The 144,179-nt window shown below is 37.6% G+C and overlaps 3 protein-coding genes and 1 pseudogene across 5 annotated transcripts; 2 read left to right on the forward strand and 2 right to left on the reverse strand.

Moving 5' to 3' along the window:
* The first annotated feature begins 3,699 nt into the window (after positions 1 to 3,699).
* Positions 3,700 to 5,731, forward strand: LOC149006001 (transcription factor JUNGBRUNNEN 1-like). 2 transcript variants are annotated; one of them, XM_089169065.1, is made up of 3 exons: positions 3,700 to 3,930; positions 4,827 to 5,128; positions 5,217 to 5,731. In XM_089169065.1, exons 1-3 carry the CDS (start codon positions 3,735 to 3,737, stop codon positions 5,607 to 5,609), a joined length of 891 nt encoding a protein of 296 aa, XP_089025191.1. In that variant the 5' UTR covers positions 3,700 to 3,734; the 3' UTR covers positions 5,610 to 5,731. The 2 variants fall into 2 exon arrangements, with proteins under 2 accessions (XP_089025191.1, XP_089025192.1); XM_089169066.1 differs by having other exon boundaries at positions 4,830 to 5,128.
* A 13,389-nt stretch (positions 5,732 to 19,120) lies between these two features.
* On the forward strand, positions 19,121 to 21,494 carry LOC149006002 (pentatricopeptide repeat-containing protein At5g66520 pseudogene; annotated as a pseudogene).
* Positions 21,495 to 21,545: 51 nt separating this feature from the next.
* Positions 21,546 to 111,991, reverse strand: ABA3 (molybdenum cofactor sulfurase (LOS5) (ABA3)). Its single transcript, XM_089136021.1, has 25 exons — positions 111,593 to 111,991; positions 111,407 to 111,505; positions 109,493 to 109,551; positions 109,246 to 109,406; positions 108,492 to 108,661; positions 102,808 to 102,934; positions 101,349 to 101,454; positions 101,205 to 101,250; positions 96,768 to 96,894; positions 95,311 to 95,413; positions 95,167 to 95,212; positions 93,926 to 93,964; positions 93,670 to 93,826; positions 90,694 to 90,796; positions 78,850 to 78,966; positions 76,463 to 76,540; positions 76,235 to 76,336; positions 74,804 to 74,903; positions 73,880 to 73,984; positions 63,851 to 63,915; positions 44,789 to 44,937; positions 24,456 to 24,688; positions 23,361 to 23,497; positions 22,525 to 22,635; positions 21,546 to 22,332 (listed from the first exon to the last, which is right to left on the reverse strand). Exons 1-25 carry the CDS (start codon positions 111,702 to 111,704, stop codon positions 22,222 to 22,224), a joined length of 2,763 nt encoding a protein of 920 aa, XP_088992147.1. The 5' UTR covers positions 111,705 to 111,991; the 3' UTR covers positions 21,546 to 22,221.
* A 24,118-nt stretch (positions 111,992 to 136,109) lies between these two features.
* Positions 136,110 to 143,676, reverse strand: LOC149006004 (uncharacterized). 2 transcript variants are annotated; one of them, XM_089169269.1, is made up of 6 exons: positions 143,306 to 143,676; positions 140,779 to 140,867; positions 139,495 to 139,605; positions 138,863 to 139,013; positions 138,359 to 138,633; positions 136,110 to 137,152 (listed from the first exon to the last, which is right to left on the reverse strand). In XM_089169269.1, the coding sequence occupies exons 1-6, from the start codon at positions 143,627 to 143,629 to the stop codon at positions 136,927 to 136,929; spliced, it is 1,176 nt and encodes a 391-aa protein (XP_089025395.1). In that variant the 5' UTR covers positions 143,630 to 143,676; the 3' UTR covers positions 136,110 to 136,926. The 2 variants fall into 2 exon arrangements, with proteins under 2 accessions (XP_089025395.1, XP_089025394.1); XM_089169268.1 differs by having other exon boundaries at positions 136,120 to 137,152; positions 140,779 to 140,897.
* Between the last annotated feature and the right edge of the window lie 503 nt (positions 143,677 to 144,179).

A 144,179-nucleotide genomic window follows, 5' to 3' on the forward strand; every position in this document is an offset into this window, starting at 1 on the left:
TGTTCTCCACTAACGGGTGACTAATCTAAAGTCTATTAAGGCAGCAAACGATCTAAATACAAAGATCATCTTGCTCTGTTATGAACTAGTTTGGTTAAAGTCCAAAAAAATTAGGAAAAGAAGTGTGTCAACCCGATTTGGCTTGACCTAGATTGGACATGGTCGAGGCCACCAGCCCAAGGTCAAGGTGCTGACACATACGCTTCATGTCTTGCCACAAGTAACCCATGGGAGTCTAGATCACCTCCCCATTTAGGCGAGAACAATGTGTTTTCCGACAATTTTCAACCACATAAAAGGTGGTGGATCCCATGTAGAACCCATTGAAGTTCCCACTTCTGATGATTTTTTATATTTAAAAGTGAACCCCCCCCCCCCCCCCCCCACCCCCCAACTATGATGTGGTTAAAAACCTTCTAGACTCAACCCCCAACTATGATGTGGTTAAAAACCTTCTAGACTCAACCTATGGATGTTGGAGCCCTATTTGGTGTGTCGTGTTACATACTCTTGCAGCCACTCCAGCAACATCTCCTAGTTATGTGGCGGGTTCGAGGACCTACACCATCACACACCCATGTTTGGCCATAGCGGATAAGTTGTCTCAAGTGACATTTCAACAAACACCTTCCAAGCTCCAAGTGGCTTCCCATTTGGAATTTATTTTTTGGATTAATAAAAAATTATTTAAAGAGCTGAACCAAAGAGAAATACAAAGAGAGGGGGGGGGGAGCAACCAGTCAAGAGGACGATTAGAAAGAGGAGCTAAGACTCCAGAAATTAACAATCAACCTATTCCTTAGAGAATTAGATACTAGGGGGATAAAGTAATGAACTTAAAAGAAACATAAAAAATAGATGACATTTCAAATCAAGACTCAAGATAGGGATTTGGAGGTCCACATTTTCATGTTGCGCTCCCACCATAAATGGCAGCAAAGACGAGCTTACCCACTTGGTCGCAAATCGTGGAGCTAGAGAAAATTCTCAAGATCCAATTCCAATCTCAAGCAAAACCAAACGAGTGTCTCCAAATGGCTCAGGAGAAGGGACATGAGAAGAAAACATGATCAAGATCCTCAATACCATTCCAGCAAGGATACAATTGGAATTAGTGGAGATGTGGCGACTGATGAGGAATAATTGTGTAGGGAGGGCTAAGTTAAGGGTTCTCCATAAGATGAGAGAGTGGCGGAGGACGTGGCCTTTAAACCAAACTAGAGAGGCCCATGTGCAAACTTAGATAGGCTTAAATTTTCTTAGCATTGAAGCTTCCATACAATCCCCTAGAAGAGCAACCATACTTAGCATTTATTACCCTTGTTTTCCATGTTTTGGTTTAGGCCAATGTGGCCTTTAAACCTAGATTTTATACTTTTATCTCTCTGATATGGTTGTCTTGAGATTGCATAAAATTGATAAATGCAAAAAATTATCCAAAAATATGTTAGTTAAAATCTCTATAAAATAGCTGAACCATCTTCCATTTGATATGGTGTTAGAAAGTTTCTTTATGTATGCGTGTTGGTTTGCTGTCTCACACCTACACATGAATGTTAATATTTCTCTCTAACGATATTCCGGTCAATTTTTTAGGTGTAAGTTAAAAAACAATTTTCAGCATCAAAGTTTTGCATATTTAATCATTCTAGGATATCTAAACTCATCTTTAAAAAATAAAAAATCATATATATCCTAGCATTCTCATCACCATTTTACTCAACTATTTTAATCAATTTCAACCAAATTTTATTCAAGGCTTTGGGAAAACTTTTTATCACTGACTTTGCAAGTTCAAATGTCGCTAGTTGTATTTAGTCGTATCTTCATATATATATTCTATGACATTTAAATGTCAATTCATATGCTAATACATATTTTAAATTTTATACGTATTTGATAAACTTTAATATTTTTGGCTCTCAAATTTTACCTCCATTTAAATAATATACTGTTCCATCTTTGTGTCATCCTCAATTTTATATAAGACTTCAATAATTTTTTAGAGAAGACAGACCGACCATCAACCTAATGGTTTTCATATGCAAGAACTAAAATTTATAATCCTTTTTTCTATCAAAAAGATAGACGTCAACATAAATGGTAATCTAAAAATTTCAACATTCCTATTCATGAAGATAATGTGTATTGTGCATATCGTCAACATTTTCTCCTTGCAGCCCATATCATACAAAAGTTTTCTTTCAGCTTTATTGTTTAGGGTTGAATTCCCACTCTGTTGATGAAGAAAAAGTACTATTACTTTTCTCTAGCCGAGATCTCCATTGATGTTGAGAAATGAATTCATACTGGCCATGAAGCAGCCAGCTTGGGATTTCTGGGCAGAATGAGACTTTCCTCCAACCACTCCTTTTTTATGATCTCTTAAGTACCAATCTGTAAAATAAAAAATTATTGGTAAGACAATAGGAGATCTTTTTATGAACCTAATTGTCAGCCTCACTTCTATATCATCAGAATGGAAGTCTCCATCAATGAAGTTTACTAACATGTTTTCTTGTATTTGATCACTGCCACAATCAAAAAATAATCTTCACCATCAATTCTATTGGGTTTTGGTTCAGGTATGTCTTGTATTTTTAGAGTATGTGTAATATTTAGAGTTTGACTTTAATTATAATTAGAACGAGTTTTGGGTTAATCATTAGTATAGCGGTGGAATTGTAATCGTATAAGAATTAGGAATTTGGATTTCCTTATAGATATTCTCTCTATGAGATTATAACTTAGAAAACTAAGCAAGCAATTAAAGGGGCAGTTTAGATCTTCTATCAGTCTTATGCTTTCCTCATGCTTCTTCATTATACAATAACAGTAAATCTACTTATGAGTATTGATAAAATGAATCGAGGTAGATTCTAGTAGGTTTTATGTGGATCACACTCTTATGGTGTTTTGAAAAAATCCGAGAAGAGCACATACTTCTTTCTTGAAGGGAAGGTGATTCGGACATCAAAGTATAACACTTTGTAAGGTATAACAATCGCTGACGTTTTCAAGAAATAATAGAATCGTTTTTTTCCTCTCTGGTGAATGTAAGCAATTTTGTCAGATGTGTCTTACTTGTGTTTTTCTTTGTAGTTGTGGATTCCATTGCCAACAATTCCATGGACACCTCTTATATAAAATTAATGAGGATAATAAGATCTTCTAGATATCCACCCAATCCTTCTTGGATTCTCACTCATAAAAGATTGCAAAATAAAAAATAAAGGTCAAGATGAAGCCCCACAAAATGTGCTAATTCAGTGTTTTGACGCTTTCGATGATGTTATATCTTTATTTATTTCAAGGACAAATCGATGGTTTCTACTCTCTATTTTGAAAATATCAACTTCTGTAAGTCCTCAGATCCGCCATTAATAGTCAAATAACTTGAGCTTTCTCTTAAGACTTTCCTTGCGATCCTTCATCATATGAAAAATACATTTCCCTCACAAGAAAGACTACGTCATAAATGGTTTTTTACATGGCAATAGTTTCTTACCTTAGCCCAGTTTACTTGTGAATCGCAAGTCTTCTTTAGACAAACCCCAAGAAGGATCCATCCATTGAAGACCTATATGCCCCTAAAGCTTACGAAATCAAACCTCAAGACTTGGACCAAGCACCTCCCCCCTCTTCATATTTATAAGCCACAAGCCTATAAGGTTGAGAAACCAACACAAATAACAGAAACAGCTGAAGATAGAGAGCTAGAGAGGAGGAGGGATATGGAGGTAGAGAAGCTAAGTGATTTAGATACCAATAAGGATGATGATGATGTTCTGCTTCCAGGGTTTCGGTTTCATCCCACTGATGAAGAACTTGTTGGGTTTTATCTTCGAAGGAAGGTGGAGAAGAAACCCATCAGTATTGAACTCATCAAACAGATTGACATCTATAAATATGATCCATGGGATCTCCCAAGTAAGTAATATCTCCACTTTCTTCATTCCTATCCGTGCTAATTTTCGGAGGTTAGAGTCATTCTGGAGCTGTTTTCGTGCTATGTTTTGTACTCCATACTGGGTCTTTAATCTTTATAACAATCAGTACTGAAACGGAAAGTTTCTACCTGCAACTCTGGTCATGAATTGAAGGAAAGTTTTTCATGAATAGGTTTTTTTTCATGACTTCTGCTTACCCCGATAGGTGTTGCAGTGTAAGACAACACACTTGCTGAACTGTATACGGCCACAGGAGTGGATGGGATTGAGTTGGCTACATCTGGCTTGAGCCCTGTATATGCTTTTTGACATCTTCTCTAGTAAAATAATAAGAAGAAAACCCATGAGAAAAGGGTTGAGGCTGGCTGACCTTTCCTTCTCTTCTAGCGTTTTCCAATGGATAGCCTACCAACTGAACTATAAGGTATAGAATTTTCCATTAATAAGACAAAAAGAAAAAAGAAAAAACCATATGTGGACAAGTCTCCTTCCATTTTAGGGTTTGAGACGGGCAAAAAATACATGCAATCTTACCCTTTCTTGATAAGAGAAACTGTCTCTCCATACAGGTGTCGAGTGTTTGTATATCGCGGCCTAACGGAACCGCAAAGGGATGCTGCACGTCTACCACAGATTATATTTTGTCTGTGTATTTCTTTGAGTAGTTGATTGTTTTCTGTTGATGTGATTGAGAAGATTGTTCCTCATGTTTGTCTAGTCTTTTGTATACTTTTTTTGGGTGGGCTTCTCTAATAATAATGAACGAAGAGAGAAAATATAGAAGTAACTAAAACTTAAAATTGTTTAGTTTCCTGCTTACTATCAATTATGAAGTTTACCAACTAATGTGATCTGATTTATTTGATGGATATGAAGAAGTTAGCACAGTGGGAGACAAGGAGTGGTACTTCTTTTGCATAAGAGGAAGAAAATACAGGAACAGTATAAGACCTAATCGGGTGACTGGGTCTGGCTTTTGGAAAGCAACTGGAATCGATAGACCAATATATTCTTCTGGAGAAAACAATGACTGCATTGGCCTGAAGAAATCTCTAGTATACTACCGAGGAAGTGCAGGAAAAGGCACCAAAACTGATTGGATGATGCATGAATTTCGCCTTCCAGCGAATGGAAATCCTGATAAAAAGCCAAACCCCAAGAACATTGCTCATGAAGCTGTAAGACTTTCTTTTCTTTTATTTGATCTCTTCTTTCTTTCAACAAAGGATTAAACATTAGTTGATGAATTTTTCTGTTGTGTTACAGGAAATCTGGACACTGTGTCGAATTTTCAAGAGAAACGTTACTTTTAAGAAGTACACAGCAGATTGGAGAGGAAACTCCGTCATCAAACAAAGCTCAACTGATTCAAGTTCTCAAACATGTAGTTCTGAGTCTGACAATAGAGAAAAATGCAACTATGAAGCTGCTGTGACACAACAGATTGAGAAGAAGCCAACAACTAATCACTTTGATGAAAGGAACCAATTGTTCTCAACCCAGTTGAATTCTATATCTCAAGCTCCATTTCCAACATTGCACTCAAACTTTTTCAATGGCAACAACAATGATTTCTTGAGAGAAGGAAATTGGGATGAACTTGCTTCTATAGTTGAATTTGCCATTGACCCAACCTTTGTGTATGGAAGTAGTAGATAGGGATAGTTTATATATAGTTCAGTTGTTGGCCATAGAGCTTCTGTAAGTATTAAACTCTGATGCATATAATAATACAAGTGATCTCCAAGGAGGTTTGCTAGAAATTTCACTGGAATATTACATAATCTTGGAGTAGGAGTTGAATATTACTTATTGTTTTCATTTTAGAACTCATTTTATCAACAAGAAGACTTGTTCTATTCAACTTCTTGATAATATATATTCTCTATTATTGATGCTATAGTTTAAGCTGATAAGCCCTTCTAGAGATTATTGGCTGCTTGGAACTTGGAAGTTGGAAGATAGAGAAAATATATAAAATTGAGATGATATGTATACTTGGTCAAAATCTTAAAGAACACAGGTGGATGGATCAAGGGATTGAAATCTGTGAGAGTCTGCATGTATAAGAAGAGATGGCTACGTGGCCCCATTAATTTGAAGGGTTCCTTAGAGAAGGTGTCAGAAGTCAATTAATTTGAATTTATTCTAAAGACCCCATTTCATGTAGTTTTCCTTTTTGTATTTTCTCCTTGTGGGGTCATCTCTTGTTACCTACTTGTCTCCAAGGTAAAAGATCCATTGATAAGAAGCAATTGACGTTTGTCATCTTCTTGCACAAGAAGCACAAAAGTCTACCCTCGTGTTTAGCACCTGCAAGTATGTGTCTATTTGGTTTCAGGGAATTTTTGAAGGAACGGAATTATTTATTATTTGGGGTGGATTTTTAGCCCTTTATTTATTATTATTTTTTTCTTGGGGGTGGTGGGGTTGGATTGGTGTTTAAAAAAAATCCAACAGAAAAATAAAAACAGAAGAAGAGATTTTATAATGATTTTTGCAGCATCATAATATTACATTTGATCTCTTATATTAATTTATTTTTTATCCTTTTGGGTTTAGAACATATAAAAGTGAAAGCATTGATGTATTAAGACCCAAGTCCATTGGAATGTTGGTCCGCCTTTAGCTTTAAACACCATAATCCTCTCTCTTTCTTTCCTTTTTTTTTTCTTCTATCTTCCCCCTGTTTTAGAAATTCTATAGTTTTATAGTTTTTTGTTGAGTTAGATCCAGTGCTTTTGTCTTTCCATAAGAGAATCTTCCCCTCATTTGAAGATTTATTGAAATAAAAAAGTTAATTTCTTTATTTTTTGGGGTACAAGAACGCTCTTTATATATAGGGAAATTGAGAATGGGGACGACCTATAAATGGATAGTCAAAAGCCACCTCCAAATTTGCATTCGTATTCGTTTAAGGTGTCCGTATCCAGAATTTTTCTTAATGGAAAATATATGTATCCATCCGCTAGCAACTGGATTCGGATTCGAATAATTGCTTATTGGATTGGATAATATCCGGATAAAAATTTATCCCAATAAAGTAAAGTATTCAACATTTTTTTTCTTTAAAAATGGATGATAATCGGATTCGAAAACCGGTAATCAGATAATGGGAAATTATCCAGTTAGAGTAAAGTATTAAGTACTTTTCTCTAGAAAAGGGGTTAATAATCGGACTTGGAAACCAGTGATCGATATTCGGAAATTGAAAATTAAAAAAGAAAAATGAGAATCACCAATCAATAATCAATAATCGGATAGTTTATCGGATTGAATTATTATTGGATATCCGATAAAGTACTGGATTCGAATTCAGATGCCTTCTCTAAATTTCTGGCGGATTCGGATAGATGTTTGGCTAATCCGATTCGGATATTTAGATAAATGCATCTCTCACTCTTAACCTAGCTCTCTCTACATTACATATGATTGTCCTCGGGGTGTTCACTTACAGTTTCCTCAATCATGGATAGTCAATACTCTCTCAAAAACTTGGCAGGTTATGAGATGGTATCATATGAAAAAGACCCATTTAAAATAAGGATTGGGAATGTCAAATGCACCCGACGGTTTAACTTCCTTGCTATCCCACACTATGTAAACAACATCCGGGATAGGGGGCTTGTGATACGGAAGTTTCCTACCCGATTGGGTCAGACCCGATCGAGGTTCCACATGCCATGTAGTCAGGACGGATACCGACCAACTTGATCAAGACGTAACGTTACGATAGACTTGTATGGCAATCGCTCTCAATTGGGAAGGTCAATTTAGTAACCGATCGAGCGGGACCAACGACAAGGAGGCATAATCCCAGGAGAAACAACAGTCATCGCCGGGTAAACTTACCAAATACAGAAAAGGTAACACTTACAATATAAAAATAAAGACATACCCCTGCGGTAAGCATCCAATACATTATGAGCATAGTCTTGTGTAATTCTTGTACGAGATCTTAATCTGTTCACTGTCTGACTAAGCCATCGGAGGCGGTTGCCCGATATTCTAGCCGGCCCGCGTCTAACCCTTCTTGCAGGACTCATTGTTTTCGAACGAGAGGAGGTTTAGTTGGGAGCAGTAGCAATATTACTGTGATGCATCAACTGCCAAATCTGATTAGTTTACAGGTCTAGATGTGGATATTACATATGCCGCTAGCAAGGATTGAACCCACGACCACTCCGCTGAGAAGTCAAGTTCTTAGCCATTCTTTTCTATTTATTTATTTTTTTAGAAAGTTCTTAAGTATTCTACTAACCCTCCATTGACCAAAAAGAAAAAGAAAGAAAAAAAAGAAAGAAAAAAAGCAAACTAATTCCTAAACATGAAGAGTAGGATTTGGGATTAACGACAAACTGATAATTTGTTTAGAACATCACATCATCCTTAGCAGGTGATAGCAAACTTAATCATGTTTATGATTTAACAAATTTTTTTGGCTAAATCGAGCTAAGTTTGTTATGTCTCTTAGATACCGATGCCTTTTTGTTTATTAATTATTTTTTACGAGCTAGTTTTGGATATCAAACTATAGTATTTAAGAATGAACTAGGATCACGAAGAGAATGGAATATGGTTTTTCTTTGGGTGGTTTCTAGGGTGTTATGGAATACAATTCTTTATTTTACTAAATGATCGATATTCTCCATGTAACGTAGATGGTAATACTGAGCTTTCAAAATCTGATGTCTATGATGAGGTAAAACTGACAATTATTAAAACTGCTATCATCGCTTTCGAGTTTTTACTACTATTGTGTTCTTATATGTAAAGAAGACTTCTCCATATTGTATGGAATTGGTATATATAAAAAAAAGAGTTATTTAAGACATGATATACACAAGTTTGTCCTCATCTAATGTCGATTACAAAAAAATATGCTTGAGATAGAACATATTACAAGTAGGTGGCATATGTAATGCACCAATGAGGAGTGATAAAAATATAATTATACAAAGAATGGCAAAGATGCCAATATTTCATGTGAGAGGGAAAAAAGACAAACAGGAAAATGCTAGTTTATTCTTCATATCTTCCCTATTTTCTAATGGGCTACTGGTCCAGAAATAGAAAGAGACATAAAGAGTCATGACAAGAGCAAATTGCTTGACACCCAAAACAAAAGGCCTTTAAACACTAATATTTCACTGTCTTTGAAAAACAAAGATATCCAAAGTTGGTCTTTCATTGGACACGTTGGTCATATTTGTTATTGAATGCCGAAAGTATCGTTATTTTTGAAATTTTAAAACTACCCTTTAGATTATATGAGATTACGTAAATTAAATAATGAAAAACATAGGAAAATAATGAGGTTGGGATGAGACAGAAAATTGTGAAGAGTTATTGGAGAATAAATCTACAGGAGAAGGTAGATGAGGTCTTTTTTCACCAATTATACATAAGAGCATAATGATCTTTACAACTGTACCACAGACTATTGTAACGATACTAAACCTATGTTCTTTTCAAAGATAATAATCAAAACGAAATGTCAATATTTAAGGTCTATTTTGGGTTTTGAAACAATTTCATCTATTAAAGTGTATATATGACCAAATGTTTTGGCCAAATTAACAAATCAAACCCTGTTTCAATCCATGCTATTTAATAAAACACTCAAACAAAGTTTAAAGTATTCCACGATAATATACGTATCTAAATTTGACACAACCGATACGATACATCTCGATACGTCTCTCTATTAAATTGCACTAAAATACATTTGTCACAACGATACAATACTCGATACAGGACTATACGTCTCTTAAAATCACATGACTGATGCGATACTCAATCCTGATACTTTAAACCTTGCACTCAAAGCAACCCAAGTGTTTATTAAATAATAATTTCCGGGAGCATGATAGTCATGCGAATCCCAAGATTCAGGTTACTTGTTGATCATGAATTATAAGCATAAACAAAAGAATATGATCTTCAGATAAGTAATTTTATTAAGGTTGCTTCATGTGTAAGCTTCAAATTAGCATCAAGTGAAAGGCATATCAAGCTTCTATTGGTTTATTTGCTTTCCAAACATGTCAGCTTTCTTCTTAACTTATTTGTTAAACCATAATTCAAATCGCACGTTAATCTCGTGTGGTTTGTTGGCAACTCTAAGCTTTCATGAAAGGTCAACATGCTATTAAGCACCATTAATTCTAGCATCATAACTTTCTAGAACTAGAGAAAGGACAATTTTCATTTCAGTTATTTTCATTTTGAAGTTCATTCTAACACTGTTGAGACCGGCCTTGAAAAGCTTATTAGAGTGTGGCTCATCTCTCTGTTTCTCTCCTTTTTTTTTCTTCTTCTTTTTTCCTTTTAACAAATATTCATAAGGAACTACATACATCTTCTAAAATTTGAAAACCTAGAATGTTTTTGGGATAGTTTTGGGGTCTAAGCATATCTAAATCGCAAGAAATAACACAAACATCATTGCCAATGACATAAGCGATCTCACGCAAATCATGTTCAAATTATCGAGATTTTTGAAGTGGTATGTTATGGATCTCTTACTATTGAGAGGTGGTCAACAGCATTTTTTGTCAAGGGTATTTCAATAAGTTTTTGGGTTTAAGGTTTGCTCTTCATTTTGTATCAAATATGTCACTTATCTATTTGAGAGTGGTATGGAAAGTTTACCCATACATAACTTGGACATGAAAATAGCCTTCATATAAACCACATAGATCTTTACAATATTCATATGTATATATCTTCTCTATGTTTTTATTTTTGAACATTGCTTTACCATCCATGCATCCTCATTTATGAACTTATATGGTTACGCTAATACCCTTATGGTCCCTCTCACACTCCTAATCTCAAGTATTTATTTTGCTATTCGAAAAACTGTATTTGTGTTTAGTTTTGCATATGCATGCGATACATAAAATATTTGTTCATTTTATAAGCTTATTAAAGGATTATGCATAAACTGACTAACATAACTCACTGCATATGCAATGTCAGGTCTGGATAATGGTTAAATAAATCAATTTTCATACCAACATTTGAAAATAATTATTATATGAATGAATAATCATTATTAGTAACCTTACAAGTATAATTCATAGGTGTGTTGACTGGTTTCACACTCAATTTGCCAGTTTCCTTCAACAAATCAAGAACATCTTTGAGAGATGAATAATCCTTTACTAGACCTTGCAACTTCAATTCCTAAGAAGTATCGAAGTTATCCTAAGTCCTTGATGTCAAACCTTCTTCAAATATTCTTTGAGGGTATTGATTCCTTGATGATCATCTCTTGTAATCACAATGTCATCCATGCATACAAAAATTAATGTTGTGCTAGTAGAGGCTCTCTTCACAAACATGGAGGAATCTGATCCACTTCTAGTGATTCCAAATCTAATAAGAGCTATAGTTAACTTTTCATACCATGCTCGAGGTGATTGCTTTAGGCGGTATATTGCTTTCCTCAATTTACAAGCAATTACGCCTTGTTTTTCTAATGGGTGGTATGGAGGGATTTCCAGATACACTTCTTCTTGTACGTCTCCCTGTAAAAAGGTACTTTTTACATCCATTTGCAAAAGTGGCCATCCACAATTAACAGCAACTGACATCAACACTCTTACAGTATTCATTTTAACTACAGGAGCAAATTTTTCTCTATAATCAACTCCATATGTTTGAATATATCCTTTGGCAACAAGCCTTGCCTTATACCTCTCTAGAGTCCTATCACTCTTGAATTTGGTCTTGTAGACCCAATGACATCCAACTGGATGTTTACCACTTGGGAGTTGCACTATATCCCATGTTTTATTTTTATAAAGAGTTTCTTGTTACTCATTCATAGCCTTCACCCATTTAAGTGAATTCTTAGCTTCAATAAAATTGGTCGGCTCCTTGTGGTCTTCAATGGCAAAAAATTATGCAAAATATTGAGGGGAGATATGATTATAACTAATATGAGATTGGATTGGGAATTTAGCTATATGATAAGTGGTAAACTCGCACAATCTCATTGAAGGCTGAGAGACCCAAGTAAATCTGAAAATTGGTAATTGCGCTACAGTTTCAACTATATCATTTTCTGTAATAAGTACATTTGTAATTGTTTCACCAGTAGTTGATCTTCGATCAGTAGGATTGCTAGCCCAATCTGCATCGGCATATCCTTCAATGTTTGTGTGTCCATTCTTCTTCATGCAAATGCCCCTTCCTGGAGAAGACATACTATGAGGTTGTTAGCAACTCAAGGCACCAAATCCCCAACTGTAATATGCAACTACTGTGAGGGAACATATTATATCAATGAATGTCGGATGGGTAATCCTTTTGAGCAAAATCAATTAGAGCAAGCAAATTATGTGGGGAATCTTAATCGACAGAATAATCCATATTCCAATACATATAATCCAGGGTGGAGAAACCATCTAAATTTTGTATGGAAAAACAATCAAGACATTGAAAGACAACCTAAAAATCAACAAGCTCAATTACTTCAGAAGAAAGCTCCAAGGGAATATGCTTTTGAGAAAATGGCTACAATTTCTTCACAATTTATGCAAAAGTAAGAAACCACCAATCAAAATATTTTTGCATCTATTAAAAATTTGGAAGTACAAATGGGGCAAACTCGCCCATGGGATGAATCAAAGGCAAAAGGATCATTGCCTAGTAATACTAAGACAAATCCTAGCATGCGAATTCTATTGAGCTTCAAAGTAAAAAATATTAAAGGAACTTTTCAAGAAAACTGTAGTAACTGAACCCCTTATAAAGCAGTTCATGATGAACAAAAAATTGCAAAGGAATATATTAAGGAGGAGGAGAAGCCAAAGTCCAAATTGTTTTCAGATAATCCACCACCTTATAATCCACTTATTCCCTATCTTCAGTGGTTTAAGAAGCATAAACTAGATAAGCAATTTTCTAAATTTCTTGATCTATTTAAAAAATTGCATATTAATATTCCTTTTGTAGATGCTTTGGAACAAATGCCTAGTTTTGTCAAGTTTATGAAAGATATTCTTTCTAACAAGAGGAAACTTGAAGATTATGAGACCGTTGCATTGATAGAGGAATGCAGTGCTATTCTGCAGATGAATCTTCCACCTAAGCTAAAGGATCCAGGGAGTTTTACAATTCCATGCACTATAGGAAATTCTCATTTTGATAAGGCCTTATGTGATATTGGTGCTAGTATTAATTTAATGCCTTTATCTATTTTCAGTAAACTAGGCTTTGGAGAAGCTAAACTTGCCACAATATCACTTCAAATGGCAGATAAGTCGATTAAATATCTGAGGGAAATCATTGAAGACATCTTGGTTAAAATGAATAAGTTTATATTTCCAGCAGATTTCTTAGTATTGGTATAGAAGAAGACCAAGACATACCCATTATTCTTAGTAGGCCCCATTCTTGGCAACTGGAAGGACCCTAATCGATCTTCAAACATGTGAACTTATTATAAGAGTGTAAGATGAGAAGATCACATTCAATGTATTTAAGGCCATCAAGTTTCCAAATGATGCAGATAACTGCTTCAGAATTGACTCTATTAAGATGTGTACAAAGGAGGTATTTCGAATAAGCTGTCCAATTGATCCAGTTGAGGCTTGTCTGGTGGGTGTGACAAATGCATAAAATAAAGAAAATTCCAAATGTGAGATGTAGTTAAAAGCTTCCTCGCTTATATTCATTGACAAATCTCTTATTGAAGACTATGGCTAATAACTTAATCACTACTATGGAAATGGCTTTGACCCCCAGAAGTCACTCCTATCTATGACCTAAAGTTGGAGGTAGTTCGGTTGCAAACTACAATGCAAGCACTGTTTGGGAGGCAATCCAAAGTTTTTCTTTTAATTACTTCTTTGATTTCTCATTTGTTAATATTTGTAGGTTCGATATTTTTTGTTTCTTTTTCCATAATTTGTTTTTAGTTGAATGAAGAGAAGAGAACGAATTTGGATTACATCATTAAGGCTATGAATCAAGGGAGTCCTTCACCTTATTTCACATCTTATTATTTTTCTTTTCCCTTATATGCATTTGACATTTTGATTTTTTTCGTTGCATTGAGGATAATGCTCATTTTAAAGTTGGGGGTGGATAGCTAAGATTTCTGTTTATAGTATAAGACTCATTATGCTTAAATTTTTTATTTTTATTAAAAAAATAAATAAAAATAAAAAATAGAAGAAAAAGTTCAAATTAAAGCTATAAATAACTGATATTGATATTAATCTAATAGTTCTGCAACACGGCGCCAAAAACTTGTTGTGAAAAATAACAACTCAAGTGTACACTGCTATAATAAGTAATAATTACCAAATTAATTGTATCAATTTTATTTGAACAAATAATAAGGAAGAAAATTATTCTAAACTATAATGCAAATTGAAATTTAAATTGAGATATGTTAACAACCAAAACCTAGGGGTTAGATTTCACCATAACTAATCATTCTCGAGGTTAACAACAAACTGATAATTTGTTTAGAACATCACATCATCCTTAGCAGGTGATAGCAAACTTCATCATATTTATGATTTAACAAATTTTTTGGCTAAATTGAGCTAAGTTTGTTATGTGTCTTAGATACTGATGGCTTTTTGTTTATTAATTATTTTTTACGAACTAGTTTTGGATATCAAAGTATGGTATTTAAGAATGAGCTAAGAGAATGGAATATGGTTTTGGGTGGTTTCTAGGGTATTATGGAATACAATTCTTTTTTTTTTCACTAAATGATCGATATTCTCCATGTAACCTAGATGGTAATACTGAGCTTTCAAAATCTAATGTCTATGTTAATGTTAAACTGATAACTATTAAAACTGATATCATCGCTTTCGTGTTTTCACTACTATTGTGTTCTTATATGCGAAAGAAGCCTTCTCCATATTGTATGGAATGAATTTAAAAAAAAAAAAAAATTGAGTTAGTAACTTAGTATACACAAGTTTGTCCTCATCTGATGTCGATCCCAAAAAAATATGCTTGAGATAGAACATATTACAAACAGGTGGCATATGTAATGCACCAATGAGGAGTGATAAAAATATAATTATACAAAGAACGGCAAAAAGACAAAACAAGAAGATGCCAGTTCATTCTTCACATCTTCCCTATTTTCTAAGAAATAGAAAGAGACATATAGAGTCATGACAAGAGAAAATTTCTTGACACCCAAAACAAAAGGCCTTCAAACACTAATATTCCATTTTGTCTTTGAAAAATAAAGATATCCAAAGTTGGACTTTCATTGGACACATTGGTCATATACGCTATTGAATGCTGAAAATATCGTTATTTTTGTAAATTTCAAAACAACCCTTTGGATTATATGACATTACATAAATAACTTTATGAAAAGCATAGGAAAAGAATGAGGTTGGGGTGAGACGGAAATTGTGGAGAGTTATTGGAGAATAAATCTCTGGAGAAGGTAAATGAGGTCTTTTTCACCAATTATACATAGAGCATAATAATCTTTACAATTGTACCACTGACTATTCTAACGATACTAAAACTATGTGCTTTCCAAAGATAATAATTAAAATGAAATGTCAATATTTAAAGTCTATTTTAGGTTTTGAAAAAATTTCTTCTATTAAAGTTTAGATATGACCAAATGTTTTGGCCAAATTAACTAATCAAAACCTATTTCAATCCATGCTATTTAATAAAACACTCAAAGCAGCCCAAGTGTTTATTAAATAATAATTTACGGGAGCGTGATAGTCATGCGATTCCCAGGATTCAGGTTACTTGTTTATCATGAATTATAAGCATAAACAAAAGAATATGATCTTCAGATAAGTAATTTTATTAAAGTTGCTTCATGTGTAAGCTTCAAATTACCATCAAGTGGAAGAGATAGCAAGCTTCTATTGGTTTATTTGCTTTCCAAACATCTCAGCTTTCTTCTTGATTGACCTTTTTTTTTTTTTTGGTAAGAAGACACTTGATTAAAAGGAAAAACCACGATTACAACCTACAGAAAAAAAATCAAATAACATAATTCAAATAGCGCGTTAATCTCGTGTGGTTTGTTGGCAACTCTAAGCTTTCGTGAAAGGTCAATATGCTTATGAAGCACCATTAATTCTAGCATCATAACTTTCTAGAACTAGAGAAAGGACAATTTTCGTTTTAGTTATTTTCGAAGTTCATTTTAACACTGCTGAGACCTGCCTTGAAAGCTTATTAGAGTGTGGCTCATCTCTCTCTCTCTCTCTCTCTCTCTCTTTCTCCTACTTTTTTTTTCCTTTTAACAAATATACATATGTAGGGATTGGATTAGCTACTTATCGAATCTTAGATCTACATACATCTTATAAATTTTGAAAATCTAGAATGTTTTTGGGATAGTTTTGGGGTCTAAGCATGTCTGAATCGCAAGAAATAACACAAACATCATGATGATGTTTGAAGTGGTATGTTATGGGTCTCTTCCTATTAAGAGGTGGTCAACAACATCTTTTGTCAAGGGCATTTCAATAATTTTTTGGGTTTAAGGTTTGCTCTTCATTTTGTATCAACTATATCACTTTATCTATTTGAGAGTGGTATGGAAAGTTTACTGTTACATAACTTGGACATGAAAATAGACTTCAGATAAACCACATAGATCTTTACTATATACGTATGTATCTTCTCTATGTTTTTATTTTACTATATTGCTTTACCATCCATGCATCCTCATTTATAAACTTGTATGGTTGCACTAACACCCTTATGGACCCTCTCACAATTCCTAATCTCAAACATTTATTCTGCTACTTGAAAAACTGTATTTGTGCTTAGTTTTGTATATATGCACGCGACACATAAAATATTATAGTCCTCTTATAAGCTTATTAAGGTGATCCATTCTATCAAGTTTTGTCCTATTGTCGAAAGTCTTTAAAGTTAATGTTAAAAAAGATGCTGTGAAAATAATTTGAAAATATTCTTATCATCCTCAAGAGTATACTTTGTTTTTAACAAAATTAATTACAATTGTACATTTGAAATACAAGATTTCATTCTCATGGAATAAAACTACATTTCAAAAAAAAGAAAAGAACTATCAATATCAAGAGGTTCTCTTTTGAAAATAACAAAAAGAAGTAAGATCAATTCCCATTGGTGATTCATTATATTTCATTGAACTGCACTAGGTTTTAAGAGAAGCGATTCTAGTTGGATCAGATCAAACCAACCGCCGTGTGAAACTTTCTAGAATTCATCCATGGTAGTTACATCTCAAAAACTCACAGCTCCACACTTGATAGTAGAAGATCAAAAGTGTGAACACAATCCAAAATCCATTAAGGGGGGGGGGGGGGGGGGGGGGGGGGGGGGGGGGGGGGGGGGGGGGGGGGGGGGGGGGGGGGGGGGGGGGGGGGGGGGGGGGGGGGGGGGGGGGGGGGGGGGGGGGGGGGGGGGGGGGGGGGGGGGGGGGGGGGGGGGGGGGGGGGGGGGGGGGGGGGGGGGGGGGGGGGGGGGGGGGGGGGGGGGGGGGGGGGGGGGGGGGGGGGGGGGGGGGGGGGGGGGTTTTTTTTTTTTTTTGGGGTTTTTTTTTTGAACCTTTTTTGTCCCCCCCCCAACCCCCCCCCCACCACCTTTCTCCTACAGGGGGTTGGGGTGTTCATTTTGACACTAAGAAAAATTGCAAGGTGAGACCATTTTCCATAACCAGAATCTCATAATAACCTCAGCTTTTAAAGTAGGATTTAAGAAGGCCAGTTTTGACTAATACTTTGCATCACCCATGCTTTCAAAATGAAAGCACCTAGGCAGGTAATCTGTCGGTTGAAACCTTTTTTCCCCTCAAAGTCAACCACAGGAAAACCTACAAAACAAGAGCTGAATTCAATTGTTAGTGAGGAAATCATATAAGTGAACTGAGTTAATATATAAATGGAGTAAAAGCAAGTTGAAATAAAATATACAATTAACATCCATTAATTTGGTTTTGTTCACCAATGCATTAATTTATAAATGGTGATGTGGTTTTCACCCAAAATACAAAAATGGTGATGTGATACTGAGCTGGGATTTATTAATATATTAATTAACAAGAAAAGGCGAGAAAGAGACATTGTTGTTCTCCCCCAAAGCTATTGTACTAGCATTTTATTAACTATAGAGAGGGAAAAAGAAAGAATCAGAGTTTTCATAGTATTTTGAAGTGAAATGGAAATAAATTATCCGGTTGGGATTGAGTCTTCATCGAAAAATAGTTGTTGGTGTTTCTTGATTTGAGAAATGAATGAAAAATTTCATTTGCCAATAATAAAAAATGAAAAATAATGATTTAGCATTGCTTGTGGTTTTATATGATCACTCTAAGTGAACAGCTTTTTTAGTCAAACTCGAAAATTCTCGTAAGAAAATCTATTAGATTTTGCATGCAAAGCATGTGTCATTATTTTATCAGGGAATTGGATTTGGATCATCTGCTCACAATGATGGATTTTGCTAGGTTGGTGAGACTAACGTGGTGGTGCTTGTGGTGATTAGCATTGGACGGATGTCACATAGATTCCATTAAATCTCAGCCACATAAAAGAGCATGTGCACATTTCATAGAATCCACAGGACATCCATCCAATGTTGGGCATGATCGGAACCACCAAGTCAGGCCACCAGCTTAGCAAGATCGATCATTGTGAGTAGAGGATTGATATTTTTGTATGACTGAGAATTGACTGAATTCATGTGGCATCCATCTAATACTAGGCACCATAGGCATCACCACATCAAATGTACCTACCTAGCAATATCCCACAAGGATTGAGGGTTGTGCATATCTTATATTCTTTCTCACACATTTAGGAGGAGATCACTTATGAACATTGACAAAGTACACTAGAAGTAGCTCCTTCTTCTAAATGTATCTAGAACCTGTATGAGGTAGAGGGATCCCAAATTGAGAATGAGAGAAGAAATTGGGCCATCCAAGCTCGAGACATTGAGAAAAGAATCTGCATCACCTCCTTATCAGGGAAAAACAATGTACTCCTCTGACAGTCTTCAAACATGCATAATAAGGGTGGGACCCACATAAGACTCACTGAATTCCTCTTTTCATTTCTTTTTAATTTTAATAGTATTATGGGGTTAATGGTCGTGAGGGAAAACAAGAAACTCATATACCCCCACAAGCCTTAATTGATTTTCTCATCCTCAGTCATTTTCGTATTATCAGATGAGAAAATCGATTCTTTCCCTTCTAGAAGCTTCCTTCAATCGCAGCATCGATGTTAGAGTCCTCCACGGCCACACCATAACGTCAGGTCTCATCCAAAACGCGTTCGTAGCAAGTCGATTAGTTGAATTCTGCTTCAAATCGGGCGGAGGTGATCCTCAATACGCCCGAGTTATCTTCCACTCGTTGGATCACCCAGATGTTTACACATGGAACGCCATGATTATTGGCCTTGCCGAGCGCGATTCGCCCAATTCCGGTGTTTCCTACTATTTCCAGATGTTAACTCGGCGAGTTCCACCTGATAATTACACGTTTGCACTTGTCGTGAAGGCTTGCATGATGGGTAGTTGCATGGACAATGAATTGGGGAGGAAGATCCATGGCCAAATACTGAAACAGGGGATGGAGGATTTGGTTATTGTGAGGAACTCACTCATGAACATGTATTGCAAAATGGGTCATTTAGAGGATGCTCGTTTGTTGTTCAACGAGAGCTTAGTTTTGGATTTAGTTTCATGGAACGCAATGATCTCTGCATACGGTAAAAATGGCGACATTGGAACTGCAAGAGAGCTGTTCGATAAAATGCCACATAGAACTTTGGTTTCTTGGAGTGCCATGATTGATGGGTATGTTAGAAGTGGTAGTTTCGTAGAGGCTTTAAAGCTCTTTAGTGAAATGCAAGCTCTGGGTGTTAAACCTGATGTGATCACACTGGTTTCTGTGTTGAAAGCCTGTGCTAACATGGGTGCGCTTGATCAGGGGAGATGGGTTCACCTTTATATTAATAGGAACAAGCTAGGTTGGGAAAGGAATGTTGTTCTTGGGACTGCCTTAATTGACATGTATGCTAAATGTGGGTGCATAGATATTGCATTGGAACTGTTTGATGGGATCCATATAAAAGATGCTATAATGTGGAATGCAATGATTGGTGGGCTTGCAATGCATGGACATGGATGGCAAGCATTGGAGATCTTCTCAAGGATGTGGAGGCATGGAATAAGGCTGAATGAGACGACATTCTTGACTGTACTTTCTGCTTGTGCTCATTCAGGAATGGTGAATGAGGGAGTTGAGATATTTGAATCCATGAAGAAGGATTATGGCATCGAGCCAAAGATTGAGCACTATGGGTGTTTGGCTGACCTCTTGGGTCGAGCTGGTCTAGTGCATGAAGCTGAGCAGGTATTGTGCAATATGCCTATGGAACCTCTTATTTCTCAATGGGGTGCACTCATGGCTTCTTGTAGGACACACAACAATGTCGAGGTGGGAGAGCGTGTGGGAAAGCGTCTGATAACGATGGAACCGCTTGATGGCGGGCGGTATGTTCAGTTGTCAAACATCTATGCAGCTGCAGGCCAATGGGAGGATGCTAGGGAGACGAGGAGAGCAATGGAAGAGATGGGAGCAAAAAAAGAAACAGGATGTAGTTTCATAGAAATGGATGGGACGATCCATGAATTCATTGTTGGAGACACTGCTCATCCTCAAAGTGGAGAGATCTATGCAATGTTGGGTGAATTGAGAAGGGAACTGAAAACTGTTGGGACTGAATAGTTTGCATCTTAGGCATTTTGTGGGAATGAAACAGTCAATATGATCTTCAAAAGATCCATCAGAGCTACTAATTTACTCAAAGGAATCAACCTTAAACTCTTCTCCCCCTCGGCCTCCCTATCTCCTCTGATTGCGAGCTGCCAATCCCTTGCAATCTGAACCCTCCCTCATCTCCCGAAGTTGACACATATGATGATGAGACCATGCCCGGAACTGCTACCCCGATTACACCTCTGGTTCATGATGGCCGTAGGAGATGCTGCGGCTTCCTCAAGGGCGCTTGATTAATCCTCTGATTCGCAATGGTTGTAGGAGAAGCAGCCGCGTCCCCAAGGGGAACTATCAAGTCGACGCTGATTTTGTTGTCGATTTTAAGTCCTCAAAGGAAGAAGAGGAAAAAGAAGAGAGTGAAAAACTAAAGATCCAATGCCTAGTGTCTTTGAGCTTGCTGTTTTCATTTTGCTTTTAGCCTAGGTGGCTCTTGTTGAGCCTTTATCTTGTTTAGCTTTGGGTGGATTGCCCTGCACCTTGTACTCTTTTCCCCCCAACCTTCACCTCTTTTTGGTTAATGAATTTATTTATTCATTTGAAAAAGCATCTAACTCCTGCCTGGTGTAGCTAATTTATGAGAGTAAAACCCTTTACCTTTACAGTATGAAAACATAATTACACAACAAAGAATAATTAGACTAGAAGTTATTCCATTCCTTTCATATCTTGCAAAACAGTTAAGAGCCTCACCACCTGAAAAAATAAGCAATTTCTAGAGTTGTTTGCACTTGCTAAAATACCTCATGCCATCCTTGTCAAGTGCAGTTGCTTTATTTCATAACTATCGTGGAAATCATGCACGAGAACCATGTATTCCTATCTCACAACCACATATGGTCAAGCCTTACTTTCAACAGGAGAAATGGTTTCCAACGAAAATTTAATGCTAAGAAGCAAGAACCTATATGACAATGAGGCAATTTAGGGAAGTCAAATGAACTACTAAAAGTGAATCAAAAGTTTCTTTAATATAATAACATGTTTACATTATACTGTACTAAGTTAAGATCTTCATCTGGGTTGATCCCTTTGACAAAGCTCACAATTTCTGTGTCTAGTACAAAGCATATACAAACCTTCCCCCTTGTGAACCACTCCATTTTCAATCAGAGTATATAAAAATGCTACAACAGTCACCAGAACAAGTAGGCTCAAAATTCCACTGAAGAGCAGCAATCAAAAAGATACAAATCATTTGGGTCAACATGTATGGCTTTTGAAGTGTTGAGAGGCAAAAATGGAATTGTACCCCAACCACCATTACCCGCAAAAAAGCTTATTTGAATTGAAGAGAGCTGAGGTCAGCTGAGCTGCACTGAGATTCCATATACAATGATGGCAGATTCAGCTCCCTGAACACGCAATGTACTAGGAAGATGTATGTGAACTTGCAACCTTTGATCTATAACGGAGGTTTTAAAGGATACTTCAACCGTAAGAAAGTGGTTCCTATTCATAGCCAATTCATGATGGAAGTGGAAGTACACTTTCACCCACTTGGATCCATGACTTCGCTGCTTCTGTCGATCTCACTGGATTCTCAAGTCTTAACAGGACTCCAAAAAATATTCTTCCCTGCTTCCACACAATAGCATTGACTATATATTACTATATAATATAGGCAATTGAGCTTTGCTTGAATAGAACCATGCTATGAGATTTCCAATGACTGAGTTCTAGAAATATTAATATTAATGTAAAAAAAATCACAGAATTGTTAATCCCCACTGGTCTTTATTGAAGAAATAACAATACTGGAGGACAGACCTTCACTCTTCTGAATGATGCCAAAGTTGCCAATGGTTCTTTGGTGTTGTGCACCTTTCCTGTTTTAGGATCTAAGTTGATCATCTGACAACGATTGCATCCACCTAATGACTGCAAACAAATAAACCAGACTTTCACTATAAGAAATTGGAAAGTCCGAAAAAAGCTGGAGAGAGCATACATATTACAAAGAGTTCTAAAAGGAATGTCCCCAAGCACAAGGCTTCTGAAACTGCAGTGCTTGTGAGGGGCAAATGAACGTGACATTATACATTTATACTCACTTCATAGAGATAATGGTTCCATGTTTTGAACCTGCAACCTAGTGGCTGCAATAGCACAACTTAACATTTAACAAGGCTTGCTCGCTAGACATCCAAAATATGGATCAACCATTCTTCAAACACTTCCTCTCATGGTTCATTTTCATTTTCGGCTTGAATATATTTTTTTTTTTGTCTTCGAAAATGCTATGTTGATTATTCAGGTGTTTGGATGATGATGCAGGGATGCAGCACGCAAACATAAACCAGCAAACCGTACTTAATAAATATTTGAAGGCTCTAGCAAGAAACTAAATCGTGTAACAAGGCAAGTAAAATAATGCTTGAAAAAATTCATAACCAAATAGCAAGATCAGTATGAAACAATCACTAACTTCAATAAGACATCATCAATCTATCAAGCTGACTAAGTGAAGATAATATTCCAATAAAAAGTCTATTGTGAAAAATATTATGAAGGATATTAAATGTCAGACAAGACAAGAAGTTCAACTAAGTCATATCATTTTATGCTACAACAAACACATTGAATATAAAGTTCAAAGAGCTTACAATGAAGTTTTTATTCCCAATGCTGAGAGTACGCCAGCCATCTTCTGCATATGGTTCTGAACCAGAAATGACCAGATTTGGACGAAACCTCGTTGGATCAATATGAATTTTCTGTTGGTGATTAAAATTTCGTATCTCTGCCAAAAGAAAAAAAGAAAATTAGCTCGCATGAACTTTCAAATTGATGCATTTTTTCATAAGCTTAACAAAAAAAGGGTCACATCAAAAGTATTTTGCTTTTGGAAAAATTCTATCATGCAACACATGATCTTTCCAGTTCTTTTCAACTGCTTCCCCACTCAGAAAATAAGCCTATAAATCTGTTTGATTACTTAGTGTGATTGAAATGATGAAAACTTTAGTCACCAACTAAATGTTCTCTTGCTGTGTAATTTCCTGATGTTTTCCTATGAAAATGAACCACCATGGTTTTGTGCACTTTCAAGTTGACAATATTTGTGAGTGACAACTAACAGGTAGGGGATAGTTCCTGATGAGAAGGATGTTACCTTTTATAAGGTTAAGGTATAATAGACGACAAAATTGGGAAAGAAAGGGGTATAAATTAATTAAATGTCCAAATTAGATGCCACATCATCAGTTAGACATCTTGTTGCTGACTGACTTATGTTTTTTATTAAAAAAATGAGGGGGCAGACAACTTGATTTCTTCAAACCTCGTCCTTATTAATCTCTTAGGAGAAGTCCAGGGTGTGTTTGCATAATTTAGTTTACAAGGATATAGTAAATACAGGAAAGAAAACCTCCAACTACACCAAAATCTACTAATATAGAAAACATCCGCTCAAATTTTACAGTAAATCAATGAAGAAAATGGGGCTTTATGGAGCCACATATAATTGCAATCTATTGAAAAAGCAGAAACCTTGTTAAAAGGATGTAGAAATTTTGTAGTATAGTTGTCAAAAGCATAACCTAAAGTGAAATGATTGTCCGAGTGAAAATCTTATGTTTTTTGAAGCAAGTGGTGTAGATTATTTTAGACGAACAAAGAGCTAGAAAATTCAATGATTGCACAGAAGCATGAACAATATCTCTCGCAAGACAGGGAAGAAGTAAATTCCAGACACATACTTGAGCATAACCTGGTGTTGAGGTCAGAGACACTGTCCTCAGATATGAGCAGGAATTGAGCTTCATTGACGAAATTCAATTTGCTTCCAACATCTCTACACTTGGCGGCATTGCCTCCATTGCTCATGCATGAGGGCGATTCAGAAGTGTAACTTCTTAATAGAGTGCAAGGACGGGAAATTGCATTCGTAAACCACAAATCAACTTCATTACTATAGCCCTGCACAATGTATCTGGTTCAAAACAAAGATATCATTAGACTATGACACCACAGTATGATTTAATCATTAAAATTTCATTTTGTTTCCTTCTGAAAATGAAAGGTACTTTATATGGAAGCAGTTATCTTTTTAAAGTTGTAATATATTCAAAATGCGAACAGAGACAATCCTTGTAAGATTTTAACACTTTATTCATAATGGAAGTTGCATGTGAAACATGAAACATCACATTGTTATTGATGAATTTAATCTGAAACTAGATGTGCATTGGTTACAAAAACAATTTGTTCTCCCTCCCCAGTCTGGGGTAAGGAAAAAATTATGCTAAATCTGAAAGCAAACGCATAAGAGACAACACCAGTCGAACCTCAAGAAAAGATACACAACAGTACAACTGAATCCATTGCTGACAACTTTCTTGCCTACTTGAAATCCAGTATGGAGTTCCAAAGTGTTAGAAAAGGGCAATTTAGGAAGGGATTGATCCATCGAGAGTTAGTACTTTGCGCTAACTCTCGATAGGAAAGGGTTGTAGGAATTAAGAGTTTTATACCAATTGAAATAGGTTTATGCTTTCCTATATAGAATAGACTTGTAAATTAGCCTATATATAGAAAAGTTACTTTGAGGAGTTCTCACGATATTGATGAGCCTCCACAACAAAATCGTGGCTTCCATCCTCTCCTCTCCCCCATTCCTCACCTTATTCTTTCTCAAAATAACATGGTATCAGAGCAGTAGGTCCTCTTATTCCTTTCGATTCTATAGGAAGGAAAGAAATTGTACCTGGAGAAGAAGCAATCGATAGCTGGTTCCTTTCGGTTCTGCTTCTTAGGAGAAGAAGCAATCGTTGCTGGTGTGGCTGCTGTCGGTTCTGCTTCTTAAGAGAAAAAGCATCGATTGTGTTGAGATTTCGAGACTTCGACTTCGAGAAAGAAAGCTGCGATCGATTGTTAAAGAGTGAGAGAGATCGATCATGTGTTGAGACTTCGAGACTTCAAGAAAGAAAGCTGCGATCTGTTTTCCTGTTTGGTCTTGAGTTTTGGTGGTTTTAAGGAGACTTCAAGAGTGATCGATCGTGTTGAAAGACCTGCGATCTGGTTTCTTGTTTGGACTTGAGTTTCGGTGGTTTAAGGAGACTTCGATCGAGTTGAAAGACTGAGATAAATTTTCTGGTTTGGTTTGATTTTAAATTGGTTTATTTATGTTTATGAGATTAATCTGAATCTGGGATTAATCTGGGAATAATTCTGATTCTGGTTCTTTGATTCTGGTTTCGATTCTGGTTTCTGATTTCTGATTCTGATTTCTGGGATTTGATTTTAAAATTGTTTGATATGGGAGAAACTTCAAATAAAAATACTATGACTGAAATTATTTCTTCATCCTCTCATCGGTTAACTGAGAAGAAATTGGAGGGTGGATCAAATTTCCATCAATGGAGGGCTATAGTTAAAATTGTTCTTACTGGACGGGGACAGATAGATCATTTGACTAAGACTGTACCCATAGATGATGATACTTGGGCAATTGTTGATGCACGAATACTTGGGCAGATGTTTAATTCCTAGGCAGATAACATTATAGATTTGGTGACTCACTTACAAACTGTGAAGGAATTATGGGAGTATTTGAATGTGTTGTATTCTGGTCAGAATAATCTGGCTAGAATCTACGAATTGTCCCAAGAATTTTATCGAGTAGATAGAAAAGGTAGAGATATTACCCAATATTTTGCAGATTTTAAAAGAATGTATGAAGAACTAACCTCTATTCTACCTATCTCCTCTGATGTCAAAACTATGCAAAATCAAAGAGAGCAATTAGTTGTTATGGGTTTCTTGGGAGGTCTTGGAAAGGAGTTTGAGGCAGTTAGAGCACAGATTCTTGGTAGTGATCATGTACCCACGTTAGCCGACACATTTTCAAGAGTTCTTCGTGTTGCAAGGGAGAGTACCAATAACTCTATAGAAAATTCAGCTTTGGCAACAGTTTCTCGAGGCACCTCTGGAGGACAGGTCCTTGGTGGACAAAATATAGGACGAACTCGAGGAAATAATACTGGAAAATATCCAGGTTCACACAACTCTACTGACAGTCCAGGACAAGTTAAGACTTGTCATCATTGTGGTCGTCCAGGACATATTCAACGATACTGTTGGAAGCTTCATGGGAAGCCCCCACACATGGCGAATGCAATTATCACTTCTGAATCAGCGCCTACAACTACTAAAGTTCATCCTGAGGGTAAGACTGTAAAGATGACTGAGGAAGATTATATTCGTTTCACTTAGTTTCAGGCCATTCAACCACAATCAGCCGCTGCCACCCTTGTTCAGACAGGTAATGCTACTAGTTGCCTTTCAACCACATCTCACCCATGGATCATTGATTCAGGAGCTTCTGATCATATGACCGGGGCTATAGGTATATTTTCCTCTTTTGTTCCATCATCCTCTTTGGTTACACTTGCTAATGGTTCTCATATCAATGTTAAAGGAGTGGGTACAATTCAACTCACTCCATCCATTACCCTACCCTCAGTTCTTTACGTACCTAATTTGCCATTTAACCTATTATCTGTTCAAAAATTTACTTCCACTAATAATTGTTTGGTGAAATTCTTTCCTGGATATTGGTTATTTCAGGATCTTACGACGAAGAAGATACTTGGTAGAGGCCGTATGTCTGGGGGGTTGTATCTATTCGAGGAGATATCCTCTACTGCTTGTTCTAGTATTTCCATCCCCCATCAAATACATTGTCGGTTGGGGCATCCCTCTCTGGAAACCCTAAAATTGGTAGATAAAAGTTTTCATTTTCTTTCAAAGTTGGATTGTGAGTCTTGTCAATTTGGAAAACTTCATTGTATGAGTTTTCCTCCTTGTATAAACACCAGATCAGACCACCCTTTCTCTCTAGTTCATTCTGATGTGTGGGGACCCTGTCCTGTTAGTTCTACTTCAGGTTACAGATACTTTGTTACATTTGTGGATGATTTTTCAAGAGTCGCTTGGCTTTATTTAATGAAAAATCGTTCAGAATTATTTGACATATTTTGCAATTTTGTTATTGAAATTCGTACTCAATTTGGTGTTCCTATTCGTACTTTTCGTAGTGATAATGCCAAAGAATATTTCTCTGATCCGTTTTGTAAATTTATGGCTTCTAATGGGATTTTTCACCAATCTTCCTGTGTTGATACTCAACAAAATGGGGTTGCAGAAAGGAAAAATAGACACTTATTGAAGGTCACCCGTTCTCTCTTATTTGAGATGAAGGTTCCTAAATCCTTTTGGGCTGATGCGCTTTCAATCGCTTGTTATCTTATTAACAGGATGCCTTCATCTGTCTTAAAAGGTGGCATTCCTCATTCTCTCTTATTTCCTTCATCTCCCTTATTTACTTTACCTCCTCGCGTATTTGGTTGTGTGTGTTACATTCGTAATCATCGCCCAGGGATCTCTAAACTTGATCCACATGCACTTAAGTGTATTTTTGTGGGGTACTCTCGCACTCAAAAGGGATATCGTTGTTATTCATCTGACTTACGAAGATATTTTGTTACTGCAGATGTGTCATTTTTTGAGTCAACTTCTTTTTCCACTGAATCTCATAGTTTAACTGACCTAAATGATGATCTATGTATTTTTCAAAGTGTGTGTCCACAGGGTACAGTTCCTTCCCTCCACCTCTGGCCGACATCACCAAAGTGTACATGCGCCGGCCAAAACCACCAGCTCCCCCCTCTGCACCTACGGTCTCTACCTCTGTGCCGACTTCGTCTGTTGATCCTGTGGACGTTCCTGCCAAATCTGACCTTGATATTCCCATTGCTCTTCGGAAGGGTACTCGTTCTTGTGTTCAGTATCCCATCTCTAACTTTATTTCATATTCTAATTTATCACCTGGGTTCTCTACTGCTTTATCTACTATCGAGAATTATCCTATTCCTAAGAATGTTCTTGAAGCCTTGTCTAATCCTAAGTGGGTCAGTGCAATGAACGAAGAATTACAAGCCTTAGAAAACAATCAAACTTGGGATCTTGTGCCTTTACCCTCAGGAAAGACAACTATTGGTTGTAGGTGGATATTCATTGTGAAAGTTAATCCTGATGGTTCGTTAGCTCGCCTGAAAGCTCGTCTCGTTGCCAAGGGCTATGCTTAAGTTTATGGCATAGATTATGTTGATACTTTTTCGCCTGTTGCCAAGCTTACTTCCATCCGTATTTTAATCTCTCTTACCGCTACATACAAGTAGCCCTTGTTTCAGTTGGATGTGAAGAATGCCTTCCTTCATGGAGATCTACATGAAGAAGTGTATATGGAGCAACCACCTGGGTTTGTTGCTCAGGGGGAGAAGAATAAGGTTTGTCGCCTCCACAAATCATTATATGGTCTCAAGCAGTCACCTCGAGCATGGTTTGGACGCTTTACTACTGTTGTAATAGAATTTGGGATGACTTGTTGTGAAAGTGATCACTCTGTATTCTTTAAAAACTCTGATGCAGGCAAGATCTTTCTTGTAGTTTATGTTGATGATATTGTCATTACAGGAGATGACACTTCAGGAATTGATAGGTTAAAGACCTACTTACAAGAGAAATTTCAGACCAAAGACTTGGGCAAGTTAAAGTATTTTCTAGGAGTTGAAGTTGCCCAATCAACAAAGGGCATCTTCTTATCTCAACGGAAGTATGTACTGGATTTGCTTTCTGAAACAGGAATATTGGGATCAAAACCTATAGACACTCCCATGGAATGTAACTTAAAGTTAATGCCAGAAGATGGAACCCTTCTTGATGATCCAGAGAAGTACAGAAGGCTTGTTGGGAAGTTGAATTATCTGACTATGACTAGACCTGACATTGCCTTTCCTGTCAGTGTTGTGAGTCAATTTTTGTCTGCCCCACGAACATCACACTGGGATGCAGTTATACGAATTCTGAGGTATCTTAAGAAAGCACCAGGACATGGGCTTCTTTACACTAATCATGGACATAGAAATGTAGAAGGATTCTCTGATGCTGATTGGGTTGGATCACCTATTGATAGAAGATCAACTACAGGCTCCTGCACATTCATTGGAGGAAATCTTGTATTATGGAAGAGTAAGAAACAAACTGTGGTAGCAAGATCAAGCGCAGAATCTGAGTATCGTGCTATGGCACAGGTAACATGCGAGATGGTATGGATAAAACAATTACTCCAGGAATTAGGAATTATTGATGACACACCAATGAAGTTATGGTGTGATAATTAAGCTGCGGTTCATATAGCATCAAATCCAGTCTTTCATGAACGTACCAAGCATATTGAAGTAGATTGCCACTTTGTTCGTGAGAAGTTACTGCAAGGCATAATATCCCCCAAGCATGTGAGGACTGGAGAACGACTTGCAGATTTGTTCACCAAAGCTCTAGGGAATACAAGGGTTACCTATATTTGTAACAAGCTGGGCATGAGTAATATATATGCTCCAGCTTGAGGGGGAGTGTTAGAAAAGGGCAATTTAGGAAGGGATTGATCCATCGAGAGTTAGTACTTTGCGCTAACTCTGGATAGGAAAGGGTTGTAGGAATTAAGAGTTTTATACCAATTGAAATAGGTTTATGCTTTCCTATATAGAATAGACTTGTAAATTAGCCTATATATAGAAAAGTTAATTTGAGGAGTTCTCACGATATTGATGAGCCTCCACAACAAAATCGTGGCTTCCATCCTCTCCTCTCCCCCATTCCTCACCTTATTCTTTCTCAAAATAACACAAAGAAAGGAGCTGGAGCTGATGACTGAATAAGAAGAAATATCTTCACAGAAGTTTGAAAAGGAAAAGGGAGTGACTGATCAAATAAGACATAATTCCCCAACCCATACAACTAGAAGGTTGGAAGACTAATAATACAAATTTGTATCTTAGGTCACAGCTCAATCTTTGCTAAACTTAAAAGAAGATTCTGTGATGCTAGGTAATCAGATTATCATTTTTTTTTAAAAGCAGATTAGATACAAGTACACTCTTATAAATAAATGTAAAATTATTCATCATTTCCTCCCATTCCTAGAATGATGAACAGCTTTTGAGATGTAGAATATGAAAGAGAGTGCATTTTATGAGGATATTTGCTCTAGTTAGACTTTTACTAGAATAATATTTTTATTTATGCGTTCCAGCTACAAACAGGAGGGACGTCAGGGCCTGTGAGGCTCTGAAAGACCAGAACCCTTGCTTTATCCCATAATGATATGGAGAATATCTCCCATATCATACGGTGGAATAGGGATTTTGAATTTCCTTTACACAGGGAGCCCCATCCTTCACCGGTGAGGATGACCACACAGGTAACCAACGCAAGCCGACATTCGTAGGAGTATCAAACAAACGAATATTAGATATATGCCATATCACTAATTCAGTAAATGAATACCCATTTTGGGTATTTTCCACATATAGTAAGGGTTCCACTGGTCATAGGGCCTAAAATAAGTTGTCCTACTCGTGTGTGAACCATAGTTCACCCTTGGGCCGAAAGTCCCAAAACCTTGGGGGGCCCTAAGGCCACTCCAAAGTGGCGCACCTAGGGCTGGTTGAACCCTCCAAGAGGGGTAGTTTGCTCCATTCCAGCACTAATTACTTGCTGATTTTAATTTTCAGAGTTCTCTTGTTAGTTTCAAAAGAGTCTAGGTTCATTAGAAGTCTTCTTTGAGTTGAAGACGAGTTTAGACTCCTTAGGAGTCTTCTTTAAAGAAAGACTCTTACAAGTCTTTATTTACAAGAAGAGTTCCTTATTATCATTGGAGTCGTAGGATCTTAGGAGGAATCTATTTTCAAGGAGATTCAAATAGATCTTTAGGTCATTATTTGAATGGTTGAGATTAATTATAAGGGGATCCTAATCTATAAAGGAAACCAACTTAAGATGGAGTCTTTAGTGTGCTATAAATAAGCCTGTTCTTTCTTCACATTTTTCTTAAGTCTGATTATTGAAAGAAAATTAATGAGTTAAGGATCATGGTTCCTTGTTGAGGGGGCCATTGTTGAGTAAAGATTGAGTTCTTCATCAAAGATCAGCACCATCTTCTGTCTAGCACACTTCTTCCAGAAAGTGCAGCAGCTCTACAAGTAAACAACCCCAGCCCCCTTCTCCTTCACTCTACCACCATCGCAGCAACTTCACTCCCCTTGCCCTTCAATCGCGGCAACCCCAAAACCCTCCCCCCACCTCCCCAACCCCTTGCAAAACCTCGTCTACCCGTCCACTGTTTATGCAACCTTAACATCCCCTCCCCCCTGCTGCTGCAACATTGGTAGCACCCCTCCAGCCCCCCTACAACGCCCTAAAACCCTCTACCACCTCTCACCCACCCTGCTGCTCCCTTCTTTCCCTCTCTTCATTGCAACCCTCCCCTCCCTTTTTTCTGACTTGTGGCAAGTCTGAAAACGGAAAAAGGAAAAGAAAAGGAAGAAAAGAAAAGAAAAGAAAGAAGAGAAAGAAGAGAAAGATTGCCTAAGATTCATCCTCCAACCCACCAATTTTTATCCAAGCCTTTTCACATATTCCTAAATCTTCCTAAGCCTTACCAAAAGCAAATCAAATTATCCCTTCACTGCTCCTTCCAATCCTAGGATCAACTTTATCTCTCAAGATCATTCAATAAAACCCAAACCTTTTCCTATCATCCCATTTAGTTTTGTTAAACCAAATCTTGCCCCAAACCCTACCCACTTAGACCCCAATTTTATCTCCTTGTTCATCCCACCATATTTAATAATATTATCCATCCCAGCCAGATATGATAGTTATTTGTTGGTTCAAAAGAAGATTATCTTGGGCAGATCCATAATTTTAGAGAAACCATTCTCGGAACCCTAACGCTAAAATTGGGTTTCCATCATGGAAGAAAATTCGATCGAAATGGTCGAAATTTCAATCGAAATGCCTGCAAAAATCCAAATCGAAACGAAATGTAGTAGTAGGCACGAAATGTATCCATATCGTTTTGTACCGACCGAAATTTCGGTCAATACGAGTCGATATTTCGACCCGATACCATATCGGGCCGAAACGACACTTCCACAGGTTATAAAATACCCAAAATCGAGTCATTTTCGACATTTCGACGCTGTTTCGACATTTCGAGCTATATCGCTCTCTGCATTTCGACCTCATTTTGAAAATTTTGCTGATTTCTCTTGCTTTCATCCCATTCTACACCTAATTTCTAGTATTCCATTTCCTTCAAACACTTGATTTGCTCCTCCATTTGTGCATTTTCTCAAATCTTGCAAGGTGAGTAACCAACTTCCTCATTTTTTTATTCTTGTTTCATTTGTGCCTTAAATCATGTTAGATTGCTTCCAAATTTATATATGTTTACTTTAGAGTGTTGATCTATGAATTTGTAGTGTCAAAATTATTTTTTTATTCTTCCTATTATTTTTTTATTTTTCTGTTATTAAAAATTATTTACTAAATTATGTATATTGTTAAAAATGTTTATGTATAGTACATGCATAAGCTTCAAATGAATGTATGTGAGAGATGAGACACCATATTGCTGTGATGGTGTTGAATTAATTTTTTTTTCTGTTAATTATGTAATTTTACTGTATTTAATACATATTTAAATAATTAAAAAATATATTTAAATATTAAAAAATAATTAATTTGTGTTTTAAATTTAAAAATAGGAGAGTATTAGTGGAAGCATGTATGCAATTTTTTGAGCATGTTGTGGATATTTTTAAGATAGTTAGTGTGTATTTTATATATTTTAAAATTATTTATATATTTAAAAAATACTTATTTAGTTATACATATATATTTTTTTTATATTTAAAAATAGGAGGTTATTATTAGAAGCATGTATGTCATTTTTGGAGCATATTGTGGAGCTTTTCAAGATACTTAGTGTGTGTTTCTTGTATCAGGCACTCTATTTTAAAGATGTCAGACATAGCTTGGGAACATGGGAGACCACTGACAGCTGATAGGAGGAAAAGCGAGTGTAATTATTGTAAGAAACAAATAGGAGGAGGTGGGGCCACTAGATTGAAGGTGCATCTAGCTGGTGGCAACAGGGATGTAACAGGGTGCCCAAAGGTGCCCGTAGAGGTCAAGAGGGCAATGGCCTCATATATACTGGTACAAAGTAAAAGAGGAAAGAGAAGAGAACACAGAGGGATGAGTTCGAGGATGCCTGCTTAGATGACCTTCCAGATCCTGAGGGTTATGGTAGGGATGAGCCAGGAGACAGTGACCCTGATCCAGAGGCCGATCAGCTGAGGAGGGCGATGATGATGAGTAGGGAGAACCAGAGGATTGATGACATGAGGAGGCAACAGAGGGGTCTGGGTTGTGGGTCCTCTAGAGAGCCAATAGGTATGGGAGGCACAGGTGGCTCCCAAGTCCCTATGAGGAGGTTTCAGAGTGTGAGGCAGGAGGCTCCTATTCCACGGGCCCCTACAAGGGGTCGAGCTTCCTCAGTAAATCCTACAGATCTGGATCTTGAGATTCTTCGCAATGATCTGGCCCTATTTGCGAGGCCTGAGCATAAACAGAGAAAGTTGAAGCACTTATGGGGGAGTGTGAAGGAGAAAGTGGGGATGGCTTTCTCCAAATGGGCGCATTACCATAGTGTTCCAGCACATACAGCCCAGGGGCCCTACTACAGAGATATGATTGAGCAGATAGGCAAGGCTGGGAGTGGTGTACAGGGCCCCACTCCATATGAGATATATAATGTGTATTTGCCTAAGCATAAAGAGGACATAAATGAGTACATTAAGGGATTAAAGCCCATGTGGAATCATTATGGAGTGACTCTGATGGCTGATGGTTGGATTGGTCCCATTAGACAGTCCATCATCAATTTCATGTTGAATTGTGATGGGAGGACAGTGTTCCTCAAGTCAGTAGATGCATCCGGTGAGAAAAAGAATGCAAAATACATTTACAAAATACTGAAGCAAGTGGGGAAGGAGGTTGGAGTGGAAAATGTAGTTCAAATTGTGACTGATAATGGCTCCAACTACAAGAAAGTTGGGTTGAAGATGCAGGAGAACTCCAAGTATCTAAAGTCTAAACATAAAGTATTAATTTTTCATTTGTAAATACATATATTTATATTACACATATGCATGTACACTTTATAACTTTGTATTGATGGCTCGATGCCTTGATGGATGGACAGATATAGGCTCTTTTGGACTCCTTGTGCTGCTCACTGCATTGACTTAATGTTGAAGGAGATTGGAAAGGTCAAGCTTGTGAAGAATACCGTGGACCAAGCTCGATATGTTAGCACCTTCATATATAACCACACCTATGCATTAAGGATGATGAGGGACAAGTGTCAGGGTGAGTTAGTGAGGCCAGGCATAACCAGAGTTGCTACTAATTGGATAGCACTGCAGAGCTTTGAGAGTAGGAAGACTGGCCTTAGGAGTATGTTTGCATCCGAGGAGTGGTTTAACTGGGAGGGTTCTTCATCAGAGGGAGGAAGGAGAGCTCAGTTGACTATCCTTGATGAGACTTTCTGGCACAATGTGAGGATAGTGGTGAAGATGCTTGAGCTTATGGTGAATGTGTTGAGGATGGTAGATCAGTAAATAAAACCTACTCTAGCACACATATTTGCTGCAGTCATGGTGGGAGATCTCGCTCTCGAGCGAGATCTCGCCACTCCAAAATAGAGAGATCTCGACTGAGATGGCGAGATCTCGGTCGAGATCTACCAAAATTTTGGCGTAATCTCGGTGACCCATCTCGGTGGGTTTTAGGGCCCTGGTTGGGCTGAAATTTGGTATTTAGTCTATTTAAGGCCTTTTGAACACATTGGTGGCTTTAGAATTGTGAGAAAATAACCCTAACTACATCTTCTAAGTCAACCCTATGTGTAAAACCGAAATGTAGAGATATCAAGTAATTCATGTTATCAACTATAAAGTATTAAATACATCACACATCAAACTATCAAAGAACTTAATGGCTTCAAAATTTTACAACCATAAGAAGTTTTAGACTTTTAGTAAGTCATAAATCATAATCTATAAGTTCACAATCACAATCACAAGAGTATGTGAGTAATAAGATTACAAGACAAGCAAGAGTATCACTCAGCATTCTGCATCAACTGATTCTGAATTGTGGCCACATATGACTCCCAAGTCAACTCATCACTATAGTATGTCACATATAGGTTTAACTGTCACATTAAATTGGTTTCCATGAAAGTTAGATCAAAGCTTGTGGATCAACATATATTTACACTAAACTCACACACCCATTGTAGAATATTCTATTTGAAAAAAATTCAAATTTGGGGGAAAATCTTACCTTTGTTGTAGATCTAGTTGAAATAGGCTTGAATGATGATAATTTGATGTTGTAGATGTCTTAAAGATGTTTAGAAGTAGAATCCCCAACAAATTCCGCAAAAATAATGAAGTTTCTGGCAAATTTTGATGGTTGCAGCGAGATCTTAGCGAGATCTTGGCGAGATGTGGCGAGATTTCGGCGAGATCTCCCATCTCGCAGATCTCGCCTCTCATCTCGTCTCGCTATGTGAAAATAGCGAGATATCTCGCGAGATCTCGCGAGATCTCCCACCATGGCTGCAGTAGATACGATGAAGCAGCAAGTTGCTCAGGTCCACCCACGCGGCAACAAGAAAGTCCTTCAAATCATCAATAGTAGATGGGAGTCTATGTTGCAACATCCATTGCATAAGGCTGGTGAGTTGTTAAGTCTAGTATTTAATTTAATTTTCATTATGTTATCACACTATTAAGCATTAACTATACCCTTTTATTACATACTTTTTCTTACGCAGCATACTATTTAAATCCCAAGTACCATTACAAGGACAATCTTGGGATGAGGCAAGATTTGATGGATGCTGTCCAAACTGTAGTCGAGAAGTTCAAACCGGATACAGCTAAACAAGCAGTCATCCTTATGAAGGTGAGATAGTGATTAGAATCATTTGATATTCACAATTCATAGTTTTATACTAAGTCATTAACCTAGTAACTAGTTATTGTTTTTTCTTTTTATATATTAGATAAAGGCTTTTAGGGATGCCACTGGGAGCTTCGGTCGTGCTGTGGCCGTATCGGGACGGGAAACCGCCCCTGCGGGTAAGTTCATTCATTTATTTCATTATACATTTAATTATTATATTCTATCTTTAATTTAGTTATTTAAGTATTAAAATGACTTGGAGTCTATGTTTGTTCCAGCTGAGTGGTGGTTGCAATTTGGACGTGATTCACACAACTTGAGTAGGATTGCAAGCAAAGTGCTCTCCTAAACATGTTTTGCCATTGGTTGTGAGCGAAATTGGAGCACCTTCAGCCTCATTCACTCGAAGTGGCACAACCGATTGGGTGTGAAGCATCTAGAGGACCTTGTCTACCTACACTATAATATGAGACTGAGAGAGGATCATATTAGACAGGGGATGGATATAGAGAGCACCAATATCGAGTTGGCCGACATATTTGAGATGGATGATGATGATAACCCAGTAGTTGACTGGATCAGGGACAATGGAGAAGGATTACTGGATGAGGATGGAGGTCTTCCCAATAGTCAGATTGCAGAGGAGATGGGGGCTGATGTGGGGGACTTCATGGCCCAGGAGGGGAGGCCACATGCAGATCCCGCCTGTCCCTTCGTGCCACACCCTAGTGCATCCACCCAGAGTGAGGATTTGATTTTCTGGTCCGACAATGAGGATGAGGTGACTCAAGCCTCCGGCGATGACGACGATGGTGGTGATGATGACGATGATGATGGAGGGGATGAGGAGGGTGTGGGATCTTGTGATCAGGATTCAGTTGATCCTAGGGACAAACCACCACCAGCAGTACGTGAGAGTCAAGGGGGGGGAGGACGACCACCGAGATTCACAGGAGAGAGTCAGTTCACCCACGCGACAAAGGATTCAGACCATACTGGAGCTGCATCTCGAGGCAAAAATGTTTCCTCTACATATTTGAGGAAGGGGAAGGGGAGACAGCACGGCTGGAGCACAGAGGACACGCCATCATATGGGACCTACCATCCATCCAATGCCGAGAGCTTGGTGGGATCTATGAGATCGATGAGCATTGATGATGCTAGAGACTCCTCCACCTCCAGAGGATCCGGATGGCATAGGCCTGCAGAGTCCTCAAATGATACTGCTGTGGAGAGTATTGGCTCTACCGAGTCGACTTATGGTTATGGACCATATGGTGTCCCTCCTGGCTATCAGATTCAGGGTCAGGCTAGTCAGCCACGACTGGAGCCTTATGGTTATGGAGCGGCCTATGAAGCTTATGGTGTCCCTCCCACTGTCGATTATCGAAGTCAGCCACTGCGACCTTATCAGTATCCTTATCCTTCTCCTGAGAGCCAGGGGCAAGGTGCTCTTTCATTTGTTGAGCAGATCTTCCACACTATTCCACAGCCACAAGGCCCACCACCACCAGTTCCTTTGGAGATTCACAACTTCCCACAGTTAGGGAATCTTATGCATGTGGATGAGGCCACATACAGAGGTGCAGTTCTTGACTATGTCCAAAACTATATGGGGCGGGGGCAAACATCATGGGAGTTATATTGTCATTTGTATGGGGTGCAGACGGAAGAGGGAGACCTTGAGGCTTGAATAGAATAGACTTGTAAGTAATAACATTCCAGCTTCTTCTCTGATTCATTTACTAATGTACTATATACTTGGAATGTTGGATGTTACATTTTCAGGTTTTTTAGTAAACTAGTAGTTTTATGGTGTTTTTTTTTTGGATGAATAAATAATCTATTAAAGAGACAAAACAATAAACAAAATCACAAGCTCGAGTCAGCTAGCGGTGGGGATTTGGGAGTTGATCCCCCAGGAGACAACAATAAGCCTGTTCCTTGGGGAATCAACAACCGGGGGGAGGGGAGAGGAAGGAGTCCTAACTGAAACATCAAAATAAATAGCATTCCAAATGGAATCGATAGAGTGGGATTTGGAGTTCCAGCGCATGAGATTACGCTCCCACCATAGATGGTGGACTGTGGCACCAAAGACGAGCTTGCCAATACGGATCACAAATAGAGTTACCTGCGAATTTGCTCAGAATCCAAGACCAGTCACGGGTAAACCCAAATGAGCGACGGGAACAGGGCCAAATATAACTCAGGGCTTTCCTCCACAGGGCACTAGATAAAGGGCAAGTAAAGAACAAATGCTCAGTGTCCTCAATACCATTCCAACAAAGGATACACTTTGGGTTCACAGGGATGTGGCGGGAAATAAGGAAAGACTAGGTTGGTAGGGCTAGATTTAAGGCTCTCCAAAGAGTGAGAGAATGTCTAGGGATGTGGCTTTTAAACCATACCAGGGGTGGCCATGGAGGGGCAGGGGAGGGGGAGCGAAGGAGGTTCCAAGCCAAAGCCGAGGTAAAGGATTTGGTAGTGGGGGACCAAATGATAGTATCATGAAGGAGGGGGTAAATAGGGGGGAGGGAACTCCAAACTTGCATGAGACTATGATGCGGGGAAGTAACCCAAGAACCATTGGAGATAAACTCCGAAAGCAAGGTGGATTTGGGAATTCGGGTTTCATAGACTGTGCGGAGGGGAAAGAGCGAGAGGAGAATACCCATCGGATGCCACGGATCTTGCCAGAAAGAGGTGGAGGAGCCAAAGGAGATGTGGGTGGTGATGGCGGAAAGAGCCCGGGGACGGAGAAGGAGGAGCTTCCTCCAAGTCCAAGAGGGATAAGAGGGGCAATAGACAGTCCAAAAAGAGTTGGATTTGAGAAGGTATGAGTGAACCCAATTGACCCAAATAGAATTATCCTTGGTGATGATTTTCCAAATGAGTTTAAGCAAAGCAGCGGCATTGACATCTTGAATCCTACGAATTCCTAGGCCCCCTTCAGATTTGGGCTGACAAACCTTGGACCAGCTTATGGGGGCGAAGGAAGCGGGATGAATCCTGGCCCTTCCAGAGGAAAGCACAGAAGAGAGATTCCATAGCAGATGAGATGGCTTTAGGGATCGGGAAAATGCCACACCAATAAAGGTAAGAAGATTGGAGCACAGATCGGATGAGCTCAACCCTACCAGCAAAGGAAAGAAACCGGCTTTTCCAAAGTTGGAGACTTTTGCGGATGTTATCCAACATAGGGGAGCAGTGATGACGAGTAAGCCTACCCGGGATGAGAGGGAGACCAAGGTAGATCACAGGGAAGGAACCTGGCTTGAACCTAGAAATATTCAGGAGGGTCGAATGAAGGGGCTCTGAGACTCCAGACAGAAAGAGAGAAGATTTATCAATGTTGACTTTCAGGGCCGATAAAGACTCGAAGGAGAGAGTAGAGGTGATAGTGGAGATGGATCTGGGGTCAGCTTTAGAGAAGATCATGAGATCATCGGCGAAAGCAAGATGAGTCAAATTGATGGCTTTACACTTAGGAATGGGAGTAATCAGGAGTTGATCAGTCTTGGCTTGAAGAAGATGGGAAAGAACCTCCAAAGCCAGGGAGAAGAGAAAGGGAGAGAGGGGACAGCCTTGCCGGATACGAACACTCGAGGGAAAAAATCCCGTCGGTGAGCCATTAGTAATGATAGAAAAGAAAGGGGTGGAGATGCAAATCTCGATCCAGTGGATAAAAGAAGGGGGGAATCTCATGGCTAACAGAATGTCACTAATAAAATCCCAGCGAATAGAGTCAAAAGCTTTGTGGAGATCAACTTTGAGGAGAGCTGCAGGGGAGTGGGATGCTCTGTCAAACCCCCTGACAATCTCAGCACAAAGAAGGATATTGTCCACGATGCTACGACCGGAAATGAAAGCGGACTGGTTCGAGCTAACCAGGTTAGGCATAATCTTTTTGAGCCGATTCGCTAGGATTTTAGAGATGAACTTGTATAAGAGATTACAGAGGGAGATGGGGCGAAAATCAGAAAGGGAGGAGGCGCCTGCCTTTTTGGGGATGAGACAAAGAAAAGTTTGGTTGACAGAAGAGAGCTGAGAGGGATTGAGGAAGAAACTACGGATAGCCATAATAAGATCATCCTCAATGAGGTTCTAAGCACTGGAGTAAAACCCCACTAAAACCATCAGGGCCAAGGGCACGATTTGGTTTGTCAGAACGAATGGCCTGAAGAATTTCATCATGGGATGGAATGGAGAAGAGAGAGGGGAGAGCTTGATGGCTAACAAATTTGTTAAGTAAACCAGGGGGAAGAGAGGGGCGCGGAGGGAGAGAAGAGCGAGGAGGAGAAAGGAGATTGGAGAAGAAGGAGACAACCTCAGCTTTGATCTCCGGAGGGTCAAGAATCCAAGATCCATTGCTAGAGAGGAGAGCTGGGATAGAATTATAGTTATTTCTCGCTTTAAGGGAACGGTGGAAGAAAGCCGAATTGGAGTCTCCGAGATGGAGCCATTTAATCCTAGCCTTTTGGCGGAGAAAGTTCTCTTCAATAGAGCCAAAGAGGAAAGTTCAGAAGAGAGAAGTCTCTCACTATCCGCAAGCGAAGGATTGAGAGGGTTAGTTTGGAGATTGGCCTAGATTTGCAAAAGATGAGAGCGGCAATTAGAAACCCTAGAGGGGATGTTTCCAAACGTGGAGAGGTTCCAACGATGGAGAGCATCCTTGGTATTCCTAAGCCGACGGGCAAAGCTAATGAGGGGAAGGGAGTGGCAATGAACGGGCTTCTCCCAAGCTTCCTTGACCGTGTCGAGGAAAGACGGGTTGGAGGTCCACATATCAAAGAATTTGAATGGTTTGGGGCCAAAGGAAGAGAGGGAGAAGATATGGACTAGGCAGAGAGAATGATTTGAGAGGCCCGCAGGGGAGAAGGAAGCGTGGGAATCAGGGAAGGAGAAGAGCCATTGATGGTTGACAAGGAAGCGGTCGAGCTTCGAAGCAATCCTATCTATACCAATCCTATGATTATGCCAAGAAAGAGAGTGGCCCGACCATCGGAGATCAGTGATACAAGAATCATCAAGACAAGAATTGAAATCCTCAACCGCTAAAGGGTTAGGCCGGCGACCACCCACTCGATCATGAGAGTTACGAACAATGTTAAAATCCCCCCCGCCACACCCCAAGAGTGATTTATGAGAGCGGAGGAAAGAGAATGAATGGAATCCCATAGAGGGGCACGCTCAGCAGCCCGATTGAACCCGCAGACAATGGTGAGGAAGAGGTTGGAATTGGAATTAGGATGGGACAAGGAGAGATGCATGAATTGGGGAGAAGAGTCGATGAGGGTTATATTGAGAGAGGAGGGGTTCCAGAGAATCCAAATTCTACCATTGGAACAATGGGAATAATTGGAAAAGAAGGACCAGGAAGGGGCTAAGAAACTGGCAATCTGATGGGAGTTCTCAACTTGGACATGAGTCTCAAGAAGGGCACAAAAATTTGCTTTAGAATCCAAGAGAAATTTCTTGACTTCACTCTGCTTAGCAATATTATTTAAACCTCTAACATTCCACACAACACAATCAGACATAATAACATAAAAGGGGTCAAGAAGCAAATTGATGGGGCAAACAGGACATAGTCTCACATAAGAGGGGGTTCCCATGGGTAGTAATTTCAGATGTATTAGGGCCAATGGAGGGTGCAGGGGAGGGGGAAGAAGGTTCATTTGGCAAGATTGAGGGTTGGTTGGCTGTAGGCAAGTTTAAAGTTTCGGGGCTAGTGTTTTTAGAGTTGGAATCGACTGAGGACAAAGGCTGAAAAAGCCCATTAGAAGAATTGGGCTTGACTTTGGGAGGCAAAGACCGTTTGGACCTAGGTCTACGGTTCGGAGGCCCAAAAGAAGGGGTTAAAGTGTAAATGGGCTTCAGCCCATCGAGAGGGAGGTTTGATAATGTGGGAAATATGGGGATGGGCCGAAAGACGGTGGGGAGTAGTTGATAGGATTGGAGCAGCTCCCATCTGTATAATGGAGGAGATATTTGATGTGGGCCCCAGTGGAGAGAAGGAGAGGGTAAAAGCGATTTAGAAGGAGAGATAGGGATTAGGTCATTCAACGCCTTTGGGATGCAAGTAGCTCTGGGCGAAACTTCTTTCATGGTCAGGGTGTTACAGTTATCATCAATTGGGAAAACCAATGACTGAACATCAACGGAGCAAGAAACAGGTACCTCAGTATATCGATCTGGGGCTCTATCAATGGCTGCAGCTTCATCAGGAGGAGCAGGAATCTCAGGCGCTTCAAAGTCCTCATCCGCAGAGTAACTATCAGGTATAGCATTCGATTTTGATTGGTCTTCGTCTGAGGGGATGGCAGCTTTCGAGGCAGTGGCCAGCGCAGCAGTAAGGCTTCAGCTTTATTTCTTCTTCTTCTTCTTCGGTAAGTACTGGTTGCCGGAGTTGTGTCCGACAGCCGACGGCAGAGTTACAGCGGCGGTGGAAGTGGTGACTGAAGCAGGAACCGAAACCAACTCAAGAGCGTCTATAGAATTCATTTTTAGAAGGGCTTTAGTGGAGAGTCTTGAATCATCAGATGGCAGAGAGTGAACAGGAACGGTGGTCTTCGCATGTGGATGAGTTGCAAAGGAACATTCATTAGAGGCGTGACCGAAAGTGGAATAAAGATCGCAACGAGAAGGGATCCAGTCGAAACGATGAGTTGGCAATATTTGAGGCCAAGGTCATCAACAATGGTGACATTCAACGGCAGATCTTTTGCAGCAGAAAATTCAACGCAGATTCTCGCGTATGAGAGATGAGTGCAGTTCAGCGTTTTCACATTAGTGTGCAGTGGCTTTCCAAGTGCAGAACCTATTCTACTCAGACAATCAGAGTTCCACAGGGGAAGAGAGCTGAAGTCGACCCTGCAGAGTGCGAGCGAAGGAATCCAGGGTTTAAGGAATAAGGGTGATTTTCCTACAAACCATGGGGAGCCTTCGAGAGCACGAGAGCGGCAGTCAGGGGAATCGATTGTGAATAAGAAAATGCTAGAATCAATTCGTCGGATGTCCAGCATTCCTTGGGGTTTCCATTGTTTGGTGAGTGAAGCTTTCAGAATGGCGAATGGGGGAGGGGGGCCAAGAAACTGGCCAATGAAAGCAGAGGACCATCTTTGGATACTTGCAGCGGTGGAGGCGGAGGGGCAATGAGCAACCAGACAAGGGTCATTTGAGGTGGAGGGAATGAAAGAAAGGTCAAGGTCATGGAGGAAGGATTGTGTAGGTTGGAGAATAGAGAGTTCCAAGGCTTGGGAGGGGCAGAGGGGGAAAGGTGGGCAGGGGAGGAGGGGAGGGGGGAAGGGGGAGCCATAATGGGGTCACCGGAGGAAATAGAGGCGGCCATGAACACAGAGGGGGACACCGGAGTTACATCAGTGTCGAAGGGGGTCTGTCTCTCATTGTATTTATAGTGTTTATTATGCTTGAAATAGCTACTATGCAAAAATCCAAATCAATTTGAGTGCATTTGAGGCTCGAAATTGAGTTTTCAAGAATCAGGAAAAAAGTATCCAGTTTCGGTCGAAATTTCGATTGAAATTTTTACCTTGGTTTCCATCACCTACAAGCTATGTGTATCTAATTAGGTCATATGGCCCTTGAGACCAAGGGCCAAAAACACAAAAAGAAAATGCATGAACTCGGACAAGATCTCAGTATCTCGTAAAGACAGTCTGGTTTTTTGGTTGGGCTAAAATCAAGCTAGTGATGAGACCTCAAACTATGCATTGGAGGATAAGATCATCCTCATTATGTCCAAATAGTCGTATGAAACTTATAGGCAAATTGATTTGGACCTATTCTCCTGGGTTACCAAAAGATAGGGAATACAAAAACAACACATAATAAGTCTTCTAGTACCTTACCAAGACTTTTTTCACATAATTCTTGTCAAAGGTATTAATATTTCAGAATAAAAAATTGAAACTCAATGACTTGAAATGTAAGCAATCTACTCGCAAAGGTGTACTGCTCCACATTATAATGTTATGCAAGCACAATATGGAAGGAAGTAATGTGCAAGGTTAACAAGATTCGACACACAGGTAAAGTGATTCACAGGAACATATAGTTGAGTTTAGTTGTCAATGAGTAGCATACAACTATAATCTGTCACACTAGTTCATAAAAGTTGCACCTTTGGGTTTGTAGATCTACTTCTTTCACATCCTGTGAGGGATCTGACTCCGTTTTTATCTGTAGTTTCATATCGCAATGTGGTGACTCTACAACCAATATGCCCTGGGTGAGATCGATAAAGGTACTAATAAGACACATTTCAGGAGCCTGCAGAACCAGATTCAAATAAATAAGACATTTTTAATGATGAAGAGTTAGGCATTGTCCATTAAAAGAAAAATGTTATAATGCATGCTAATATGAATGCAAGCAAAAAAACCCAGAAACTAAAATAGTGGTCCAATGTAAAATGATATCAGATCCATACTAGCCTCAACTAATGGTCAAGAAAATTTATCATAGGAAACGGTTCACTGCAAAACTACCCTCTGTTCTTTATATAACAAGAGAAGTGCAGGAGATGGGAGTGCCACCCTAGTCTACTTTAAGACAAGTGCCACTTTATCACACATGCAGTAAACTTGATAATTTCTTGTCTTCCAATAGAGGGAGATTGTCTATAATGATTGTTGTTAAGCTGGATGATAAAGGGAGTTGAGAAAATCATTTTCTATTTATTTGGGAGTTGACTCAATAGTGATGGTAATTCATATTGATGCTATATTGCAACATCTGAAACGTTTCACACATCCTAATGGTAAAATATATGCTAACATACAAACTATATTTTGTCATACAAAGTGATGGTATGTTGATGAACGTGTGTGGGACTGCAGACTAACCAGGGACCAGTTTAATTTTGGCTCAGGCAAGTCAGTTTTATGGTTCAGCATGAACAAGTGATGTCAGAACAAGTTTATTGAATTTTAAATCTTGGACAGCATCTTTATATGGACTGAGCAGCTTCGATAAGCCAACTATGTTGGCAGTTAAGATGGATAATCAATTAGCTCAGCAGAATGTCTTACATCATATTCAAGTTTCTCCCTGGTTTCTTAAACCTAAATAGATGTGGGGTAAATTTGGTGAACTGAAAATTTGGATTTCTTTCTTGTATTTCAATTCCATAAATTACTAGTCAAAAATGGTTTTGTTTTTCTAGAATTACCCACTGATTCTAAAAGTGTATATAAAGCTGCTGGTGCAAAAGAGAAGTGTGATCGTGGAAGGAGAAAGAAGACAACAAAAAAGTGGGGTGTAATCCAGAAAGTTTTAAGTTCGCTGGATCGAACTATGCAACCCTATATGCAAATATGACCTATACTCTCAGAGTATTTCAACCAGTGTATCTGAAATAAAAAGACGCAGAACACAAGGCCTACAGGGCTCCTGCATACTTACATCATACCAACCGAGACTTATGGCCAAGCCCGCTCTAGAAGTTGCACTGCGAAACAAGGATGCTTTCTGCATTTCCTTTTGGGCCAAGGAATGCATTTCTGTTTACTCTCAACCGGATTTCAACTCTTTTTGAGTTCTAAATGCTTGGATGCAAACTAGAATGGTATGCAAGGTCAAGTGAAAATTTCAAATTTTCGAGGAGTAACCCAACCAAATTAATGGTCTTTGTCTCTTTAGGCCAAGAGAGGCTTACATCAACAGACTCATCTGGCACCTCTGCAACCTCGCCGGCACAACGGGACTTACACTCACTGCCCTTCACGGCTCTCCTGAGGCCTTTACCCAGTCCTTGACTGTCATAGCCTGTTCCTCTGGCTTTATCAGATAGGGTCCTTTAACTCTACTCATTCTTTGAAATTCAAACAGACTTCCAGACCGTCAGGCACCTCACCGACTATTTCACGGGGTTGTAAACAGCCATCTGAACTTCTGAGTGATTCTCAGGATTATTTAACATCAGCTTTCGTAACAGTTTTTCACCAATTCTAGACAAATACTGGAGTTGGGTCTCTTTCAACCTGTACTCATCGAGCATACATCTAGTTTCGGTTATCCACTGAAACTACTCATCTGGGATTATTGATGCAGGTGATCTTACATGAATGCAGTGGTGGTCGTCACCAAGAACAGAGGCACTACTGTAGGCATGTTCCACGGTTATCCACCTCGAATATGCATGCAAATGACATGAAATACATAATTACTCCACTACTACAAGCCCATATCTTAAAAGAAATAAAGAAAAGAACTTACAGAAGAACACGCAGTCTTCCTACGCTTGGATCTTCTTAAGACGAGTGCAATGTTGGAATAATGTACTTCATAAACATTCACTATCTATTACAAGCTTACAACAGTACTATTAAACATACTTCTCTCAAACTTCTCCTTCTACTTTACTCCAACATTGAAGTTCTTTATATAGACATCGGACTTCAAAGTTTATAAAACATAACTTAATAAAAGATAGAACGGAATTCAAAAACTATTAAACATAGTTTGACAAAAGATAAAAAGAATCTTCTTTTACTGTTTACATAGTGCTTGATGACGTCAGCATTGCGTCAGTAGCATCTTTGCATAGTAACAGCATCTTTTGTGGCGTCAGCATGACGTCAGCAGCTGTGTAGGCAGTATTTTCAAACAATTATTGTTCCTACTTCGAAATCTTCATTTGTGAGGCTAATGACTTCAGCAATAGTCTCATTGTATCTCAGGGGTTCTTCGTCCATCATCTCCATGATTTTGGACCTGCATCTTCTTTTAGCCTTTGTAGTAACTTTCCCATCATGCTTCTTTTCATATCTTTTCAGAAAACAAGCAGCTTTCTTTTTCTTAAATCTCCGTCCAAGTATCAGTCCATATCTGTTTACCCATCTTAGAATCGGACGATCTCCAAATTCGGCAATGATTATTCTTCTGTATCTTCTGTTGTGTTCACTTCTTCTGGAAGGCCTTCTAAGAGCCATCTGATCTTGTGGAGCTGGATGAACTGGGTCCACCATCTTCCGCTGATAGTAGCCTTTTAACCTGCACCAACATTTCATCAATGGATCTGACATATTGCTGGATGGGAGGCTCTAGAGCTTCTACAATCTGTTTATCTGTAGTGAGATTATCTTTGGGAACTTCATTTGTCTTTTTCTTGTGTTTATTGACAAATGAGGTCATAATCTCTGACTCATTCATGCCTAAGAGGTCTTTGGCACGAAGTAAATGAGCTATTAACTCTGTCTTTTCACTATCAAGCTTGCGGTTTGCAAGCCTTAAGCTGTTAACTTCTTCAACAAGACGGAGCGAGCCTGTCCTGTATATCTCACACTGTTCTGTTAAATCTTTCATTTCCATCTTTGTGATGGAACACCTTCATCACATGCCATGAGTGCGCCTTTTAAAATCTTTTTGGTCAACTTTCTCAATCTTGGGATCTTTGTAGAAGTTGATACCAAGGGTTTTCCTGGCATCCTTCAGAGCTTCAGAAAGATCAACATAACCTTTGTATAGAGGCTTGTCAAAGTTTCTGATACAAACAGAGACATCTGACCATTGTGTGTAAATTCCGGGAAGCTTTCCCTTAAACACAACGTAATATCTGTAGCTGGATTTTGACTTGGAGTAAGCCATATTCATCTGATAATTTAAGCAATTCATGATCGAATCGAAGTAGTCACGTTTGCTCTTATCTCATTGGTTCTTGGACACTCGATGGTGAGAAATCTAAAGATTATCTAAAATTGTTCTATCTTCTTCTTCAACTTCAAGTAAAACCTTGAATTGAAATCTTTCAGCTATGGTGTAGAGATATCTTTGCCCATACATAATCTTCTTTGGTACATGCTTCTTTTTCAAGATAGCACTTCCCATCTGAGGAACTTTATCTTTGCTGCTCCGGGTATTAACCACAGAAGCTATAATCTCTTCGATAGAAGTATCTTTTGACCGGGAACCATCGTATCTTCGAAATCTTTGGGGGAGTCAGCCATATCTATTTCCTGCAAATTATTTTCCAAATAAGGATCTGAATAATCTATATGCAAGGAAATTATCTTTTCCATTAATATGTTCAAAGGTTATATTAAAACCCTTGTTTATAATGGTATCTCTAAAAATCAACCATCTTCTTTGGGAAATCTTTTTCTCATTTAAATTTTTATAGAATCTGACTATGGCTTGACAGTCAGTTCTAACAAGTATCTTTTTGTTTTGAAGGAAAAGTTCAAAGGCTTCTAAACCTTTGATAACATACTCTACTTCAAAATCTATTGCTGCTAGATTTTTATTCTGGTGTAAGCCAGAAGCATATCTGCAGACTTCTTCGCTGGATTTAGGCGAATACTCATTTGGTCTTATTTTGAGTATTGCTCCCCATCCTTCTTGTGAACCATCTGTTTCAACAATATGGTAATAACTATCTTTGGGATATCTTACAGGTTCAACCTTAGAGACCAATTGTTTTATTCTTTGAACTAGCTTAATGTCTTGTTGGTTAAATCTTTTGTCAGCCTTAGGGGAAGTCTTGGCATAAAGAGGGCCTAAGATTTTCCCTAAATCTTTTATGAAATTCCTGGCTTGGTTGACCAAACCAACAAAGGATTTAATCTGTGTAGGTCCTTCAAGGATATCTGGGAATTCCAAAATTTTTCTTGAAATGTGATCTTGTAATGAGATCAAATCTTTTCCTAAGACAAGTCCTAAGAAATTAATCTGTTCTTTGGCTATCTCTAATTTCTTTTTGGAAATGACTAAACCATGCTTAGCAAATAGCTTAAAAGCAATGAGTAAATGCTCAACATGCTCTTTTTCATTTCTACTGAAAATTAGGATATCATCTATATAAACTGCAATAAAATCTCTATATTCTAGGAATATCTGGTCCATCCCGCGTTGGAACACAAAGGGGCATTCTTTAATCCAAAGGGCATTACATTCCATTCGTAATGTCCTCTGCTTGTTGTGAAAGCAGTCCATGGAATAGAATCTTTATGGACCTTTATCTGGTGAAATCCAGACTTGAGGTCAAACTTACTAAATATCTTTGCTTTGTCAATTAGTGTGATAAGGAAATCTCTACTGGGGATGTTATATGCGTCATCCTCAGTATTATCATTTAATCTTTTGTAGTTTATCACCATTCTACTTTTTCCTCTCTTCTTTTCTGATTCTTTGACTACTATAAAAGCAGCTGATCTGTGGGGACTATTTGAATCCCGTATTAATCTAAGTTCTTTGAGCTCTTTAAGATGCATATCAAACTCTTCGTCATCTTTGGGATTATACTTCGGGTTTCCTGTAATAATCCTCATATCTTGGTTTTTTATCTTCAGCTCAATTATTGGCTTATCTATATGCCAAAATTCTAGGGGATTCTTATCTTGTATGATCTTTGACTTTTCTAACTTTTCCAAGACTTTCCGTATAGTGAGGTCATGGAAGTTATGTTCAAATCTTCTAAAATCTAAATAATCCTGTTCTATCTCATAACAAGAACTAAACTCATATTCTTCTTCTAATAATTCTTGTTCTATTCTGAACTCAAAGTTGTCATCTTCTTCAATATCTAAAGCAATTTTGCAAGATCCTGGAATTTTGCATTTGCAATATGGGGTGTAAGGGTAAGGGTAAGGGTGGTTATTATTCCTATCCTTATCCACCACGGTTCGCTTGCTACTCTGATGATCTGAATAAGGAAGAGTTGGGATCATAATACTCTGCCTATTAATCTGAACATAGTGCTTATTGATTTGTAAAGCACCATTAAAACTTAAGATAAAGTTAAGTCCAATGAGTAAATTATCCCATGGGGTGGGTCTTGGACATACTTTACCCATCTGAAACCACTGACTTTGTCCACAATTAGTTTTAAAACTAATTAGAGGATTTTTCAGCATCTTATCTATGGTGTGGGGTATTCCATCTATTCCTCTACTAATAGTAGGGGGTATGTCTATTAAAAACTTTGGGTCATTGAACCATTTGGGGTTCATTGTACTAATTGTATAACCCGTATCTATAATTCCAATTAAAGAAACGATCTTATCGCCAACTTTGACTTGACATTCCACTTCTATGGATTTCAAATCATCTTTTGTTTGGCAAAGGGGAATCTGGATCTCATTTGGGATCTGGGTTGAGGTGCTTGGTTGGTTTGTGGAACCAAAACCTCCTTTTCTTATGATCTCAGGGCCAATACCATAATTTGGGATAATTATGATCTGGGCAATCTTTTCTCCTTCAGAGATAACTATCTCTTTTTCATTATGATTCATCATACAAATCTTTATGGGATCTGTATAATCAGCATCTAATACTCCTCCAAGGATTTGTACGCCTTGTGAAGCATAACAAGATCTATCTTTGATTATCATTCCGAACTTATTACTAATGGTATAAGTAACAAGTGTATCTATGATAGTTAACTTCTGAGGTTATAGGATATAATCATATGGGATAAATATGTCATATCCTAAGCTATATTTTGTGGATTTTCGAGGATGCAAAGCTACCTCTGAAAACCATTTAATATCTGGGTCTGGATCACTATCTATCTTAGCATTGAGAAGTGCCAGTTCATCTTGTAATAATTCTATCTTAGTAGAATCTCTTTTTTCTTGCAATTCTGGGATAGTAATTTTACTTTCCCTTTCTTCAACAAGAATTACTGATTTATCTAGACAAAATGCACATCTTTTGATCAAGGCAATTTCTGCACTGGTATCTTAAATCTAATCCAGGGTATTTTCTACAACCTGAACAAGCTATATGGTATCTTCCACCTTTGTGTTTCCAAAGATGCTTATCTTTCTCGCACTGGGTTTTAACCATTCTAATAAACAAATTTGTAGGGTTAACCAACTGGTTAATCAAATATGGGTATCGTTCAGTATCTTCTTCTTGGGTATCTGGTATTTCTACTAATATAACACTATAAACTGATTCTTGGTCTGACATCTCTTGGTCAACTGCAATCAAGCATTCATTGGTGTTTTGGACCACCATTGCCCTTTTGCTATCTGTATTGATCAACCTTGGACATTCTTTTACCAGATGACTGGTATCTCCACAATTGTAACATGCCAATCTAGTCTTATAATTCCTATTAGGATTATATCTTCTAGCATGTTTCTGAGGATCTAGGAAAGGCTTTCTCCTAGTGGATCTCCTTAAATACCAATTTTTCTTTTCTTGGTAATACCTTTGTCTAGGTTTTTCATAGTAACCTATCTGGGATCTTCTAGGGATCTGTGTATATCTGGGTTTTCTTTTTGGTCTTTTATCTTGGCTTCTTTCACCAAATGCTTGTGTGGTGAAAATATCTTTACAAAATCCAAAATCTGTACTTTGGAATTGTCTCTGAATCTGTATAAAGGTACATTCTTCAACTAGCTTTGTAATAATGTGTGTAATCCTTATACACACGTTATCTCTTGCTGGATTTCCTTCTACAAGGGTCCAACTATCCTTTATCTTTGTTCCAAGAGGTCCTGGTAACTTCTTGAATAACTTATCCATTATTTCCTTAGTAAAAATATTACCACTTATACTCGTATAGTAGTAATACAACTTAAGGAATGGCTTTATATATCTATAACTTTGGAGGCTTAACTGTTCTAGGTTAGTTAGAGCCATAGCTTGAACTTTAGTTTGTGCACTATTGGGATCTTGTCCAGTACACAACATATGGATACAACTTGTAAAATTATAAGGGTTTACCCCTAAATTTACAAGTTCCGTATATTCTTGTGGATATTCTGTTTTGAATCTTTCCCAATTAGCTTTCATGGATTCACCTAAAAAGGTTTCCAAATATCTATACATCTCTTCCGCTGTCCAAGTACGAGTTTCTTTAAAGAATTCGTTAACAACATTCTGCTTCCAAACATCTAAGACATTGTCCCACTTTTGAGGGTCATGGTATCCTAGGTTTAATAATCTGTCTCTTCCTGTGATGGAATCTAATCCTAATCTTACTGGTGATTCTACAGGCATCTCTCTTCCTCGAGGCCTAATTATATCTCCTGGTCCAATCTTTTCAAGGTCATAATCTAGTTTTTCTATCTTTAATCTGGGTCTTGTCTCCAAATCTCATATCTGAATTGGTTGGTCCGTATGGCTGGTTAGGATCATACGGGGCTCCTTGCATATTCATACCTATATGGTTATCTAATTCTTCACCAATATCTTCTAAATCAGAAGGAATCTGATTAGTATCTTCATCTTGTTTATCCATTCTAACTCTTATACTAGCATTGGATGATTCAGGAATTGATTCTGTCTCATCCCTTTCAGTTATCTCATCTTCAAAGGAGTATCTTCTAGTATCGTTTTCAAAGACAATGCCACGTCTTTTGAGAACTTCTTCTGCCATCAATCTCATTCTTTCATCTCCTCTTTTTAAAGCTCTTTCTCTGATTTCAAAGAGTTTCCTGTTTTCTTTGTCCATCAAAATCTACTCAAATTCTGATCTTATGCTAGTACTATCTTCATCCCTTCTATCTGTAGACATTCTCTGTTGGGTTTCTAGATAGTTATGGAATCTAAGCAAGGTGTTACCTTGGGAATCTTGGTATAAGGTATTCTCTGTAGGAGTAATTACCTTGTTATCTTTTTGGTGGATGAGTTGTGTAACATCCCATTCTAATCCTGCCAATTTGATTGGGTCAATCATGGCTGGTTTCTGCAAAGCTATATGTTTTGATGCTATTCCTTGGATAACATCATCTATCTGGACGTTAAACTTAATTGTAGAATTATTGGAGGTTTTTCCCATAAATCCTACACAAACTAAAAGGTTATGTCCAACATAGCTTTCATAACCCTTTGTCATGATCTTTAACCTTATCTGTCGGGCATCTTTAATATCTTTCATAAAATCTGGGGCAATATAGAATAATCCTATATTGTTGTTCATATCTACTTCAATAACTGCTATAATGGATTCTGCAGGGTTTTGCCATCCATCATCTGTCAGGGCTACTGGTACTTTGGTACCTAAATTCTTTCTTGTCAATCCTTTAATGCCAATTACTATGACACCAAGATGTAACAAGTTCATCTTCTTGTTCAATCTTAACTTTCCCAATGTTTCATCTTGATAGAACTTGGATTACTCCAGTTTGTCTTCCAGTGACATTCATGGGTTGTTCTTGGTAAGCTCTTACTAAGCCAGTATCTTTAAGAAAACCATTCCGAGCATACAACTCTTCTGGTTTTAATAAACTTAATCTATTGTTTCTAAAACTTTCTATATTCTAGTCAATATCTATGATTTCTTCTAGTGCAAGACTTTGACTGCTAGAAGGTCTAAATCTTCTGAATATTCTTCCTATGGTAGTCTCGGAACTGTTTTAGCCACTTGATTCATATCCTGATCTTTTTACGTAATTGGATCTTCCAATAAATGGTCTAATACTCATTTTGAGAAATATGGACCAAATCTAAAGGTCTTATCTTGAGAATACTTAATAAAATCTCCTTTAGGTTTCACACTATTCTCAGTAATCTTTAATCTGTCTAAGGATGAATAGAGATTTTCAATTTCATTCTTTGAAACTATACTAATTTTGGATTCTATCTTATCAAGCTTTTCCATGATATCCTTTAGCATTTCTAGTTCAATATTATTTTGAACTATAATGACCGTATCTGGTACACCTGGTGCTATGTATTTGGTTATACCTACGTTTTCTTCTGGTAGATCTCCCCAATACAATTCTTTCAATCTTTCTTTGATTTTCATATAATCTATACTACAAGAGAGACTCATAATCCAAACAACCTTTTGGTTAGGTTCTCAAGATTATCTATCTTAATATCTATTAAGGATGTCTTTTTCCTAAATTCTTCAGCATCTTGCTGCCTTTGAAGGCTCATCTTTTGGGTTTCAGCTTATAATTTTTCTAGACTTGCTAAAGTCTGTTTTTCTATATCTTTGGGTTCTCTTAATCTTAATTGGTAGATTAATTCTCGGATTTCATCTTTAGAGGGAATCTTTGATAAATCTAAGGCAAGGATTATTTTTCTATAATCTTCAACCTTTTGATTTATGTAATCTAGATTTTGGAGAATCTGGGTATTATCTTTTTTCATCTCAAGAGACTGATTTATCTGTCTCAATATCTTATTTTTATCTCCTATAATATCAGCTATTTTATCTATTGATTTTTGGATCTTACTCCAATTATCTTCAAGACTTAAACTCATACGAATAATTAAATCTACGAGAGAGTTAATCATCTCATGGGTGTTATCTGGATCTTCCGTATGCAGACTATGTTTGCATTTTAAAGACTCAAAATAACATCTAACCTCATATCTATTCATAGTAGTAACCATTTGTCCTACTATATCAGGGATCTCAAGATCTAGATAACCTAATTTTTTCAAATCAGTCATCATTGTACCAATTTTCTGTATCTGAAATTTCATTATCATCTCCATATTCTAGAGGATAATAATCAGAATCTTCTTCAGAGAAACTGAAATCTTCATGATCTATTGTATGCTGGAAGCATATCTCATTAACAATTTCTTCAAATACTTTTAAGAAAAGAAATTGCTTAATCATAACAATAATTATGAAAGAAATATAATCAATCATTTCTTCCAAATAATTGTCCTAAACATCTTTCAGGAGTTGGTAAATTATACGTTCTCCCTGCAGCTATATATCTTTGAATAAAAGGTGCTAGATCAAAATCAACATTTTGATAATTATCTAAACATTTTTGAAAAATGATATCTTTTACTTCATCAGGAAGCTGATGCAAATCTGATTCTTTACTGTAAATTATAAATCTTACAAAAGTCTTATAATAATCTTTCATAAAACTTGTCTTGTAAGCCAAATTTTCCATATTGGGCTAATCTATCTATTAATACGAAAAACATCTGATAGATGAAATACATCAAATAAACTGTGGGCTTGGTTCATGTCGTAATTATGTAATGCAAAACTACTACTTACACAGTCACAGAGAAAGTAACTGCTCTGATACCATTATAGTGGGGTGTAATCCAGAAAGTTTTAAGTTCGCTGGATCGAACTATGCAACCCTATATGCAAATATGACCTATACTCTCAGAGTATTTTAACCAGTGTATCTGAAATAAACAGACGCAAAACACAAGGCCTACAGGGCTCCTGCATACTTACATCATACCAACCGAGACTTATGGCCAAGCCCGCTCTGGAAGTTGCACTGCAAAGCAGGGATGCTTTCTGCATTTCCTTTTGGGCCAAGGAATGCATTTCTGTTTACTCTCAACCGGATTTCAACTCTTTTTGAGTTCTAAATGCTTGGATGCAAACTAGAATGGTATGCAAGGTCAAGTGAAAATTTCAAATTTTCGAGGAGTAACCCAACCAAATTAATGGTCTTTGTCTCTTTAGGCCAAGAGAGGCTTACATCAACAGACTCATCTGGCACCTCTGCAACCTCGCCGGCACAACGGGACTTACACTCACTGCCCTTCACGGCTCTGCTGAGGCCTTTACCCAGTCCTTGACTGTCATAACTATCAGCGGAAGATGGTGGACCCAGTTCATCCAGCTCCACAAGATCAGATGGCTCTTAGAAGGCCTTCCAAGAAGAAGTGAACACAACAGAAGATACAAAAGAAGAATCATTGCCGAATTTGGAGATCGTCCGATTCTAAGATGGGTAAACAGATATGGACAGATACTTGGACGGAGATTTAAGAAAAAGAAAGCTGCTTGTTTTTTGAAAAGATATGAAAAGAAGCATGATGAGAAAGTTACTACAAAGGCTAAAAGAAGATGCAGGTCCAAAATCATGGAGATGATGGACGAAGAACCCCTGAGATACAATGAGACTATTGCTGAAGTCATTAGCCTCACAAATGAAGATTTTGAAGTAGGAACAGTAATTGTCTGAAAATACTGCCTACACAACTGCTGACGCCACAAAAGATGCTGTTACTATGCAAAGATGCTACTGACGCAATGCTGACGTCATCAAGCACTATGTAAACAATAAATTGGTACAATGATGACTGATTTGAATATGCATGCAAATGACATGGAGATGATAATGAACTTAAAACATACAGCCATGGTATGCAAAAGCTCTGATACCATAGAGTTAAAGGACCCTATCTGATAAAGCCAAAGGAACAGGCTATGACAGTCAAGGACTGGGTAAAGGCCTCAGCAGAGCCGTGAAGGGCAGTGAGTGTAAGTCCCGTTGTGCCAACGAGGTTGCAGAGGTGCCAGATGAGTCTGTTGATGTAAGCCTCTCTTGGCCTTAAGAGACAAAGACCATTAATTTGGTTAGGTTACTCCTCGAAAATTTGAAATTTTCACTTGACCTTGCATACCATTCTAGTTTGCATCCAAGCATTTATAACTCAAAAAGAGTTGAAATCCGGTTGAGAGTAAACAGAAATGCATTCCTTGGCCCAAAAGGAAATGCAGAAAGCATCCCTGCTTCGCATTGCAACTTCAAGAGTGGGCTTGGCCATAAGTCTCGGTTGGTATGATGTAAGTATGCAGGAGCCCTGTAGGCCTTGTGTTTTGCGTCTGTTTATTTCAGATACACTGGTTAAAATACTTTGAGAGTATAGGTCATATTTGCATATAGGGTTGCATAGTTCGAATCCAACGAACTTAAAACTTAGATTAATACAGGATTCAAATAGTCCCCACAGATCAGCTGCTTTTATAGTAGTCAAAGAATCAGAAAAGAAGAGAGGAAAAAGTAGAATGGTGATAAACTACAAAAGATTAAATGATAATACTTAGGATGATGCATATAACATCCCCAGTAGAGATTTCCTTGTCACACTAATTGACAAAGCAAAGATATTTAGTAAGTTTGACCTCAAGTATGGATTTCACCAGATAAAGGTCCATAAAGATTCTATTCCATGGATCGCTTTCACAACAAAACAGAGGACATTACAAATGGAATGTAATGCCCTTTGGATTAAAGAATGCCCCTTCCGTGTTCCAACGCAGATGGACCAGATATTCCTAGAATATAGAGATTTTATTGCAGTTTATATAGATGATATCCTAATTTTCAGTAGAAATGAAAAAGAGCATGTTGAGCATTTACTCATTGCTTTTAAGCTATTTGCTAAGCATGGTTTAGTCATTTCCAAAAAGAAATTAGAGATAGCCAAAGAACAGATTAATTTCTTAGGACTTATCTTAGGAAAAGATTTGATCTCATTACAAGATCACATTTCAAGAAAAATTTTGGAATTCCCAGATATCCTCGAAGGACCTACACGATTAAATCCTTTGTTGGTTTGGTCAACCAAGCCAGGAATTTCATAAAAGATTTAGGGAAAATCTTAGGCCCTCTTTATGCCAAGACTTCCCCTAAGGCTGACAAAAGATTTAACCAACAAGACATTAAGCTAGTTCAAAGAATAAAAAAATTGGTCTCTAAGGTTGAACCTGTAAGATATCCCAAAGATAGTTATTACCATATTGTTGAAACAGATGGTTCACAAGAAGGATGGGGAGCAATACTCAAAATAAGACCAAATGAGTATTCGCCTAAATCAAATAAGAAGTCTCTAGATATGCTTATGGCTTACACCAGAATAAAAATCTAGCAGCAATAGATTTTGAAGTAGAGTCTCTTATCAAAGGTTTAGAAGCCTTTGAACTTTTCCTTCAAAACAAAAAGATACTTGTTAGAACCGATCATTAAGCCATAGTCAGATTCTATAAAAATTTAAATGAGAAAAAGATTTCCCAAAGAAGATGGTTGATTTTTAGAGATACCATTATAAACAAGGGTTTTAATATAACCTTTGAACATATTAATGGAAAAGATAATTTCCTTGCATATGGATTATCCAGATCCTTATTTGGAAAATAATTTGCAGGAAATAGATATGGCTGACTCTCACCCCAAAGATTCTCAAGATACGACTGGTTCCCAATCAAAAGATACTTCTATCGAAGAGATTATAGCTTCGTGGTTAATACCCGAGCAGCAAAAAGATAAAGTTCCTCGGATGGGAAGTGCTATCTTGAAAAAGAAGCATGTACCAAAGAAGATTATGTATGGGCAGAGATATCTCTACACCATAGATGAAAGATTTCAATTAAAGGTTTTACTTGAAGTTGAAGAAGAAGATAAAACAATTTTAGATAATCTTTAGATTTCTCACCATCAGAGTGTCCAAGAACCAGAAGATAAGAGCAAACGTGACTACTTCACTTGATTCGATCATGAATTGCTTAAATTATCGATGAATATGGCTTACTCCAAGTCAAAATCCAGCTACAGATATTACGTTGTGTTTAAGGGAAAGCTTCTCGGAATTTACACACAATGGTCAGATGTCTCTGTTTGTATCAGAAATTTTGACAAGCCTCTATACAAAGGTTATGTTGATCTTTCTGAAGCTCTGAAGGATGCCAGGAAAACCCTTGGTATCAACTTCTACAAAGATCCTAAGATTGAGAAAGTTGACCAAAAAGATTTTAAAGGCGCACTCATGGCATGTGATGGAAGGTGTTCCATCACAAAGATGGAAATGAAAGATTTAACGGAACAAAGTGTGAGATATACAGATGTGCTCGCTCCGTCTTGTTAAAGAAGTTAACAGCTTAAGGCTTGCAAACCGCAAGCTTGATAGTGAAAAGACAGAGTTAATAGGTCATTTACTTCGTGCCAAAGACCTCTTAGGCATGAATGAGTCAGAGATTATGACCTCATTTGTCAATAAACACAAGAAAAAGACAAATGAAGTTCCCAAAGATAATCTCACTACGGATAAACAGATTGTAGAAGCTTCTAGAGCCTCCCATCCAAGCAATATGTCGATCCATTGATGAAATGTTGGTGCAAGTTAAAAGGCTACTATCAGCGGAAGATGATGGACCCAGTTCATCCAAACTCCACAAGATCGATGGCTCTTTGAAGGCCTTCCGAAGAAGTGAACACAACAGAAGATACGAAGAATAATCATTGCCGAATTTGGAGATCGTCCGATTCTAAGATGGGTAAACGAGATATGGACGATACTTGGACGGAGATTTAAGAAAAAGAAAGCTGCTTGTTTTCTGAAAAGATATGAAAAGAAGCATGATGAGAAAGTTACTACAAAGGCTAAAAGAAGATGCAGGTCCAAAATCATGGAGATGATGGACGAAGAACCCTTGAGATACAATGAGACTATTACTGAAGTCATTAGCCTCACAAATGAAGATTTCGAAGTAGGAACAATAATTGTTTGAAAATATCGCCTACACAAATGCGCTTGACGTCATGCCGACGCCACAAAAGATGTTTCATTACTATGCAAAGATGCTACTGACGCAATGCTGACGTCATTAAGCACTATGTAAACAGTAAAAGAATATTCCTTTTATCTTTTGTCAAACTATGTTTAATAGTTTTTGAATTCCGTTCTATCTTTTATTAAGTTATGTTTTATAAACTTTGAAGTCCGATGTCTATATAAAGAACTTCAATGTTGGAGTAAAATAGAAGGAGAAGTTTGAGAGAAGTATGTTTAATAGTACTGTTGTAAGCTTGTAATAGATAGTGAATGTTTATGAAGTACATTATTCCAACATTGCACTCGTCTTAAGAAGATCCAAGCGTAGGAAGACTGCGTGTTCTTCTGTAAGTTCTTTTCTTTATTTCTTTTAAGATATGGGCTTGTAGTTGTAGAGTAATTATGTATTTCATGTCATTTGCATGCATATTCGAGGTGGATAACCGTGGAACATGCCTACAATAGTGCCTCTGTTCTTGGTGACGACCACCACTGCATTCATGTAAGATCACCTGCATCAATAATCCTAGATGAGTAGTTTCAGTGGATAACCGAAACTAGATGTATGCTCGATGAGTACAAGTTGAAAGAGACCCAACTCCAGCGCTGTCTAGAATTGGTGAAAAACTGTTACGAAAGCTGATGTTAAATAATCCTGAGAATCACTCAGAAGTTCAGATGGCTGTTTACAACCCCGTGAAATAGTCGGTGAGGTGCTGACGACAGTCTGAAAGTCTGTTTGAATTTCAAAGAATGAGTAGAGTTAAAGGACCCTATCTGATAAAGCCAGAGGAACAGGCTATGACAGTCAAGGACTGGAAAAAGGCCTCAGCAGAGCTGTGAAGGGCAATGAGTGTAAGTCCCGTTGTGCCGGCGAGGTTGCAGAGGTGCCAGATGAGTCTGTTGATGTAAGCCTCTCTTAGCCTAAAGAGACAAAGACCATTAATTTTGTTGGGTTACTCCTCGAAAATTTGAAATTTTCACTTGACCTTGCATACCATTTTAGTTTGCATCCAAGCATTTAGAACTCAAAAAGAGTTGAAATCCGGTTGAGAGTAAACAGAAATGCATTCTTTGGCCCAAAAGGAAATGCAAAAAGCATCCCTGTTTCGCAGTGCAACTTCTAGAGCGGGCTTGGCCGTAAGTCTCGGTTGGTATGATGTAAGTATGCAGGAGCCCTGTAGGCCTTGTGTTCTGCGTTTATTTATTTCAGATACACTGGTTAAAATACTCTGAGAGTATAGGTCATATTTGCATATAGGGTTGCATAGTTCGATCCAGCGAACTTAAAACTTTCTGGATTACACCCCACTATAATGGTATCAGAGCACAACATATGGATACAACTTGTAAAATTATAAGGGTTTACCACTAAATTTACAAGTTCCGTATATTCTTGTGGATATTCTGTTTTGAATCTTTCCCAATTAGCTTTCATGGATTCACCTAAAAAGGTTTCCAAATATCTATACATCTCTTCCGCTGTCCAAGTACGAGTTTCTTTAAAGAATTTGTTAACAACATTCTGCTTCCAAACATCTAAGACACTGTCCCACTTTTGAGGGTCATGGTATTCTTAGTTTAATAATCTGTCTCTTCCTGTGATGGAATCTAATCCTAATCTTACTGGTGATTCTACAGGCATCTCTCTTCCTCGAGGCCTGATTATATCTCCTGGTCCAATCTTTTCAAGGTCATAATTTAGTTTTTCTATCTTTAATCTGGGCATGCAGAAAGCATCTCTGCTTCGCAGTGCAACTTCAAGAGCGGGCTTGGCCATAAGTCTCGGTTGGTATGATGTAAGTATGCAGGAGAGAGAGAGAGAGAGAGAGAGAGAGAGAGAGAGAGAGAGAGAGAGAGAGAGAGAGAGAGAGAGAGAGGGGCTCTTTGGAATGGAGCTTTCAAATGTGAAAGCCTCTATTTTCTCCCCAATACGGGATAGCTCAAAGCTGATGGTTGGTTAAACAGGAACAGAAAAAGGAAACACGGCAGACCATTCTCAACATTCACCAGAAAGGTCCCAATAGAAGTAAAAGGAAACTAGAACAAAAATCCTAGTATGAAAATAATTGTAACTAGCCATCCTTCTTCAACGCCCAAGTAATGTCACATCAAATTTCCTACATTCAAGCATCTAATAGACATGTACAAGGAGGAAGTGGATGCGCTCTTTTGTGATGGCTTTCAACAGACATAGAGCTCAAAAAGGACAGAAAAAAGTGGGAGAGAAAAGGATTGGAGAGTTAATGTTCAAAAGGGAGACAGAAGAAAGAGAAAGCGAGAAAGCGAGAGGAAAATGAGAATAGAAAAGAAAAAGGGTAATTCGGAATCAGGACTTAAGAGGATCAGAAGAAAAAAGAGCTCCCTATTATTGAAGAACAGCTTGTGCGATGCTAGAATGATCCTTGAACATGCAGAATTTTCAGCAATCTTGAAGATTCCTGGATGGAGATTGAATGGGACGACTTAGGGAATCCGGGGGGGGGGGGGGAAGGTAGTAGGAATCATAGAGAGAGAAAGAGAGGGTAGTAGTCACACTAACTCACATAGCAATGATGCTCAAAAAACTTCTATCAAGTAAATTGTCAGCTCAACTCAGCAATTACATCAATATAAATAGCCATACTGGCTGACATAAGACAGAGATAGAAGTACAGCTAAAATATAAACTAGAGTTACTATTTGTGGTTGCTGTTTACATGAACAGTAACTTAATGCTTTCCTATTGAAATTTTACAACTTGAAATAAAACAGTCTGTAGCTAATTAAAATTCAAAGTAACCTAAACCTAAACCCACGATTTTAGTTGCAGGTGTAGGGGGGTCACCTAAACATGACATACACCTGGTGCTAGAGCAGGAAGTAACCCCTACACCTGAGGCTGCTTTTAGGCAGCCAAACTGTATCACCTTCCTTGCACACTAGCCAATATGGGCACCACCATATGATTTGTACGATGGTGGATTAGTGGGTACTGGTGCTACCACATCACAGTTCAGTGACCCATATCCTAGGATGGGTTGCCTTCAATATGTTGATGATGTGACATGCATGCATGTGGTGTCAGATTATGTTCAGTTCTTCATGAACTCTATGAAGTATGATTGGACACGTCACAATCAGAGTGCAATGCACATCAAATTCGACAAACTTACAGTGGAATTGAGCAAGGCCAGCATAGGAGCTTCTATTACTCTATACTCTTCAGAACTTACAGTGGATTGAGAATTTCCTATGAATCAAAGTTGTCATGTAACTCTTATTCTTGCACAGTTACACATGAGTTGTATTTGACATTTGATTACTAATGCCATCCTTGCATATGTTTTAGTTATGTTTTATGCATATTTTAAGGTAGGATTAATGTTTACCCCATTATCAATGAATTTGTTTATTATTTATGTCAAATAATACTTCTCGCATGTTTAGATATGTCAAATACATTCAGTTTCGATGAATTCAACCAAGCATGAAGCAAATCCAAAAGAACATTGTAGGTTGTTTTCTAGTCAAACTAACCATGGATATGTGTTTATAGGCCTTGAAATAGGCCGTTAAAGAACCTGGAACAAACTACAGAAACCTAGCAGAATTTGTTCCAGGTTTTAGTGAGATATCAGCCAAAATTGAGAGGAAATGAGATTTAACATTGGCCATAGTGCAGTTTCGCACCAGGAGGGGGAAGGTTACAGACTGTCACAAAAGAGTGGGCTTTTTAATGAGTTTCTAGTCCATGGTTGGGTTGTGAAAGGCGCCTGCAGGAATCTACATTCTTGTACCATGCAGTTCCTTTTCCCTATTCTAACTTGTAATTTGGTTTTCCTCAAACAGATGGGTATGGTCACCTCAAGTCCTCAAGTAAGCACAGAGTGCATAAGTAAGAGAAAATTTCAAATGAGTGAGTTCTTGCATAGACAATAAAAGTGAATTAAATTTAATATAAACCAATGCCAACCTTCTTCTGAGTAAGAATTTCACCATCTGGGCTTTTGAGAAGCCACTCTCTATCATGTTGCAAGCCTGCCAATGATCCAACAAAAGAATAAATTACTCAAACTAATAAAGAAAAATTGAACTTTCAATACCTTGGAAAAAAGCCAAATAACAAATCCACAAGAAGTCAAAGAGAATTCACTTAATTCTAAGCACCTTTAAAAATCTACAACATCAAATTAGCATCATTCAAGTCTATTTCAACTAGATCTTCAAACAAAGGTAAGATTTTTCCCCAAATTTTAATTTTCTCAAATAGCACGTTCTACAATCGAAGTGAGTGTAGTGTAAATATATGTTGATCTACTAGCTTTGATCTACACTTTCATGGAAACAAATTTAATTTTCTATTATATACTATTGTGAACTTATGACTTATGGATTATGATTTTTTTTTTTTGGATGAATAAAAAATATATTAACCAACAAGGAGAAACAAAAGGGGGAGAGAGAGAAGGGGGGGGGATCCAACCTTCAAGGGAGAGGCTGAAAAGAAAAGTTAAGACCCCAGGTAATAACAATAAGCTTGTTCCTTGGGGTGTCCATAATCAAAGGATGGGGGATAGACTGTAGCCTAGAAGAAACATCAAAATAGATGGCTTTCCAAATCAAGTCAATAGAGCGAGATTTGGAAGTCCATCTCCTGAGGTTGCGCTCCCACCACAGATGGTGAATGGATGCACTAAAGACCATCTTGCCAACCCGATCACAAATGGACGACCCGAAATAGAGTCTGAAAATCCAATGCCAATCCTTGAGTGAAACCGAAGGAGCATCTAGAATAGGGCGAAATGGAAGCTAAGGCTTTTCCCCAAAGGAGGCAAGAAAAGGGGCAGGTGAAGAAAAGGTGCTCAAGGTCCTCTGAACCACTCGAACAAAGAATACAATTGGAGTTAACCGGTATACGACGGCTAGAAGGAAAGCTTTGGGTAGGAAGGCCAAGGTTGAGGGCTCTCCAGAAGGTAAGGAAATGGTGAGGGATGTGACCTTTAAACCAAACCAAAGAGGTCCAAGGGGCAGGGGGCGGAGGGGGTTCCAGGATGAGGAAATGGAGAATGTTTTAGATGGAGAAAGGGTCCAGATAGTAAGGTCATGGGGGTTGTTAGAGAACGGGGGCAGGGAAGTCGAAACTTGAGCGAGACAAGGGTGGGGGACAAGGGACCAAGAACCACCAGCGATGAACATGGAAACGGGGGTTGATCTAGGGATACATGACTTATAAACTGTACAACGACATAGGAGATTGAAAGAATACCCATTGGATGCCAAGGGTCATGCTAGAAGGAAGTGGAGGTACTAGAAGAAATTTGGATGGAGATAGAGGCATAGTTGTCACGGCGACGAGGCGATGCAAAGCGGTTTAGGCTAATTGAGGCGATGAGTCGACGAGGCGCCCTCCGAGGCGCTTTTGAGGCGGTTGAGGCGTTTTAAGTGAAATTTTTAGTGTACATCTCATTCACTCTAAATCTATCATATCTTATATAATAAAAAAACTAATATCAGACTACCTCAAGTCATCCAACATACTACAAACCACACATAATAGGTCCTAAATAAAAAGTCGCAAGAAGAAAGGAAGAGAAGAAGTTGCTTGTCACTGGCCACTGCTTGCCGGAGTGTCGCTGCGGGAATGGAAGAGAAGAAGAGAGAAAGAGATTAGGGATTAGAGTGAGATTGAGAGTGTGAGACTTGAGTTAAGAACTTATTCTCTTTCAATTTTGTTTGTTTTTATTTTAACATTTGATCACATGTAACGTCATTATACATATGCATATAGGTTCAAACAATAGATCCTTTACAATCGGAATCTAATAAGCATTTCAATATATGCCTTCGATTAGGCATCTCTCGTGATTTAAAAAAGAAAGAAAAAAAGCGGACGCCTTATTGCCTAAAAATAAGGCGACGCCAATTTGAGGCGCTCCGAAGGAGCCCAGACGCCGAGGCGACGATTAAGCGACGCCTAGGCGACGCCTTGACAACTATGGATAGAGGAGAGAGCAAGAGGTCTGAGGGTGAGGAGCTTTCTCCAAACCCAGGAAGGGTTGGGGGGGAGTCAGGACAATCCAGATGGTGTTAGATTTAAGGAGATAGGAATAGACCCAATTAATCCAAATAGAATCGTGTTTTGAGGCTATCATCCATATTACCTTTAGGAGAAAGGCCAAATTGACATCCTAGATTCGACGGATACCAGGACCGCCCTCAGATTTGGGCTAGCAGATAACCGACCAACTAATGGGGTGGAGGAAGAGGGAGGATTCATGGTCTTTCCAGAGAAAGGCACAGAAGAGGGACTCCATAGCACAAATGGTGGCTTTGGGAATGGAACCAGTAGAGGTAGGAAGATTGGAGGACTGATCGGATGAGCAACACTCTTCCAGCAAAGGAGAGAATTTTTCCTTTCCAAAGTTGAAGCTTTTTCCGGATATGGTCGAGCATGGAAGTGCAATGGTGGTTAGTAAGCCTACCAAGGGATAAGGGGAGGCCTAAGTAAACCACTGGAAAAGAACCAAGGTTAAAGCCAGTGAGGGATTGAAGAGAGGAACGAATTGACTTAGAGACCCCAGTAAGGAAAAGGGAGGATTTGTCAAGATTAACACGAAGAGCCAAGACGGATTCGAAGAGAGAGAGAGAGAGAGGAGAGGAGAGGATTGAAGATATGGGAGGTGAAATTAGCTTTGGAAAAGATCATAAGGTCATCTGCAAAGGTTAGATGGGTGAGCTTAAGGGATTTGCACTTAGGGATAGGGGAGATGAGAAGTTGATCAGCTTTGAATTGGAGAATATAAGAGAGGACCTCAAGCCCAAGAGAGAATAAGAAGGGAGAGAGGACCTCTAGACCCGAGAGAGATTCGAAGAGAGAGAGAGAGAAAGGAGAGGATTGAAGAGATGGAGGTGAAATTAGCTTTGGAGAAGATCATAAGGTCATCTGCAAAGGCTAGATGGGTGAGCTTAAGGGAATTGCACTTGGGGATAGGGAAGATGAGAAGCTAGATCGGTTTTGGATTGCACTTGCTAGTTACTAAAACTTCTAATGGTTGCAAAATTTTGAAGACATTTAACTTCTTTGATATAGTTGATACTTGATACACTAGGTTTTCATTTATATGCATTAAATGTTATATATTACATGTTGTTTAATTTTGCGTTCCCCAATCCTATAGTATTTCGGTTTCACATAGGGCCGACTTAGAAGACATACTTAGGATTATTTACTCAAAAATCCAAGGCCTCTAATGTGTTCAAAAGGCCTTAAATAGGTTACATACCAAGTTTTAGCCCAACCGAGACCCTAAAACCCACCAAGATGGACCACAAAGTTGATGCCAAAAAATCATACATCTTGACTGAGATCTTGCTCGAGAGCGAGATCTTCTACCATGAACATTAGGAAGAGTCATCATTATGATAGATTATGTGTGTATAAATGTGAATGCATCTTCTAATGAGAAACCTACCCAAATACCATCATCCTATACATTGTGGGGGGGGGGGGGGGGAGAAGAACATCTCTCATTGTTGTTCAGGGATCAGAAATCTATGTAACATGCAATTCTATATACTAATAATTATCTTCCTTCTCATATCCTTTATCATTTTCAGGAAATTTGATCTAGTTAATTGACTGCAGGGAATAAGGCATACCAATGATTATCTCAAATTCACGTCAGGCCCTTTCTATAAGATCTCACCAGGTCAAAAAAAAAAAGATCTGCACATAGTACAGAAATCATGGCTTCTAAAGCCAGGAATTACCCTCAATAACTTCATTAGATGAATCAATGGCCAAAACACCTCTTCTTACTCCATTAATGTTAAGTAAAGCCAATTTGATGGAGGAAAAATACCTAAAGTCTACAAGATAACTTGAAAAACTATGCAGATGGTGATAATGATATGCTATGAACAACCATATCTCAAGGGGCTACTTGTAGCTTTATTTTACATACCACAACATGACAAAATTTAATGATTTTTAATCTTAAATACCTTTCGACTGAGTTACGACATGATTCAAGTAAGATACGGTTGATCTATGTTCTTGGTTATAGGGTCATAGTTCTGTCTTTTCTGTACTTAGATACAAATTATTATGAGCTACTAAGGAATATTTGGATCTTTCAAAGTTTTCTTTATTTTATTGTGCGGAAATGATTGGAAGTTATCAAGGGCAGAGTTCATTAGTAGGGTTGGTCTTTCTCCGGATACACCTCTCTCTTGCTTCAAACTATATCCTACTCTTATATGCAAGCCTTACATTTTTGTACTGCTTATATTATCTAAGCATGGATCATACTGCATGGATCTGTCAAAATTTCGTCTCTTCTCTTCTCTTCTCTCATCTCCTTACCCAAAAGCACTTGCTTGAAGGCTAAGCTTTATTCATCAACCACACTTCATGTCTTGTCACTCAGTGTTCACGTCTGATAATGAGCCATGAGTTTTTGAACTCTCACCAACACATAAATAGAAAAAAAAAAGATGCCCTACCTAGTGGACAAGGCTTCTACATTTAGTAGGGCATGGGGAGGGTCAAAACTCGAAATTATGGAACCTTACCCTTGTTTCCAAAGAGGGAGTTTCCATGACTTGAACCCATGACCAAGCATCCACCAAGAAAATGCTTGACTAATGCGCCAAGCACAGCCTTCTCAAACAATTAGAAATTCTCCACGAGGATTTACAAGCTAGTGCCAAACACAAGGAATCAAATTTCATGATGAATGAGGAGTAAAAACACTAGAAAACATATGTGACATAAGAATACCACTGATAATGAATAGCAAAACAGCCAAAACAACAAGACCTACACATTCATTCCCAGACTTTGTATGCCAGCTTAATGACACAGTAGGGAATGCCCAGAAAGGGTTAATTGGGCTTTGAAATATTTTTGGCCCATTGGTGGGTTCCATAGACATTTAAGTTTCTTATTTTTGGGTTTACTGATATAATGGGCCTAATTTATAAGCTCACAAAGTAAGGGTAATGATGGTACACGGGATTAAGTTTTTAAATTCAATATTTGGTTTAGTGTTTGAATTAGATTAGGATACTTTGTACTACAGAATTCTATTTGATTTTATCTGGCTCTTCTTGTCAAATTAGGAATTGTAGAACTGAATTTGGTTTTCTTTTCTCTCACAATAATATGAATTGATGAAATGAATTTCTTTTTATTTTCTCTTTTCTTCTGTATTTCCTCACTCAACCTGATGTTCAAGAATATCTTCAAAAAAAGTAAGTTGAATCACCCCAACCCCAATTCTTCCTTATTCTAATCTTCTAACCTTCTAAATTCCACAACCCTAAATTCCTTTCTTCTCTTTCTGTTTCCATACTCCTAAACAAACCAAATTTTAAACTCAGATCTACGCCAAGCTGACCATCAAAGCCATCCCAAACTGTAGGGATCACCCCTATATATCACTAAAGTAACTTCTTTCCATGTTTGCATCATTCCAATAAGTTTTTATCCCATTTCCCAAGAACCTGCCCCATCTATACACCCTATGACGCTATCATCCTACATCACTCCAAAAACTATCCAACCACAATAATCCATGTTCTTATGTATCCCAATCAACTGCTGATGTGAACATGAAATTGCCCCTTGGCCAAAACCCTAAGTGAGGGCCACAAGAAGCTCCTAAGAATCCTCCCTAGGCTGGTCGAACCCTCTAGGAGGGGTATTTTGGGCATTTTCAGCCTTTAATTGTTGAAATTTAATTCCTGTATAATTCTAGAGTCTAGTTTGGTTAAGAAGTCGGGATTTGAGTTAGTAGTTCAATAGTAGTTAAGTCCTAAGTTCTTTTAAACTCTAGCACATGTCAACTAGAGCTTTAATTAAATAGAATTTAGCATGTGCATATTAGAGTTTTAAGTTATTTAAACATTTATTTCAGCATGTGTCCATTAGGGACCCTTAGATTTTTTTTAATTTTCAGTTCAATGGATGTGATCATTGTGATGGGATCCTAATCTATAAAGGAATCCACTCAGTGTTGAGTTCTTTTTAGTAGGCTATAAATTAAGGCCTACTCTTTTCTTTGTAAGTTAGGTCTCATTATGTAGAAAAAAAATATTGAGTGTGAAGACTGTGGTTCCCGTTTGAGTAGGCCACGGCAGGTTTCCAGCTAAGTTCTTCAAGATCAGCTACCCATTCTACTACCTTTCTTCAACATCTCCAGCAAGTTCTTCCAATTAGGGGTGTAAATGGATAACCGTAACCCGCTCCTGAATTCGCATCCGCATTCGTTTAGCGATATCCGAATCCGTCCGATTACTAATAGGATGCGGATATGGTATACCCCTTTCTTATTGATTATTATTCGTCCGATAAAATTATCCAATTAAGTTACTTATTTGAATTTATTTTTCTTGATTTTATAATTCCTTACTTGAGATATGTGCCTATTTTTATAGACTTTTTACTTAAATAACTACCAAAGTTGTTAAATTCTTAAATTTCAAAATAGCCTTACAAATAAAATGGTAAAGATGTCAACAGGTAGTCGAAAACCTATATTCAATCTGTATACATGGCAATTTAGAAGAATTTACTTAAGAAAATAATTATCCGATTATCATCCGAATCCGATTGAATCCGTCCGAAAACTGATAGGATATTATCCGAATCTGTCTGAATATAATAGGATGCCACTATCCGATCCGAATCCGATCCATTTACACCCCTACTTCCAATTCCAGCAGCCATTGTGTAATGCCCCGCATCATTTTCTATTAATATTTTATTATTGTGGGTGAACGTGTCATTGTGGTCAAGGTCAGACATCGCTTGGGGGTCTCACAACAGTGGAATTAGACTGAACTGAAGATGAGAAAATGATCAGCGTAAATTTCCGAACCCAGAGGTATGAATATTCACACTCCAAAGTGGGCCCTGTGTAAGTAAAAGAGGTGGGCCCATAAGCCCATAAAGAAGCCAATTAGGTAATTATATAAAGATATATATATTATATATGATATATATATATATATATATATATATATATATATATATATATATATATATATATATATATATATATATATATATATATATATATATATATATATATATATATTATCTATATACGAGGGACATGAGGATGTGGCATTGGGAGTTGGGGAGAGTGGTATCATTTAATAAGAGAGAGAAAGAAGGGGATGTGGCATTTTTATAAAGCAGTAACGTGGTGATCCTTATGCATATCATGTTTGGATTGTACATAATGTAATAAACAAACAAGACAAACATAAAGTTGGTGGAAGTAGAAGGAAGTAGAAAGGGAAGATAGAGAGCTGCAAGGCAGAAAGAAAGAAAAAAACGAGAAGAGGAGAGGAGAGGCGGAGAGAAGAGTGAAGGGGAGAATAAGAAAAGCTGCAGAAAAATTGAGGAAGGAGAGAGAGTTGAGAAAAATGATATTTGCGTGGGAACAAAGAGAGGTAAGTTGAGAGAATAGCAAGAGGAGAGAAAAGTGAAGAGAATTAAGGAGGAGAAGAGAAACGTGCAGAGGAATGAGAAGAGAAAGAGGAGAGAAAAGGGAAGATTTCATATTTTTGCAGAAGCGGTTAGAAGATAGTAAGGAGAAGAGGAAAGAGGAAAGAGGAGGAGTAAGAGGAGAGGTAGAGAGGAGAGGTGAGAGACGAAATAGAGAAGTTGCAATGGTAGAAGAAGAATAGGAGAAAGGAGAGAGAAGGAGTGGAGAGGAGAGGAGAGGAGAGAGAATGAGTGGAGGGAAAGTGGAGTGAAAAGAGAAAGACAAGAGAGGAGGAGACCATAGGGAGGAGAGAGAAAAGAAAGAAGAGAAAGAAAGGAGAGAGAAAATGAAGAGGAAACAATATAAAAAGGGGGAATTTCCCTGTTGGCTCCTGCGTTTTCGTAATAGCCATTGATTGATCGAGATGCAGGGAGAGCGGATTTTAGGGTCAAGACACACACACACATGGAACAAGTAAGTGATATTGACCAACATGTGAATGTTAAGTGGGTGATTATGTTTAGTAGACATGTAATATGCACATGGTAACATAAAGTCTATTTTATCTATTCGTTGATGCAATTTATGGTAAGTGCATGATATATGCCTTTGTGTATTGGATGCCTATTTCCATGTACATTTTTCATTTCAAGCATCAGTCAGTCTCATCTGAACACAATTCATGACATTCCATCATTTACATATGAGAGCATGAGACTGAATGATGCTTGAAATGAAAAATGTACATGGAAATAGGCAGAGCATGGCAAGGCAATTTTGAAAGTGAATATAAGAAAGAGTAAAAGAATAAAATGTTAAAGGCTTCTGTAAGACCTGGTACTTATGTACCCAAATGGGAGGGCATGAAGCGGCTTCTGTAAGTCCTGGTACTTATGTACCCAAATGAGAGGGCATGAAGCAAGACTGAAAAGTGAAAAGAAAAGAAAGGAAAAAAGAAAGGAATAAAGAAAGGAATAAAATGTAATGGCTTCTATAAGTCCTGGTACTTATGTACCCAAATGGGAGGGCATGAAGCGAGACTGAAAAATGGAAAGATATACTAGACTGATGATGGCCTCCTGTAGAAAACACCTGGCCTTAAGCCAAAAGACTGATGCCACTTGTGTGGTTGAGACTGATGCCACTTGTGTGGTTGAGACTGATGCCACTTGTGTGGTTGAGACTGATGCCACTTGTGTGGTTGAGACTGATGCCACTTGTGTGGTTGAGATTGATGCCACTTGTGTGGTTGAGATTGATGCCACTTGTGTGGTTTAGACTGATGGTGTTCTCTCTACAGGTAGCGCTTAGGTCTAGTTTAATGAAAAAGGAAAAGGAAAAGAAAAGGAAAAAGGAACAGGAAAAGGATAAAGGAAAAGGAAAAAGAAAGGAAAGTTTGGAATGTATGATGTTATATGATTTTGATGTGATAATTGATGCATAATGAACTGCCTGACTTACTTACATGGTTGTCCTTTATTGCTTACTAGGCTGCAAAGCTCATTATTGTAAATGTTGACAGGTACTCAGATTCATAATAAAGGCAAGGTGTTGCCACCTGTCAATGCCTTTAAAGTTGAAGATGTAATCTCATATTCCTTTCGTTATGTTTGATGTTTGTATAACTGGACTGTGCAGATATATATTCTTTTGCAAATGTATGTTCTTGACTAGACATTGTTGAAAGGTCAAATGTAGACATAATACCTCCAAGCTTTATGTATATGCTAATGGGTCAGACAGTCAAGTAGGTTGTTTGTTTTGCCGTGAAAATGTTTTGTCTAGCATTTTGTTTTTATGATTATAAAGAGATGGTAATGAAGAGGAGCTGTCACGTGCCCTAGTGGAATGTACATGATGTGCACATTGACAGTCAACAACAGCCATAAACAAGGAAGTACAACACCTAGGAGCCCCTCCCCTACCTGTGATGATGTGACCCCCTCCTCTTTATCCATTGCTTTTTCATCATCCCTAAACCTTCCCATACCATCCCATTCAGTTTTTCTAAATCAAATCTTACCCAAAACCCTACCTATATAGATTTTGTTAAAAACCCTAACAACCCTTAGGATCCTATTTTTGTTTCCTTAACTTTCCCTCAAATTCCCATCTAAATTAGACCAAGCCATATCATTTTTAAGAGCTTCCCACAACTTTATTAGACACCAATACCCATCCCATAATATTTTTTATTTATTTGTTGGAAGATTCTGGGCAAACCCTTAATTTTACGTAAAATTATTCTAGAAACCCTGACCCTAGTATTGGGTTACATCAACCGCCAAGAATATTATAACCCTAAACCCTTACTTTTTGAGTTGAGAACTTGAGATCCTGGAAAGTTGGCACCTAGTTGAAACTCTTCACTCGTAGGATACATCAATTCACTTCAGTTCTGAGATTCATTCCCAACGCTTAATGGTACAGCATTGTAGAAAACATAACGCCTCATACATACAAAGTAGAGGCAATGCACTATGTGAAAAGGATATAGAAGGTACCAGAACTGCTTAAAGGCCATGCATTCACACTGAATCCTCCACAAGACTTTATCGGATAGATGGTGATGGACTTTAGATGAATACTCGAAGTTGAGAGGCATCTGTCTGCATTTTAAACATATCAATGCGTAACAAAGTAAGTCAAAGTAGTTGGAAAAAGAAAATATAATACTTGTAAAGTTGCTACTGGCATTAAGATCTCTAAGCTGTTGATGAAGCTAATAAATAATGGGGGAGGCATCTAGGTGTAATTAGGTAAGTTGATAGAGTTACCATGTGAAGCAGTCTGATTAGACCAGCATGTACAACTGTAAATGATAGCCTAGTTGCCTAGGGGTAGGTGATAAATGACAGCATAGTTTTCAAGGGACCAGATGATCCTAAGCATTCAAGGTCCTTCCCAAACACTTGGGCAGCACCTAAGCAGTCCATTGGTGGTCTAAAGTGCATTCCAGTATTGCTTTTTTATCAGGCATATAACATGTGGCATAAAAAATCAACATTCAGCCATGGATAATCATAAAAACAGTGAGATGGATCCGTCTTTGCGGAATCCTCTAAGGAAGATATAGCCTAGCTTGGATCCCCCACTCCCCTCCTTACCCTCCTGTATTTCTCCCTTTAGTGCTAGTTATAATATAGTTTAAATTCACCCAAAAACAGAGTCACAAAAACTCACCATCAAGTAATCATCATAAGAAATTAACAAAGGAATAGAAGACAGCAGAATTGAAGAAACAAGTTGAAGCACCTCCTGGCAGTTTGAAACAATCAAAATAGACAGCAGCTTATTTGTTCTTCAACTTGGTAATTTTCAGGTATAAGCCTTGAACTTCATCTTTCTACTACCATGTTTCTTTACATAAGCTGACAGGAATTTTACAATGCATTCTCAATCAAGTTGGGGCTTTGGTCAGATATTACCTTTGGTTGACAAGTCAACTGAATTTCCTCGCAAAGCATATCCAACCCCAGCTTGCTTCGGCAATGATATGAAGGAATTTTCAGTGAAACTGATAAATCTCTACATGACAGCAAAGTAGAAACAAAACTTAGTTTAACAACAACTAGTTCGTTGGACATTAAGTGCACAAACTAAAAATCAAACGGAAAATATCTACAAGAAAGTTGCAGACAAACTAAACATCAAACAGGAAATATCTATAAGAAAGTTCAGATTTTAAAAAACTATCTTTGAGCTTTTATAGTCAAAAATGAACTATATGCATAATTTTCAAGAGAAAATAAAAAATAAAAAACTCGACTTTGATAACCATCTTTTACATTCCCAAAATATACAGAGATTGTGCAAGAGTTAAAAATAATAATAATAAATAAAAAAGTATAAGTCGAGCTTCCAAAATCAAAGTCAAATCTCCATCAGTTTCATGTAGAAACATAATACAGTATCACTGCTGGCTATAGTATTGATACCCATTTTATTCAGAGTAATCCCTTGCATAGTATTGAAAATTTGCGGACACAGTGTATTATTTTCCCCACGAGTTGTGGTTGGCAATTTCAGGGGAGTCAGACTTTGACGAAATAGAGCAAAACATCAGTGAGAGAGTGCTTAGGTCATTCTGCTTCATATTTTGTCTCGGACATGTCAAAACTAGCGAAATATTTGAAATCTTCGCTAGTTTCCAAACTAAGCATTAGGGGGCCCTGACAGAAAATCTAGCGGAAATGGATTCTCTATTTGCGTCAGAATTCCAGTAGGAAGAGCTGTTAAGGGCAACCTGAAAAGAATAAAACCACCCTGTGGATTTATTTGATTGTTGAATAACAAAAGGGTTGAATATAAACAAGGAATAAGGATGGTTATAAGTATTGCACCATATCATATGGTACCGGCATGATATATATATCAGTATCACAAGGTACCAGTACGATATACTGCAATAAGTATCTTTCTTTTCTCTATTTCCAAAAATATTATACATCCATAAGCATAGCATCCTTATGCATATGCAGGCAATGTACATGTAGCTCTGTTTATAACTATAGTTAGATGAGTAATGTAAAGAGGTGTCAGTGTGAGGCACTCAGCTCCTAATGTTAGCACCCATGAGAGAGAAACAGAGACAGCAAGCGCCAGATGGCACTGGAAATTATAAATAATAAAGAAAAAAAGACAAGGAGAAAAACAATGGGAATCAATTAGACTGTGTAACCTTGGAAGTATTCCACATTGTTTTGGAGCTCCCACTTCATTCACTATACATAGCAGCAAAAAAAAAAAAAAACACAACCACTTAAACTACCACTGAGGCACTGACTAACCATAACAGTAAATGGTATATACTACATAGTACAATAGATACTATTCTAACAGCATCACTGCAACAGTACCTTCACATCTTCATATGTTGACATATAACCAAAGGATATCCTAACAGCTCCAGTTGGTTTTCCATGCAAGATATCATTATCATCCCAGCAAACATGCCCAGCCTAGTCAGAAATGGTTACAACAAATGAAAATGATGATATAAGCATACAGTAACATTAATGCAACAAATCTCCATCTCCAGCAGCACACAGAAAGACAATAACTGAAGTTGGAAAAAGAGTAAGTACCTCAATGTTGGACAGAATATCCGTATGAGATAATCCAACATATTTTGCGCACGCACCAGGGTTGCAAAAGCATCCTGTCTACAGAAAAATTACAGCCATTGTCAGTTATCCATTAAGGTTATAATGGAAGCCTTTAATTAGTTTCTTCTCTCTAGTTCTCTCAGATTAGCAATTGCCCTTGATGCATCATATATTACAAAAGTTGAAAACCTCTACAAACAAGAAAAAAGTTAGGATAGGTTGCACATTATAGCAAATGGGAACCAGCAATAATGCCACTTGATGCAAAATAAAAACAAGCATCAAAGTCCTCCAATGAGCTTTTCAACAAATACATGCTACCTGCCTACCTTAATGGAAAAAGAAAGACACAAAACACTATTCATATTATATTTTGACCAGAACTATAGGACCTAAATCAATGGAGTGAACACCTTTAATCCATCAGTCACTCATAGTCATATTCTATTACAAAATTATGAAACAAGGGGAAAAAGCGGTGGAAAAGCAGCAAAGTTATCTAAAAAAAATATGTTTCCCACTTTCCTTTTTTCAACAGTTTCCACAATTATTTCCTCCTTTCTTTTCTTTCATACCTTCCACTATCTAAGATTTGCACAATACCAAGAGTGGTGAATGGTGGGGTTGTAGCAGCAACTCCCACACTGGCTAATGGAAAAACACAGCAAGTGTAATGCCTCACGGTTTTAAATCAATAATTTCATCTTAGGGACATTTTTGTGATTTTCACATTAGGGGCAGATATGTGCATTCAAAATAAGTGTTGTTGAGACTTGAGTTATTTTGATAAGTAGACATTTCATGAATTTAGACTGTACTAGTGTAGTTCAGTCCTTTATTTAAGTATTATTTATAAGCTTAATAAACATGTGAGAATCTAGCCTAGTGGTTGGGATTTCAACTAACGTATTAAGAGGACCAAGGTTCAAGTCTAATGAGAATCAAAGGAATATTAACATTTTTATATGATTTTAATAAATCAAGGAAATGGGGAAGATTATTAATTGGAAATGAAGTAGAGAAGTTGTGATAAAGTGACCTATCCAATAGGGGGGGGGGAAGTCGTGAGGAAGTAAGATTTAAAAAGGAAAAAAAAAAAAGGAGAATCAGGAAGAAATGCGTAAAAGCAAATGACTAGGAGAAGCGGGAGCGGCAATGGAATTCTGGTTTTGGGTACGAGTTATTCTTATTCATCAAATTCTGGTTTAGGGTAAAAGTTATTCTTATTCATCAGATTCTGGTTTAGGGTAAGAGTTATTCTCATTCATCGAATTCTAAATGTAGGCAAAAGTTATTCTCATTCATCAAACTCTAGACGGAGGCAAGAATTATTGTCATTCATCAAATTTTGTACTAGTTTTCTCTCTTAATCCAAATCATAAACATGTTTTCCCTGACATGATATTTCTTAGATTCTTCTTTGTGGAGCTAGTTTTCTGGTTGGAACAAACTGTGTAATTCAGTTCAAACTTATTCCTAGGGTTATTGGATTTATGAGCTTCTTGATTCCATGATTCTATTAACTATTAACCTGCTTTCCTAGTTCAAGTCTAAGTTAGGTAACCTCGGTTTTCAAGTTCTGTTTTGAATATTTCGACTCAGATTTTCTAGCTCAGGTGTAAGGTATCAGTAATGGTCTAAGGAGACTAAATCTTAGTGTTAGACTCCAATTTTAAAAGACACAGCTGTTGAGGAAGACTAGAGCACTAAACTGTTGGTGAGTAGGCAATTTAATAAAAAAATACTGTGCAGGTTGAAAATAAAACTAGTGCTTGAAAGTCAAGAAGTGGATGGATAATCTTTTACCTTTTTTTTTTTGGTAAAGATGGATAATCTTTTACCAAATCAAGGTAAATGGGATATAATAGGTGCACACTACTGTGGTATGTTTTTGTATAATTACTACCGCTGATTTGTATCAGAATTACAGCTCTCTTGCAAGTTTATTAATGCTGTTTAACATTATTATTACTATTGTTTAATTTAGTTGTCACTGCTGTTTGTACAATAATCAAAATGTTGCATGATTATTTTTGAGTAAATTAGCTGATAGTGCGAATATATTAATAAGGCAATAGAAACAAATAAGAAGTGTGCTACATGATGACATAGAGATAGGTCATAAGCAGTTGGAAGTTGGAACCGATCAGACCCAACACAAACACCTAGACTTAATGTCAGATGTCAACATTTTTTTCTCAGTAAGTGCAGTTTGCTACCTATCTTATCTCTGCAAATGACTAAAGCAGACCAAAAAATATGTGAGTGGACTATCAAATCTACTAGGCACTTCAAAACATAGAATTTGGATAATAGATTAGAATAGCAAAACATGGTGAGGAAGGTCAGGGGTTCCCAAAATTTACCCGTAGATGAATTCCATGTAAGGAAGCTAATTTTTCCACCTCACGGTATCCAACCCAAGAGCCATCTGAGCATTTCAAATTGAATGTCACAGTTGGACCCGATTCGCATGAAGATATCTAACAGAAGGAAGAGATCAAACAAACATTAGAAGCTTCTCCAAGGAAATCAAAAGAAATATTCTACAGACAAGGATTATAAGAGATATGCATTAATTGTTATAAGTACAGTATTAAATGTCGTCTCCTAAGGCCATTTTGTCTGGAGACCATTTTGTCCAGACAGATATATTACCAATACATTACCAAAACATTGTATTTTTTTTTAGAAGCAAAACTGAACATACTAAGGAGCGAAATTCCAAAATGACCAAAATCTCAACAAAACAGTACATTGTTTGGACCTAATTTTTTGAAATATTGCATCTTTTTTCATTTTGACATAGCCATTTGTTTTGTCCTGGCTGAAATATCCAAAATTTTGGTGTGATTATACTTGAGAGATGAGAGAAAGCTGGGTTGGTCTTCATTTGTTTGGAAACCCAAGTTGCAACCTCTTCAGCTCATTTTTGGCTGAAAAGTATTTCATGGCAGCATTGCTACAGATGATAAGGTCAGGTGCAAAGGGGCTGTGTTTCCTTCAAGATGTGAGCAATGCACTAAAGAAGAAGAATCATTTGATCATTTATTTGTGTAGTGTGAATTTATAGCTAGTATTTGGAAGGACTTGCAGAGAGTTCTGAAGTTTGTTGGCCATCTCACAAGTCACAACAATTTTTCTGGTCTATTCTACTGGTGAAAAAGAAAGGTGAAGAATCTAGCCTTAGGGTCCAAATGGTTGGAACTCGCATTCTTATTTCTTTTCTTTTCTTTTCTTTTTTCCTCTTTTTTCTGCGTTCGAAGATAGACACTTTGAAGTCTGTGTTTCCTGCAGTGGAGCCAGAATTGAGTCTCTATTCTCATCAAATAGTTGGTCACTCTTTATTTCAACGGTAGTTACTAATTGATAGCAGGATTGGGGTCTCGTTCTAAACAATAAGACCAAGGGATTACCTCGAAATCTTTTAGGTGTCACTGCAAGTAAATTGGATTAAACGTAATACAGATAGTAGCTCTTTAGGATCTCCAGGACAAGTAGGAGTCCGAAGAGTATTTCAAGATGAAAATGCTATACTTATTCACGACTCAAATCTTCTTCCTTCCTTTCCCTCCCCCCCCCGGCGCAGGGAGGAGGGTGGAGTTCAAAACGAACATTTAAGGAGACTTTGAAGCAGTAATAGAAGGGCTGAAAAGACCAAGGGAATTGTGCACTCCAAACTTGTGAGTGGAATGTAACTCCAACCTGGTGGTTTTGCTTGTTAACGAATTGCATCCCGTGGTTTGCAAAGCAGCCACGCTGGTTAGGTATTCTCTGATTCTCAGACTTTATGGAATGGAAGATGTCTCATTGTTTCCAGAAAGAAAATCCAATTGCTAGCTTTATCGCAAATTCTGCTTCCAAAATGAGGTCTTTCCTATTGATGGCATTGCCAAAGGTGGGAATGACTGCTTTACTTGGTTTCTCTTATTGTTAATGTAGCTGGGCTTAACAGCTTTTGTTCATACTGTTTTCTTTTTCTTTCTTTTTATAAAAATGATCTTTTAACGCCCCCCCCCCCACACAACAAACCCCACAAAAAAAAAAAAAAAGAAGAAGAAGAAGAAGAAGAAGAGAGGGCTTGGTGTATAAGATGGATCATGCTAGAAGGCATGAAGCTTTAAGTTACAAGATCCACAAAGGCATTCTGTTTAGTTACACTAAATAAAAAGGTTGGATGTGTCTTCTACAAAATGCTGCATCTAGATAATTTCCAGAAGTTCAAGTTGATTAAATTACAGCATGGACTCCAACATCATAAGATCCCGAATATGGTACTACATCCTCTTTTAATGTGATTAAAGCCCACGTGGAATCATTATGGAGTGACTATGATGGCTGATGGTTGAACTGGTCCCACTAGACAGTCCATCATCAATTTCATGTTGAATTGTGATGGGAGGACAGTGTTCCTCAAGTCAGTAGATGCATCCGGTGAGAAGAAGGATGCAAAATACATTTACAAATTATTGAAACAAGTGGTGAAGGAGGTTGGAGTGGAAAATGTGGTTCAAATTGTGACTGATAATGGCTCCAACTACAAGAAAGTTGGGTTGAAGATGCAGGAGAACTCCAAGTATCTAAACATATAGTATTAATTTTCATTTGTAAATACACATATTTACATTTACATTACACATATACATGTACACTTTATAACTTTGTATTGATGGCTTGATGCCTTGATCGATGGACAGGTATAGGCTATTTTGGACTCCTCATGCTGCTCACTGCATTGACTTAATGTTGAAGGAAATTGGAAAGGTCAAGCTTGTGAAGAATACCGTGTACCAAGCTCGACATGTTAGCACCTTCATATATAACCACACCTATGCATTAAGGATGATGAGGGACAAGTGTCAGGGTGAGTTAGTAAGGCCAGGCATAACCAGATTTGCTACTAATTGGATAGCACTGCAGAGCTTTGAGAGTAGGAAGACTGGCCTTAGGAGTATGTTTGCATCAGAGAAGTGGTTTAACTGTGAGGGTTCTTCATCAGTGGGAGGAAGGAGAGCACAGTTGACCATCCTCGATGAGACTTTCTGGCACAATGTGAGGATAGTGGTGAAGATGCTTGAGCCTATGGTGAATGTGTTGAGGATGGTAGATCAGCAGAGAAAACCTACTCTACCAAACATATTTGCTGCAGTAGATAGGATGAAGCAGCAAGTTGCTCAGGTCCACCCACGCGGCAACAAGAAAGTCCTTCAAATCATCAACAGTAGATGGGAGTCTATGTTGCAGCATCCACTGCATAAGGCTAGTGAGTTGTTAAGTCTAGTATTTAATTTAATCTTCATTATGTTATCACACTATTAAGCATTAACTATTCCCTTTTATGACATATTTTTTTCTTACACAGCATACTATTTAAATCCCAAGTACCATTACAAGGACAATCTTGGGATGAGGCAAGATTTGATGGATGCTGTCCAAACTGTAGTGGAGAAGTTCGAACCGGAAACAGCTAAACAAGCAATCATCCTTATGGAGGTGAGATAGTGATTTGAATCATTTGATATTCACAATTCGTAGTTTTATACTAAGTCATTAACCTAGTAACTAGTTATTGTTTTTTCTCTTTATATATTAGATAAAGGCTTTTAAGGATGCCACTAGGAGCTTCGGTCATGCTGTGGCCGTATTAGGACAGGAAACCGCCCCTCCGGGTAAGTTCATTCATTTATTTCATTATACATTTAATTATTATATTCTATTTTTAATTTAGTTATTTAAGTATTAAAATGACTTGAAGTCTATGTTTGTTGCAGCTGAGTGGTGGATGCAATTTGGACATGACTCACACCACTTGAGTGTGATTGCAAGCAAAGTGCTCTCCCAGACATGTTCTGCCATTGGTTGTGAGTGAAATTGGAGCACCTTCGACCTCATTCACTCGAAGAGGCGCAACCGATTGGGTGTGAAGCGTCTAGAGGACCTTGTCTACCTACACTATAATATGAGACTGAGAGAGGATCATATTAGACAGGGGATGGATAAAGAGAGCACCAATATCGAGTTGGCCGACATATTTGAGATGGATGATGATGATAACCCAGTAGTTGACTTGATCAGGGATAGTGGAGATGGATTGCTGGATGAGGAGGGAGGTCTTCCCAATAGTCAGATTGCAGAGGAGATGGGGGCTGATGTGGGGGACTTCATGGCCCAGGAGGGGAGGCCACATGCAGAGCCCGCCCGTCCCTTCGTGCCACACCCTAGTGCATCCACCCAGAGTGAGGATTTGATTTTCTGGTCCGACACTAAGGATAAGGTGACTCAGGCCTCCAGCGATGACGACGATGGTGGTGATGATGACGATGGCAATGACGATGATGATGGAGGGGATAAGGAGGGTGTGGGACCTCGTGATCAAGATTCAGCTGATCCTAGGGACAGACCACCACCACCACCACCACCAGTACGTGAGAGTCAAAGGGGGGGAGGACGACCACCGAGATTCACAGGAGAGAGTCAGTTCACCCACGCGACACAGGATTTAGACCATACTGGAGCTACATCTCGAGGCAAAAATGTTTCCTCTACATATTCGAGGAAGGGGAAGGGGAGACAGCACGGCTGAAGCACAGAGGACACACCATCATATGGGTCCTACCGTCCATCCGATGCCGAGAGCTTGGTGGGATCTATGAGATCGATGAGCATTGATGATGCTAGAGACTCCTCCACCTCCAAAGGATCCGGATGGCATAGGCCTGCAGAGTCCTCATATGATACTGCTGTGGAGAGTATTGGCTCTACCGAGTCGACTTATGGTTATGGACCATATAGTGTCCCTCCTGGCTATCGTATTCGAGTCGAGCGCCGTCAGCCACGACTGGAGCCTTATGGTTATGGAGCGGCCTATGGAGCTTATGGTGTCCCTCCCACTGTCGATTATCGGAGTCAGCCACTGGGACCTTATCAGTATCCTTATCTTTCTCCTAGTCTTGAGAGCCAGGGTGGTCTTTCATTTGTTAAGCAGATCTTCCACACTATTCCATAGCCACAAGGCCCACCACCACCAGTTCCTTTGGAGATTCACAACTTCCCACCGTTAGGGAATCTTATGCATGTGGATGAGGCCACATACAGAGATGCAGTTCTTGACTATATCCAAAACTATATGGGGCGGGGGCAAACATCATGGGAGTTATATTGTCATTTGTATGAAGTGCAGATGGAAGAGGGAGACCTTAAGGCTTGAATAGAATAGACTTGTAAGTAATAACATTCCTGCTTCTTCTCTGATTCATGTACTATATACTTGGAATGTTGGATGTTACATTTTCAGTAGTTTTTTAGTAAACTAATAGTTTTATAGTGTTTATTATGCTTGAAATAGCTAGTATGCAAAAATCCAAATCAATTTGAGTGCATTTGAGGTTCGAAATTGAAGTTTTCAAGAATCAGGAAAAAAGTATCCAGTGTCGGTCAAAATTTCGAGGTTACCTTTTCCAAGGTCGAAATGTTCATATCGATCGAAATTTTTTCCTTGCCACCAAGTAACAGCTCCAATTAGAAGCTTTATCGTCAAGGACAATGGCTGAGCAAAAGGCAGTGATGCAGCCACCAACAGTCAGGGGAGGAAAATGATGCAGATGTATTACATTCGTAGAGGGGATGGGGGTAAGGAGAATGAGAGAAATCTAAGGGGTGGGGGATCACTGAGGAGGAAGAGCAGGAGTGGTGGCTAAAGGAGAGGTGGCTGACAGAGGGTAGGGTGCTGGAGGCAAGGGAGGGCAAGGAGGAGGGGGGTGACCGGGGTCATGCATCCAAACATTTCAGCATTCAATTAAACTAGTTAATTCACCTCTTTTTGTACTTAGCCTAGACATTGAGCTTTTGGGCCTGTAAAACACGCCCATGACTCCTAAGACCTTCATATCCCCATATCTCACTAGCAGCCCCTGAAATTGCGCACCATCCATCTCAGAATCCAATCTATCATTCAAACTCCATTCCCTGTTTTCCATTCATAACACCATCCAATGCTGTCCTAAGACCTAACCAGCAGATCAGAGTACAAAGATGAGTACAGCATTCATTCATTAGTAATATATTAGAATTAGAGGACCTGGTCTAGGGAATCAGACGTGTTTTCCATCCTTGTTTCGCGGCTTTCGCCCGAACAAGAAACTTTACACTGTTCTGACTGAAACCCCCCCCTTTTTTAAAAATTTTTTTTTTATTAAAATAAAATAAAAAAAAAAAAAAAGAAAAAAAAGGATTGAGATAAAAGAAGAAACACCACCCTCTTTCTCTCTCTTTAAAATTTTTTTTTTTTTTAAAAAAAAAAAAAAAAATTTTCCCTCTCTCCTCTCGGCGCGGGACTTTTTTTTTTTATTTTTTTCTGGGGGGGAAAGAAAGGAAAAAAAGAGGGGCAAGGGGGTATAATAAATATTATTAAAAAAATACAACCCCCACCCCACACCCCCCTTTTTTATAAATTTTTAGAAAGGCCCCCCCATATTTTTTTCCAACCCAACAACCCTTTTAAAAAAACAAAAGCCTAATATTTTAAACAAAAAAAATTATTATTTTTGGGTTCTATTAGGAGTCTAATAAGAGTTTGTATAGGAGTTAAGTTAGAGTTTGTATTCATATAGAATTCTATTCCTTGTAATATTCTACTTTCCACTTAATTATAAATAAAGGGCTTGAGATCATGGATCAATAAGCCATTCTACTACAATCGTTTCTTTCAACATGGCATCAGAGCCTAAGTTCGATTAGTATGTTCTTCTATTTTTTTCTGTGTCTTCAAACCTATAAACCCACAGCAGATTTTTTTTCTCCAAAACCCTTCGCAGTTTTTTCTTGTTCTTCAACAACCTAATTCTGCAACCATCGTTTGGCAGATATTTTTTCCCTTTTCAAACCCATCGCACCGCACCACTGCACTATTTTTCAGTTCCACCTAGAAGACCAGAGAAGAAAAAAAGGGAAAGAAGAAGAGAAGAAGAACCACAACCTGCTGCTGCTTCTTGCGATTAGAAAAACAGAATCGCAGGCCACAACCTGCTGCTGCTTCTTGAGATTAGGTAAACTGAATCACAGTGGGCTAGACCAAGAAGAAAAGGAAAGAAGAAGAGAAGCCACCATCGCCATCGCCTTCACCTTACTGCTGCTGCATCATCTTCCCAATCGTGCGCAACATAAATCTTTGATTTTTCAGGTGTGTGGAAGAAGATATCGATTGTTATTTGGTTGGTTTTTTGGGTTCAACTTCTGATTTGGTTCTTTAGTTCATTGTTTGGTTCAATTCTTGGTTCATTGTCCAAAATAGACTAGACCAGAACCATTTTTTTTTTTTTTTTTTTTGTCTCTGGTTCTATTAGACCAGACCAGAATTTTTCTTTGGTTCAAAAAAAAAAAAAAAAAAAAAAAAAAAAAAAAAAAAAAAAAGAAGAAGAAGAAGAAGAAGAAGAAGAGGGAAAAAGGAGATTTGATCATATCATTGTTTGGCTATTGCATTGTGCGACGTTTTAGTTTTTTTTTTCACAAGGTGACTGAAGAACTGCAGACAATTTTTTCAACATGGCAACTATCGATGGTACTACTGCTCCCACCGGCCCTGAACATTACCCAAATTTTCATCCTCTTTCGGTAAGATTTGATGGGACAAATTATTTGATTTGGTCACGATCTGCTTACTTAACTATTGCTGGAAGAGGACTTGTTGGATACATTACGGGCACCACTATCAAACCTTCTACCACAAAGCTTTCCCAGAAAAATGGATCTCGAATGACTCTCTTATTATGTCATTTCTCTTGAATTCCATGATTCCAAATATTGCCCGTGGATATCTATTACTTGATACGCTGCTGCCCAAATCGAAGGCTACTACCGAAACATATGGACAATTGGGAATGATGCACAGAGTTTATGAGCTACGAAAGAAGCTTCATGAGACTACCCAAAAGGAACCGATCGTGGCCCACTATTATGCCGAGTTGCGATCTCTTTGGCAAGAGTTGGATCATTATGGGGATTATCACCCCACTAATCCAGTGATGATGTGGCGACTTATAAGAAGCACATTGATAAGATTCGAGTATATGACTTCTCGGCAGTGTTTGAACGTGGAGTACGATCGATCGTAGTACAAGTCTTAAGTCGTTCTCCTTTCCTACACTGGAACAGTCTTATGCTCTTGTTCACAGTGAGGAAAGTCGCCGATTAGCCATGCTTCATACTCCTATTTTGGAGAAATCAGCTTTACAAATTGCTCGCACTAAATCTGATCCGGCTAAGGAGATTGTCAAGTGTGAGCACCGTCACAAACCCTATCATACTAAGGAAAATTGTTGGAAACTCCATGGGAAGCCCGCTGATTTTGAGAAAAAAGAGCACAAAAAAAAGGAAAATCGAAAGCTCATATCTCTCGAGACAGCTTTCCACAAAGACCTCTCGCGCGATGTTGGTCTCTCACAGAGGAGTTAACTTCTTTGCGACGTATTCTCGCAATCTTCTACCGCCGGTACAGCCTCTACCATCGCTTCCTCTACTAATCAAACCAACTCCTACCTTGCTACTTCAGTAAAACTTTTACAAGCTTCCAAGTTTCTTCGCTTTCTACTCCTTGGATTATTGATACCGGAGCCACAGATCATATGACAGGTTTATCCTCTTTTTTCTTACAATATTCTCCAACTTCTCGAAAGGATAAAGTTCGAATTGCCGATGGCTCCTATTCTTCCATTGCTGGAAAAGGGACCATTCAACATTCTCCATCCCTCGTCTTTGTCTAAAGTATTACATGTTCCCTCTTTCTCTACTAACTTGCTCTCTATCGCCAGCCTTACACATGACTTAAATTGTAAAGTGACATTTTTCCCATCTTATCGTGTCTTTCAGATCCGGTAACGGGGAAGGAGATTGGACGTGGTAAACTAGACAATGGACTTTATTTGCTCGAGCCGATCGAAGGATCTACTTCTACTTCCGACTACATCTTCTAATCAGTCCATTCGGTAATATCGCACCTTCATCAAGGGCACCGTAGGCTAGGTCACCCCCTCTCAGAACTCTTAAGAAAATATTTCCCGATTTAGTTTCTTCATGAATGAGGATGATTTTTTTTGTGAAGCCCGCATTTTCGCGGCTGGCACTCGCTCTACTTATTTACCTTCTCTTCATAATAGAAAAAATATTCCTTTTATGTTAATTCATACCGATGTGTGGGGTCCCCGCCGACGTGTGTCTATCATCGGCCATAGGTACTTTGTTACTTTTATTGATTATCACTCTCGTTCTACATGGATTTATCTTTTAAAACAAAAAAATGAAGTTTTCCGATGTTTTCGTGATTTTCATAATATGATTAAAACTCAGCTCAATGCCACCGTGAAGATCCTTCGCAGTTGACAATGGCACAGAGTATATTGATGGTGAATTTCAAAGATATCTCTCTCGACTCCGCATAATACATCGACTAGTTGCGTTGATACGGCTGCCCAAAATGGGGTGGCCGAAAGGAAGAATCGGCATCTCTTAGAGATAGCCCGTTCTATTATGATTGCTATGAATGTACCTGACCAGTACTGGAGTGATGCTATTCTCACTGCTTCTTACCTTATGAATAGGATGCCCAGTAGGATACTTGGTTTTAAATGTCCTAATGAGATTCTTCAAGGAGCCTCTTCTTTTGTTATTTCCCCAAAGGTTTTTGGATGCGTGTGTTATGCCGTAATCACACCCCACCGTAGTAAGTTATTCCCCGCAGCCTACGCTCGCATATTTTTGGGGTATTCTCGCTACTCGTAAAGGGTACAAATGTTATCATCCTCCCTCCAAGAAAACCATTGTATCCACGGATGTACTTTTTCATGAGTTTTGCCCTTACTATACACCTCTCCAGGGGGAGAGTCCTAGAGGAGAGGTGTTCTTTCCGACTCTAGATCTTCCTTTCACACACCAACACAACTTAAGAGTCCCAGAAGAGTTTCCCCGACTGTGGGGAGACTTCGCCAAGATACCCGAGGACTCTAATCCTCCCCCTTCAATTTCTGAACCATGTGAAGAACCTAGCCAAGGGGAGACCACTCCTGTGAGACACACTGTTGGGGTCTTTCAAAACCAGATTGACCAAAATAAAGAGGTGCAGACTTATCGAGGAAGAAATACAACCGGCTAAAGCAGTGGAGAAAGGGGATACGTTACCACTTCAGCCTCCCCGCTCCGTAATCGATTCTACCGAGGTATCTTCTTCCGATCTTCCTATTGTCCGTGTTAGAAAAGGGTCGATCTTGTACTCAACATCCCATAGCTAAATATGTTTCTTATAACTCTTTGTCTGACTCCTACCGTGCTTTTATATCCTCTCTGTCATCTGTATCTGTTCCTAAAAGTTGGCAGGAAGCCTATGCTGATAAGAGATGGAAGGAAGCTATGGTAGAGGAAATGCAGCAAATGAAGAAAAATGACACTTGGGAGCTGGTTACACTTCCTCCGTAAAAAAAACCAAGGGCTGCAAATGGGTATTTGTGGTTAAACAAAATATGGATGGATCACCAACAAGTTGAAAGCTAGACTAGTTGCAAAGGGGTTTACCTGCACCTATGGGATTGATTATCGTGAGACCTTTGCCCCAATGCGAAACTAAATACCGTCGTAGTTCCGTTGTCCGAAGCCGTGAACAAACACCGGAACTTGCACCAACTAGACGTAAAGAATGCCTTCTTACATGGGGAGTTAGCAGAAGAGGTCTATATGGAAATCCCACATGGTTTTTCCGATGACACATCAGCAGGAAAGTCCGTCGATTGAAGAGGTCAATATATGGGTTAAAACAGTCTCCTAGATGTCTGGTTTGGACGCCTTCAAGGCAATGACTTCTATTGGGTACAAGCAAAGCAATGCTGATCATACACTATTTGTCAAGAAGTCAAGTACTAACATCACACTTCTCATTGTCTATGTAGACGATATTGTCATCACAGGAATGATGGTGAAGAAATTCAAAAGTTGAAGGACTATCTTGGCAAAGAGTTTGAAATTAAAGATCTAGGGAAGTTACAAAGATTTCTTAGGGATTGAGGTGGCTCGATCAAATAAAGGTATATTCCTATCCCAAAGAAAGTATGTCCTAGATCTATTATCGAAGTGGGAATGTTGGGGTGTAAAGTAGTTGATACCCCTATTGAAGTTGGAGCTAAACTTAAAGAAAAAGAGGGAGAACCAAAGGACAAAGGAAGATACCAAAGGCTGGTAGGGAAGCTTATCTACTTGTCTCACACCAAAGCCGTACATTGCTTATGCTGTAGGTATAGTGAGTCAATTCATGCATGATCCATATTTAGCTCATATGAAGGTCATTATCGTAATACTACAAAGATTTGAAGGGAACTCCCGAAAAGGAATACTTTTGTCACCCACCGATAATCTAAAAGTAGAAGCATACACTCGATGCAGATCGGGCTGGATCTCCAGACAGAAGTCAATTTCAGGTTACTCGTACCTTTATTGGAGGTAATCTAGTTACTTGGAGAAGTAAGAAACAGAATGTGGTAGCTTTATCTAGTACTGAAGCTGAATATAGGGCTATGGTTCGTGGAGTTTGTGAGCTACTATGGTTGAAAGGCTTGCTGCAAGATATTGGAGTCCAAGTTCCAAACCCCATGATGTTATATTGTGACAACAAGGCTGCTATTAGTATTGCTAATAATCCAAAGGCAACATGATCGAACTAAGCACATTGAAATTGACAGTGTTTTTTGTCAAAGGAAAGTTGGAACAAGGGCTTATCCGCATGCCTTTTGTAAGATCTGAAGACCAATTAGCAGATGTTTTCACTAAGGGATTGAAAGAAAGAGATTTCCTTCCTATTGTAGGCAAGTTAGGCATGAGTAATATCTATGCCTCAACTTGAGGGGGAGTGTTGGATTCTATTAGGAGTCTAATAAGAGTTTGTATAGGAGTTAAGTTAGAGTTTGTATTCATATAGAATTCTATTCCTTGTAATATTCTACTTTCCACTTAATTATAAATAAAGGGCTTGAGATCATGGATCAATAAGCCATTCTACTTTTTCTTTATTTAAAAAAAAAAAAACTAAATAAAAAAAAAAAATTAATTATAATTTATTTTTTTTTTTTTTAAAAAAAAAACCAACCAAAAAAAAAAAACCCAAAAAAAAAAAAAAAAAAAAAAAGAAGAAAAAAAAAAAAAAAAAAAAAAAAACAAAATTTTAAAAAAAAAAAAACATTTGGGTTTCCCCTCCCCCAGATCAAGCAAACACTAGCTCCATTAGCATGCCTTGCGGACAAAAGCTTTTTCTTCAGATAAGTGGAAAGAGAAGATGTATGCCTTCAAAAATTAAGAAACAGTACATCAGCCATTCACACAAGAGAAATTTACAACTCAACAGCATCAACAACAATAAAGGCTCCTATGTACATAATACCATAGATTGAGAAACCCACCAAGATCTCGACTAGAAATAGAAAAAATCTCAACCAAGAGTAGACATAATCTCAATGAAATCTTAGAATCTTGGCGAGGTCCTGGTGGTATCTGAGTATCTCAGCAAGATCTCGATACTATCTCTGTATTTTACATTAATTTTACCTTTAAAAGAAGCACACCAACTCACAGAAATCTCAGTCCAACTCAGCTTTTTTCACAACTAAGTTGGGTCCAAAGCAAAGACATAGAAATATGCATGATACCAACCTTGAATAAACAATAAGGTTACACTAAATTATGTCGTGAATAACTAACTGTGATATTTGTCTTGCTTCTAGAGACCTCGGTGGAAGGCAAAGTACAACAACAACAGCAACAACAAGGCTTGTCCCATCTATTTGAGGTCATACTACATACAAGGCCTAAGTTATGCGTATCCCTTCTCAACACTTCTCCGAAAGTTATCTTAGGTCAGCCCCTAGTTCTTCAAAATCCTTCAATTTGGATAAAGCCACTTCACCGTATAGGGGCATTTATGGTTCACCATTGAACGTGGCAAAGTATTTTTATTTACTTATATTAATCTTGGTTCATAAAAAAAGTTTACTATCAAAAGGGGAAGGAGAAAACAAGGAGGTATTATAAAAGGGGAATAGGAAACATATACAGAGCAAACAATACAAACAAAGCAAAATTCTATCGTCTCAAGGAGGCAAAAGGCCAAAGAAAGGAGAGAGAGAGCCCTTAGGACATAACAATATGACCATGGATAACTTGCTTTTGACTTCAAAAGAAAGAGAATCCCAAATTGTTGGAAAAACCTGGAACTAGATGATCATTTCTTGAATTACACTACATCCATATATGGTTTATAGCAGCCAGGCCATCTTACCCACCACATCACAAGAAGGCAAACTGGCAAAGGACATGCCAACCTAAATCCATTCCCTCACACATAAAAGAAATATTTGTCTTTCGAAACATTGCAACAGTGGCAGCAGGAAGGAGGCAAGCAATCAAAGTATACTGCCCTGAGTCTGAGAGGCAGCTGGAGAGATGACCACAAATCTATGAAGTTGTGATGAGGGATGCAGGTATTGAAACAGACTAACTTGGCCAAGGGACGAGACCTATTAGTTGAGCCTTATCAAGGGAAGACATTGTTGGAGCTCCAGATGAAACATGTCCCAAATTACATGATAAACACAGTTTTATGGTCCATTTTCTATATTTTCTCCAGGTCAAATCTCAAACACTGAATGTTGCTCAGCAAATCAGCCTAAAAAAGGCTTTATTTTGGTACATGCACATGTTTTCTGGATACAAATAATAACCATACTGTTCAGCCCAATGGTCCAGATAGCAGAACCACTTGGGAGGCATAACATACACATTCAGACAACACAGTCTAAACATATTGAAAATGCTGCGTCACGACATATGCATTGTACAATAAGTTCCCAATGATCCAAACATGGCCTAGTCAAAATGGTTTAATGATTGATAGAAAAAAAAAATTATCTAAATTCTGAATATGACAAAAATGTATAAGAAAAAAAACACCATTTATAACTCCTAGAGGTCAAAAACGCCAGCTTCTTTTAGTTCATTCTAGATATGGGAGAAATATTGAAGCTATGATTACAGCTTGTTTTGAACAAAAAGTAGAATGAAAAAAGAATTTAAAATAGCAAACTCATTAATTCAAGTTGATGGGACAAACATACCTGAGATCTCTTAGTATGTGTTTAGTAAAGATCTTTCCTGAGAACAATGTTCTTTCCCAAATTCATTTTTTTGGCATTCTCATCAAAGAACGGAGGTCTGAGCATCGTTTTGACTATTTGGTAAAACCTTTCCCAGAATGTTTGAGAACAGTGTGGAACAAATTGGTATTTGGTTATTTTTATTCCTAAGAACTATTTTTATGACAAAGACTGCCATTAATACATATATAAAACAAACCCAATAAGGAAAGCTTTTTAAGGTCTAATGCACCAAATCGTATTTTAAATTTTAAAAATACAAGAACCCAAAGACTGTTCAGAAATATTTAGTATAAAGTTTTTACCAAAAAAAAATATTTAGTATAAAGTAACTAGTACATCAATTTTTTAGGGATAATTATTGATGCTTCCTAGTCTTATACCATAGGTAGTACCTTATTACTTGTACTTTTTGAAATTACTATCCTAACCTTGGACTTTCCTGAAATTACTGATGACCCCTTTAAGCTTCTTTAGTCTTTTTTTTTTTTTTTTTTTTTTTTTTTTTTTTTGATGAATAAATAATTAAATTACTGAAACAACAAGGGCACAAGTACAAACAGAGGGGAGAAAACCAGTCAAGTACTGGATTCTCGCTTCCTCTTTCTTCAACCGAAAATAAAAAGTTTTGAGAACCAATTTTCATTTGTCTCTCACTGAAGCAGAGAGAGAGAGAGAGAGAGAGAGAGAGAGAGAGAGAGAGAATCGTGCTTTGTCAAAAAAAAAAAGGTGTGTTTTTCCTTCTTTTTTTCCTGTTTTTGAGAACGACAAAACAAGACAAAGTTGTTTTGCCAAAAACCTTCTCAAGCACAAACATTAGATATGTTCTTTTCCTAAGAATGATAGCACGACCCAATTCGCCAAGCACATTTTTGGTTGTTTTTCCATACAATGAGAACAACAGAATGCCGAAAACAGTTCCCTAGCCTGTTATCGAATGTGCTCTTAGATTTTTTTCTCGTCTAATTACTATATTTATTGAATTAACATCCCAAGTGATTGACATACCGGGCTATCGCGGATACAGTCAAAGAATTTATTATTCTGAACCCATGATGGATAGCAGCTATGCTCAAGAATGACTGTGAGCCATCCTCAAATGATTCCTCAATACTTTTCCTTCTCCTAACAAAGTCAATGTCCGCAATGCATGCAGCTACAGTGCCTGGACCAAAATAGAATCAAATAAATTCAGTACAGAGAACAAATAGTTAAGAGTATCAGATAAAATCAAAATGATGAGAAAGTAAAGAAATTCACAAACCTCCACCAAAGTACTTCTTCTGTAGTAACTCTGCAGATTCTGCAGTTTCACAGTATGGTACATAAAAGTTCAGAACAAGATGAAGCATCATCAAGTTAGATATCTTTAAATTAGAAAGCAAATCTAACTAAACTTCAAAGAAAACAAACAATAAACTAGAGCTTTAAATTACACATACTCATGCAGAAAGGGGTTCTACAAGGAAGTAAAAGTAACTAATGAACATTTCATTTGTTTTTTTTCCTTTTTTCCCCCTGGTTCAAATGTAATCTCCCAAGACAGTCCACTTTGTCCAGATCAGTCTGTTTGTTGTCTATTGAGGTCTTGCTCGTTCTCTTTTCAAGGCCATTGCCTCTATCCCTCTGTAAAGGCAGGGAATCTTGTAAGTTATCTGTTTTCTTTGTTCCCTCCCCCTTCACTTCCTTTGGGTGAACTTTTATTCAATCAAAAAAAAATGTTTCAAAATTTCAAAATCTGGCTATTGATTCTAGATCTGATCTGATCTTTTAATAGCTAGCCTATATATTTGAATCTCCTCATCTCCAGACTTCCCTAATTTTCACCTTTGGCGGCCGATTTGCTTCAGGCCATCAGCCAGCCTACATCCTATAATATCCTCAAAATCATCTTTTTCATAAAAACCAACATATTAAAGAAAAGGAGATAAGTAACAAGGAATACAAATCCCTAAACACAGGCTTAATCATTATGGAAAACATCTATGGAGCAGACAAACTTCATGAATACTTAATTCTAGATCTCAATTCAGTAAAAAACAGAGTTAATATAAATCTCTTTGAAATTTATTCTCTTTTAAATTTTAGGAAAGAAATCTGTTTGAATCTTGGCAAGGAGACAACGAAGATGATTAAACCAAGATAAGTTAAGATTAATTTTACCTTACGTATCAAAAAATAACTAAGACAACAACCATAATGGTTAAATACTCGGTCAAACTTATCAAACAAGGCCAGATAGATGAATAAACCAGTCAAACCATCATCTGGCCAGAAGGATAGCTCCATGCCAATCTAAACAATGTTGAAGTTTGGTGCACGGGGAACAGAAAGCAAGCTGTAAATCAACACTACAAATTACATATACAGAACCATAGGTTTAACCAAACAACAATTGCAATAAGTAACATATTGTCATCAATAACAAAAGCATGAACATAAGATAAGTAAACATGCAAAATAAGGGGTATTTATTATCTATGGGAAAATAATATCAAATCATACCAGATCGAACAATAAGAGCACCAAGCCCAGATGGATAACCAAAAATCTGTCACAAAAACGAAAGGAGGAATAAATGCCAGCCCACAGACCACAGCTAGTAGCCTCTATACGAAGGAAAATGATAGGTGTAAACAACTATGTCACCTTGTAGAATGAAATGACAAGAAAATCCACTGGAAATTTAGACAGATCTGGTGGTTCTGTGGCACATCCTTTTGCAGCATCAACCAAGACCATCCAGTGCCCCCTGCTTCTCAAACAAGAAAAGGTGAATGAAGAACGAACATAACAATGATAGACTTCACTAACTTGCTTTACAGAAAAACACTAATAAATACATATACTGCAGTACCAAAATGAACAAGGATACAGCACCAATGTTGATACAACGAAAACAAATTTCAAGAAATTAAATTACAGAAGCTGGTCTAATCAAATTAAAGAAGTCTGGTACGAATAATATAGAAAGAGAAAGTGTGAGCCCTAGCCCCTCCAACCTGCGTCACCCCCACCCCCAAAAAAATAAATAAATAAAACCTGAATGCCCTCTTTTGGCAAACCTTGCACCTGTGGCCAGCCTTTCCAGCCTGATTTGTTTACGAACCCACCAGACTGCCTGGTCTGCAAAAGCTTAATCCACAACCCCAAATTTTTGATAGCCGAAATCCACCTCACTTAACCAGCTTCTAAAATCTCTTTGTGTGACACTGGCCCCATTTTACTGTAAATACCAGTTGACATAGACCAAACCATGAAAAAGTTCAGATCAAAACAATTATCGCATGAATATTGTCATAGCCCCATCAAACCAAATTACTGAGCCAGAACTGCACCAGCTCAAGCAAGCCAAGAAGGTCTAGATCGAGCCAGACCAGCTGGCCTTGAAGAAGATCCAACTTGCAGCTCCATAATTTTGACAAGAATGCAAATCTTTGACCAGTCAAATCCTAGCTGCTTAGTTTCTAATTTTGGCTGTGCGGTCTACTTGAAGACCTTAGAGTTTGCCTGTTTCTCTTCCTATGATTCTCTATTGTGACAACAAAGTAGCTATAAGCATTGTTCATAATCCAGTATAGCATGATAGGACAAACATGTAGAGATTAACAAGCATTTCGTCAAAAAAAGTTGGAAAGCGTCATAATTTGTATGCCATTTGTGAAGTCTGAAGATCAAACAGCAGATGTCCTTGGATGTATATTCCATCCAATTTGACCAAGTTGGGCATGTCTGATATCTTTGCCTAACTTGAGGGGAGTGTTGTCAGGGGTACTGTAGGGAGGATATCCCACTCTCACGATTGCACTAGCAGGATTTCTTCACTTTCCTTGTTTCTTTCTTTATTTCCTTATTATAGTAGGAATCTATCCTAGGACTTCCCACCTTTAGTTATTTCTGTTTTTTCCTTTCCTTCTCAGAATTGTCTCTCCTTCATATCGTAAACTATAAATACCCCCATTGGGAGCTGTGAATAAAGCACAATTGTCTAGGAAACAATTTCTTAGCTAACAAAAATCTTGATGGTGGATAACAGAGAAACTGTAAACTATATTCAGAAATACAACACATGTATAAGTATTCAATGAAGCCATGAATTCTCATACTTGCTATATGGTGAGCTTCCTAGAACTTGTTTAGCATCATTCTTCACAATCGTTGCCAGATCAAGACCGAACTTCACGCCAGAGAAATTACACTCTGAAGGAAAGGCAAACAAGTTGTAAACATCACCTGCAACAATCAGACAGCACAAGAAACAAACAAAAGAAAATTAGACCTGAATAATCTTTTTCAGATACGTTAGATTATAAAACATGGTTCATGACAACCCCAGCTCCCTTTAAACTAATAATGATAGTTTATACAGTTGGACAGTGTCCATTAAACACAGTTTTCGAATATGTGTAATTTTGAAATTACTGCATGAAACTAACTTCCGGGCTAGTGAGATTGATCCATGGGCTTTGACCCAAACCCTCTGAACTAAGGATAAGATTGGCATATGGGGTCATTACATTTTATGTTACTAGAGATGTTGATTTCAGGGCATAAATGTTACTACTTACTAGTAGAAAAGATTTCGACACAAATTCTCACATTTGTTACTGTCTATAGTATAAAGCAGAGATATGTAACTTTCATTAGTTGACTCTAGAACTGAGAATTCCTTTATAAATTGCAATGCAACATTTCAGATTTGCACCAATGCTTGATGTCAAATGCATTATAAATGAGGGTACTGGGTTTGAGATTGCACATCATGAACGAAAGAGATGATCAACATTGGAACCACTACTCTCAATTGGGATATCAAGTAAAGAGATGTATGTGATTCATCAGAGAAGAATGCCACGCTCTCTCAAGCTAATGGCTCTCTAGCAAGGGATAGGTACTTGTCGTAAGGCAATAGTATTAGTAGTTCTATTAATAAGGGTAGAGTTGTCTTGTTAGGATATTTTCATTGTAATAGTCCCACACCATGAATATTTGTTTCTTTCTTTGCAAGTTACTAATATAAATAAAGGCTCGTAATGTCACTTAGACACAAGTCAGATTTTTCAAATCATTCAACAAGGTATTAGAACCACAGATCTGATCCTCAGATCTAAGAAACCCTAACCCTACATCGCGAGCCATCTTCCACCTTCTGCCGCCTTCTTTCTCCTCTTCCTCCCATTGCAAACCTATCACCACAACCTCCCATAGCCCAACAACAGCCACCACCATTGCAAGCATCCCCACACCCTCTCTCCTAGCAATAGCCCCTTGAGGTATCACAACCCTTTTGCAATCCATCTAGGGCTATCGCCTCCTACCTCCTCCGGCACCCCTAATACCCACAATCACCATCGCGTCTCCTTTTTGCCCCTTTTCCATCTTCTGAAATCTTTTCTTACCTCTATGGCTATTCTCCTTGGTGGAGAGCACTTTCTCCCGTTAGGGATCCTTGTTCCTATTGATGTTGTGATCTGGTTATTTGAATCAGTTTTTTGTTTGGTTCGGCAACGGCTAATTTAGTAACCTCCACCTCTTCTCGGTACATCCGGTATAGAGGATACTCCATTTTTCTATTCCCAGAACATGATTTCTCCCCATTTCGGATGACCAGCTGTTAAACTTAATGGAACCAATTATCTTTGCTGGTCTCGATTAGTTTCCCTGCGTTTAGTGCTCGTGGTCTTACTAGCCATCTTCACGGACTTCTATCTAGCCATCTTCTCCTCGTTGGCACAAGACAAGTGGCCGATTGAGTGCATGGTTATGAGATTTCTTCTCAATTCCATTGAACCAACTATTGCATAAATCTATCTTCTTCTTCCCGATGCTTCCACAATCTGTAGTTGCCAAGGAGACTTACCAAGGATGCAACTATCTAGGCGAGACTCATTGTTGAACTCGAGTCTTCCGGTAAGAGAAGAAAATAGGGACAACTAATTTCATTTCTTATGCTTGCCTCTTTGGTCTTAGCCTGGAGTAACTAGTTCCTTCTCATTTTTTGCTTTTGCTCCGCCTTTTTTCTCTTGCTATAACCCCCTTTTTTCCTTTTGGTTAATGAATTATTTATTCATCCAAAAACAATATTCTTGTCCTCAAGAAATATCTTATAATGTTAATCTAGTTGACAATCAATTGTGAACATTGAAATTCACACTTTAGAGATTATTGTAACCAAAATTTCTGTTAAAAATTACCATGGTGCTTAATGATGAACTATGGGGCCATGATATCTAAACAACCCAGGCCATTGGAGGGGTTTAGATGCTCGAAATGCCTTCACAACTATGTGATGCATATCCATGCCCTCTGCGAGGTTTAAAGTATCCCACGATACCATGCAATACAAGCCGATACGTATCCATATTTGACCAAACCGTCGATACACCTCGATACGCCTCTCCATTGAATTACACTAAATACATTATGGAGCGATACAATCTCGATACGATACGTCTCTTAAAATCACCCGCCGATACGATACCGTGCGATATTGTAAGCCTTGCCCTCAAGTCCAAGGCCAACTGGGGTGATCTAACCACGGTTGGCCTCCCTATTTGGGCCCAAAACCCAAACCCAAAGAACCAATCCAAAGCTAGCCATCCCGGGACATCTTGCCATTTCCGTAGCCCTTTTGGGCTTGGACCCCCGAATCCAGGGTCATGGATTTATCTTTTTTAATTTGAATTAGTATTTTTGAGTCATAATGTAAGACTAGTTAAGAGTCCAATTTTCGGAGTCTTTAGTTTTTATCATCCACTAATTTTGCCATTTACACCACTTCTACATTGCTTCATTATGTGACATGATGATCTGTTGCCTTAATCCACCTTTAAATCTAGCAACCTTAGCCTCATCGGTTTGCGTTTTGATTCGTTCGATGTCTTATGTAGAGTCCTTAGGGTTCCTCTTGAGCCCTTTTGTTTTTTTGTGGTCCTTTGTGGGATCCTTTATGGTTGGTTCCCTTTAGTTTGGCTATAATAGCCCATTGAGTTGTATGGACATTCGTTTATCTAAATCGCTTGGGTCGTGGGGTGACCCTAGCGGTGCTTTTTCTGTTTATGATTATTCTCACCCCATCTTCACACATTTCACCACATCTTCATCCCCCTGCCCATCTTCTTCCTTGAGCCACCATTAAACCCTTAACCGTAATCTCCAACCTCTAATCCACCTTGATCTCTAGCCCTTTTAGGCTCCACTCCCTACCTTATCCCCTTCCCCCCATTCCTACCCCTTACCCACCCTTGGGAGTCCTACTCCTGGACTCCTCATAGCCTAACCTTATCATCCAATCTGATTGACGTACAGACTCATGGCCGGGATATCATCCCTGTCCCTTCCTGGCTTCCCCCCGCCTTGGTTCTCTGCCTTGGACGAGGTCCCTTTCCCTGGCTTGATTCGGCCTGGCTGATCCTCTCGGCCTCTCCTTCCGCATCCCGCGCCCCGTTCTGTTGTTCGCTGTCTTCTCGTTTCCGTCGGGGTTCTGTTCCCTTCGTCTGATTCTGCTGACAGCGTTCCCCCTTTGCCTGCTGTTTTGGGTCCTCCTTGGTCTGTATCTTGGGTTCCGGGGCTGGCGCCCTGGTTGCTCCCTTGCTTTTTTTTGGTTTTATTGCTTGTTTTCTCCTTCCTTCTTGGTCTACTAGGTCGGGGGCTTGTTGCCCTGTGGGGTTGTTTTGGTTGTATTTCTTTTACTGGTTTGTGCTTTTGGTTTTTTTGTCCTTTACGGTCCTCCTATGTTTTCCTTTTGTGCTTGGGTTGGGGCCTGGGTCTCCGAGGCCCGCCCCTGCTGTGTCCCTCCCCGGGGGCTTTGTTTTCTAATGCTTCCCCTTTTTTTTTGTCTCCTTGGGGTCCGTTGGGTCTGGTTCTTTTTTGGCCCCGGGGTTCTGGGTCCCTCCCGGCCTCTCTCCTTGCCCCGGCCCTTCCATCATCTTTTTCATAAAAACCAACATATTAAAGAAAAGGAGATAAGTAACAAGGAATACAAATCCCTAAACACAGGCTTAATCATTATGGAAAACATCTATGGAGCAGACAAATTTCATGAATACTTAATTCTAGATCTCAATTCAGTAAAAAACAGAGTTAATATAAATCTCTTTGAAATTTATTCTCTTTTAAATTTTAGGAAAAGAAATCTGTTTGAATCTTGGCAAGGAGACAACGAAGATGATTAAACCAAGATAAGTTAAGATTAATTTTACCTTACGTATCAAAAAATAACTAAGACAACAACCATAATGGTTAAATACTTGGTCAAACTTATCAAACAAGGCCAGATAGATGAATAAACCAGTCAAACCATCATCTGGCCAGAAGGATAGCTCCATGCCAATCTAAACAATGTTGAAGTTTGGTGCACGGGGAACAGAAAGCAAGCTGTAAATCAACACTACAAATTACATATACAGAACCATAGGTTTAACCAAACAACAATTGCAATAAGTAACATATTGTCATCAATAACAAAAGCATGAACATAAGATAAGTAAACATGCAAAATAAGGGGTATTTATTATCTATGGGAAAATAATATCAAATCATACCAGATCGAACAATAAGAGCACCAAGCCCAGATGGATAACCAAAAATCTGTCACAAAAACGAAAGGAGGAATAAATGCCAGCCCACAGACCACAGCTAGTAGCCTCTATACGAAGGAAAATGATAGGTGTAAACAACTATGTCACCTTGTAGAATGAAATGACAAGAAAATCCACTGGAAATTTAGACAGATCTGGTGGTTCTGTGGCACATCCTTTTGCAGCATCAACCAAGACCATCCAGTGCCCCCTGCTTCTCAAACAAGAAAAGGTGAATGAAGAACGAACATAACAATGATAGACTTCACTAACTTGCCTTACAGAAAAACACTAATAAATACATATACTGCAGTACCAAAATGAACAAGGATACAGCACCAATGTTGATACAACGAAAACAAATTTCAAGAATTAAATTACAGAAGCTGGTCTAATCAAATTAAAGAAGTCTGGTACGAATAATATAGAAAGAGAAAGTGTGAGCCCTAGCCCCTCCAACCTGCGTCACCCCCACCCCCCCCCCCAAAAAAAAAAAAAAAAAAACCTGAATGCCCTCTTTTGGCAAACCTTGCACCTGTGGCCAGCCTTTCCAGCCTGATTTGTTTACGAACCACCAGACTGCCTGGTCTGCAAAAGCTTAATCCACAACCCCAAATTTTTGATAGCCGAAATCCACCTCACTTAACCAGCTTCTAAAATCTCTTTGTGTGACACTGGCCCCATTTTACTGTAAATACCAGTTGACATAGACCAAACCATGAAAAAGTTCAGATCAAAACAATTATCGCATGAATATTGTCATAGCCCCATCAAACCAAATTACTGAGCCAGAACTGCACCAGCTCAAGCAAGCCAAGAAGGTCTAGATCGAGCCAGACCAGCTGGCCTTGATGAAGATCCAACTTGCAGCTCCATAATTTTGACAAGAATGCAAATCTTTGACCAGTCAAATCCTAGCTGCTTAGTTTCTAATTTTGGCTGTGCGGTCTACTTGAAGACCTTAGAGTTTGCCTGTTTCTCTTCCTATGATTCTCTATTGTGACAACAAAGTAGCTATAAGCATTGTTCATAATCCAGTATAGCATGATAGGACAAACATGTAGAGATTAACAAGCATTTCGTCAAAAAAAGTTGGAAAGCGTCATAATTTGTATGCCATTTGTGAAGTCTGAAGATCAAACAGCAGATGTCCTTGGATGTATATTCCATCCAATTTGACCAAGTTGGGCATGTCTGATATCTTTGCCTAACTTGAGGGGAGTGTTGTCAGGGGTACTGTAGGGAGGATATCCCACTCTCGCGATTGCACTAGCAGGATTTCTTCACTTTCCTTGTTTCTTTCTTTATTTCCTTATTATAGTAGGAATCTATCCTAGGACTCCCACCTTTAGTTATTTCTGTTTTTTCCTTTCCTTCTCAGAATTGTCTCTCCTTCATATCGTAAACTATAAATACCCCCATTGGGAGCTGTGAATAAAGCACAATTGTCTAGGAAACAATTTCTTAGCTAACAAAAATCTTGATGGTGGATAACAGAGAAACTGTAAACTATATTCAGAAATACAACAAATGTATAAGTATTCAATGAAGCCATGAATTCTCATACTTGCTATATGGTGAGCTTCCTAGAACTTGTTTAGCATCATTCTTCACAATCGTTGCCAGATCAAGACTGAACTTCACGCCAGAGAAATTACACTCTGAAGGAAAGGCAAACAAGTTGTAAACATCACCTGCAACAATCAGACAGCACAAGAAACAAACAAAAGAAAATTAGACCTGAATAATCTTTTTCAGATACGTTAGATTATAAAACATGGTTCATGACAACCCCAGCTCCCTTTAAACTAATAATGATAGTTTATACAGTTGGACAGTGTCCATTAAACACAGTTTTCGAATATGTGTAATTTTGAAATTACTGCATGAAACTAACTTCCGGGCTAGTGAGATTGATCCATGGGCTTTGACCCAAACCCTCTGAACTAAGGATAAGATTGGCATATGGGGTCATTACATTTTATGTTACTAGAGATGTTGATTTCAGGGCATAAATGTTACTACTTACTTGTAGAAAAGATTTCGACACAAATTCTCGCATTTGTTACTGTCTATAGTATAAAGCAGAGATATGTAACTTTCATTAGTTGACTCTAGAACTGAGAATTCCTTTATCAATTGCAATGCAACATTTCAGATTTGCACCAATGCTTGATGTCAAATGCATTATAAATGAGGGTACTGGGTTTGAGATTGCACATCATGAACGAAAGAGATGATCAACATTGAAACCACTACTCTCAATTGGGATATCAAGTAAAGAGATGTATGTGATTCATCAGAGAAGAATGCCACGCTCTCTCAAGCTAATGGCTCTCTAGCAAGGGATAGGTACTTGTCGTAAGGCAATAGTATTAGTAGTTCTATTAATAAGGGTAGAGTTGTCTTGTTAGGATATTTTCATTGTAATAGTCCCACACCATGAATATTTGTTTCTTTCTTTGCAAGTTACTAATATAAATAAAGGCTCGCAATGTCACTTAGACACAAGTCAGGATTTTTCAAATCATTCAACAAGGTATTAGAACCACAGATCTGATCCTCAGATCTAAGAAACCCTAACCCTACATCGCGAGCCATCTTCCACCTTCCGCCGCCTTCTTTCTCCTCTTCCTCCCATTGCAAACCTATCACCACAACCTCCCATAGCCCAACAACAGCCACCACCATTGCAAGCATCCCCACACCCTCTCTCCTAGCAATAGCCCCTTGAGGTATCACAACCCTTTTGCAATCCATCTAGGGCTATCGCCTCCTACCTCCGGCACCCCTAATACCCAGCAATCACCATCGCGTCTCCTTTTTGCCCCTTTTCCATCTTCTGAAATCTTTTCTTACCTCTATGGCTATTCTCCCTTGGTGGAGAGCACTTTCTCCTGTTAAGGGATCCTTGTTCCTATTGATGTTGTGATCTGGTTATTTGAATCAGTTTTTTGTTTGGTTCTGTGCAACGGCTAATTTAGTAACCTCCACCTCTTCTGGTACATCTGGTATAGAGGATACTCCATTTTTTCTATTCCCCGAGAACATGATTTCTCCCCATTTCAGATGACCACTGTTAAACTTAATGGAAACAATTATCTTTGCTGGTCTCGATTAGTTTCCCTTGCGGTTTAGTGCTCGTGGTCTTACTAGCCATCTTCACAGGACTTCTATCTAGCCATCTTCTCCTGTTATGGCACAAGACAAGTGGCAGACTGATGAGTGCATGATTATGAGATTTCTTCTCAATTCCATTGAACCAAGTATTGCAGAAATCTATCTTCTTCTTCCTGATGCTTCCACAATCTAGAAAGTTGCCAAGGAGACTTACCAAAGGATGCAACTATCTAGGCGAAGACTTCATTGTTGAACTCAAGTCTTCCAATAAGAGAAGAAAAATAGGGACAACTAATTTCATTTCTTATGCTTGCCTCGGCCCTTTGGTCTTAGCCTGGAGTAACTAGTTCCTTCTCATTTTTTGCTTTTGCTCCTGCCTTTTTCTCTCTTGCTATAACCCCCCTTTTTTCCTTTTGGTTAATGAATTATTTATTCATCCAAAAACAATATTCTTGTCCTCAAGAAATATCTTATAATGTTAATCTAGTTGACAATCAATTATGAACATTGAAATTCACACTTTAGAGATTATTGTAACCAAAATTTCTGTTAAAAATTACCATGGTGCTTAATGATGAACTATAAGGCCATGATATCTAAACAACCCAAGGCCATTAGAGGGGTTTAGATGCTCAGAAAATGCCTTCACAACTATGTGATGCAATATCCATGCCCTCTAGCAAGGTTTAAAGTATCCCACGATACCATGCAATACAAGCCGATACGTATCCATATTTGACCAAACCAATACGATACACCTCGATACACCTCTCCATTGAATTACACTAAAATACATTAGCTGGAGCGATACAATCTCGATACAGGACGATACGTCTCTTAAAATCACCTGACCGATACGATACTCGATACCGATATTGTAAGCCTTGCCCTCAAGTCCAAGGCCAACTGGAGGTGGATCTAACCACGGTTGGCCTCCCTATAATTGGGCCCAAAACCCAAACCCAAAAGAACCAATCCAAAGCTAGCCAAATACCCAAGGGACATCTTGGCCATTTCCCTAGCCCTTTTGGGCTTGAAACCCCCGAATCCAAGGGTCATGGATTTATCTTTTTTTTAAATTTGAATTAGTATTTTATGAGTCATAACAGAGTCCCAGTCAATGTAAGACTCGAAGTTAAGAGTCCAATTTTCAAGGAGATCTGCTTAAAGTTTTTATCATCCACTAATTTTGCCATTTACACCACTTCTACATATGACTTCAAATTATGTGACATGATGATCGAAGCCAAGTTAAACCTTAATCCACCTTTAAATCTAGCAACCTTAGCCTCATCAGTTTGCAAGTAATTTGATTCGTTCAAGATGTCTTATGTAAGAGTCCAATTAGGGTTCCTCTTAAGAGCCCTTTTGTTTTTAATTAGCTGAGTCCTTTGTAAGGGGAATCCTTTATGGTTAAGGTTCCCCAGTTTAAGTCTTAGTCAAATTTCTAAGGTTGTAAGGCTATAAATAGCCCATTGAGTATGTAATGAAGACAATTCAAAGTTTATACTAAAATCAGAGGCTTGGGTCATGGGGATGAAACCCTAAAGCCTGGGCTGAAGAATGTCTTTAAGTTCTAGAAATTTATGAAATTATTCGTCAAGCCACCATCTTCATCACAATTTCACCACATCTTCATCACCAAACCTGCAAGCCATCTTCTTCCTTGAGCCACCATTAAAAACCCTTAACCGTAAATCTCCAACAACTCGTAATCCAACCATTAGATCTCTAAGCCCTTTTAGGCTCCACATCCCATAACCTTATCACACCTTCCCAACCCATTCCTACCCTTACCCAACCACTTGGGAGTCCTACTCCAACTAGGACTCCTTAAACATAGCCTAAACCTTATAACATCCAATCTGAAATTAGAAAACAAGTACAGACTCGAATAAAGGCCAGAGGATATCAATTCAGACCTGATCAGACCTTCCTAAGGCTTCTACACCAAATCCAGACCTTGAGTTACAATCTGCAACTGTAGGACAGAGGTACAGAAACAGCATTTCAACCATAGGACTTGAATTCAGGCCTGGCTGATCCCTTCTCAAGGCCTGAACTCACTTCCAGACATCCACAAGCAGAGCCCCAAGTTCTGAAATTGAATTCAGACTGTCTTCTCAGAATTTACAGCAAGATACAGGGGTATCTAAGTTGCAGACCATTCAGATCTAGATTCTAGACATGAACAGCAAGATTCCAGCCCTATAATGACCTGCTGATTTTTAGAAAAGGTCCTACACTTGGTCTTAGTAATCTTGGGTTACATCAGAAGGGCTAAGGCAGCAACCTAGGGTTGCTCTCCAATTGCTTTATTTTTGGTTTTAATTGCTTAGTTTAAATCTCAACTTCCTTCTTTGAGTCTACTAATAGGTCAGGGGAAGAACTGTAAATGTTGCCCATGTGAGGGTTGTATTTGGTATGTATATTCTTTTACTAGAAGTTTGTGCTTAATTAGGAGTTTTATATTAGTCCTTTATACAGGTCAAACAATAAGACCTAATAGTTGTTCACTTTTAGTAGCATTGGGTTGGGAGCCTGGGAATACAAATCCAAGTAGGAAACCCAGCCCCTAGCTGTGTAAATAAACCCATCCACTCGATGGGAGAGGCAGTTTTGATTATTCAGTAATAAAGCTTCCCAGAGCACTGTGTGTTTGTTTTATATTGAATCGATCAATCAGTTGGAGGATCCAAGTAATGGGTCTGGTTCTGTTAATTAATTTGAAGATCCAAAACCCTAGGAAGGTTCTAGGTGAAATCAAGCCTAGACACCTGCGACCAGTTGAAAGAAAAGAGTTCAACCTTCATTCTCCATTTGAATATTCCACCCTCAGGGCTCCATTCAAGTATTACTGATAGCCCACATCAATCCCCCTCTCCTATCATATCTTTATTTCTGCTCCTCTTGAACCTTTTGAGTTCTCATGACAACAAAATTCATGGTCAGGTCTGTCAAAAACTTTAGGTACATCATCCTAGTGACTTAAGATCCTAGTCTGGCCCCATTCTGACTGTCCAATTTCAAGATATAAATATTTTCTTGAATTTTCGTATTCCTAACCCCCCCCCCCCCCAACCAAAAAAAGGATAAAAGAAAAAATTTGTATCTTCCAATTTAGCCATCCAATCCCAACCAACCTTGGGGAATCATACCTTTATATTATTTCTACATTCCCTCCGAGTTTTGCCCCACTCAAATAATTTTTCATCCCATATCTCAGGAACCTGCCCCATCCCACCATTTTAGATCCTCTCCAAAACTGACACCACACATCCTTGATACTATTTGATTTCAATTAATCCAACCAGGAATTGAGAGGCCACTAACCAAATCCATCCTTACTAGTAAAATCATCCCATCCCATCCCATCACAGCCCATATCACAGATAACCCCCATACCCTTAACCAAAATTTCAAAAAGCCCTTTGTCGGTGCCATATGAGTTGATTCTCTTAAAAGATCATGGAAGAAGTGACCCTCGTTAAATTGGGGCTGCATCACTATAAGAAGTAGCTGCTAAATGGGACAGCATAACTTCCTTAGTAATTAGTAAAAAGAATCCAGAAAATTAACAAAAAGAACTGTTGTACAATTATTGAGGTACGAAGGCTTTTAGACTGTAGCAGACAATTTTTTGTGCTTATTGCTTCCCTCTACTAGAATGTTTCCCACTGACTTTTCCAAGCAGCAACTTCTAGCATCTTGAATTCCACAAGATGATCTTCAAACTCAATATACAATCTGCTAACAGTTGATACTAGATGAAATGCCCATGTCACTGCTAATATTAGTATTAGTAAACATGAAATTAAAATAAATAAATAAATGGGAACATTTGAAAATATTACAAAAAATAATTGTGTAACTAAATTCAATTAATCCCAAATATAGATACTAAGTTCTACTTTATTTTGAAACTGAACAACTCAATTTTGAAAATGAAAACAAAGATTCCCAGATTTTAAAATTTTATTTACCAGGTTTTGTAAGAATTTTAGTTAGTCAAAAATCATGATTGCAGAAGTTTAAGTCTTATTTTTTAATAATTTCACTTCACTTTCCTTCACTTGCAAAATTTGGAAAGATCATCTTAACTTCACATAAGAAAAAACCTCAAGTGCATACCAGAAGAGTTTCCTTCAGTTGATTCATCCTGTACTCTGCCTGCATTTCTTCTTTGTGCAGGGTACTGTGCTACCTTAACAGTGGATCCATCTTTCCTCGATACTCCATTCTTATGCTGATCTTCTTCAACGTCTACTGCAAAAGCTACAGCTCCTTGACTCAGCGCATATCTAGAAACAGTTTAGTATGAAAACAGGCTCTGATACACTAACATTACAGCAAATATAGTTGCATGGAGGCCAGGCAATGCAAATACTTGGAAAGTATATAGATGCATAGTGTAACCAGAAAGGTGAACAAGGCTCCTAGACTCTTAGGTGACTCCTTGACAACCATGACCAAAAAATAAAAAAGAGAAACACAGTATGTCTATGGAACCCATTTTTATTGGAATCTTTCATACTCTTCCGTCAAAAAGAAATTCGTTCAGTTCTTTCATAGACTGCAAAAGGTTAAACAGACAAGATTGTCACAGATAGGATAGTCTCCATCATTGAAAATTCTCTAATCATGGCCCTCCAATAAATTCCACTGTTCATAATGATTAACTTCAAATTCTGTCCATCCAAGCACGCAATAGTAATCATTGAATCTCAAAATTTTCAGCTACATCAGCTCTTAGATATGGTATTGTGGTCCAGCAATTAGACAAGAAGATATGTTGAAATATCACGAATATTGTCATGCCTGCATGGTATATGTATTGTGGCGCACTAACATGATAGAAAAAAAGTGAAAAATGACAAGAGGATACTCTCTGATTCCAAGAACACTGTTGTGGTTCTCAATTGTGTACATGAAACTGCTATCTCTACTCCAAGGGAAAGCCTCCCCAACCAGCTTTAATGCTGCTGTTGCTCCAGAAGTGAAAATGCATTTGTATTCTCCAGGGGGTGCATTGCAGTAATCAAGGACCTGAGGCAACATAAGGGCCTCAGCAAGGTAACACAAATAACAGTAGAGGTAATAATATCAAATCAACACTTCATCACCCAAATCACCTGTTGGCGAGCGGCCCTTACGACTTCACTAGTAGCCAGGCTGGAATCACTTTGGCTATCTATGTTTGTCTTGAATTAAGGAAAATCCAGAAGTTGTTAAACCAATTAAATACCAGGAAGGAAAAAAGAATATTAACTTCCCAACTGAATGCAGCAAAGCACTCCAAGTAAAATGTATGCTAAGCATTCATAAAATCCTATTTTCGAATACCCAATGGGAAAAAAAATGCTCTGATCTCTGAAAGTCATGTTAGGGTTTAGGATTTAAGCACAAGGTTGCTTAAAACATTACACCTTAAGTATCTAGTTTAGAATACCCAGACCGTTGCGTCCAACTAGTATTTATAGAACAACACTAGATTTTACAGTTAATTGGACTCTCCCACAAAGGCCCATTACACCGTTGGATCGTAACTAATCTAATGGCCTATATTAGAACATAAGTTGGGTATAACTTGAATACCTCAACATAGTTGGGTATGACTCAAATACCTCAACAATCTCCTCCTATGCTCTACATATGGCGCCAACATTGGTCCCAAAAATGTAATGTTCAAACTCAATACAAAATCATTCATAACATTCCAAATAAAAACATGGAATGGTTCTTTGTAAAAGAAACCATTTAGATCTTGTTCTTGTATAGAAACTTGATGAGAATGCAAATGATTTTTCAGCCATCATGTGGGTTGTACTAAGTTCTTTTGGTTGAACTAGATATTTATGCAAATGATTGAATTCACATATTATGAAATTCATATTTGATAAATTAGCAATAGATGGCAAAAACCCAATTCTAGGGCTTGGCGGAAAGATTTACTTAACAAGTAAAATCAATCAAAGCTGTCAGGATGGACCTCGATTCACTTTATGAGTAAATCGTTCAAGGATGCAAAAAACAATTGTATTGTTCTTTGTGAGAACAAGTAATTCACTTCTAGGAAAAAATTCTAATTAGATTGGGTTTAGATTTGATTCAAAATGTTCATTTGGATTAAATTGGATACTATTCTCTTTGGAAAGTTATGAATGATTCTGTATTGAGTTTGAACATTACATTTCTGGGACTAATGCTGGAGCCATATAGAACATAGGAGGAGATTGCTGAGGTATTTGAGTCACATCCAACTATGTTAAGATATTCAAGTTATACCCATCTTATGTTCTATTATAGGCCATCAGATTAGTTACGATCCAATCGTGTAATGGGCCTTTGTGGGAAAGTTCAATTAACTATAGAACCTAGTATTGTTCTATAAATACTAGCTGGACGCAACGATCTGGGTATTCAAAATTAGATACTCAGGGTGCAATGGCTTAAACCCTAAACCCTAACAATACAAAAAAACAATTGAACCACAAAGTTTTATAAGATTGAAAAAATAATAGTAGGGCAGTAATTTGTGTCAAATGTGTTTTTGACGCTTCAGGAAGTCATAATACACAATTGTCATCTAAAGACATCAATTGTCATGGTATTTCCCACTAAAACTGCCTATTCTCACTCAAAGTCAGGAGACTGCACAGTAATTGCTAGAAGACTGGTACACATGCATGTAAATATAGCGACTGCATGACATTGGGGGTGCATCATTGAATTAGACTCTGAAATTCAATATAGAAAATCTAGCTCATATTTTTAATAACTAATTGTCAGAATTGGTGTCTGTAAGGTCTGGAAAAATAACCTTCTGGCAATAATATTACGTCACATGTTTTTAACTTGGCAAGAGAACAGCATCAAAACCAAATTGCCCTAAAGGGCGAAGTATCTCAGATGAAATGTAACAAAAGAATCAATCCACTTTCAAAACATTGATATAAATTCAGAGGATTGGTAACATAAATACATAGACAAACTCAAAACAGCTCTTTTGGCCACCAATAATTAAACAAATTCAAGTAGATGGATACGAGGATTCCCATAAGTTTTAGAGGTGAGGTCATTGAAAATAGCTTCCATCTGTGACTCAGAATACAGAGTTGCTCCAGCATGATCCAAGTACACAACTCCTATAATTACCGGTCAAGTAATAGTTAGAACTAATCAATTCACAAGTTTCAAAATTCTAAAAGTTAAATAGACAACAATAACCGAACCATCTAATCTCTTGAATTCCGAAGCTCTGATTTCATCAATTTTTTTCTGCGCATTCGGATATCCATAATCGTGACCAAACTCCTTCAGAAATTCTTCTTTATCTCTGTCCATTCTTCTTCGAAGATAATTACGAACAAACGATACAAAACCTCCAAGTGAAACACGAACCCTAGAGAGAAATTGGTAGACTATAATCTAGAATCATGAAGAAAAGGTTTTATAATCTGCATGTCGGAGAAAGACGATAACTGCTGCTGTTGAGCTGGTCTGACATGTGTGACATGTTATAGAGTGGAAAGTCAGAAGACATACGAGGCAAGTGACGCATTTTTGAAGCCTTTCAAAGCGGACTTTTTCAGAACCCACGCAGAAGCCGGTCCAATTGAATGGTCAACCCCTCACGAGCCAACCTCCGAGTCGGATTCTATCGACACCCGGTTCAGAGAGACCGTGATTTCCCCTTAGGAATGGGAAAGGGGAACTGGGGGCAAGGGAGAAAGGTGTAGAAGGACTACGTTTGAACAATGTGCTTCATTGATGTTTTTGAATCATACAATAAATGATGGGGTCCACATGAGATTCACTATGATTTTTTATCTAATTTTTTTTTCACACGTGGTTCAAAGACCTTAGGAGACCATATTGTTCTTAGGCCTGTAAACGGACCGGATTCGGCTCGGATACACCAGTATCCGAATCCGAATCCGCTATCTAAATCCGAATCCGAATCCTGCAAAAATTTAGAGAAGACATCCGAATCCAAATCCGAAACTTTATCGGATATCCGATAATAATCCGATCCGATAAGATATACGATTATTGATTGATAATTGTCATTTTTTTACATTTTTTATTATAAATTTTTAATTTCCGATTACCGAATACCGCTATCCAAATCCGATTATCGGTATCCGAATCCGATTATCATATATTTTTAAAGAAAAAATGTTAAATACTTTACTCTATCCGGATATTATCCGATCCGATAAGCAATTATCCGAATCCGGTTGCTTAGCGAACGGATACGGATATTTTCCGATAAGAAAATTTTCGGATATGGATACCCTTAAACAAATACGAATGCGAATTCGGAGGCGGATTTCAGCTATCTATTTATAGGTCTAATTGTTCTTCCCTCATGAGGAGTTGATCCAAATTTTCAATTGAAGAGCTTTTGTTTTATGCTTTTCAACCAGCTTCTTGGCATCTCAATGGTTGAGGTATCCTATACCTACTTGAGAAGAGAGAAAATCAATAAAGTTACCAACATTGTGCTAAAAATCACGTCTATCATGAAATTTCAATCTAATTTATAAGAAATAGTGGTTTTTTAGGGAAAATTTTCAGTGTCATCTTTTGAGTCATCCCCTAAAATTAATACCACCCACTTAAATTATCCAATTTATCAGTCAAACCCCTTATAGGAGAAAATATATCAATGATACCCCTTCTCATTAGAAAATCGTAGTTAAATGTTAATGTAAGCAAGTTAAACTTTTCAAAAACACGAAAATATCCTTGAATGAAAAATCCTACATTCAATTCATCTTTATCTCCCTATACCATCTACCAATGATAGAGCCAAGATTTAACATCGAGAGGGTCGATTTTTTTACAGTCAATTTTCTTCCCATTGTAAAAAAATCTTTCCAATTGGGGGGCTCAAATATTAATATTCCACACATAGAAAGAGGGCCAAAAATAAATTTTCAAGAAATTGAAAAAGGGATGGGCTAGTCCTGATATTTCATACATGAAAAGGAAAATTTTCACAAAATTGGAAAATAACAAAGGAAATTTCAAAAAACTCAGGGCGAGGAGACAGCCCCTACCCCTAATGTAGCTAGGCTATTACTAATAACAACCACTCACCTTCTTCCATTCTTACATCTTTTATATGATTTTTTTTTGTTTTCTTCTCCTAAGTTATAGGGATAATATTAAAAATAAATAAATAAAATTTGAGTTTTATAAGGAAACTCAAGAGACACCATTAATTATAGATGATTGGGTAGAAAATTTCCCATATTCTAAAATAATTGAAGTGCTTTAGTTCCTTTTAATCTAACTAAAATGATGGGTTCCGTATTTAAGCGTAGCAGTCAAGTACTTTTTTTTTTTTGTTCCCTTTTCTCGACATCAGAAGAAATTTGAGAAAACATACTCTGAGCATTCAAATTGATTGATTGTCTTTTGACAATTTTATGCCGTTCAACATCCACCCAACCATGTGTGTATAATCTCTTCTATGTGAATCTTCACATCATGTTCTAGTTCTTGACATTGGTTTGCTTAGGGTTTTTAGTAAAACCCAAGGATGTTCTAAGCAAACCGCATGAAGATTCAGTGAATGAGTAGACATGGCTCAGTCAATGAGATTCCATCACAAGACCAAGAAAAAGCTTCAAGAACGCAAAGGAAACTTGCAAAATAGAACAGGGTGCATATGGTTGAATTGGGTTATGAATTTTTATATATACATGGCCAATCAGTAGCATCATGTTTCATCTATCCAGTAGTTAATTGCCACACCAAAAAGCATTCCTATGTCTCTTATCAAGGACCCCAAAATGAATCTCTTTCATATGGATGCAAATTTGACTCCAACTTCTTCACACGGCTATTTAGTTCTTGGATTTGAACCTGTGACACCACCTGAGATGCAAGGAACATAAGTATTCCTTCTATCAAGAAAGCTGAAGAACAATGTGATTAGAATAATATACACCAGCAACATCAGATAAACAATAATTTGAGGATCAGCAAGAACTATTTTTCAGATAGGATGACCAATGAAGGATCATCAAAGATGGATATAGGTACTGAAACCCAGTCTGTGAATATAGTCAAAGAGCAACCACAACCAGCAACTTGACAAGCTAGCATGTAGAAAACATTCAGGCTCAGCAAAAATGCAGTATTTCTGAAAGATGATACTTGTAAGAATTGCAGTAGATCTAGAACATATCACTGAGACCTGAGTTCCCAACACATGGGAATTTTGCTGCTGTTGCTGCATCTATGACCATGATCTGCTCATATTACAAATTACTAACAAATCAAGGCAAAAATTCTTAATGAAGACCTTAAAATGCAGGAGCTTATAAGTAGTGGCCTTTTTTTCCGCTAACAGGTATGAAGGCCTTGGCCTAACTAGTCCAGTGGTTCCATACTGAACCCCAAAACTGCATGCACCAGGTCATATGGGGTTAAATGAAAACCATTCAATTTTCACCTAGCTAAGACAATGGAGAGCACTAGACGCCCTATACGAACAGGCTCAAGAATACAAGTTGAACTCAATCACATACTTCCTTAGGCGAAGGTCACTTGCTAACTCCAATACAGCTGTAGATTTAATTAGCAGCATTTGAGTATGTATAATTAAAATAAGATTTGATAGTAAATACATATAAATGACAAAATTTGATAGTAAATTGTATGAGGGACAGATCAAGAGACAGAAGTTGCTTCTCTTGAGTTTACTTATATAGAGATTATATTTGTAAAACATAACAAGACAAATGAAGAAAGGCACCATATCCAGAATGGAAAAATCACATGAATAGTCACATTTTGGTTTCCTATTACAGGACAAGACACTGAATGTTTACTTCTACAAAATTACCTTGTGTTGGGTTTGAGTTTACAAAGGTAGCCAAAATAGTGTTTTTTCCTTTACTGAGTAGAGTTATCGACGATTTTGCCCTTTACCCCCCTTTTCCGATCATCATCTGCACCCTCTCCGACCACTGCATTCCTGCCAACCAAGAAGCCCCTACAATCTCCCTCTGCTCTTCTTCTATCTTCAACAATCTCTTCCCCTACCAACCCTTTTCTTCCTTCTCCTCCTCCTGATGTCTTCTAATATGAATGGCAAGCATACAAGCTCTTCTACTATGGAATACATTACTCAAAACTAGATCTTTCCCTTCTGCAAATCCATCTTTGATCATTGGGAGCTTCAGGTCATCCTTGGTGTTACTAGTGAAGACTCACAAAATTACTTTCAAATATACCAAACAACTAGTAATTAGTACAATTAACATAGACAACATCATAGTTATGGGAAGAGGGCACAAGATCCTCAAGCCCTTCAACATTGAAGACGTCGAATCTAATAAACTGGCACTTAGGATCACCATGCTTGCCAATCTTTGAAGTTGAAACCTAGAAAACCTTGGAAGTTCATCCTTCGGTTAAAATGCATCCGTTCTTACGGATTATTCAGGCCTGTCAAGGGTAAGTCTTGGAGCCTCTGGCATCAGCCTGTTTCTAATCAATACTCCTCATCTGACATTCCTAAGCTTTGGTGTTTTAGAAGAAGAACTGGGAGGAAGAAGATTTTGCAGGTCCCACCACCATCCTCCTTAGCTTTAAGTTCCCACTTCACATTGCTGCTGTTGATTCCGAGTCCAGTGGCACCTACAACTAACTCCTATCTCTTTCGCAGCGATTGCCTATATCACCTCTTCAATGACCAAGAACTAGCCAATGCAGGTGGAAAAGCAGGGAAGAAGTAGAAGAGGGAAGGGTGGTTCTTGGGCTAGACTGCAGGGAAAGTTGGAGAAGTAGTCTAGAGTCAACAATGCAACATATGAGGGGTGCATATAGGGGTATAAGAGTCCAAACATATATTTTGTTAGTGAGAATCACTGTGTTGGTTATTCTTGTAAACTCAAACCTTCACTGTCTGGTTTTGTAATAGTAAACCCAAATGTGAAAAATCTGGTAGTTTTCCCTATCCAGAATCCTCTACCACAAAATTGGAATGTCCAGAAACGATGAAGCTTCAAACTGGGAAACATATTAATGTACCCCTAGATGGTTTAATTATCAGCTTAGGCCATCAACCACTCCCTCAAGTCCCCAATCACTCAATCAATAATGGTTTCTTATAAGGTTCATCTCGCCAGCCTGAATGATAAATGGGTTGTTATTCAGGTTTAGGGTCCCTAACCGAATGGGTATCGCAACCCATCTGAGCCCAGCTAAACTTGCTGGAGCCTCCGAAACCTACCTAATTAACTTTTTAATATAAGTAGAATTCCATACTTGGAGTTCCTCTATGGCTGCAACATTTAATAATTGACAAAGATTATTTCCTTACTCTATTAAGAAAAAAAAATGCAAACATAATATAAGCATTTATATGTGAGGATAGAATGTAACCTTTTTTTTTTTAACTCCAAAGAAGTTAACTTCTAGAAACTATTAAATAAAAAGTCTTTAAACCCACATATTTCTACCATGGATGAATGCATTATCTCACCATTAAGAGAAAATTATGGAAATCAGACAAGCATATTATGACAGGATAGGATCTCAAAAAAACTAAAAGTTTTATGAACAATGAAATATGAAAAGGAGAAGTACCAGCTTATTCTCCATAGCCCTAGTCTTTTTCAGTTGTTCATATGAAGAGACCAGCAACTTTTGAACCTCTTGCCTTAACTAGAAGAAAAAGCAGAGCAGGAAAGAGAGCAACAAATAATTCAGAAGAACAGAGGTAGATAAAATCAAACTGAAATAATCTGGTAAGCACTAACGGACAAACTGGTAAAACCAATTACCTGAGCTATGACTAGCTGAGAATCAGAAGGGAAAACAGAAAATTCTTCCTTCGGTGCTAAGATCATTGGCTCCTCTTGGAAACAGTTCTGAACTGAAGGCAGCTTACTCATAACAGAGGAATCAGCTGTGAACTAAACAGAAAAAATAAGCAGACATGAGAATCAAATAAAATGATGATTAAATTGAAAATCAAAAGTAATGGGAAAAAATCAGAAACAGAATAAATTCTATAAGATGTTAAAGACAAAGTCAACCTCGATTACCTGATCTGTGTCCAACCTATGATAGGATGACTTAACCAAGCTCACTCTATTGTCATTTGAATCAAATGGCTCTTCTTGTAAAGACTGCTCACCCGAAGGCATCCCATTGGTCACAGGACCAGCTATGGCCACCTATACAAAAAATAAAGATAACCTCACTACAATGTTGCCCAAAGAGAGGCAGGAGGAGGGAAATTAAGATAGAAACTCATAAAAACTTTAGGCCAGCTGATAACCTTCATTTCCTGCGCTGTAGTCCTAAAATGGTCAGACGAGTTATTTGAAATCTCTTCTATCTTTGATGAAACCAGCGTTTCTTCTTCTTTATCCACAGTTTCTATATGTAGAAGATCAGGCCAGTCCAAGTTCTCCAAATATACATCAGAAACAGCTGGCTGAGGATCATCATATCCATTCATCTTTTCAGGGTTACACGTTGGTTCAAAATCTTCATTTCTAGTTCTCTTGTCAGGGTTTGGATGAGTTTTGACCACTTCACACCAACTGAACCCTTTCTTTTGCATAGCAGAATGAGCACTAGCAGGGTTACAGCTAGCCAAGGATGAGTTATTCCAATTCTCTTCTATCTTTGATGAAAACAGTGTTTCTTCTTCTTTATCCACAGTTTCTATAGGTAGGAGATCAGGCTGGGCCAAGTTCTCCAAATATACATCAGAAACAGCTAGCTGAGGATCATCATATCCATTCATCTTTTCAGGGTTACATGTTGGTTCAAAATCTTCATTTCTAGTTCTCTTGTCAGGGTTTGGATGAGTTTTGACTACTTCACACCAACTGAACCCTTCCTTTTGCATAGCAGAATAAGCACTAGCAGGGTTACAGCTAGCCGAGGATGAGTTATTTGAAATCTCTTCTATCTTTGATGAAACCAGCGTTTCTTCTTCTTTATCCACAGTTTCTACATGTAGAAGATCAGGCCAGTCCAAGTTCTCCAAATATACATCAGAAACAGCTGGCTGAGGATCATCATATCCATTCATCTTTTCAGGGTTACACGTTGGTTCAAAATCTACATTTCTAGTTCTCTTGTCAGGGTTTGGATGAGTTTTGACCAGTTCACACCAACTGAACCCTTTCTTTTGCATAGCAGAATAAACTCTAGCAGATGAAGTTTGTGATGATGAGACTGATTCACCGTGGCACACTTTCTTTGGGATAGTAGGATAAGCACTAGCAGATGACACTTTGAACAATGATATTAATTTCTTTGTTTGTTCAGAATCCAGCTCAAACCAAAAATGCTTATCAGTGTAGTAGTTCTCAGCAATTAAAGGCAGAAACTGATCCTCCTTCAGGGCCTGGCACTGCATCAGGACTGTGATGCGAACCTTAGCACAGCAAGAGACAAAACACTATAAATTAGATGCTCCTCACAAAATATAACCCACTAAATTCTTTTCTAAACACAGAAGTTCACAGCAGTAAACAACATACCCACTACACAAGGCTCCAACGTTTTAACCCATGGACACAGCCTTACCCCTGTTTCCAAGGAGGCTGCTTCCAAGAATTGAACCCATGACCAAGTGTTCAGCAAGTCCGAGATGCCAATATCCAAAAGAAGAAGAAGAAAAGGGGAATTTAAACACATGCTGTACCTGGGCAGGGTATTCAGTTTTTTCACTTCCACCCAGAGTCCACCCATGTGGATTAATATTCAGTCTCCCATGACTAGCAGCTTCAAAGATGCCATGTAATTTTCGGTCACTGTAGTTGAACAAAAAGAGGGGCATACCTGGCACGATATTCTTCACATAGGGGAAGTGTTGAACAGGCAGCCCTGATAAAAAGTAAAGATTCAAGAATACTCAGAGTAAAGATTATGCTCTAACGAGCATTCAAGCTAAAATTAACAGTAACTGATAGAACAAACCCAAAAAACACGAACAAAAAAGGAAACAAATTGATTTAAGCACAAAGATTTAACGTGTTTACACACCACTTCACGTCCATGGGCAAAGAAGAAAAACTTTCACCATGTAAGGAGGAAGATTATCATTGAGACTTTTCAAACAATTGCCAGAACAGCATTACAAATACTCTCACCACCTAGAAAGAAAATCCCAAAATTCACCGGACATAAGGTACATATTTATATAATTTAATCAGTGTAGGTCGGACCAAGCCGTTTGCTTCCATCAATAATCTCACGAATCAGGTTTTGGTCGGATCACCCACCAAAATATGTCAATGCGACCACTTCAAAGTTGGGTACAGGTCAAGACATAACAGTAACACTGCATACTGACTGATCCCAATAAATATATAGATAATAATCCTAAGGGATTCAGCCATAAGTTAAAACTCTGTGATTCTAAAGAAAATGCTACCACTGATTTTAAGCCAATTGACAAATAAAAGGATCACAAAACCTACAGCAGAAGTAGGAAATGCTAGTAGAAAAATCAAGCAGAAGAACTAACCAAAAAGCTTCTGCGTAAGGCATTCATTTATGGTGTAGTTCTTACACCCAAATATCACCCCTGCAAGGTCTCCTTTCCTCAAACTCCGAGCAGATACACTACTGTTTGCCTTATGATTTGCAGATACAGAAACTTCACTAACTGAAATTGTCTGGGTTTTCTTTCCGCCCTTCTTTCTACCCCCCATTCTGCAACTCCACAATAACAAAGAAGGGACAGGCACAGCCAAGAGCTCGAATAACTGATTAAGTCCTCCGCAGTCAAATTCAGAACCTAAGAAAAACCAAAAGATTAGAAGACAGATCACAGATAACAGAAGCCAACGCTCACCATCTCCATTTTGAATCGGTAAAATGTTAATGAAGTTGTTCTGTCAAATATACTAGTAAGAACCCAAAACAGAGAAACCCCTTAGCAAAAAGACAATTCCATCACTAACTTCACAAGTGCAAAGAAGCTTAGAAACCCAAACTTCCAAAAATAGAAAAAGGTGGAAAAAACTCATTTCCAATGATCAAAAGTGAAACAAGCATTTTAGGGGGAAAAACCCCTGCAAATTTCACGCACAATACAATCAACAATTCGGTTCGTGAATCCAAACTCACTGGATTGAAAGAACAACCTTACAGATTGATACCCTCCAATATCAAACCATAGGAGAGAACCCAAGAAAACGAAATGAACACAACACTCGTGAAGATTAAAGGTAACAAAAAAAATATACATTTAGCAGAATTAACAGAATCGAGAAACGCGTTTTTGGGCTTAATAGAGTATGAACGGCAGTGTACTGCACTACTGCAGTTCAATATCACAGAGAATACTGAACTGCAACAGAGGAGAAAAAACTGGAAAGAAGTACGAACGTCGCAGCAGAACATGCAGCGTGAGCGTGCCAGCTAGGAATCTGGTATAGACACGTGTCATGCATGTGATTAATCGATGGACATGATCATTAGATGACATTTACGGGATAATTTCTTTTGAAATATATTTATGGCCTCCTTTTACCTTTTCCACTTTCTGGGTAAAAATGTCTCCTTTCAACCCAAACAAATGGAAAAATATTTATGGCGTTCTTTCACCAAAAAGGAAATATTTATGGCATATGGTTGAAAAGTCAGGTTATTTGAGTTGGCTCGGTGTTGGTGTGAAAAATACGATGTTAGCTCTATGGTTCATGCTAAATATAGACCTGGTTCATGTGACCAAAACAATGTAAAAGTGGCCGCCTCTGAGGACGGGAAGTAGGGGTGTAAATGGATAATCAAAATCGGCTTCTGAATTCACATCCGCATCCATCTAGAGGTATTTGAATCCGTCCGATTACTAATAGGATGCGGTTATGGTATACCCTTTTCTTACTGATTATTATCCGTCTCATAAAATTATCCAATATAAGTTACTTATTTAGATTTATTTTTATTATTTTTATAAAAATTTTACCTGTGATATGTGACTATTTTGTAGATTTTCTACTAAAATAACTACCAAAGTTGCTAAACTCTTAAATTTCATATCTAGATCTTACAAATAAAATGGTAAAGATGTAAAAAGGTAGTCGAAAACTTGTATTCATGCCCATTTAGAAGATTTTACTTAAGAAAATAACTATCCGATTATCATCCGAATCCAACTGAATCCGTCCGAAAACTGATAGGATATTCTCCGAACCCGTCCGAATATAATAGGATACGGATATGGTATTACCACTATCCGATCCAAATCCAGTCAGTTTACACCCCCTAACGGAAACCAGCTCCGATGATCAAATTAGTGCAGACCAGCAAACCAAGACTTCATTAAAGAGTAATATACCCAAAGAGATGATGAAGATCATGCTCTTTAAGGGTTAGAAAGCTAGAGAGTGGTGGCTGGAGTTTTCAAGTCTTACCTTGTTCAAGCATGGTGATAGATTATATATTTGATCTATACCTCAAGAGATAGTGGATACTTCACAACCCTTGGATGCATATTTGATGAGATGGAGGGTGGAGATGACTTCTTGGAGTGGCTTGCTCAACAAGCAATGTGTGACCAGCTGGAGGCTTTGCTGGTGAGTTGAGATGTCAACATTTGATTTAGCTTTGATGTGACGCACATGCCCATAGTTGAGGGGACAAGAAGATAAATGCAATATCCAAGGCAAGCTTAGGCCACATGAAAGACTCCTTTGTCAATAAAAACATTTAATGCATCTTGGGACCTTCAATATTGAGTTGAGAGTTTAGTCAAGCCATTTAATGCTGAGTGGACAGCTTGGGACAAAGATATGTTGATTATCATATTTGTCCTAATCTCTGCTGATAAGTCATATGAAACTAGCAGAAGTGGCAAGTCTGAGAAGTGCCAGATGAATCCTCTTGGCCCAGATTTTAGCTACCCCTTTGGTCTTGGCCTAATAATCTGATCTGGTTCCTTGGCTTGAACCATAATTTTTTACTATAACACTCAATTTTTTAAAACACCAGCATCCGATCAAATCAAAATTAATTATAAATGTTAAAATTTCAAGACACTACAAGATTAAAATAAAGAATTATCAAAAGTGAAGACCTTTTTTTTTTTTTTTGACCAAGTTGATGCTAGTCATCGTGACTATGGGCCCATAGGCACTTTGGGAATGGGATTGGGGGAGGGAGGAAATTTGGGGGGGGGGGAGGAAAGTGTGGAAGAAATGAAGGATTGAATCACAGACCTCTTAAGACTTTAGGCCTCTAACAAGACCTAGTAGAAAGACCTCTCCCTAATTTCAGAAGGATTAATAATAAAACTCGGTGGTAAAGCACACTAGACTTATGAGAGCATGTATCTTGACGCTCCTGCCAGAAAAATCAATGATAGCATTGTTCTCACTTTTGACATACCGAAAAAGCACTGACTTAGGTTCTTTTTTGTATCAATTCTCATTCTCTATTATGCCTATTTAAAAAAAATAAGTACAAGAATTCATTATTGGTCAAGAATGAAAAATAGTTTGGTAAATTTTATCGAAAAAAAATTATGGAATGAAAAAATCCCAAGTTTGGGTGTCCGGATGTTGGCAAACGGTGAGGTCTTTGGGGGGGGGGGGGGGGGCCCCCCCCCCCCCCGGGCCGCGGGGGGGTGGCGTAAAAATTATTAGTAAATAATAGTGAGCAAGTGATAAAAGAGGGGGAAAAAAATTTAGTTTCTATTAAAAAAAAAAATGTATTGACAATTTTACCCTCATCTTAACCATGACTATTTTACCCTCATCTTAAGCATAAAATTTTAAGTAAACTTGTACATAAATGAAGAGAATGAAATTTTCACCATAAATCATAATAGACAAAAAGTTCATTATAGATTTTCAAAGTTTTTTTTTAAATTATTTTAAATAAAAATAAAACTGATAATAGATGCCAAACAACTTAAAATAATGAAAAAACCTCATAATTGATAATGATAATTGATACAAAAAAGAGCCCTAAAATACAGAGCTAACATCAGAATATAAGAAATAATAGCATTTGTAACCCAATCAATTGAAGAAATTCCATCATTGAGCTGAAAGACTATAGGAAGCGATCCATAAGAAATATTAGGAAGCTTCAGGCCCTTCGCAATAAGTATGGCATCTCTACAAGCTTCGGCTTCCATTGAGATAGTAGAAAAAACATGGCTCCCTTTATACTTCACAGCACAAAAATTTCCACTCGGTTCCCAAATAATAACACCTTTCGCACCCATGCTTGAATTCTTGTTCCATGCTCTATCCACATTGCCATTATAGTTTGATTTGTTGTCATTAAGGTTATTGCTAGATTTGCTACACTTTATCAAAAACAAATTGGTTACTAGGCTTCCAAACCTACCACGCAATAGCCGATCCTATGCGACCAATGTCGTGGGTACATATCTTATTGAATTTATGCCAGAGGAAAAGAATCCACTCACCCCAAGATAATTGGCAAAAAGCATACACACCCCAATACAATGCTACATTTGCAATCACCTCGTTTTTCATTAGAACATCAATTAGTTAGATGAAATGACAAATATATTCTTAGTTGCATTATTTTATATCCTAAAATACAATGTCCTCTTAGTGAGACATAAACTAATGTTGGGTCCTCTTAGTGCAATAAATCATGTTTAGCTACCAAACCAACTAACACCGTCTTTAAGTGTTAACTTGAAATTACCGAATGTCCCTCCAGGTTGTTTAATACACATGGTATGACTAAAATACCCCCATGCAGTATTTTAGTCATATCATACGATGTAGAATAAAATAATACAATAAAATTAGTTCTTACACCTTATTAGGTAAATCTTTTTTTTAAATATTTTATTAGGTAAATTATTTTTAAATCAGTAGATTTAGGAAATTTCCCAAATTTCAATGCTACCGGCTAGGTACCCCTAAAATTAATATCATCTCATAATATTCCTAAATGTTTTGTGATTACTATTAAGTGAAATCATATCATTCGGTTACCAAAAAAAAAGAAAAATCATTCAAATTTCAAACATGGAGGAATCAAAATGCCCCTCACATTATTTAATACATTATGTTCTTATAATTTTTCCCCTTTTTCTCCATATATATATATATGGGAGACACTTTGATCCTTTCATGTTTTAAATTTGAATATACTTAACGGCGATTAACAGGGTTAGTCTGCTTGGGACCCACATGTAATATATTGTATTAAGGGGACTTAACATTAATGGGTGGTCTACTAAAGGAATCCATATGTTAAAATAAATAATAATAATAATTAAAAAAAAACTCTTTTTAAAATCAATAGATTTTTAAAATTTCCCAAATTTCAGTGTTACCACCTAGTTAATCTAAAATTAATGACGTCCCATGATATACCAGAATGCCTATTGAGCCCCTATTAAGTGAAATCATATCATTCAAACCCCTAAGTGTTAGTAGAAATTTGTTAAATGATGATACAAGCAAGTTATATTTTATGACTAAGACTAAAACACCCACTTCCCAAACCTCAGCTTCCGTTCCCCATTTTCTTCTTTAGTCCAATTCTTCCATCTTTTCTACGCATCTTTTTGTTAGAGAAAATTTCTCTCTTTCTCGTGTATTTATTCTTTATTTAATTTTGTTATTCTTTCAAAAATTTCACCTCTAATTCCTCTCAAAAAATTAACTCTTTCTTCTCTTCCTTCCTTGATATTTTAAGATGGTTAAATTATCTTTCAATTATATTCCTTTAGTTAATTAAAGTAATCAATCTATCAAAGAAAAAAAAAATAACATTTAATCACATTTAATGAATTCCTATGAAAATAAATTTAAAAGACTAAAAAAGAGAAAGAAAGAAAAAATATATATATAAGAAATTTGAATACAAATTTGCATCTAATCATCACTGTTCACTTATTAAGAATTTCAGATTACAAATAATAATCTGAATATTTTTTTTTTCAAAATTAATGGATGTTTTATTCATCACTGTGGAGATGTTTACTTTCAATGTCAGGACTGTTTAGAAGTTAGCTACTGGGGTTTTGGAGTCAGGGGCATTGGAAAACAAATCCAGTGTTCCGTAACTTCACTTTCCCATACAAATCTTCATGTTGGTTTCCTCCAATACCCTAATAATTCTATTACATCACTAACTGAAAGCGTCTAGGGTTTATTTCTGCCATTTTTTCTACGTACCCCATTTCTGCAACTCTTCTGCAACCCTACAACAACAAAGAAGGAAGTCAGGAACAGGCACAGCCAATACCTCAAATAACTGATTAACTACTCCGCAGTCAAACTCAGAATTTAACAAAAACGAAAGAGTCAGAATACAGATCACAGATAACACACGCCAATGCATGCTCACCATCTCCCTGTTGATTTGGTAAATATAATAGTGTTTTAAAACATATGATCTATGAACTGTTTCTGTCAAACACAATGTGAGAACCCGTCTTTAGTTTTACTTGTAAGAACCCAAAACCCAAAAACTCCAAGCAAAAGGAAAACTTCATCACGAACGTCACAAGTGCAAAGAAGCTTAGAAACCCAGGCCCCATAAAAAAAGATTTGGAAAAAACACATTTCTAATGAACCAACATGAAACAAGCATTTTAGAAAAGCAAAAACCCTACAAATTTCATTCACTGTGCAACTAAGAAGCTAAATTGCAATAAATAAACAATTACGAGTTCGTGGATCTACAATCAGTGATTTTGAAAGAACAACCTTAGAGAATGGCTACATTTAATATCAGATCACGGTAGAAAACTCAAAACTAAAAGAACAACAATACACACGAAGATCAAAAGCAGAAACTAACATATCTTTAGCAGAAGTGCAGAACTAATAAAATAGAGAAACGGGTTTTCCGGCTTCATAGACTATGAATGCATGCAGTTCAATATCACAAGAGAATTGTTGAACAGATAAAGTATTTAAGGCGTGATTTAACTCATGAAGAAAATATTTATGGCATGTTCAAAAAGTATTTAAGGCGTGATTTAACTCAAGAAGAAAATATTTATGGCATGATCAAAAAGGAAAAAAAAATCCTCTGCTGTGCACATCTCTTTACCGTGCACAGTATTGGGTCACCACAAGTTGACACGTGGAAGGTTTCTAATAAACGGTTCAAATTAGAAATTCAGTATACGTTTTAAGTGAAATTGACCCACCTTGCAACTCTGCAAGCGCCCATGGGGTGAGAAAGACAAAATTTCTAATCTGAACCGTTTATTAGAAACTTTCCACGTGTCAACTTGTGGTGTCGCACTCCTGTGCACAGCAGAAGATTTTTTCCTGTTCAAAAATCAATCGGGTTGTTTGAAGTATTCCTGAAATTTCCAATAGGATTTTTATTACTGCGACTTCTTAAGGGCTTGTTTGGTTACATAAGTTTGGAGATTTCAAATATCTAGAGATTTCAAATCTATAGAGTTATAATTTATAAAATTAGATGTTTGGTTGTGGAATGAAATATGTGGATTCATCCTAAAAAACTATTTGATCAACGTGATTTTTGTGAATATGCAAATGTATAGCTTTTTTGAAATATCTGGATTTCACCCCTTACCCATAAATCTACAGATTCACGTTTTTAGTGTAAAAAGGTGAATCTCTAGATTTCATGAATCTAGAGATTTTTACAACCAAACGGGTATAATTCTTAGATTCATGAATCTAAAGATTTGAAATCTCTGGATTCATGTAACCAAACAGGCCCTAAGGTATTCCTGAAATTTTACATAGGATTTTTATTACAGTGACTTTTTAAGGTATTTCGGGATGTATATTTTTTATGGACAAGATTACCCTTTATCTTTGCTTGATTACTGCTACGAAAAATAAAACAGAAATTTTCAATGCCACCCTCTAGTTACCCCTAAAATTTTCTTCAGTCCTCGTCTTTCATCTTCCCTATGCATGCTTTGATTATTAGAATGATTTGGCAAAATAAACTGATAAGTGGAGGAAATATTGCAAAATATACATACATATAAGACTAACACGGTTAATGATAGATAATCTTAGTGATTGATAATATGATGAGTTCTTTTAGTAAGATAATTTCCGGGGCAGAATCATCATGGGGCCACAGGCCATGGCAAGTCCGGATTATGTGCTGATCAGGAGAGATCATATAGCTCCCTCGACGATTTGTCAATACATATACGGGTGCGGCTCATATGGGATCTACTACAAATCCCACCTTTAAAATTTTATTATTATTATTATTCAGGTGTGGGTCTCCCACCGTTTTTGTGTGAAAAGGGGCCGGGAGCGCATATTGCTTCCCCAACAAGGAGGTGATCCTGAGTTGACCGTGTTCCTCCTCTCCCAATTTTTCTAAAAAAAGGCCCTTTTGATCCTTTTTTTTATTTTTATTTTATTTTTATTTTTTATATTTTTATTTTTATCTAATCTTCTTTCTAGTGTAACAAATGAGTTTCGAAATAGCTTGTCGGTAAAAACAATGTGCTCCCTAGAGGATTCTGAACCACCAAATAGGGGAGCCACTAAAATTTTTACATTTTTTTTAATATTTGCAGATGAGCCCCATCACCTTACTATGTGGTTCAAAACTACTGATGAATATCAACGCTTGATCGTCTTCTAATGAATTGAAATAAGTCATTTTATCTTTTCTGTTTTTTGTTTTTTTATTTTATTTTATTTTATATTAAATTCTGAGGCTTCCCCTAGCTAATTTGTTTTGAGATAATATTAATTTTAGGAGAGAACTCCATAACTGATATTGAAAATTTTCGAAAACAAAAAGCTTTGTATTATGGTGATGGTCCATTAATGGAAGGTGATGAATGAACACTCCAACTTTGTCAACTGTGAGATAAACGGGTTAAAAAAGTGCAGAACTGGTTCAACTTCCGGTTGCTACCTGGAAGCCACTCCATAGATGTTGGAGATTGTTTCATTCTTTTCCAGATTTTGATATTAAAGCTATAGTTAGAGATATTTGTTAGGTTAAGGTCTCTCTTTTGAGTCATATATGTGAGTTTTTTATATTCTTAGAGATGCTAATTCTGTTGAAAACTCTTTGGCAATGGCGATCTTCTCGGTGAAGCTTTCGACAGTGTGACCTTTTAATCCTTATTAACCAGATTTGTAATGTTGATGCCGATGTTTGTAAAAGTTCTTTGATTTAATAAGGAATCTTTTGTAAATGTCCTTATTTCAAATTGAAGAAACTAGAAGAGCTAGAAAACATAGTCATGTTACACAATTGCATTAATCTCGGATTAAATTTTCCACAAGAAACACAGTCATGCTACGGAAACAATTCAATTACAAGATTATAATTTTTTTTGAATGAACATAATATTCTAGAATCCGAAAAATCAAAATCACCAATTTTGGACAAAAAACTAACGATAATTTAGCATGTTTTTTCGGATAAAATCCCAACAGGAAATAAAATCTACGATTCAAGTTTTGTACAAAAGCAGTACCAATTCGAATCTTGAACCTAAATATTGGAAGTAACAGCTGAGAAAACATCTTTCACGCATCATTTAACAGTCTAACCAAGTGGGAATCAGAAATCTGAATTGAAAAATATTCACAACACCATTCACCATACCCAATGGCATAGATATTTGAAGCACCGTTTAGGAAGCTTATGATGATGATCTTAGGAAGCTTCAGGGCCTTCGCCATAAGTATGGCATGCATCTCTACAAGCTTCAGCTTCCATTGAGATAGTAGAAAAAGCATGGTTCCATTTATACTTTGCAGCGCAAAAATCTCCACTCAGTTCCCAAATAATAACACCTTTCGCACCTATGCTTGAATTCTTGTTCCACACTCTATCCACATTGATAGTGAAATGTTCCAGCGCATTGGGAAAAATAATGTTGAGGTGAATTGGATGGGGAATTTGAGGTTCTAGTAGTACTTTAGTTTCGAAATGCACACTCTCCATTATAGTACTTTGATTCATTGCCATTAATGTTATTGATAGATTTGCTATACTTTATCCAAAACAAATTGGTTACTAGGCATCTAAATCTACCACGCAATGGCCAACCATATGCGACCAATGTCGTGGGTACAGATCTTATTGAATTTATGTCAAAGGAAAAGAATCCAGTACTCACCCCAAGATAATTGGCAAAAAAGATAGACACCCCAATACTATGCCACATTTGCAGTTTCTTCGTTTTTCATTAGAACGTCAATTAGTTAGATGAAATGACAAATATATTCTTAGTTGTAGTATTCTATATCTTACATGCAATACAATGAAAATTTTACACATGTGTCCTCTTAGTGAGACAAAAACTAATGTTTAGTCCTCTTAGTGCAATAAATCATGTCTAGGTACCAAACCAACTAACTATGTCTTTAAGTGTTAACTTAGTTCAAAATTTTAACTTGAAATGACTAGAATATCCCTCAGGTTGACAGGTTGTTTAATACACATGGTATGACTAAAATACCCTCATGCAATATTTTAGTCATATCATATGATGTAGAATAAAATAATACAATAAAATTAGTTACTGCACCTTATTAAGTAAATCCTTTTTAAAAATATCTTATTAGGTAAATCGTTTTTAAAATCAATTGATCTGGAAATTTCCCAAATTTTAATGCTACTGCGGTTACCCTAAAAGTTAATGTTGTCCCACAATATACCTAAATGTCTATTGTGACTACTATTAAATGAAATCATATCATTCTGTTACCCAAAAAAAATGAAATCATATCATTTAAATTTCAAACGTGGAGGAATCAAAATGCCCCTCAGGTTATTTAATAAATTATGTTATTATAATTTTTTTTTTGAATATGTATATATTTTATTAACATATAATTAACGTTTAATGACCAATTATCTCTTGTTAAAACTATATATTAACACAATGTATTAAATAACATGGAGGACACTTTGGTGCTTTCATGTTTTAAATTTGAATATACTTAATGGTGGCTAACAGTGTTAATCTGCTTGGAATCCACATGTAATATATTGTATCAAGGGGACCCAAAATTAGTTTGTGGTCCACTAAAGAGACTCACACGTAAAAACTTTTTTTTAAATCGATAGATCTGAGAAATTTCCCAAATTCCAATGCTACCGCCTAGTCAACTTAAAATTAATGCCATTCCTTAATATACCTGAATGCTTATTGAGCCCCCTATTAAGTTATATTTTATAAGAAGACTAAAACACCCAACTTCCATTCCCCATATTTTCTTTAGTCCACTTCTTCCGTCTTCTCTGCACATCCTTGTTGTTAGAGAATCTCTCTCTTTCTCCTGTATTTATTCTTTATTTAATCTTATTCTTCTATCAAAAATTTCACCCCTAATTTCCTTAAGAAATGAACTCTTACTTCTCTTTCCTCATTGATATTTTAAGATGATTAAATTATCTTTCAATTATGTCTTTTAGTCAATTAAAGTATTTATCCATCAAAGAAAAAAAAAAATACAATTAATCACATTTAATCGATTCTTACAAAAAGAAAGAAAACATTTAAGAAATTTGAATCCAAATTAGTGTCTAATCATCACTGTTCACTAATTAAGAATTTCAGAATAGAATATAATCTGAACTTTTTCAAATTTAATGGTTGTTTTATTTATTTTTGGCGGCAGACAATGGAGGATCATATTATCAGTGTCATGATTGTTTTGAAGTTTTTTGTTGGGGTTTTGGAACAAGGAAAATAGGGACACATCTCCATCTCAAGTAACTTCATTTCTTTAGGCATTCCATTTGAAATCTTCATGTTGGTTCCCTCCAATACCCTAAGAATTCTATTATTTCACCAGCTGAAAGTGTCCAGGTTTTCTTCTGCCCGTTTTTCTACCCTATTCTGCAACTCCACAATAACAAAGAGGGAAGTCAGGAACAGGCACAGCCAATACCTCCAATAACTGATTAATCAAACTCAGAACCTAAGAAAAACGAAAGACTGAATACAGATCACAGATAACACAGGCCAATATTGCTCACCATCTCCATGTTGATTTGGTAAATATAATAGTGTTTTAAAACATATGATCTATGAACTGTTTCTGTCAAACACAATGTGAGAACCCGTCTTTAGTTTTACTTGTAAGAACCCAAAACCCAGAAACTCCATGGCAAAAGGAAAACTTCATCACGAACGTCACAAGTGCAAAGAAGCTTAGAAACCCAGGCCCCATAAAAGAAAAATTGAAAAAAAAACCCATTTCTAATTAACCAAGATGAAACAAGCATTTTAGAAAAGCAGAAACCCTACAAATTTCATACACATTGCAACTAAGAAGCTAAATTGCAATAATTAATAAACAAGTACTAGTTCGCGAATCTACTACACTCACCGATTTAAAACCTTAGAGAATGTATTCAATATCAAACCACGGTAGAAAACTCAAAACGAAAAGAAGATCAACACACACGAAGATCAAAAGCAGAACTAACATATCTTTAGCAGAAGTGCAGAACTAATAAAATAGAGAAACGGGGTTTCCGGCTTCATAGAGTATGAATGCATGCGGTTCAATATCACAAGAGAATTGTTTTTTTTGGTAAACTATCACAAGCGAATTGTTGAACTGGGAAAGTATTTAAGGCGTGGTTTAACTCAAGAAGAAAATATTTATGGCATATGTTCAAAAATGGGGTTGTTTAAGGGCCTGTTTGGTTACATGAGTCTGGAGATTTCAAATATCTCGAGATCTCAAATCTATGGAGTCATAATTTAATTGAATAAATATTTATGGATTATAGATAAAGATATAACGTGATTATAGAATAACGGTTGATTTAATTTTTTTCTCCACAATTAATTAAGGGTACTCTTGTAACTTGGCAAAAGGGTAAATAAATAAAGACATAAGTATAAGAGTATTTTGGGGTTTTTGAGAAAGTATAAAGATGACACATCATTAATAAACTAAAGGAAACTTAACGGCAGGGGCAATAGTAATTGTAGACAAAGTTGAAGGTTAGATTAGTAATTTTGAAAAGTATAAGGGATATAGTAGTAAAAAAATCAAAATACAAGGGGTAAATAATAATTATCTTTAGTTTTAAACATTTTTCAACAATTGATCATAAAAATGGCAAATAGCTCAGAAGACAATTCACAGCTACTGCATACATGCTTAACTTCTGCTTGTGGTACCATTTATGCTTATAATTAAAGAAACCATACTCCCAAAAAATTAAAATATCCTCTAACATATTGGCCAGCCCCCTTAGGCCATATGGTCAAAGTAATACCCCTTGTGGATGGCGTATAACCATGTATTTGGAGCTGGAGGCTAACCTTATCAAAGAGTGATCCTTATGATTATGAGTCTAGTCTATGGGTATGGGTAATTAGAGGGACTTTGTTTTAATCCTATGCATTTACGTTAAATGCGCAGGAGTGTTATGCTAAACAATCTGGGCCGTCGGATCAAAATCTAGGTTAAAAGTTTTGGACCTAACGGTCCAAAATTCCGCATGATGATCCTGCGCATTTAATGCGTAGGACCGAAACAATTTTGTAATAAAACGGTTATTTTGTAAGGAATTATTTGGGGGTGGAGTGTCATGTAGAGACTAGGTCATGTTAGGGCATACCAGGGGTACATAGAAGGGTCATGAGAAGGGGGAAGTAGTTATTCTCGAGTCCGGATCAGCGACCCCGACGGGGAGCACTTTGTGCTTCTCCACACTTCCTGACCACAAAAATCAGTGGGGCCCACGGTGAAAAATACTTTTTGAAAAAAATTTAAAAAAAACTTGTTCACCAGTGGGATCCACTGGTTTTTGTGGCTAAAGCCATAGAGAAGATCCGGATTCGTTATTCCCCAATCTTATTCCTCTTTCCTGTATTTCCTCTTCTTTCCCAGTCTTCTAAATTTGCACTAAATTAACTATGACAGCTTTAGGTAATATTTCTATATCTAACAATTTTTGAGGCTGAAACAGAACATTCAATCAGCAATTCCACTCATCTCTATTCAAATCCTTTTCATTCTCGATTTCAAAATCCAGAATAGTGCCCTAGCTGCAAGGATTTTTAACAAACATTCAACATAAAAATTCAGAATAGATAAATGAAGGTTTATGAACACAATATGGAGATCGGATCCATCCGTAACCCCAGAAAAGAAAATCTGAACACAAATGGATATCTAATCATCCTTGTTCATCAATTAAGATTACAAATAATAATTTGGACTTTTTCATGAAAGATCGATTATCAACTGGCCGATTCATTTTTGGCGGATCATATTTCCAGTGTAACTTTCTGTTGACTAGTCTGCCTACCCCTCGGTGAAACAGGAATTGGCAGACATGTCTGTCTCTATCATGCACCTCAGCCTCGGCAGGAAATTTGAGGCACCCAGAAAATTCTTAGGTACCCTCAATTCCCTAGGCTTCCCATCTGAATTCTTTATGTTGGTTTCCTCCAATACCTCAAAAAATTGATTTAAGTCCTTTGACTGTCAAACTAAACCTACGAAAAAAAAATTTAGAATAATAAAGATCACAAATAATATATAGAAGCCAACCTTTACCATCTCCATTTTGATTCGATAAAATGTTATTTGAGTTGTTTAAAATCTAGGACAAATTGCACCGGCACTATAAAAAGGTCCTTAAAGCACTGACACACTACTTTATGTTTGAAAAATACAAACACTCCAAAATTGAATTTTATTAGACACATTAATCCAATTTTTCATTGAAAACAATTAAACCATTGTTTATTTTCTTTCAATTTAAAAAATATCCTTATTAAAATATGACAGAAAAAATTTTTAAATGGGATGTCTGTGTTTTTCAAACAAAAAGTGGAATGTTTTTTAAAAAATAAAAAAAGAAAAAAAGATGGAATGTCAATACTTTAAATCTCCATTTTAGGGTGCCCTCGCAATTTGTCCTAAAATCTATGCACTATTTCTATCAAATAACTATGAGAAAGTTTTTCTTCTCATGCGTCTCTAGTCCTACCAATAAGAATCCAAAACCCAGGAATCCCATAGCCAAAAGAAAACCTCAAAAGTGCAAAACAATTTAGAACTCCTAACCTCCATAATTGAAAGAAAAATTTTTTTTTGCAAAAAACTCATTTCCAATGAATAAAATTATTTCACAATGAAAACCCCTCCAAAATTCATACACACTGCAACTAAATTGTAATAAATCAACAAGTAGAGTTCATGAATCCACACTTACTAGTTTTGAAAGAATAACCATACAAAATGGCAACATTCAATATCAAACCACAGAAAAAATTCAAGGAAATCGAAGAGAACACCAGCACACGTGAAGATCAAAAGCAACCCACTTACCCACAACCTCTCTATTGAAATTTCAGGTTCTTAACTATTCTACTAACCTTCCATTGATAGGTATATACACCTTTAGCTGAACTAACAAAATAAAGAAACGGGTTTTTCAACTTCATAGAGTGCATGCAGCTCAACATCACGAGAGATACCTTGAACAGGGAAAAATATTTATGGCGTGGTTTGGCCCAAAAAGAAAATATTTAAGGCATGTTTAAAAATCGGGTTGTTTGAGTTGACTCGGTTTTTTAAAACACCAGGGATCTGATCTAATTAAAATATTTATGGCATTATTGAAAATTCGGGTTATTTGAGGTATCCCAGTAATTTTCCCCAAGATTTTTATTGCAATGACTTTTGAAGGTATTTTGGGACGTTAAGTTATTTTTATGGACGAGATTACCCTTTTATCTTTGTTTAATTACTGTTAATTATGAAAAACAAAACGGAAATTTTCATTGCCACCCTCTAGTTACCCCTAAAGTTGATGCTGCTCCACAGTATACCTGAATGTCCATTGAGACCCCTATTAAGCGAAATCAGATCATTCAAATCCCTAAGGCTGCGTTTGTTTGCAAAGGTGGGGGGGAAAATATGGGTCCCATATGAGTGGGGGGGGGAGAAGAAGGGGTTGTGGGAGGGTGGGCCCACTTTATTTCCCTTTTCGTCTCCCGGGGGTTGGCGGGGATGACCAAGCCACATCTCTTTTGGGATTGGATCACCTCTCGGTTTTCCCACTCCCTTTTCTAGCAAACTTTGTTAAATGATGAAGCAAGTAAGTTACATTTTATAACAAGAAAATAATGCCCCCCTTTTTTTTCCCTGCGCTTTGATTATTAGATGATTTGGGAATGATTGAGGTGGAGAAGTTGAATAAACATATGGACTCCCGGTTGGGTGTCTTGGTCGACAATTACTTCGGCCCATGGGCCGCCGCCCCCTGTTTAAATCCCCAAATTAGATTTTCATTGGACACATTAGTCCAATTTGTTGCTGAAAACTATTAAATCAATGTTTATTTTTTTCTTTCAAATTTAAAAAATATTCTTATCAGAATAAATAATGGTTTTTGAATTCTCAAGTCTCAATCTTAATCATTATCAATCAAATAGTAAATATGTAAGTGAACAGTCAAAAATTTGTATTCAATCGACATTCATATCTTTCTAGAAGATTTTTATATTAAAAAGCAATCACCTCAAAAGTATCCATATCTATTTGAATATTTGAAAATTAATTGAATATAGAGAGAGCATGGTAAACTATCTTTTAGAGCATGAACTTATAACAAAATGCAACTAAAAACAGTCTGAAGTAATTGTAGTAATTCAGGTTGAAGGCTAAAAAGTGTCCCTATCAACCTCCAAGAGCCAAGCTTGTGTTCAGAAAGAAGAGCCATTGATCCTTGGAGAATCTTGATTTTGAATCACAAGAAAGTAGGAGATATAACTCAGCAACATAAAGCTCAAAGTTGAAGGTTGCAAATTTCAAGGATGAGTAGCCATGAAATTTCTGGAGCTAAGTGTGTACCTGCCAAGGCCATTCCATACTTCACCAGACTTGACTATGATGACCATTAACATTTCCCTTTAAATTCAGTTATTTCCAGAATCATTCAGTTTTCCTTCTCATTACAGTTTCTGCACCCTCACAGTTTCAAATAATGACCTTACATGCATTCATTGTTGCAGTTTTATAAAACCAAACAACTTCCCAAGTATTTCCCCATAATTTTCCTGAATTAATTTGACTAGTGAAATAGGTATCTAGTCCTTCCTTACAGAGTCCAACTTCGATCTGTCTGGGTCTACAAAAAAGAACACAATCTATTGAGAATGGAATATCATGAACATATCAAGAAATTCATATTGACATTTCATAAAGCAAATCAACAGTCAAGAATAATTTTATTCAAAAAAGAAAGAAAAGAAACCCCTCCAGTTAACATCAATAGAATTTCAGATATAAACATATAACTTACACTACATGGTACAGCAAGCAGCCTATGCAATGCAAACTGAATTGAGATACTGGTAAGAAGAGCTATCAGGCTGCCATAATTAAGGGAGCTAGTCCAAGGACTTCTGGCCATGAAAATGTTCAAATTCCATCACTATCAATGTTCCACATGTTGCAGAAGCTCCAAATGGTTGAAGAGGCTCAGTTTCTGCGGCTCATTTTTAAATGCCAAAAACAGACATCATCCTGGAATCACAAATTTCACTCCATGTAGACTGCTGATGCCGGCACCATGGGAAACTTTTTGTCCAGTTTTAAAAGCCCAAAATTCAATCTGACACAAGAGGATTATACTGCTCCCAAATATGGCCTAAACTTGAACCCACAGTATCCACAGTGCCAAGTTCATTGCATCTCTTCCTGGGTCCATCATACCGGAGAACACTGTTCTCCTGTTCCGGAGATGACCTTGACTCATCAAGCCCCCAGGTGGCAGGAAGCTTGAGATACCTGTTGTAAAGTGCCAATACAACTGCCGGATGTATCTCACTTTTCCTGTGAATGAACAAATCAATTTATGGTCAAGAACATTTTAAAATTATTAGAGTAAAAAACTATTCAAAATTAAACAAGCTATCCCCACCCCCAAACAAAGTGAACATTTCACCAAAAAGCGAAATCACAGTATCGTAGGAAGCATCTATGGCTGTCTGGATGACATCTTTACCACTATTATTTGACATATGGTATGTGAAGAAGTTGGCTTAATCATGAAAAACTAGGTCTGGCTAGTAGAAAGAGTATCACTTGAAACTGTCAAAAGGCAGCAATTACTTATATGATGAATCTAAACAAAGAGGTTGGACCTAACGAATTGTTCATTCCAGACTCTGCATCAAATCTCATGCATTGGGGGTGATGGAAGCTCCAATCGTTTCAAGAATACACCAACATTCGCACAGTAACGGCAGTTTATGACAATGGATTTATTCTCAAAATGCCAAATGCAGATAAGTTTCCGAAATTGGACTTTAATGTCTGTCAACAAAGAATTCCATATGCTCCAACAAGACACATACTAAAATCTAAAACTATCGTGAAAATGGAAATGGTAAAGCATAAATTTGAGGAAAAAAATTTGCCATTTTTAATATTAAATGTTAAATGATGTAATGTGATATTAGTTGTATTTTAATTTTCAAATATTTGTAGTTTTCATTCTGTTCAGATAACCAACAAAATGCACTAACCATGTTCGATGTGAAGAATAAGACAAATAGTAAAATAATTCTAGGAGAAACTACCCAAACAAAGCGAGGTAGACCAGTAAAGGCTGCTTACATTGGAATGTTGCAACAGTATATACAAACCAACTTTAGTGTCAAAAGGACGATTTTTGTCTTCTAAGGAAGGCAAGTAAATCCCATTCTTGATAGAGATGACTTATGTGTAATCATATTCTCTTCTTCTAGCTTATTCAGTGTGGCAAGTGTTCATCTCCAAACATAGCATATTGACATCTGACATACAAGTTACAAGTTAACCAAGTTTTCCCAGAAGCCTCAGAGTAAGGGTGCACCCATGTCTAAAGAGCACTTTTTACATACTGAAGTGCACATTTAAGTGGTGCCCTGACTTGGGAACATACGCTAGTGTCCTAATACCATAATTTTCCTCAAGAAGGTTCTCAAATGTATGTGTATATAAATCTTGGTTACTCAAGGAAGCTCTATAATTAGAGGAGATGGGTTTTTCTCGTACCTTTCACTCCCTGTATTCAGAGTTCTGCTCCACCACAATATGCCCTCGATGATTTTAGTTTTCCACATTGCTGAATCAATTAACAACACATCAAGATCAGGCACACAAGCACTTCTTTCGTAAGGTTCTCTAGATACCCAAGGATTAGATGCTGATCTTTGAACTGCATCCAGAACATCAAATGTAACATAGGAACTCAAGTTTTTACTACAATCCTCGGCAGCAGCAGCTCCATATGTGTCTAGATCCACTTCATATAGTTCCTCCACTCTTCCCTGTAAATCAATGAAAAAGAGACAATTTACATAATCCTCTGCCAAAAGTTTGGACCTTAAGTTGAGTAGGAACCCAGACTCCCACATCCCTACTCTCCTCCCAACCCCTCCCACCGAAAAAAAAAAAAAGGAGGAAATAAATAAATAAATAAATAGATCTCTTGGTTATTCAGTAAGTTTCTTTTTTCTAAATAATAAAAAAGAAAGAAAAATATGAGAGAAAATCAACCTTCACAATTATATCTGGGGAGACATAAATGAACCTGCTAATAGATGGATGAGCTATTGGGATAATAAATGGAACCATTTCCTTGAAAGAAAGTCCACCATGTTCTCCTTGTGAGATAACAGTCCCAAACATGTCTTTAACGTCCTTCTGCCTATATTTTGGAAACATGACAATTATATCAGCTCTTAGGTTCTCTACTCTGTTAAGGAAGGCTGAAACAATGAGTTTTAAAGGGGGCGACAACAGAGAGAAAATCTAGCTATTCATACTCAGGTCATGATTCTATGTTTAGAGTGGAGGAAGGTTGAAAATTGAAACTCAATTGCAGGTATTATTTATTTTTCTTTATTTTCCATTTCTTATTGCTTGACATCAAGTTCCCCCATGTCAGTTTCTTTTTCCATCCTAACAACAACAAAAACTGCAATAGCAATAACAGTAACAAACTAATAAAAGAAACAAAATGATACATTGAATCCTGTATTCTGATTGAAATGTTAGTGTTATTAATTCAACATGAGAGTGGAACATCAGTCGTTGATTTTCCTTGCTTGGAATATGATTAACCTAACGAACATGCAGAAAGAATCTAAACCTAAATAGTATATGAGACCGTATTCAGTGATTCTTACCCTAGAACTTCAAGGTTGGAATGTGGAAATAACACTTTCAACTTGTAATAATATAATTTCTCATCATATTCTGCCGGTATAAAGAAGTGAAATTTAATCTTGCCTGGATACCTGAAGAGGAAAACAAACAAGATTAGTTAAATAGAATGAAGTTGTAACTAAGATGAACTAACAACTGGGTGTATTGATTGGAGAATGTAAGAAGCACAAGATAAGTGGTTTAAATTTAAGAAATACCATGTATATTGGACTAGACTAAATCAGAAGTTCTACTTAAGAGTAGCTGGAGAAAAAGAGAAGTAAAATCAAAGACAAGAGGTGAAAAATAACACGGCCAACCTTTATCAACTTACTTATAAGAAAAGCAACCAATCATAATTGCAAGTTCGAAACCAGACGCTGATTATCAAAATAATATAAGAACACCCTGTGGAAAAGCTATTTCCCGAAATACACTAGCTGTACATTTTAAGACAATGGAAATGAATGCTTTTTGGGCTACAGGGTATGCATTCAAATATCATTTGCTCATGCATCTTAGAAGCATTTGCAAAGAAAGAGAAAAAGAATGTCTAGAAATAAGAAGATGAACACTATCCATTGTGACAAGGGTTCCAATGAAGATTTATCATTGATCTTTTGCTGATAAGGGTTTCATAGGAATACATCATGCTTACATCTTTCAGGAATGAAGCGTGATAACTGTGTACCTAAAGGGAAGTTCTTCCAGGTCAACTCTAGAGAACATAAATCTGAAGTCATTTAGTGTGCCCAGGGAAAATTAGAGGCCTAGCATTTTAGGCTTTTAGGGACAATGCACATGATAGTAGAAGAACCACTTGTGTCATGGGAAAACTGTGATTCAGCACTCCTATATAAATATAGATTTTCAAGGAGCATTGACATTGATGATCTAATTTGGAAGGGGAACACAAAACCCAGAATGAAGTGGAAGAAAATCAGATTTTTCAAGTTTCAATGTCAGTTTGTCACATACAGTTTAAACTTAAGGGGCTAACTCCTGCAGATGGCCTATCATGTCCTGAGGTTAGCCAACAATGGGATGATAAAAATATCAACTTTGGTTCCATAGGATGGTTAGTGTTATGGTTATGCAACACATCAACTTTGAAACACGCTACCAAATCTTATGCCCAAATACTATGTCCAAAGCTTAAATAACCAGATATCAAATACCAAAACTTTTAAACATGTAAGCATTTGTTCTTAATTGAAGAGCATGTGGACTATTTAACTCTTAAACATAAATAAAGGTGAACGGACCTTGAATTTGTCAAACTGGAGTTTGCAAGAACAGCAAGGACTTGAAGATCCAAACAGTCCATCCAAGAGACAATGTGTATCACATCATCCTTTGCACCAGCAGCGGACGACATGTTAGACTGTCACAATTGCATTAGTCTAAGGTTAGATCTTCCACAAGAAACTCAGTCATGTTAGAGAAACAATTCTATTACAAGATTAGATTTTATTCCAAATGAACATAATACACAAGAAGAGGAAATATCAACATCACCGGTTTTGGACAAAAACTAATGGTAATTAAATAAGCTAGATAGGAGTCTTTAGCATGTGTTTCAAATAAAAATAAAATAAAAAAATCCCAACAAGAAAATCTAAGATTCAAGTCTCGTACAAAAGCAGTACATGCCTTCCTAAGTGCGATCATTTTGACAAATGGAATCTTAAATCTAACTAATGGAAGTAACAGTATAGAAAACATGCTTCATATATCGTTTATCAGTCTAACCAAGTCAGTTTCAAGGGAATCAGAAATCTGAATTGAAAAATATTCACAAAGCCATCCACCATACCCCAATGGCAGAGATATTGAAGCACTGTTTAGGGGTCCTTCCCTTGATGATTAGATAAGTAACCCATATTTAGCTTCTTCAATCTGGATTCTTCAAAAGCTAGTTACCATGTACTACCAAGAGTTTTAGCTTCAGATCAAAGGGCTCAGTCGGAGAGTGAGAACTTAAGCTCGCCCATATTCCTCAACGACATGTTCTGTTTAGCTACGTATTGTGTTCATCCAATGCATCAACAGTCAGGCCTTCCATGTCTAGTCTCTACCATGTGTTCCTTAGAGTAATATAATTTCTACCCAATGCTGAACAAACAGAATCACACACACACACAAACACAAAAAAAGAAGGGATTGCTGCTGAATCTCAGTCTGGCAAAATTTGAATTTTGGGATTAAGCATCTAGGAGAATGGTTTCACCATGAAAGATCCCAAATCCACCATTTGAATGCAAAATGGAGGGCAGAAATCCATTCTAAAGAAGTGTTTAGATGACTGTAGAAGTTGAGTTTTGAAATACCATCCCATTAACCTCAAATCACAGGGGGGGCACAAAATCCTCAGTGTAATAGCATTTCAGCATTGCAAAAAGAGGCAAAAGCATTGGCAGTTGAAGAGAGTTGACTCATGAATTCTACTATTTCCATACAAGGAATTCTGATTTTTAATGGATAACTAGTTCCTTGAGAAGAACTCATTTGTTTTATACTCAAGTTAGGTTTTTGGCAAGTATGGGAAATATGTCCAAAAAAATTCTACAAGCAAAAGCTATTCTTTGAACCATACTCCCAAATGAGGAAAAATAGTTCTGCAAGTACGTGACAATAAATGGAAACATGTAGATCTGCATCAGGATCTGTTAAAATGTTCGAATATTTGATCAAATACTGTAAACCCAGTTGCATGAAAAAATGGCAGATAGTTCAAAACACAAAATTCATGCCTATTGCATACATGCTTATTCATTTATTTGGCTTAAGCTTTGCTTGTGGTACCATTTATGTTTATAATTGAAGATACCATACTCCCAAAAAATTATGATAGCCTCTAACATATAAACTCTTCTAAAATTTAAAGAAATTAGACATATTGCATTGTTCTCAAGTCATACCTACTAAAAATTATAGAAGGGCATAAATGTTTGAAGGTTTACAAATAATTAAATTGGATCAATTGAACCACATACAATCCTGCCCCTTAATGGCCATAGGGAAAAAAAGGGTCTGGCTCCTTGACCTCTTTCTCCCCACCTCCGACCACTTGTATCAAAGCTGGTCTGCTTTAACCCAGTCAAATGGCCAGCCAGCTTAGGCCATATGGTCAAAATAATTCTCCTTGTGAAACGATCCTCACTGTTACGAATCTAGTCTATGGGTATGGGTAATAAGAGGGTTACTTTGTAAGGAAATATTTAGGGGTGGAGTGTCATGTGGAGAGTAGGTAATGAAAAAGCATATTATGGGTAGAAGGGTCATGAGAAGAGGGAAGTAGCCCTACATTAAAAATGTTAATAGGGTAAGGTGTTCTGAGTAATGAAGAGAGTTATTCCCCAATCCTCTGTCTTCTAAATTGCTGTTCTCCTCCCCCCCAACTGAATTTCCTTTCTCTAAGCTTATGATAAGGATTTGTATCACTCAGTCCCAATTAATGGGACCAAAAGCATTTCTTTCAACCAAATCAGATAAGTTCCAGGGACCCATAATTGGATGTTTCAGATAGACAACGTTTCTTCGCTTCTTCCTCTATATTCATGTTTTTAACAGAACTAACAGAAGCAACCTATTAAATTAACTATGAGGCAAAAATACTGATTCTAACAATTCTGAGGCGAAACCAAACACTTAAATCAGCTATACACATTTCTATTCAAATCCCCTTCCATTCTCGATTTCAAAATCCAGAACAGTGCCCTAGTTGCAAAGGTTTGAACAAGCATTCAACATAAAAATTCAGAATTAGATAAAGGAGGAAAGAGAACTCACAGAGGAAGAAATGGATTTGTTAAGGAGGTTGGAATCAGCTGGAATCCAGCTCCCTTGTGGATTAGAAGGATTACGGACATGGGTAACCGGCAAGAACTGCAACAAGACAAGGAAGACGAAGAGTACCAGAGCAATGTACTGAGTTAAAGCCCTTGGTTTCGGTGGAGGCTCGATGTCTGCGTGAATCACTGTCGAAGGTGTCTGCTGGTTGGCTGCATGAGATTGTGCAGCGGAGGGTCTTCTTTGTCTGGAGAAGAGAGAAGAAGAAGACGACGACGACATGTTTGAGAGCTGGAAACTGCTTTCATGCTCTTGGGTAGCCATACATTTTTAGCTTTGATGTAAATATGATTTGTTTACTCAAAAAAAAAAAAAATATGATTCATGTCCTTAAAAAAGATTTGACCTCAGATTCTTCTCACCTTCTTGGCAAGGATTCTGAACACAATATGGAAATAAGCTCGGTCCCAGCCTGGAACACTATTACTTGGGTGTTCGTGCAGCCTGTGGTTAAGTTCGAAACTTATGGCAAATCTCGACCACTCGTTTCGAAGTCAAACCTCATGAAACTAGTTATTTCACCTGCAATTTTCGAGCTAAATCGTAGATTTATAAGGTGTTACACAGTAATTATGCAGCACAGAAACAACTCAATCTTGACTTAATGATGATACCCATGATCCTTCACAATCAGCCAAAATCGAATTCAGCTTTGATCAAAAAAATAATCCACTAAAATCAAATTAAAATCCTAGGATGGATTATTTGAACCAATATTCAGTCCATTTCTGACAAGAAAATTAACGGTCCAGTTCCTTGTAGATGCGTGACATGTATTCCAAAAGGTTGAGGTTTCTTTACAAGTCACTTTATT

The sequence above is a fragment of the Hakea prostrata genome, chromosome 9, assembly GCF_041222555.1.
Source record: "Hakea prostrata isolate BN-2017 chromosome 9, UWA_Hpros_2, whole genome shotgun sequence".
Taxonomy (NCBI): Eukaryota; Viridiplantae; Streptophyta; class Magnoliopsida; order Proteales; family Proteaceae; genus Hakea; species Hakea prostrata.

Excerpts from the sequence above, each read along its gene's own strand:
- LOC149006001 (XM_089169065.1), top strand. The coding sequence starts at position 3,735 with ATGGAGGTAGAGAAGCTAAGTGATTTAGATACCAATAAGGATGATGAT. Across the intron at positions 3,931-4,826 it reads TGATCCATGGGATCTCCCAA|AAGTTAGCACAGTGGGAGAC; the intron begins GTAAGTAATATC and ends ATGGATATGAAG. Across the intron at positions 5,129-5,216 it reads AGAACATTGCTCATGAAGCT|GAAATCTGGACACTGTGTCG; the intron begins GTAAGACTTTCT and ends GTTGTGTTACAG.
- ABA3 (XM_089136021.1), bottom strand. The coding sequence starts at position 111,704 with ATGGACAGAGATAAAGAAGAATTTCTGAAGGAGTTTGGTCACGATTAT. Across the intron at positions 109,552-111,406 it reads TAAAACTTATGGGAATCCTC|ATAGCCAAAGTGATTCCAGC; the intron begins GTATCCATCTAC and ends AGACAAACATAG. Across the intron at positions 108,662-109,245 it reads AGTGTTCTTGGAATCAGAGA|ATATGCGCTGAGTCAAGGAG; the intron begins GTATCCTCTTGT and ends AACTGTTTCTAG.
- LOC149006004 (XM_089169268.1), bottom strand. The coding sequence starts at position 143,629 with ATGGCTACCCAAGAGCATGAAAGCAGTTTCCAGCTCTCAAACATGTCG. Across the intron at positions 139,606-140,778 it reads TCCAGTTTGACAAATTCAAG|GTATCCAGGCAAGATTAAAT; the intron begins GTCCGTTCACCT and ends TTTCCTCTTCAG. Across the intron at positions 139,014-139,494 it reads TCCAACCTTGAAGTTCTAGG|GCAGAAGGACGTTAAAGACA; the intron begins GTAAGAATCACT and ends TCCAAAATATAG.